Raw genomic sequence first — 144,179 nt, 5'->3', positions numbered from 1 at the left:
GTTCTTTATCTCCTTCTATTTTGTTCTTTCTCCGTTTATATAGAACTACCTTTTTACCTAATTTGATTTTTCCACATTTTTGTTTCATCATATTTTAATTCTAGTTCTCCCTAATTTATTTTCACTCTTATTATCTCTATATAAATTTTCATGACTATGAATCTCATAAATATGTTCCACATTTCATCTTTTCCCATATTTATATATATATATTTTAAAACAAACAATCCGCTAAATATTATATGTTCTTTAGCTAAATTAATACTCTAACGAAACCAATTAGCTTCTTTTTTTTATTTTATATATACATATATATATTTTAAGTCAAACTTAGCACCACAAAATCAAGCCAATATATCTATAATAAAAATGAAAAAATTTACCTTGTTATGAATAGCCACACCCTCCAACACCGAAACAGTGTCGTTTTGTAATCAAAAGGGGTCTTGGGGTGAGTCAAAACGGTGCCATTTTAAATCTTTGGACCCTCCCTCTTTCTTCACGCACCATTCTTCTCCCTTTCTCCTTCTCTATTTTTCACTGTCGCTGGCACTGCGTCACTTGCAGATCTGGTGCCGCGCCAGCCGTCGCTCCTCCCTCTCTGGTGCCGCGCCAGCCGCCGCTCCACTCTCTCTTCCTCCGTTCGGTGCTCCTTCCCCTCGCGCCAGATCTTCGCTGCTGCTGCTCCCTTTCTCTCTGGTGCCGCGCCAGCCGCTGCTCCTCTCTCTCTGGTGCCGCGCCAGCCGCCGCTCCTCTCTCTCTTCCTCCGTTCGATGCTCCTTCTTCTTGCGCCGGCAGCAGAACACCTCTCCCTCTCTTCTCTATTTTTCTGCCCAGCTCTCCTTCCTCTTCTATTTTTCTGCTCCTTGGTTGCTCTCCATCGTTTTTGAAAGCCCCCTTTTGCTGCAGGTTCTCCCCCTCCCATTTATACCCGATTTCTGGGTTTTGGAGGGGGCGCTCCACTACTGCCTTGTCCCTGGGCACCCAGGGGCAAGTTCCACTAACCTGCCAGAAGCGAATTTTTCGCGTCTGGCAGGTGAGAGAGGTGCCTGGCAGGGTGCGTCCGCACCCTGCCAGTCGTACCTCTCTCCCTTTCTTTCCATCATTTTTTTGTTCATTGTATTTTTAATCTAGTGTCTACAGCTGCCCCTCTTTGAGCTTTTCGAAAATTCGAAATAGTGCAAAGACGTAGACACTGTATTTGACTAAATTCTTTAATTCTCTTATCAAATTTTATTATATATATATTTATTATTATCATTATTATATTTATATTCATATATATATATATTTTTTTTATAAATTCCTTAAAACTGAGGTCACAAGACTTTTAAGATGAACTCCTCAAAACTGAGGCAATGAAAATTTTTAAAAGTGAGCTCCTCAAAGCTGAGGCAACGAAACTTTAAAAATGAACTCCCCAAAAATGAGGCAACGAAACTTTTAAAATGAACCTCTCCAAACTGAGGCACTGAAACCTTAATATGAACTCCTCAAAACTGAGGCAACGAAACTTTTATATGAACTCCTCAAAACTGAGGCACTGAAACCTTAATATGAACTCCTCAAAACTGAGGCAACGAAACTTTTATATGAACTCCTCAAAACTGAGGCACTGAAACCTTAATATGAACTCCTCAAAACTGAGGCAACGAAACTTTTTCATTTTTCCGAAATGGTGAAAAATAACCAATTCCTCATCTGAAATTCCTATGATTTTAGAGATAAATTTCCCTATTTTTCAATTGTTTTAAAATTTTGAACATGTCAATTCATCTTCATTAGTTTCCCTTTTTTAGTGTTTTTAGAGCCTTTTCTTTGATCAATGGGGGATGAATTGATCACATTTCTGATCTCTCGTCTTCCTCAATTCATTGCTCATAACTGTTTTCTTTTTCTATCATATGCATGTTCCAATCACTCTTCACATTTTAACTGTGTTCCATTCTATTGCTAATTCCATTCCTTTCTTTCCCTTCCTAGACTCCATTTCATTCCCTGTCAATTATGATCCTTTTTTCCACATATTGCAAACATTTCTTACTTTATCATGCTCTTTATTAAGTATCATTCTAATTTTATGGCAAATGCAATGCAATGTACTCATATCTCCTCTTTTGGCAGAATGGAAATGAGGGCATTGTTGGGAGTGAAAGGCTATTTTTCATTAGAAAAAAGTGAAGTTTCTACAATCAAGTATAATGACAAGGAACAAGGGAAAATTGATTAATACAAATGGGATATAGTCCTTTCTTAATGACTGTTTCGATAGATATTAACAGTAGTCTCAAAATTTTATCCCGAAATAGGCACATTTGTCAGCTCCCTTGCCTTTTGTATGAACATCTCGGATCATGAGCTTCACCCTTTCTGTGTTAAGCTTTTGTAGTATTTGGACCTTTCCGTGTCTAGACCGCCCTTTCAGGTTTTCGCCCTAAACACATCTCCCAAATTCAAGCTGCCTTTTCAGGTTTTCAACTTGAAAATTTTCTTTCTCTTTTTTTTTTTTTTTTATTATTATTATTTTTTTTATGCAAAATATTTCTTGACAGCATCGGCATTTACCGGGTTGGAAAACTCCCTTCCGTCCATCTCCGCCAAAATTAGTGCTCCTCCTGAAAAAGCTTTCTTCACGACGAATGGTCCTTCCCAATTTGGTGTCCATTTCCCGCGAAGATCATGCTGGTTCGGGAGAATTCTTTTCAATACTAATTCTCCTTCTCGGAACTGTCGAGAGTGTGCCTTCTTGTCATATGCCCTCATCATTCTCTTTTGATATAACTGCCCATGGCAAAGTGCTGTCAACCTTTTTTCTTCTATGAGATTCAATTGCTCATAACGAGCATTAACCCATTCGGCTTCTTCCAACTGTACTTCTTTGAGGACCCGAAGGGAAGGAATTTCCACTTCAATTGGCAAAACTGCTTCCATCCCATACACCAAAGAGAACGGTGTAGCTCCCGTGGAAGTTCGGACTGTTGTGCGATAAGCATGCAAAGCAAAAGGTAACTTCTCATGCCAATCTTTGTATATATCTGTCATCTTTTCAATTATCCTTTTGATGTTCTTGTTGGCTGCTTCCACTGCTCCATTCATCTTTGGGCGATAAGGTGTTGAATTGTGATGCTTGATCTTGAACTTGGCACAAACCTCTTTCATCATCGAACCATTGAGGTTACTAGCGTTATCCGTGATGATCCTTTCTGGGAGACCATAGCGGCATATTATTTCTTTTTGGACGAATTTACATACCGCTTTCTGGGTCACATTGGCATAAGATGATGCTTCTACCCACTTAGTGAAGTAGTCAATTGCCACCAGAATAAATCGATGCCCATTTGATGCCTTCGGAGTTATCAACCCAATCACATCCATGCCCCACATTGAGAATGGCCATGGTGATGTCAATACATGCAGTGAATTAGCAGGGGTGTGGATTCTGTCCGCATATATCTGACACTTGTGACACTTTCGAGCGAAGTCTATACAATCCCTTTCCAACGTGAGCCAGTAATACCCCGCCCTCATGACCTGTCTTGCCAACTTATGTCCACTTGCATGTGCTCCACAAACTCCTTCGTGAACTTCTTCGACTATTCTCCGAGCTTCGGCTGAATCCACGCATCTCAAAAGTGTTTGATCCCTACTTCTCTTGTATAGGATGTTCCCATCCAAGAAGAAATTCATTGCCAACCTTCTAATGGTTTTCTTATCATTTTCTGAGCTTTGATCCGGGTACTGCTGAAATTTGAGATAGTGCACAATATCATGATACCACGGTTTCCCGTCTATTTCTTCTTCTACACTAGAGCAGTGCGCGGGACACTCTCGAAGATTAATCATGATGGGTTGGATCTTGACATTGGTACCAACTTTGAACATTGCCGCCAGTGTGGCTAATGCATCAGCCATTTGGTTCTCCTCTCGGGGCAAATGATTGAAGCAAATTTCATCAAAATTTTCAATCAGCTTTGATACATACTTGTGATACCGAACTAACTTTGAGTCACGTGTCTCCCATTCTCCTCGCAATTGATAAATAACCAAAGCAGAGTCCCCATACACTTCCAAAATGTGAATTTTCCTCTCGATTGCTGCTTGAATGCCCATGACACAAGCTTCATATTCAGCTACATTATTGGTGCAATAGAAGTTGAGTTTAGCTATAACGGGATAATAATCTCCTTCTGGTGATACTAACACGACCCCTATGCCATGCCCCAAGGCATTCGAAGCTCCGTCGAAAAACATCTTCCACTTCTCTTTCTCTGATTCCTCCCCACTTGTTTGACATATTGACATCAAGTCCTCATCTGGAAACTCAAACTCCATTGGTTCATAATCCTCTTCCACCCTTTCTGCAAGAAAATCTGCGATTGCACTTCCTTTGATAGCTTTCTGGGACACATATACAATATCATATTCAGACAATAACACTTGCCATCTTGCCACTCTACCTGATAAGGAAGGTTTCTCGAAGATGTATTTAATCGGGTCCAATTTTGCAATGAGCCAAGTGGTATGATATAGCATGTACTGCCTGAGTCGATGCGCCGTCCATGCTAAAGCACAACACATCTTTTCCAACGAGGAATACTTGGACTCATATTCAGTGAACTTCTTGCTCAAGTAGTAAACTGCCCTTTCTTTCTTACCAGTTTCATCATGTTGCCCTAACACACATCCCATGGATCCTTCATTTACCGTTAAGTATAAGAGGAGGGGTCTCCCGACCACAGGTGGTGCCAATACTGGCGGACTCAACAAATATTCTTTAACTTTGTTAAAAGCAACTTGGCACTCCTCATTCCACGCCCCCGGATTGTGTTTGCGAAGGAGTTTGAAGATCGGGTCACATTTGAGTGTGAGTTGTGATATGAACCGGGCTATATAATTTAATCTCCCCAAAAATCCTCTAACTTCTTTTTGCGTCTTGGGAGGGGGCAAATCACGGATTGCTTGAACCTTATCTGGGTCAACTTCTATTCCTCTTTCACTGACGATGAAACCCAGTAGCTTTCCTGAAGTGACTCCAAAAGTGCACTTTGCCGGATTTAATCTGAGCTGGAACTTCCGTAACCTCTTAAATAATCTTTCAAGATTAGCCGCATGGTCCTCTGTTTTGCGAGCTTTTACAATCATATCATCCACATACACCTCAACCTCTTTGTGCATCATATCATGGAAGAGAGTCACCATAGCTCGTTGATAAGTTGCCCCGGCATTCTTCAAACCAAATGGCATTACCTTATAACAAAAGGTCCCCCACATAGTTATGAAGGTAGTTTTCTCTCTATCCTCTGGTGCCATCTTAATTTGGTTATACCCTGAAAAGCCATCCATAAAGGAAAACATGGAGTGGCGGGCAGTATTGTCAACAAGGGTGTCAATGTGGGGAAGAGGAAAATTATCTTTTGGGCTAGCTCTATTCAAGTCTCGATAATCCACACACATTCTCACCTTCCCGTCTTTCTTAGGAACTGGGACAATATTTGCAACCCATTCAGGGTACTTAGCTACTTCCAAGAATCCTGCATCGAACTGCTTTTTCACTTCTTCTTTAATTTTCAACAACATTTCAGGTTTCATTCTTCTCAACTTTTGCTTAATCGGTTTGCATTCAGGTTTCAAAGGCAGTTTATGGGCTACAATGTCTGTGTTGAGTCCTGGCATATCTTGATAAGACCATGCAAACACATCTACATATTCATGAAGTAGCTTTATTAGTTTTTCTTTTTCCATTGACACCAACGTCACACCAATTCTAACTTCTTTCTTATTTTCTTCATCTCCCAAATTAATTGTTTCAAGTATCTCTTGATGTGGGACAATTTGTCTCCCCTCCTGTTCTACTAGCCTTAACAAGTCCGGAGTTAAATCATAATCCTCCACGTTTTCTGTACTGTCAAGTTCACTGACACTTGTACCTTTTTCAAAATCAACTTCAAAACCACTGTCATTATCATCTTTGCATTCATTATTTGGAATCCTGGAAGGTAAAGGGAATTGAAATATGTAGAGCTATTGTATAGGTAAATAGTTAAAATAAAAGGATGAAACGACACTAATGGAAATGATTAATTATGAGAGGAGATATGAGAAATGCACTACGCATGTCAATTTATTAAAATGATAAATGATAAAAAGCCCGATACATAAAATTCCAATGCTTTTGGGCATAAGCATGGATGTTTAGTTTGCATTACTTTGAAATTGAATCACAAGTGACTGGTAAACTCATGGTGGTCCAGTTGCTCAGCTTTAGATTCGGTGGCCCAAGGTATGTAGTAGGAATCTCATCCGCATTTCTTGGCTGTTCTTCACCTTCCTCCGTTGCACATATTGACAAATCAGAAAAAGTCCCTCCTAGAGCTGACACTGATTCTTGGTTCTCAACGGTGAGTGATTCAGGAAAGATGCAACCTCCAGATCGGAATGTCTTGTAAAGATGAGGATATGTCATTCCTCGGATTTCCAACTCATGCCCCTTAAAGCGAGCCAACCTTTCTTTTCTTCTTTCGGCTATCATTTCTTCTCTTTCCTTCTTAGTTGGCTTGTACCCCAGGCCAAACCTTTCTTCATTTTTGGTAGTGCGTATGGGACTTCTAATACCTTGCAGTTCTTTTCCCAATCCTGCCCCTGCTCGGTATCCTTTTCCTAATATCTGACTAACAACCATCTTGGTGGTTTTGGAAAGCCTCGGAATAGGCGGTGTGGTTCCTTCTCCCACATACGTGGTGTTAACGAACTCGAAGGATCGAAAGGAACATTCAGGCACTTCCTCCGCCGCTTCCACGTAAGGCGTATCTGCTGGCTTGCTTATGAGTAAGTCCTCTTCCCCGTTAACACAGACAATCTTCCCTTCCACTATGAACTTGACCTTCTGATGAAGAGATGAAGGTATGGCCCCAGCCATGTGTATCCAAGGTCTTCCCAACAAATAATTGTATGAAGGAGCAATATCCATAACCTGAAATTCAATGGTAAAGGTACATGGGCCAATTTCTACTGGTATCTCAATGTCCCCTACTACTTCTCTCCTTGTTCCATCGAAAGCTCTTACGATCATCTGACTCTTTCGCATGTAGGACATGTTGATGGGTAAACGGGCCAAGGTCCTCATGGGCATCACATTTAAGGACGATCCGTTGTCAAGCAGTACCTTTGCGACGGTACAACCTTTACACTTGGTAGTGATGTGCAAGGCTTTGTAATTTCCTCTACCTCCAGAAGGGATTTCTTCATCGCTAAAGGATATTATGTTACCCACCGAAATGTTCCCAACAATGTAGTCCAAATTTTCAACTGAGATATCATGATCCACATATGCTTGGTTCAGAATCTTCATCAGAGAGTTCCTATGTGGTTCTGAGCTGAGGAGCAAAGATAGTAGTGAAATACGAGCGGGCATCCGGTTCAATTGCTCAACTACATTGTACTCACTATGTTTGATGAACTTGAGGAACTCGGCAGCTTCTTTTTCTGTCACCGATCTTTTTGAGCCATCTGTCGATTCCGGAGGTTGTACCTTTTCTTCTCTAGGACTTTGCTCTTTTTCCTCTCCCTTCTCATTCTTGAGATTCTCGAATGCTTCCGGTGAATAGCAGCGTCCGCTGCGGGTAATCCCTCCAACACCAGTTATATTGGCAGCATCATCTTGAGATTCAGCTATCCATTTCTTCGCTTCCGAAACTTGTACATTGCAGTTGTAGTTCCATGGGACAGCTTTGTTGTCTTTGTAGGGGAAGGGTTTAGGGACTTCGATGACCATCTTGGCATGGTTTTTATCCTCCACAAGCTCTCCTTTTGGTTCGTAGAAAATGGTCAAAGGTTTTATCTTCATTGGGTGAGTAGACTCCTTGGATATCATGTTTACTGCTGACTCTGAAGCTTCCGTATAGAACTCGATCTTTGATTCGTCCATCATTCTTTGCACTTCCTTCCGGAAAGAACTACAACCCTGGATTGAATGTCCCACACATCCTTTGTGGTACAAGCAACATAGTCTTTGGATATCTAGTGAGTCATTCACATTAGGACATTCAGGCCACACCTTGAGCATATCGGCTTTTACCAAGGCTTCAAATACTTTCTCCATGGAGGTTTCCACTTCCCGAATGTTCCTTTTAACATACACCTCCCTTTCGATTGCATTTACCCCTGCCCCAGCATGATTTGGCAGTGGGTTGTTGTTAACATTCTGTTCTGGCTTTTTTTCAAAGTTCAGGATTCCTGCCTTGATCAACCCTTGCACCTTATGCTTAAATGCCGTGCAATTCTCAATCGAGTGACCTTCGATTCCGTAATGATAATCACAATGGGCGGACGTGTCATACCATCTTGGGAATGGAGGTTTTAATGGCTCTATGTATAAGGGAGCTACTAGATGGTTTGCAACCAACTGAGTGAAGAGTTCAGCATAAGGGATTGGGATAGGGTCAAACTGCACTTTCTCTTGCTTGTTTCGCCATCCTCTTGATTCACCGGTAGTATGGTTGTTTGAAGGTGTTGTTTGTTGTGTGGTTGAAGCTGTAACAGGTGTGGAAGCAGGTGGGTAAGGTGTCCGTTGGATGGGATTATATGGGTACGGGTTAGGGAAGGCATTTGGCATAGGCGGGTATGGGTATGGGCTTTGTGAAGTGTTGTGCACAGCTGGGTAATAGGGGTATGGTAGGTATGGCTGGTAAGGGTTGTATGTTCCTCCTTGGTGTTGTCCTGAAGTAACGGCTTGGGCTTCTCCTTCTTTCCTCTTGAAAGTTCCCCCTTTCCTGGTGTTTGCCATATCACCTCCTTCTATCTTCCCTTGCTTAATGGCAGTTTCTATCATTTCTCCCGAAATCACCATATCAGCAAAGTTCTTTGTGGCACTACCAACCAATCGTTCATAGTAAGGCGCTCGCAAGGTGTTGACAAACATTACAGTGGTTTCTTTCTCAGTCAATGGTGGCTGAACTTGAGAGGCCACATTCCTCCATCTTTGAGCGTATTCTTTGAAGCTTTCAGTGGTTTTCTTCTCCATGTTTTGTAAAGAAAGGCGATCCGGAGCCATATCTGTAACGTGCTTATACTGAGCTACAAACGCCCGAGCAAGGTCTTTCCACGTGTGGATTCGATTGCGGTCCAGTTGGACGTACCATTTTGCTGCAGCACCAGTAAGGCTATCTTGGAAGCAATGTATTAAGAGTTTGTCATCATGAGCATATGCGGCCATCCTTCTACAATACATGGTGATATGTGTGACCGGGCACTTGGTTCCATCATACTTCTCAAAGTCTGGAACTTTGAACTTTGGGGGTATAACCACATCTGGAACCAGACAAAGCTCAATTGCATCCATAGAACAATACATTCCCATTCCTTCTACCATGCGCAGTCTTTCCTCAAAAAGGTCAAATTTTTGATGAGTATCGGGATTATCTTTCGATTCAACGGATCCACATTTGAGCTTCTCTTGTTCCTTTGGATCATCCAAATCAGGCACAAAGATGGGATCTGAAGGACTTGCCCCTCCAATTGGCCTTTGTTGAGCATAAGTCGGTGGTGGTCCTATTGGCATCCCAAAAAATGGATATTGACCCATGGATGGCATGGGAATAGAAGCATTCCTTGCAGGTGGAGGTGTAAATCCTGGTGGATACACGGGGTCTGTATTGGTTTCTGTCTGTTGAATGGCTTCTGGTGTACCAGAACTCCCCGCCACTTTCTTTCCTTTATCTGTAGATATTAACTCCAAAATTTTTGATAACTGACCCATGATTTCTTCTTGCTTCTTCTCAATCTTATCCATCCTCTCTGAATGCTCGTCCCCCATGATCTTAGAATGGGCTCTTGTATTGTATCTGTGGAGAATTTGTTTTTCTGGAATTTTGTTCTATTAGTTCAAGGAATAAGTTAGAATTTTATATTGAGTGCATTATTATTTATTATTTTTATCTGAATCATGCATTATGATGCAAATGAAATGTATTTGAATAGAAAAAATATTGGCCATCCAACATTTACCATAAGAAAATCCGCATCCATAAAACTTAAATATCCAATTACATCATTGTCTAAAACCATACATAACTATCAAAAAGAAAAACCAACTTTGTCATATTGGTCCCTAACCATCTTGAGGTGACTGATCAACCGCTCACTCAATTCATCCTTGGGAAGGATCTCCCGCCTGAGTTCTTCAGTCTTGTCTGCCATTACTCGAGCTCTAAATGCCACTTCTCTCATCTGCCTCAGTATCCATTGCATTTCAGCTTCTTTCCTTTGAAGGCTTTGTGCGCATGAATTGTTTCTTTCCCTCATTTGGAAATATTCTTGCCTTACTGCTTCATACTGTGCCTTATAGCCCTCCATGGCAGTTTCCAACATGTCGCAGTCATTTTTCAACTCTTGGATGGTTTGTTCTTTCCTTTGTACCTCGTGCTGCAAAGCGTTGTTGGCACTTTGGAGTTCTTGTATTCGGGCTAACAGAGAAGAATTTGCCACGCTCACTTCCTCAAACTTGCTTTGCCACTCATCCCGCTCTTTCAAAGCCACCCGTACCTTTCTTGCAGTTTCTTTCTTCACTTCTTCTAGCTCATCCTCATGCCTACGCTTCATATTCATCATCTCCTTTTCAAGTCTTTTCCTCGTTAACTCACTTTCCAACAGGACGTCTTGAGGTTCTGGGTTTACGGGATGTTTGGATGGGTTCTTCGGGGGATGTATGACATTTTTCACCCTTTGGTCATGCCAAGTATGATATCCTGTGGTGACTTCATCAGTAACCCTTCCCTGATCTACTCGGCAAGTTTTTTTCCAGTCTTGAGCAATTTCCTCAATTCTCTTTAGCGTTTCTGGCTCTCCATATGTAAACTCTAACTGGTCGAGCTGGTGAGTCATGGGCACGAATTGCTCAGATCCGAACTGTCTCCGCACCATTATTGGGGCATAGCTGATGGCTCCCCAAGGTCCCATCAGTGGTACCCACGGCTTATCCCCACATTTATACATTACTTGCATTCGTGGCATCCACGGAGCTCTCCAAGTCACTTCAATGCTCATTAACCTCCGGAGCCTTGTGACCCACTCTTCTTTTCTTTTGTAGTCGGGCCATTCACTTTCGCAGAACTCAAGGATAGGACAACTCGCAGACAGATAAAGCTTTCGAAATTTGCTCTCTTTGCATTCGAAATGGCTTTTGATCCATATGGTTAGGAGTTGAGCACATCCGATGAATCGTCCCTCACCTTTGCGTCGACAGAAATTCAAGGATCTGAAGGTTTCAGCTAAGATGGATGGGGCCGGGTTGATGCTCCTTGTCACCTGATCAAAGAAGTCTATGACTGACACCTCCACATGACCTAGAACCTTCGGGAAGACCACTAAGCCGTAAATTGCCATCGCAAAAGCCAAGAGACCTTGTTCATCCTCCATGTGTTTTTTAATATATCCGTTCAAGAAACTCCACGGAAGGCATTCTGTGTCTCCTTTCTTCTTCAAATGCTGATCCACTTCTACCGTAGTCATTCCTAACAACTTGGCCAACTTTCGTCGGTGTCCCGTCTTCTGGGCCCTCCAATAGATCTTGTCAGGCTGCATATGGTCTATCCGGAGCAGAGAGGAGTACTCTTCTATAGTAGGGGTCATGTCCACCTTGTTAAAGACAAAACAACGATATGAGGGATCCCAAAACTGGACAATGGCTCGGAGCATCTGATCATCGACTGGTACATATAGGAGCCAAGCAATGTGTCCATACTTGTTCTGAAAATTGTCTCGGTGAGCACGTCTCCATTGTTCCCAAATTCCTACCATCTCTGTAAAGTCATTCTGCTGAAGGTCCAAGTGAACTCTCTCGGGTAAAATTGAGATATGTCCCTGGGTCAAACAGTCTCCTTTTTCTTGTTGAATCTGCCTCATCTGTAACTCTATCTCATAGTCATTTCTGTATATGTTGAGCGGGCCTGCTGATGACGATGCCATGGATATAACTGGGATCTCTTAGGTTGAATGTTGTGTAGCCAATATTCCTCCTATATGCAATTACGATGTATGCAAATGAACATGTAACATGCGCATGACAAGCAAAATAAACTTAAGTTAGTATGGTAAAAAGAAATAATGTAATGTTAAAAATAATGAGAGAATAACAAGCAATATCATGGGTATTATTGTCTACTCCACGATACTTTATTATCTCGGGGCATAATTTAAAATAGAGGGAGTGGAAGAAATTCCTTCATGTGTACCTATTTATAAGGTGTATTCTCACGGGTATGGCCCTTTCTAAAGTTAAGCTGCTCTCGGTACTCTATATGCTGAGCGGGGTTTATAAACAGAGCTAAAGTCCCCAAATCGTTCCTCACTGTCGTCCACACGGACTAGTAAGGCACCCCAGTCCTCACCCATTACAGGCTTCAAACGGACTAGGTTCGATTTGAGTGGGAGTTTTCACTAGCCCAAGCGGAGGTTATCACCTCACGAGAGCGTAGCTACTAAACTCCCTCCTAAAAAGGACATAACCCGGGTGGAGGGTTTATGCATGAATGTAAAATGTGCTGTGTGTGTGAAGGAAATCATGAGTTCAAAGTAACAATCTCACATCCCTCTACCCTAACTCCCCACAAGTATTAGAAGCAATAAAGTAATAAATGCGAAATAAACTAATGTACCAAACAAAATATGCAGTACAAATTATTAATATTAAGGAAACAGTGGATTATTTAAAGCCTTGGATAACCTATTATTTTTTAATGGCTCGACTCTCAATTTTTTCCCCAGTGGAGTCGCCACCTGTCGTAACGTGCGGGTCCGGGAACCCGACCGCTAGACGTGAATGTGAAAACTCACTAAAAAATTTAACTAGGAGTCGCCACCAATCCTTTTTTTTTATAGGTGTGATTGGCCACCTATTGACTCGATTCTAATCGATGCAAACTTAAATTAATTTTAAGCCCACCGAAAAGAACCTTAAACCGGTCTACAATTTTCTGGATCTAGGTTCGGGAGTACGGTTATGCCCGGGGAAGGATTAGCACCCCTCGGACGCCCGTTCCATGAACGGTACCATTTTTTAGATTATCCTATTGGGCTTTAATTTTTAATTTCACTAGATTTCCTTAATTATTATTTTTTTATCTCCTATTTAACCTAAAATGGAATGCACATGGGTGGTGAGATGAAATGCATGGCGTGAGATAAAAGTGCCGGACAAATAACCTTTTATCGAGGATATTTTCCGAATCCGCCCATCATGCTGGTGGGACTCGGGATATTCTCTCACCTAAGAAATTATCCGAGAAACTCGCCTTCGCAAATTCGACGAATAATTCCCGTCATCGGGGTCATCGTACGTTTTCTTTTTAAAATAATATTTTGTGCATAATGAACCTAATTCGAGCAAAAGCCTTTTATTAAAGATGGTTCTCGAGCCCTCCCATCACACTGGTGGGACCCGAGGACATCTTTTCACCTAAGGAAATTTTCGAGAAATACCCGCCTTCGCAGGATCCCCGAAAGATCCCATTATCGGGGCTTAAGCTTGAAAACCAAAAATATTGATATGCAATGATATGTATGATGCAATATGTATATGTTATGCTAATACAATTTTATTATTATTTTATTTTTTATCATTTATTATTTTTATTTTTATTTTTATTATATATTTTATTTTTCTATTTCCTATCCTTATTTCTTATTATTATTATTATTATTTTTTTTTATACTTTATATTTTTTTGTCCTAAGTTCTTTGTTTTTCATTTATAGTTAGACGAATTGTTTATAATTCTATGTTATTTTAATGAATAAAAATTATATATTTTTTTATCGTGCTATTTTATATATATTTTTATATTATTATTATTATTATATTTTTCATAAGCGATTTTTATTCAAACCTAATGCTTAAGGTCTTTATTTATTATTTTCGCATTTCTTTATGCCATTTAATATTCGATGCTTACTTTTAAATTAGTTATTATTTTTTATTATTATTAATTTATTTATTTACTTATTTAATGTCATATATATTGTATTTTCACGAATTAATTATTATATATATTTGGATTGTTATCATTTTATCATTATTTTATTACTTATTATTTATTTTTTATCAATTAATTTCATCAAGTAATAATTTTTGTTGTATAATCAAGCTCTTTATTTATTAAGGATTTCGGAATCTTAAAAACGAGACCCTCCCATCGTACTGGTGGGGCCTTGATTCGGATTCCGAGCCTAGGGAACATAAGCTCGGGATTGCGACTTCTCGCATCCCGATCGATTATCCCATCATCGGCATCAAATTGAGCAGTTATCTTATCTATATTAAATTGTTCTTTATCTCCTTCTATTTTGTTCTTTCTCCGTTTATATAGAACTACCTTTTTACCTAATTTGATTTTTCCACATTTTTGTTTCATCATATTTTAATTCTAGTTCTCCCTAATTTATTTTCACTCTTATTATCTCTATATAAATTTTCATGACTATGAATCTCATAAATATGTTCCACATTTCATCTTTTCCCATATTTATATATATATATTTTAAAACAAACAATCCGCTAAATATTATATGTTCTTTAGCTAAATTAATACTCTAACGAAACCAATTAGCTTCTTTTTTTTATTTTATATATACATATATATATTTTAAGTCAAACTTAGCACCACAAAATCAAGCCAATATATCTATAATAAAAATGAAAAAATTTACCTTGTTATGAATAGCCACACCCTCCAACACCGAAACAGTGTCGTTTTGTAATCAAAAGGGGTCTTGGGGTGAGTCAAAACGGTGCCATTTTAAATCTTTGGACCCTCCCTCTTTCTTCACGCACCATTCTTCTCCCTTTCTCCTTCTCTATTTTTCACTGTCGCTGGCACTGCGTCACTTGCAGATCTGGTGCCGCGCCAGCCGTCGCTCCTCCCTCTCTGGTGCCGCGCCAGCCGCCGCTCCACTCTCTCTTCCTCCGTTCGGTGCTCCTTCCCCTCGCGCCAGATCTTCGCTGCTGCTGCTCCCTTTCTCTCTGGTGCCGCGCCAGCCGCTGCTCCTCTCTCTCTGGTGCCGCGCCAGCCGCCGCTCCTCTCTCTCTTCCTCCGTTCGATGCTCCTTCTTCTTGCGCCGGCAGCAGAACACCTCTCCCTCTCTTCTCTATTTTTCTGCCCAGCTCTCCTTCCTCTTCTATTTTTCTGCTCCTTGGTTGCTCTCCATCGTTTTTGAAAGCCCCCTTTTGCTGCAGGTTCTCCCCCTCCCATTTATACCCGATTTCTGGGTTTTGGAGGGGGCGCTCCACTACTGCCTTGTCCCTGGGCACCCAGGGGCAAGTTCCACTAACCTGCCAGAAGCGAATTTTTCGCGTCTGGCAGGTGAGAGAGGTGCCTGGCAGGGTGCGTCCGCACCCTGCCAGTCGTACCTCTCTCCCTTTCTTTCCATCATTTTTTTGTTCATTGTATTTTTAATCTAGTGTCTACAGGTGCTGCAGTCACTGACTATAAATAAGACTCTATGTCAACTCCACTATTTCACTGTTTACCACAAGAGTTGCTTCATTTAATCACTTTTCATTCAGCTGAGTTAATACAAGAATTATAAATCCTCATAGTAATCCTTTATAGTACTCATTTTCTATGCCACTGTCGTAATCCTTCATTCACAAATTCGTTACTTAACATTGATGTCCCTTCTCATTAATCTCTCATCCTCTTTATTTCTTAAGATTTGACTTTGATCAATACATTATTGATCTTAATACTCCACAAGGTAATTTATTTCAATGTAGCCGTTGGAATCTACTTAATTAAAACAAATCTTTTACTTTTGGAGTTACTACCTTAGTCATTCTCAACGGCTTGGCCCCTTTTTGAGTTTATACCACAATTAGCAAAGTAAATTTTCTATCACAGATGCATGATCGGGATACTGATCCCAACATATCCATATTATCTATGTGATATGCCACCGTCATCCCTTAGGGCATATTTCATTACCAATATTCACATATCTTTACCATGATAATTTCTCAAATAAATTAAAACTTATAGGGGAAAACATATTTTACAATTTATATCTCCCTCTATAAGCATCTTCAAAAATCCACTTGTCTTATGTCCCACCTTAGGACAGTTTTCCCATATGGTTCAATAGATCACAACTTCATCACATGCCTAATGATTCATTATTGATAGTATCCCACTATTCTCATAGTCGTAACCGATTATATTCCTCATCTTAAAATTTTACGATATCACATTCTAATTCCCTCCACACTCAAATTTATAATCCTTGACTTAACCCTGTTAACTGGTGATCAATTCATAGTACTACAAGGTTTAATCGTTATTAAATCTAATAATTACTGGAACCATTAATGGCTTCCTATTTCAACCTTCAATACTTATTTAAAATAATCGATCTTGCCACTAAGATAATTATTCATCCTCAATACTTATATTACTAATCTACCTTTGTCATACTAAAAGATTTTTATACTCCTTCTGTCCTTTAAACAACTACTCTAACATCCGTTTATATTATACAAGACAAAAGTCAACTCTTAAGACTTTTATACAGGGGATTATTATCTTTCTTATACTGCATCTGCCTAGGATTACAGTGTTACAAGCTTCAACAAGGCACTAAACATCTTTAGGATCATTATCATCTTGATCCTTTTTCGAGTCCGTTTCAAGTTCTCCATTTTTCTTCTCTTGCCATTTACTTACATTGCTCCCACAGCCTAAGGGAGAATGTCTAACGACAATCACTTAATCTCTTACACACCTTGAAAACAAATAGGTCTTTATATGCAGACTCATGCATTCTATTCGACTTAATTCAACTTAATCCGGGGCCACGCAGTGTCAATGTGGATTTCTTAAAACAACTTTAAAATAAAAAATTTTAAAATTCATATCTTTAAAATCAAAATCTTTGATCTTTAAACCATGCTCTGATACCAACTGAATTGTCACGACCCGAAACTCTCATCGAGCCCGTGACAACCGCCGCGAAGCCTCGACAGACATTCTTCCCCCGAATGCCCTTCGAGATCTCGCAAGGCTTTCTACCAGTTTTTCCATTTCTCTCTCTTTTTTTCTTTTCTTTTTTTTTTTACTTTGAATAATAAAATAAACTAAAAATATTAATTAATATAATCTATTTTAATGTAAAACAATATATATATGTATATTTTTGAAACATCAAAAAATTATTTTTTGCACATAAAAACAAAATAAATTTATACATACTGTAATATAGAAAACTGGAGTATGCAATTTAAATTACAATGACACGTGGGCCCCCAAATAACTAAGAAGGTTTAAGTCTATAACCTTGCTTTCTAGGATGCAACTCCGAAATTTACTTCTCGATGCAATTGACAGTCTACTGCCTATTCTGAGCCTGAAAAATATGTAGGAAGAAGGGGTGAGATTATAAAATCCTAGTGAGTAGATAGACATTATCAAAATAATCTAAAGCCGAGTAATAGGAGACAATTAAAATAATTCATCCCAACCCATATAAATAATTGAATTTCATCCAATTACTCAACATGGCTTATGCACTTTTCAAAAACTTGGCCCTTGCCAAAAATCCATTCTCGGGGATACCCCGCGAAGGCATCTTACCGAGACAGCCAAGGCTGTTTATTGTCACACACACACAAACACATTTCACCTCTGACAACACAGTCGTTCCTTGGCGTTGGCTGATTCCCAATTTCACATGGTGGCCAGCATGAAGTGTAGTCAAATCTTACCTCGGGAGTTATTCTACGCGCCTCTCCAATCAAGGTAAGCTCAATAATTGGGAACCGTGCCCCTCTAATTAGGCTGGCCCACAGAACCCCCGTCACTGCAGTGCCCACTTTATAATCCACCAACCAATAAAATCACAATAGTATGACATGGCTCACTTAACACATTCAAGGCAAATCAAAGCAGTTCACATATTCTTTAAATCATAAAAATAACCAGTCATACCCACATTTATCATAAGCCATTTAATGTAAAATCAAGGATAAACAACACAATCATAGTATAGGTCTCCAATTACTCTATTTTTGAAATCATTATTAAATTTTAAAAAATTTTAAAAAATTATTTTATAAAATCTCATTTTCCCATAAAACACAATAATTTTCCAATTAAATCATTTTTTCATAAAATCACACAATTAAATAAATCTACTCTAGATAATTAAGATGATAGTAAGTTTACTCACTGTACTAGGAGTAGATATACTCCTATTTTCGATCCTCGGGTGTAGTCTTTTACCCGTATCAGATAGCTCACCACCTATCCACAATACATGACACAAAAAATTCAATAATTTGTGTCAAATCAATATATATTATTTCAGGCTCTTATCCATGCGTATGCACTGGATAGGGTGTGAAATGTTTGGACAATCACTTAATCACAGTGTCCGACCTAACTCGCCTATACACGGTGTAAATTTCTAAAATCTCCAATTCAACTCCAATTCCATCCATTTCAATTTCAATTATCCAATTATATCCACAATACCTCAATGACTGTGAATGTGGTCCAATTTATCAGTTCGGACCACAAATTACGCTTTTACCCCTAGTGGGTAAAAATTTTAATTTTTTTGCACCAAAAATTCCCATTTAATTTCCAACCTCATAATTCATCATTTTTCCATCTAATTCTCTTAAAATAAAGTCAACCTCATCCTCACACACCATTGGCTAGATTCGGCCTAGAGAAATTCATGGAGAAAATGAATAATTTTCTTGTTGTTTTACTCATAAACATGCTAAACTAACACTAAACACTAACATAGTTCAAAATCAAATTAATCTAATAACTTTCTCTCTCTAAACCCATATGATCAGATTTGAATCCATCATCAAAACACATAATTTAACCATGGAAAATAAGGAGAAATGCATGGAAATGATAAATCTTAAGCTAAGCTTGAAAAATCATACCTTTAAACACTTGATTCCTTGAAAAATCACACTTTTTCTTTGAATTTTCTCACTCTAGGATTTGTTCTTATTTCTCTCTCTCTCCTGCTGGTTTTGGCTGACCCTCCAAATAAAGAATTCTGGAATTTTCAAGCCTTTTAATAGGCTTAATAAAATATTATTATTTTATTTACCTTTTGAATATTTTATTATTTTATTTTTTTCTAACCATCTTTTTGACTTTTTTTTCTACCACTCAATCCTCTTCACTTATCCATGTCTTCCATGAAATTTCTAGACTTTTCCAAAGTTTTGGTGGAGCAAATTTTTAAAAATTACACTTTTGCCCCCGTAAAGTGAAAAATTATGTTTTTACCCCAAAAACTGAAAAATTGCCCATAGACATATTTTTCATCCCTTATACTCATACCATTCTCCAATTTATCAAATGTGATCTAAATTCGCTCAAAATCTCAAATTTTATCTACGGGTGGAAAAATTACGATTTGACTCCGAATTGATCCTCGAACTCCAAATTACCATTTTGAGTCATCCTTGAGCTGTGAAACTCTTAATTTCACCTTAAAATTCCTATTTGAACTAGTTTGAGGCTTAATCGACTCAATGGTACCATTAGGGGTAATATCGTCTTTTAACGATTTCTCGAACTTCTTAAATATGCAAACATTCTATCGAGCATGTGAATGATATTATAATTATTTTACAAAGTAGGGTTTGACACATTATCCCTACACATGAGGAGGAGTATTAAAATAATGATAAAATAAATCCCACATCACTTAAATTGAAGATATCCTAAACACATAAATATAATAAAGGTCGCATCACCTATTATCAGTTGGTCCAGGCACGTTATAGACTTAGTAATTTGAGACACAACTTGCTAATATGATATGAATATAGTATGGTATTAAGCAAGTGTCGGTTTTGTATAATTGTGTTTGTTTCATAATTACATCAACCCTTTTATGCCATGAAAATATTCATATTCTATATGACACATTTATACATGTTTAATCAATATTATATTAATAGATTAACTCACATTACTCAACATATCTAATCCATGTAAACTTATTTATTGAATTATTAATATTTAAAATGCATAAAAATAACTTATTATTCATATTTAAATACATTAATCATGTCTAAATAGGTTAATTGTTTCTAGACACATAAATATAATTATAAGAGTCATTCAACTTATTGCAAATTAGTTTTAGGTTGAATAGCTGTCTTATAAATTTAAAAATTATATGGTATTTTTAAATTAGTTCTCTTGAAGTCTTTCTTTACTTATAAAAAAAAATAATTCTCTCAAATAATCCTTCAAAATTGATTAAAATTAAAGTCATTTAAAGTCGAGAGGGTCAAAATCTCGTGTGATTTTAAACTTCCAAGAACTTGTATGGGAACTTTAAATACATTGCTAATAACTTTTATATACTCCATTTTATCTCATATTTGTTGTCTCTATTTTATTTTCATAGAATTAAAGACAATAAAAAACTTATATTTTGTTATAGAGTGATTTTCTTAAATGGGCCTCAACCATAAGGCGTTTTTGAGAATGGTCCTCCTTATAATTTTAACTGTTTTTAGCTAAGAGAAAAAAAAATTAGACAAAATTGTCCTTAATGAAACTGACCCATTCGCTAGGCTCCGCGCCTTAACCCGAAACCTATTAATGGGTCAAGTATGTCCTTTATGTGGACCACAACTCTTCAGTTTTCATCGAGAGACTGTACATATCCTCAGAAGCAAGTCTGCAAAAGCATTCCTCGACAATTCAACTTTCGAGCATTTTGGCAGTGGTAGGAGCCTTTTGGAGTGGTTATTATTCGCACAAAGGTAGTTCATATATTGAGCAGTGTGAGGAAGTTGACATTACGTTGAGAAATGTATAATATTTTTTTATGAATTTTTTTATTTTATTTTGAGGCATTAGGAGGTTTTTGACAGAATGGTTATTGTTCATGTTTAGGGTTAAGGTTTTTGAGCATAAACCTATACATATTGCATGTTCATATTGATATTTTTGTTGTTTGAAATTTTTGAATATAAACATGAAGGTGGTATTGTTGGTGTTGTTGGGGTGGAAAGGTGACCGGCCATGCGTGATTGGTTGATATGTATGTGTTAGGAATTCGGTTGATAGTTTAGATATTGCTTGAGTGAGGGCGTGCTTAGGTGGTTGGCACCTTTTGCATGAGTGGATTTTGGCATGGGGTCATGTTGGGGTTGCGTGATTGAAAAAGGGTTTAACTTAGCGTGACTGATTGATAGGTCATTGCGTGACTGGTTTCTATGTTATTGCGTGAATATTGTTCAGGCATGGCGTCAGTTAGTGTGTGCGTGATTCGATTAGTTGTTCTTAGAATTGTGTGACTTGTTTATAAATCATTGCGTGATTTAATGTTAGTTATTGCATGACTAATTGATTAGGCATTGTGTGACTATTGTTGTAGGAAATTGCACGAGTGTCATAACTGCATGAAATTTATCTGCATGGGTTCATTCTGTATTATTTTAGGTCAACTGTAATGCTTTAATGTGTATATGTTGATTTACTTAATAATCCATGCTCCACACTTGGATTAATTATTCTATTTCAGGGATGTCTAAAAACAGATAAAAAATTGTTAGGGTTATTTTTTTAGTTAGCTTATGAGGAAGGCTATTTCTCAGAAATTCCTCTAGTTTTTTTGTGATGGTATTGACATGACTAAAATGGGAATGTTATCTGTTTTATGTTGTAGATGGCCAGCACAGGAATAGCAGGAAAACGTGGAGTCCTTGATTTGTGTGTCGAGGCACCGTGGGGGTTCAATATGGGCATTAACATCCATTGTAAGTGGTCGCATCTGCACGTGATACGTGAGATGTTGTGTCAAGTGAACGAGCTAGAAAGATTTAAGAGAACATGCTTTGGGCACATGATGGACGTCGAAGCAGACAAGAGTTTATTCTGTGCTAGTCTCATGCACAATCTAATGTTGTGCAGAATCAACGAACCTGATGCCACAGAGGCAAAGTTATGGTTCGCAATAGGGAAAACGAAGGCCTACTTTTCAAAGAGGGAGTTCTATCTAGTGACAGGACTGAAGTTTGGTCCCCTACCGACCTTCATTGTCAATCCCTACGAGGTCCTCCCTAGAGGAATTCACCTACGATATTTGAGACCTGGGAAGGAGGTGAAAATTCAACAAGTTTTAGACATGTTCAATGGAGGGCAGTTTCAGCAAGACGGAGACGCGAGCAAGATGGCCCTCGTCTTCATCGCGACCAACGTTTTATTCTATCAAGCCTACAAATGATCTGTCATTCCATGGTTGTTTTCACTAGTCGAGAACATCGACGAGTGGAATGCATTCCCATGGGGCACATACGTTTGGAGTCTGACTGTGGATTACTTACTGAGGGGTTTCGAACCTCCTACTGCAAGTGAAGCAAATAAGAAACACTACCACTTATACGGATTCATATGGGCTTTTCAAGTAGTCTGCCATAACCTAATGTTTATCATTATCATTATTGTTTTCTCATAAGAATTTATAAGCTGACTAAAAATGTTACACAATTGATGTTCAGTTTTGGACGTTGGAAGCAATACCTGTAATCAGAAGCTTGTTCGAAAGGCAACGGTAGTCCGGACAGGTTTGGCCAAGAATGCTTAAATGGCATTGTGACGAGAGGCCTACAAGGTTCCACACCAATATTGCAAGTTTGGAAAAAGAGGGCAAGGTGAGTAAATAAACCATATTTTTTTGGGACCTGATTAAATTTTATTTTTATTGTCATAGAGTAGCGAGGGTTATACCTAATGACAATGTATGTTTTGGTGCAGTTATAGGTAGTGAGGACATTGGAGCCAACAACAAAAGAGATGTTAACCGCATACTGGGCAGGCATTGAGGTCAATATCTCTGAAGGGCAGCAATACATTCCATTATAGAAATTGAAGGGTCGCCCAGAATTCGGTCCCCAACAAAGGAGGAAAATAACGAACCTCAAAGGGAAAAGTCCAGTACAATGAGCCGTTAAGCGGAGATGCACCGTAGTCGAGGAGGTCCATTCTGATTTCAGTGCTGTTGAGGCACCTTATTCTCCTCTTGCAGCTGTTCATGGTGCTTATCCTGCTGCTCCTCCTCCTATTTCTGCTGCTACCCCTCTTCCTACTTCAGGTGCTGCCCCCCATGCTGAGCCGCGCAACCGGGCGCTGCATCTGCAGATGACTACGAGCATTAAGCGAGAGCTACAAAAGATGCGGACACAGTGGAAGAAAGACCTCCAGTCATTGCAGACAAATATGCAGATGCAGATGAAGTCAATGCAGTTGGAGATCCAGCAGTCAATGTAGTTGGAGATCCAACGAGCGATGCAGATGCAGTCAATGCAATTGGAGATCCAGCAGTCAATGCAGTTAGAGATCCAACAGTCAATGCAGTTGAAGATCCAGCGGGTGATGCAGATGCAGACGTAGTCACTGCATGAGCATATCTAGCACTCACTGCAAGGGCTGGAGGATCAGATTATCGGTAGACTAATCGACCGTTTTGAGGTATGAGGTTTTATGTTATTAATCGCGTGAGTTATAACATGTACGATGTATACACTCTTCTAATGTGTTTGATTTTTTGATCGTTTAGGGTAGAATCTCACCTCTCAGTTGCCCGATTGAACATCATCCTACACCTATCCCATCTCCGGTAGAGGCAGCCTAGCATTCTCAGCCCACACATTCTCCTGAGGCTCCACCTCCTCCGTCTAAGGTTGAAGAGGGATCTCATCCTGCGAGTAGTGGAACTGTAACTTTCGCGCTCCTGCTCCTATCCCAACTCCAGTAGAGACCCCCCCGCATGGTGAGATTAGACCTTTTGCTGAGGTTCCACCTCCACCTGAGCCTGAAGATGCACGTGTGATCTTGGCCTGTAAATACCTTCGAAGCCCGTATGTTAACCCGCTATTAGTCCAACGCAAAGCGAAGGACGATTTAAAGGACAGATATGAGTCCTTTCTGAAAAACGACCAAGCCAGGTAAAATGAAAACAGTAGACCATATTAGGGATAACGATTCTAAGGTATTTATTACATACATAGACCTTTTGACATGGGTATTATTATGTGAAAATTGTGAGGAATGACCTTCATAGTAAGGTAACTTCACTATAATTTTAATTTAACTCTATTTTAAATATGCAGGGTTGACATTCTGGGCATCGAAGGGCAGAAGGGTCTTGACTTTTTTCGGTAATTGGAGTTACCGACAAAGTTGATGGACACCCAACAGATTGATGCATGCATCAGTGTATTGTGTAAGCGGACGCCTGAGCACCATCCACAACACTACAAGTAGAGAATATGCATCGTTGACTCCACATTCTATGTAAGTATATTATATTTTACTGAGTTGTAATTATTCAAATGTATGAGATTTAGGGTTACTTAATTGCATCTAACTATTGTGCATAACGTAATTGATAGCTTATTTTGCTCCATCTAAGCCAAGAAATGCGGCCTTCCCCCATCGAGAAGACATTCAAGCCAAGTGAGGTGGCTTTGCCAGACGATGTGCTTGCCTATGTAAGGGGTGGAAGACCTCCGTGGGGTTTGCCATGGCATGAGGTTGACTCAATTCTCATACCGTGCTTATTCGACGACCACTAGGTGGTAGTGCACATTAACTTGGTGAAATGGACTACGATGTTAGTGGACTCATCGTACGGTCGGAAAGCAACACTAAAGTTTGGCTTAGGTGATACACAGATGAGTCCGCTAACATCATTGTTTCCCATTATATGCCACTGGTCGAGGTACTTTGATAGCTCGTGCCGTCAAAAGTGAGCTTTGACGTGGATGAAATATAGGTTAAATGAGAAGACCCCGATACAGTAAGATTCGCATAGTTACGGGGATTGGGTTATAGCCTCGTTGCATTGGTTGATCAGCTCGGAGGATCAGACGCTGAAGGCAAATGCCATAAAGGGCATTCGAACAAAGTTTACCCTTAAGATTTTTGCCAATAGCTCAAGTTGTTAAATTTTTTAATTTGTTTATTCTTTTTCAATTTGTAAATAACATTAACATTATTCTGTATCTTTTCCATATTACTCTTTGTTGTATCATTTACATATTATTCTTTGTATTCATTCATGTGATAAGCATACGGGTCCAATAAGAACGACATTCTTTGCATTGCGTGACATAGAGTTGTAAGTAGTTGCTATTGAATTGCGTGAATAGTGTGGATGGAATTGGTCAGTAGTTGCTATTGATTCGCGGGAGTATTTGTTATGGAGTCACGCGAGTACTAAATTTTGAATCACGTCGGTAGTTAATATGGAATCGCATGACACGACTTCTTCGTGAAATCGCGTCACTAGTTTATATTGACTCGTGTGAGTAATAAATGTGGAGTGGCGTTACTAGTTAATATGGAATAGCGTGACGCGACTTCTCCGTGGAATCGCATCACTAGTTTATATTGACTCACGTGAGTAGTAAATATGGAGTGGCGTTACTAGTTAATATGGAAGCGCGTGACATGACTTCTCCGTGGAATCGCGTCACTAGTTTATATTGACTCGCGTGAGTAATAAATGTGGAGTGGCGTGGAGTTAGTAGTTATTATGGAATGGCGTGAGTATTTATTCTAAAATCGCTTGAGTAGAAAAATTGAGTCGCTTGACTGCTATTATGGAATTGCGTTACTAGTTGATATCGATTCGCTTAAGTAGTATATATGAAGTGACGTAATGAATTCATATTGGATCGCGTGACTAGATGATATGGGATAGTGTGACTAGTTACTATTGCATCGCGTGACTCACCTATTCTATGTCATGTTCTTCGAATAAGGGTAAGCCAATTACCATGGACAATATCAAACCATAACTCAACCTTAAGCACCATCATAACAAAATATCGAGTTAAAGAAAATAAAATACCACAAGTGAATTATGAAATACAAACTATAGTATCCATAATCCAATTAACCCAAACTCTCAAATATGAATGTTCATCTGGAATGGTTGACTTAGCTAGAAAATTTGACAACTGACTTCCTTTTTCTTTGAGGTTAATGTCGGAGAAACTCATCTGAGGACAATCAATTCTGCTGCGTTTCAGCTGCCCGAACAGTTGTATCTGTTCTTTGCATTAGAAGATTCTCAACATTTTGTATCCTCAATTCCAATGCCTGCATTGCAGCAATTTGATTACTGAGCTTCTCATCAATCCTTAAAAGCATATTATACATCACATCATTGGAAACAGGAACTCTAGACGGTTGTCTGGATGGAGTATCATGGGCAGGATGAACTGGGCTGCCTTCGACAGAGTTTGATGGCTCATCAAGACTCAAGTCATATCCCCTTTTCACAAGCCATCGAAACAAGAGATTACGAGGCCTACGACTGGTCCAATCAGCTAGATACCTATTGCTCCATATCCCTTTCTTCTTAACTAGAGCCGATATGATGTTCCCGTATGAAAGGGTCGTCTCTTCCCGCATGGCAACTTTTCTCATTCTCATGATCATATATTCTGCAATATTCACGTCAAACTCGCTTCCAATTGTTTCCATCATCCACAGATCCTTAGCACTAACATGTCTTAAATGACTGATCCTTCCTTGTAATGTGGACACCAGAAAATTATGTACCAGCCTATCTAGTGCAGAATTCAAATGATGAGCAGAACATGACTCTGTGGTGTATGGTTCTCTTCTGCCTGTCACCTGGGCCCACATGTGGGACGAGTCATATGATGGTAGAGGTCTTTATTGTTCGTGTCTATACTCCGTTTTCAAGAGCTTCCCAATATCAAAAGGAGTCACTGTAAACTCTATTCCTATCAAAAACACGTTCAAAACAAATGGGTCAAAATCTTTAGGATTTTCAAATTCATTTTCACTCCGGCGAATGCTGGAGTAAAATTCCCTAACAAGTGTCGGGCTATATTCAAAAAATGGAAAGGTACTTAGACCCTTAAGTTTACCCATGTCGAAAAACGAAGATAGGTCACCCTCAAGGTATATGTTTTCCTGTAAGCTTTCCCAATCTACCTCTTTCCTGCATGATATTATGGCATTCTCTATTATCCAATACCTACCACCATGTGATATGTCCCTAAACCGTAAGGGAGAGCACATATCATTACCTGGTTGAATTGAAAAACCAATTGATGCGACAGGCAGTTGAAGATCTAGTTTCCATTTTTTCTTTGATCATTGGGTAGAGTATTCATCATCACGCATACTTTGGTCACCATTGTCATGGACATTGGGTCTGCTTGAAGATGCGGCCATTACTTAAGATAGTGCAAGACGGTTTAGCTTTAGTGGTTCAACTTCCCTTCACCCTTAATGAAATACCCCATACTTTGATATGGTGATAAATAAAGTTGAGCGAATGCAAATTGAGGTCAATTAAAATGTTTAAAAGTGATAAGAGACGAAATGAGTAGTTTATGATAAAATATTTCGCAAGTGCGAAAATAACAATAAAATAATAATAATTTTATCGGAGGAGAATTGGTGAGATAAAAGGCAATTCGGAAGTCAAGTGAGGCATAATAAGGTATTTCAGGTACCAAGGAGACAAGATAAAATTTTTAAAATATTAATATTTAGCCGGATGTCGAAATCGGTCATGAAGAAAAATCATATGGTTGATCCAAGTGGGGGAGAAGATGACAAGCTCGACTTTATAAAAATATCTGTCATGACATACATGTGATGGATAACATGTTTGCATGCTAAGAGAGTCCCGAAAAAAAAAATTTACAAAAGTCGGTATTGTACCTAGAGGTACAACAAAGTTGATTTAAACCTTGAACTAGATCAAATAGAGAATTTACGATGAAATTAAGAATTTTAATGTCCCAGAATGGTTTAATATGGTAATTCGGAGTTCGAGGATCAATTTGGAGTCAAATCGGAATTTTCGCTATCCAAGGGTAAAATGGTCATTTGCCACCTGAGGACAAAATGGGAATTTTTAGAAAAGATTCCCCATTTGACTTATTGGAGTAAGATTTGAGGTTTATAAGTGAAAATTTTTAATTTCGGTATAATTTGGAGTAAAAGGGTAAAATGGTAATTTTGCCACCCGAAATCAAAAATGTAATTTTTGAAAGGATTTTGATCAAATTTAATTATTTGGAGTGTGAAATGAGTATGAGGAGTGAAAATTATGCATTATGGCAAATTTTCAATTTTTGGGGTAAAAATGTAATTTTTGAAAAGTTCAGGGGTAAAAGTGTAATTTTGAAAAATTTGCTCCACCAAAACTTTGAAAAAATCTGGAAATTTCACTTAAGACTTGGATAAGTCAAAAGGAATGCATGGTGAAAAAAAAAATTAGGACAAGTGGATGGTTAGAAAAAAAAAATGAATTAATAAAATATTCAAAATATGAATAAAATAATATTATTCATTAAACTAATAAAAAAAAGGCATAAAAAAATCAGCCCATAACCCATTCTTCTTCTTCAACATTCGGCCAAGCAAGAAACAAGAGAGAGAAAGGAGAAAATAAAACCCTAGCCAAGAAATTTAAAGGGAAAATAGGTGGAAATTCAAAAATCAAGTGAAAAAAGGTAACATTTCTTAAATTTGTCTTCTGCTTTACCTTTCCCATGCATTTCCCATCATTTTCCATGGTTGAATCATGTGATTTGAGGATGATTTCAATTCTGGTCATATGGGTTTAGAGAGAGAAAGTTGTTAGATAAATTTGATTTTGAGCTATGTTAGTGTTTAGTGTTAGTTTAACATGTTTATGAGTAAAACAACAAGAAAAATATTTATCTTCTCCATGAATTTCCCTAGGCCGAATCTAGCCAATGGTATGTGAGAATGAGGTTAACTTTATTTTAAGAGAATTGGGTGGAAAAATGATGAATTATGAGGTTGGAAATTAAATGGGAATTTTCGGTGCAATAAATTGAAATTTTTACCCACTAGGGGTAAAAGCGTAATTTATAGTCCGAACTGATAAATTGGACCAAATTCACAGTCATTGAGGTATTGTGGATATAATTGGATAATTGAAATTGAAATGGATGGAATTGGAGTCAAATTGGGGATTTTAAGAATTTACACCGTGTATAGGCGAGTTAGGTCGGACACCGCAATTAAGCGATTGTCTAGACATTTCAAATCCTATCTAGTGCATACGCATGGATAAGAGCCTAAAATAATTTATGATAAATTGACACAATTTACTGAATTTTGTGTCATGGATTATGGATAGGTGGTGAGTCAATTGTTTCGGGTAAGAGACTGCACCCGAGGGCGGAAGATAGGAGTATTTCTACTCCTAATACTGTGAGTAAACTTATTATCGTCTTAATTATCTATAGTAGTTTTATACAATTGTTTGATTTTATAGAAAATGGGTTTAAATAGTAAATTGCTATGTTTTAAGAGAAATTGTGATTTTATAAATTTTCTGGAAAATCGAATATTGGTTTTGGAAATAGAGTAATTGGAGACTGCCTGCTTGTATTGTAAATTTATGGTTTTAAATTGAATGGCTTATGACAATATATGAGCATGAATGGCTAAACTGATTTTGGTGTCAGAATTATTTATATTGAGTATTCAACCTTGAGAGGCGAGATTGCAATAAATTGTCATGCCATGCTAGAATGAATTTTATTGAATTGGTGGAGTATATATTAATTATTTACTGCAGAGGGAGTTTCGTGGACCAGCTTATTAGAGGGACACGGTAAACTCCATTATATTATTACCTCGAACGGAGAGGCGCGTAGGGTATCTCCTAGGGTAAAGCTTAAGGTTCACTTCACGTTAAACCACCACGTGAAGGGGAACTCAGCCAACGCCAATGAACGGCTGTATTTTTCTCAAACTAAAAATATATTTTAAGTATATACAAAATTTTAACAACCTTGGCGGACTCGGTTGGATGCCCTGCGCAAGGTATCACTAAGTATGAGTTTTGGCACGAGCCAAAGTTTTAAGAAATTCATAAGCCAAGTTGATTACTCGATTTATATGGATTGATTTTATTTGGTTGAAATGAACTGAAAGGTAATGAAATTACGGTATGATGACTTATTTTAATTGTCTCCATTTACTCGGCTTTAGATACTTTAGATGGTATATGTTTACTCACTGGGATTATAAAATCTCACCCATTCTTCCTATACATTTTTCAGGCTCAAGATAGTTTGTAGATAGTCGAGTAGGATGAGAACTAAGCTCGAAACTGCATTATAAAAAGTAAGAGTTCACAGTCTTACATCCTCTTGGTCAATTGGGGCCCATGTGTCATTGCAGATCAAAACTTATATTTTGGTTATCTGTATTTCTATTCATACAATTTTTACTTTACTTTCATGTGCGAAAAATTATTTACGAATATTTCTATAAAAATTTATTTTATGAGAAAATAAAATATTTTATTTATTATTTTTGAATAGTACTAGTTGTCAACAATTTACTTTCAAATGAACGTTTTAGATACTTAATTGTTTTTAAATCATTAAATATATATTTTCTGCTTACCTACTACATTTTTAGCAAGTTTTGAGATTTTTGACAAAAAATTACAAAAATACCCCTACGAGGCAGAAAATAATATTTTATTGTTCTTATTTGAAAATGACTTATGATTTTTTTGAAATGCGAGATTTAATAACTGTTGCTCACCGGGGAGATGCGGAAGTTGATGCTAAGCCTTGCGGGGTTTGAATCGGCATTCGGAGTGAAGAATGTCTGTCGAGGCCTCGCGGCGGTTGTCACGAGCCCGATGGGGAGTTCCGGGTCGTGATACTTAAACTAAGTTTGGAACGATTGAAAGATGAAACGGCAGCTATCGATAGATATTGGGAAGACTGGAATATGAAAGAAACAGTTAGAAGCTATTTTATGCCCTTTATGTTTTTTGATTCCAACGGTCGACATTAAGGGTGCGTTTGATATAAGGGATGTAAAGTCACATTCCCTGCAATGTGCCCAATTAAATTACATTGCAGTGTTTGTTTTGTAACAAACCACTACAATGTTATATTGCAATGTAATCACATTGCAGCCAATGGATGTAATGTGGAATCAGAAGCGATGAAAAATGCAGATACGATCCAATGCATTGAGACATCAAATGCATGGACTACTTGGAGAAATAACTTGGCACAAGAAATGTGGAATGATTGGATAGCTTCTATAAATGAAAATTAACTTTTTATTTGGCTCAACAAATTGTATGCTTTATTTGTAATAACTCAAATTTATGTTGATTGAGAGATATTTGTATTTGTTCTTAATTAGATAAGTTATGTTTCTTCTTTAATTTTTAATTAACTATTGTATACTATATATTTGTTATTATGTCGTTTCTATATTATGTTTTATACTTGTAGATGGAAGTTGCATCATCTTAATAACAACTATTACTATTATTATACATCATTTTCTAGGCAAAAATATGAAGTAGGATGCCTAATCAATCACGCAAATATTATTAAATGAAATATTTTGTGTTTTATTCAATGGTTTACAATGAAATACAAATTATTAAGGAGTACAATGAATTTAATGATCCAACAAATGGGCTAAGTACTGTAATTGGAATTTGATGATCCAACTATGCAATGGCATTTTCATAAATAATGGGAACTGTAGTCAACTATAGAAAAAATATCTAATTTTTTCCAGCACTTTCTCCTCACTTCCAGCAGCTTTTTCTTCTTCTTCCCATCCTTTCTTCTTCCTCAATAAACGTTTTCCATATTGCATGGAAGTCATCCCTTGAAACATCTATAACTTTTTCAAAGTAACTTTAATTCTCATGCTTTGGTACACTTTTTCAAACCTCCATAACTAGCATAAAGTCTTTCTCTTCCATATGGACATCTTGTGTATCTTACTTTTCATTCAAACTCTGTCAAACTCAAGTTGAAATAATATTATTCAATGCAAATATCAATGGCAACTTCGAAACAATCCCTAACAACGGACGTCTGAAGGGCCACTATCTTCAAGTACGACACCGATAACGTTATCAGAGTTTGTAGTCCGCATTGGACAGTGATTTTGTCTGTGCCCAGGTTATCTGTAAATTGCACATGCCTTGGGTCAACGTCGTCGAGTCGTCGGCTGAGCAGATGATGTTTCCTCGTTTGTCAGTAGAGATGCAAACGGAGTTTGGCAATTTTGTCTATTATGACCATAGCTCTTGCATTGTGAACATCTACGTCGTCCGCTGCCTTCCCCAACTGATAGAATCCTTTTCCTCCTAGGTCTTCCCGCTTGACCTCGCCAACTTGGTGGCAAAACGACAATTTGTTGAACATCATTGGGGATGTCCCACTCACTAGGATGCCTAACAGGGCGAATGGGAACCGCATATCCCTCTGCCCAAGACCGAGTCTTGTAATAGTCTGAGCAAAATTCAATGGCTGCACATTTACACTTATTGCCAAGGCAATGAAATCACAAATGGCAAACAATGTAAAAATTCAATTCATCATGCACAATATAACAAAACATGATTGCTCATACCTTATTGCTACCATGGCATGAGTGTAGGGGAGTAGATTGGATTGGAACTCATTGCATGAACTTTCCTTGGTGGAGAGGTTCACGACTCTATCCTTACTCCCGCATATAACTTGAAACTCCACCCGATCTATTGCTTGTATGAAAAAGTGACATGCTTCATTAAACCCTTCTGTTCAACAGATCGGTAGCCCAAGTGTGAGACCTTGACCTTTATAGACTCGTAAAGGGAAATATACGCGATATCTCTAATCAGGGATAATTTCATCATTTTCTTAGTAAGCCCATAAAAGTAAGATTTTTAAACAATATTATGGCCTAAGTAGGCCTAAGGCATAAATGGATGATGAAATTAGGGGTAAAATGAAAAGAAAACAAAAATTTTGTTGATTTTCACAATGTGGGCAAAATAGTCATTTTTCACCTCGGGTTAAAATTTTAAGTTTTCATGAACCCGAATATGTCTAAACCATTATGGACCTTGTCCCGGTGTCAAAGGAGTAAAAAGATTTCATAAAGGGTTGGAAGAGAGTAAGTTAATTGGTGAATGGGCATTTTGGTAATTTAAGTGGAATGGATAAGATTGGCTATAACTACTTTCTTCCAACAGCTTCTTCTCCCATTTTCCAGCAGCTTCTTTTTCTTCTTCCTTCTTCTTTTTCACGTTGCTTCCAACCTCCATGGAAGCTTGATATGGAGCTCGCATGATTTTCTCTCTCTAGCTCTAGTTTTCATACCTTTGTGCCTTTATGACTAGAACCCTTGTATTCTTCCACTCTCTCTCCTTAAAACCCTTGAAAAAATCTTATTTCCATACTTTCTCTCACTAGTTGGGCATTTTAGAGAGAGAAAAAGAGAATTACCCCATTTGTGTGGAAGCTATTGGAAGAGAATTCAACTACAAAGGAACCCTAGGGTGAGTAATGAACCAAGCTTGATTTTTAGCTGTGAATAATGGCTAGTAATTTAGATTAAGAGCTGTTTTATTGTTGAGTATGTTCATTCATTTTATAGTGATTAAGATAGTGAACATAGATAGCCATTTAAAGTGATAATTGAAAGCTAGTTAGGAGATAGCTTTTAGGGTTTATAGTATGTGAATTAACATAATGGTGATGTTAATGTGATGGTAGGTTCCAAGGAAGCCCCATTATCCCATTTGGACAATTAAAGGAATTAGAGTCAACTAAAGGCTCTACAATCAACTGGTGAGTGAACTGCCTATCAAAATTATTTTGGGAATGTGACTATTTTGAACAAACTGTTTGAATGATTTTATACAACTTTTCTTAAAATGAGTGCCTTGGGAACAAGCTCTTGAGAAATGGTTTATGTTGTGACATGTGACTATTATTGATTCATGCACTACCACATTGTGTTGATATATATATATGAATATATTATTGTGTAATGACATTGACTCGGCTATGTGCGAGCAGGGAGTGCGCATAAGTCGAGGATGACTCGATTATGTGCGAGTAAGAAGTGCGCATAACTCGGTGATGACCTAGCCATGTGCGAGCAGGGAGTGCGCATGAGCTGGTGATGATGATGATGATGGGATTGTGTGCATGATGATGATGGGTATACGTATACATATATACATATGTAAATATGTGTGATATAGGAAATTAATGAGTAATGGTATATGGTTGTAATGCATGTGAAACTTGACATGTTAAATTGTGAAAAATTGTTATGTGTTTCATGTTGGTTTGGACATTTCAGTAGGGTGGTTTTTCTTTGGGAAGAAGGGTAAATTTTTCATTGATGCCCTGTTTCTCACTGCAGCGAGAATCATTTTCGCTACAGCGAGAAACTCTCGGGTTTGGAGGGGTAGACTAGTTGAAAACTCACTGCAGCGAGAATGCATTTTCGCTGCAACAAGAATGACACTGTAGCTTCTCGTTGCAGGGAAATTCATTCTCGCTGCAGCGAGAAACTTTCTGTTTTCGAGTTACAATTTCGCTGCACCAAGATTGAATCTCGCTGCAGCGAAAAACTTTTTGTTTTGTCTCCTATCTTGTCCAATTGCTGCCTTATTTTTCACTTATTTGCTACCATATCTGAGCATGGACTTCCAACATTAAGGACTAAATGAGTTAAGTTTAAAATGAGGAGGTTTAGTGAGAAACCCTCGGCCAGTTGAGAAACCCTCGTTCGGCTAATAACTTAATCCCAACGTCACTACAGCGGAAAGGCATTCTCGTTGCAGCTATGCTGCAACGAAGATTCATTGTCGTATTTGACTTGCTTGTGTATCATTGAAGCTTTCATTCTTCAAATGGTTCGTTATGTATGGGTTCATGATTTTTAAATGATTAATCATTTAAGGGCTTGATGAGAGGTTTTTAATAAGAATAAAAAAAATTGCATTGTTTTGAAAAAGAATGCATCATGATTTCGTTAAACATTCCTTATTGTATGCTTGTTCCCTTTCTTATTCACTCACTGAGTTTATACTCACCAGTTTCAACTTCATGTTTTCATATCACAAGGCAGTCGGTAACTAGGATGAGGTATCCTTGTAGACTTGTATCCATCTTTTGGTAGGTGCCTCGGCATTCAATAGCTGTACATTCGTCGAGTTTCTACGCTAGACATTGAGTCTCTTTTTGTTGTGTATAGACAAACTTAATGTAAATTATTAAGATATATATTGTAGACAATGTATATACACTTGTTTGGTATGCCAATATGAGGTGGCAATGTTTAATATTATTTTGATTCAAGTATGAAATGTGACTTAACAGTTTATGATGGAATGATGAACATGTCAGATTAATAGGCTTGCTTTAGCTTAGTGGACTACTTCCATTAGGCCCATGCACCGATCATGGCCCAAAATTTGGGTCGTGACACCAAGGGCTGAGGGGCGTGGTCAAATTCAATGCCTCATTGTGTCGATCATGGAACCAACGTTGAAACATGCCTCTGATGTACTCGATCAAGACTGTTATTGGCATTTTTCTTGCATGCCTCAGGCAGGAGTTAATACACTTCGCAGTGTTGGATGTCATTAGCTTGTATCGCCTTACTGGTGACTGTGCACGTGCCCATCTCTCAGGGCTTACTCTCATAAGGCTATCATAAACAGGTTTGTAAAGCTATTTCAGCTGATTCATATGTCTATCAAAATCGGTGACCCTATAGCAGTTGGCGACCATAGTGAAAATCGCTGCAACATATTCGCGCTTGAACCTGTTTCTAACGTTTTTCCCTAAGTGGTAATTGCATAGACCGTGATAAGTGTCCTTGTACACTTTCTCAACTGCATTCTTAATACTAAGATGCTGATCAGAAATGAACATTGCATTTTTAGGACAACCAATCGCACGACGCAATTGGTTAAGAAACCACGACCAAGACTCTTCGTCTTCGACATGGCCAATGCCAAATGCAAGTGGATATATCTACTTATTGGCATCTTTACATACAGCCACAAACAGAATACCCTTGAATCTGCCTTTCATATGTGTGGCATCGATAGCGACTACAGGCCGCATTACAGCACCGAACGCCCGAATACATGACCCGAACACCTAAAAATAATATTTGAATCGTTGTTCCCCATCAGTAGTGACACACGTCACAATACCGAGATTTTCACGTTCCAACATATGAAAATACGAGGGGAAGAGTTGGAATGACTCTTCCAACGAACCGAACACAAGACTCTCCCCGTACTTTTTCGCTTGCCAGGCCTTACCATATAGGCATTGCAATCCCCACTTGTGATTCATCTCTTCCATTATTTCCTTTGGTCTCAATGGGTTACACAATTTCCTTGCACCTTGCTGGAGATAAGCTCACCAATTACCCTCGCGCTTGTAGTTCAGTACCCACATTGCAAACCATCGACAGTACTCGTGTGTACCTTATGCAACGTCTGAACTTACCAATATTCTCCCTCAGGCAACTTTGTTGCACGTAAAGCAAACTTGCTTGCCTTATCTTTACGACCAACCTCAAAACGAGCGTGACATGACTTTTTAACTCTAAACTCAAAATACTCTTTTAGTGCTAACATGCTCAAAGCTCGTTTCAATTCAACCTTCGATAGAAACACTTTTTCGTAATATAAGTGGTCGTCCATTGATTTGGATTCCTCACTCCCAACTGTTTGAAAGGATATCATATCTAGCCCGAGAATAATCCATTGACGAGATACCCCTGTATTTACCCTCTCTTAATCACTGTCATCAGGCAAACGAATGCCATTCTCAAGTGCGATGGCGTTCTCGTAAATAGGGTCTGCACCCTCAACATCTTCTAATTCAACGGTTCTGCAATGGTCGTCCAACTTAACCTCTTCTAACACAACTGTTGTGGTATGACCTCTACCACCATCTACATGATTGCAATCAGGAATGTCGGTCTGCTTAACCCTATCGTCCTCTGAACGGTTTTCATGTCCGCCAACGTAATCATCTTTACAGTCATAACGTAACTCATGGTTTCGATCCGCCGTGTCGTCCTCTTCAACATCATCTTCAATCTAATCAGATGCATCATCATCACTCACAACCATCACAGTGTCGTTTGCTAATGACAATGGACCCAATGCATTTTCGAGTGACAGTTATGTTTGTTGCAAAGTACCGAGTATTTCGTTCGATGCACATTCCGATCGAAATTATGCAGACATCATTTGCAAACACCTCATGTGTGCACTGGGCTGCTGAAACTCATAAGGATACATCAAACGTGATTGCCATGGTTGTTTGTTAGGAAATGCATGGTGTGGCATGTCAAAATAATTAACATTCTGTTCTTGTTGATTACTATGTTGGATACCATGCTCATGTGGAATATCGTTTGCATTTCCTGCCTTAACTGTCACAAACACAACAACTGCCCTCTCATCTCGCAGAATAATCGCTACATCTTCATAATCCCTGATAACTGCGTGCGAAACCCTGCTGCATGACTGAGCGATGCATGTAGCTCAATTTCATTATTATGTGAGTTGACCCAACAACCTCTTCAACCAGCTTCACTAGTCTCGAAAATGACAAATCACTCCCAACACCCCTCACTCGTGTCTCACCACCCTTGTAAGTGTCATCCACCCAATGACCACCGTATGTAATCATAAGCTTCACATTTGGCAGGCCGCTGAAATTTAATAGAAAATAAGTGTCACGATCAGTCAATTTATCAAAAATAGTCCCTCAATGCATCGAAACCACTTATGCAATGCCTAAGTCACCTTTGGCTGACCGCAGAAATTTAATAGAAATTAAGTGTCGCAATGTTTAATACATATTAATGCAATGCCTAATAACTAGTGAACAAAAGCCCCTAAACAAAAGGCGAATTGCATAAGTCACGCACCACCGCTCTTGCAATATATAACAACAGGTCACGTAATATATAAAAATCAGTAACGCAACCCTAAAATACTACTAAACAAAAGCCTTTAAACAACATATGAATTGCACAAGTCACGTGCAACCACTCTCGCAATATATAACAATAGGTAACGCAATATATAAAAATCGGTCACGCAACTTTAAAAAACTACTGAACAAAAGCCTCTAAACAATACATGAATTGCACAAGTCACGCGCCACCACTAACACTATAATAGGTAACGTAATATATAAAAACCAGTCACGCAAGCCTAAAAAACTATTGAACAAAAGCCTCAAAACAACACATAAATTGCACAAGTCACGCGCCACCACTCTCGCTACAACAGGTAACATAATATATAAAAACTAGTCACACACTACCTAAAAAACTACTGAACAAAAGTCTCAAAGTAACACATGAATTACACAAGTCAGTCATGCACTGCCAGGCTCACAACACCTAAGAATAAGTCACCCAATGAATAATAAGCCTCTAAACAATAGGTGAATTGCACAAGTCACGCAGACCAATCTCGCAATACTTAATAATAAGTCAATCGATGCCTAATATCCACTCACGTTATGCCAACTTAAACAGTCACGTACTGACCCAACGTCACGCAATACATAACAACACGTCACCATAGGTACTGTATTCCATATACATACAAACTACTCACGCAATGTCTTAACAAAAGATATGCATTGCACAATTCATGCACCGCGTATAACCCACTCTCCCAATACCTAATAATAGGTCACCCAATGCCTAACATCCACTCACGAAGTTATACAGCATAACTTAACTTAAACGAACAAAATAACTCAACAAAATATGTGCTCAATGAACATAAAAATTACTATAAATTTTATTCAAATTTTATTAAAAAGACCCCCTCGAAAATACAAGGAGATGATACCAAAAAAATGAACCGTAGTTCATTTCTTCATAAGTTCATCTACTTTGAACTCTATCTTAGCAAGAATCTTTTCGTTGCTCAGGATGGCAGCCTCCAAGTCAAAAGTCCTTTGCATCAGGTTGTCAATGAGGACTTGCATCTCTTGCTGGAATATGTGCAACTGGTCCCTCACACTCAAGAATATGTGCAATTGGTCCCTCACACTCAAAGGCACCTCCTCCTCTTCGGAGGCTACCTCTTTCCCCTTCTCGACTATTGGATCTCTGGACATCATTTTTCAATTATCTAAAATTGATTAAGATAATTGAATTTGAATCAAATGGTTAATGGTTCCCTTTATTTATAGGCATGAAAGTTGACTCTTCGTTTTCTACAGCCATATCAGTGCAATGAAAGGGGGCTGAATTGGTTATTAAGTACATGTTCGGCCTGCCCTTTCATCTTATCTACCTTTTAAAAGCAAAAGTCAGGCCAAACATCATTTTCCAAGAAATTCTTAATAAAAAGCAACTTAAAGGTTTTCTCTCTTTTTCACTAATCAAAAAGGATTTTAATGTTACCTCTTTTCTCTTTTTCAAGAAATTCACTATCGTTTCCTTTTTTCTCTTCTTTTTTTTTTTTTTTTTAATTTAGGCATCATGGTAGACCAAGCAAAATCTAATACTATTGCTACTATACAAGTCTAAAATTATATATAAACTTCAAGAATTACATTAGAGCTTATTAGGTTATTGAAGATAATCAGTAGAGAATCACCTTCAGCATTAGGTAGCTAAAGTCACGCAATGCCTACAAATAGGTCACGCAATGCTCAACAAATATTCAGTCACGTAACATCCGTTACGCAATGCTAACAAATATTCAGTCACGTAATGCCTATGAAGAACTCACGCAATGCTTAACAAATATTCAGTCAGGTAATATGCAGTCACGTATTACCTGTCACGCAACGCTCAACATATATTCAGTCACGTAATGCCTATAAAGAACTCACGCAATGCTCAACAAATATTCAAGCACCTAGTGCCAAATAAACAGGTAACGATTCCTAATATCCAGTCACACACCCTAATATCCAGTGACTCAATGCCTAACAAATATTCACGTATCGTCTATAAACTGATTGATTTCGCTACCCCTACCCAGATTTAAGTTTCCAAACTCATATAATTTACCCATCAACTTTTTCATTCTATGAATAATCTTAAATAAACGCAAGAACCCATAAAAAATACCTTGATGTCATCTCTGCACTTTGGGATCGTGAGAAAGTTGGCTGCCGATATAGACCTCGATGGCGTTGGAGAGCTGGACGGAGGGATAGCTAAATCTAAATCGAGATTTAATTTTGAAATTTTAAGCTGAATGGCGGGAAAGCAAAAAAAAAGAAACTGAGACGCGCCTTCATTTGGATTAATTGGAGTAAAGGGTATTCTAGTCAAGTCGTGCCAAAAATTGGCTAAAAACAGTTAAAATTATAAAGACGGTCATTTTTGAAGTCACCTTACTACAAATGTCATTTCCCACAATTTTTTCTTTGTTATATTGTATAGTAAAACTTTAATTTTCTTATGAAATTGATACCATGTAATTTTTAATCTAAAAAATAATTTTGAAAGATAAAATGCTAGTGTATTAGGTGTTTAAAAAAGAAAAAGAAATAATTTTGGAACATAAGGAAAAAAATGTACGAACAAAATAAGATATTTTCTCTTTGTTATATTGTATATTAAAACTTTAATTTTTTTATGAAATTGATACCATGTAATTTTTAATATAAAAAATAATTTTGAAAGATAAAATGCTAGTGTATTAGGTGTTTAAAAAAGAAAAAGAAATAATTTTGGAACATAAGGGAAAAAATGAACGAACAAAATAAGATGGTCTATTTATGTGTGTGTGAAATTTTAAATTTATAATCTTTATCCAAGTCCAATTTATTCTTATCACTTGTATATATTTGGTGTTCGAAGGTAGAATTATGATTTTCAGCTTAAGGGGTAAACTTAAGTCTTATTTAATATTAAGATTAAAATGTTTTTTTTTCTGTGAAATAATGAAACCATATTTAGATCAATAAGAACAAATTAATATATATATTTGAAGCTGGAATTGGAGGCATTCTTAGGAACTATAATGGTGACATTATGAACTTGTTCTCTAAGACTCTGGGGGTTACAGACCCATAAATTCCAACGTCGCTGAGTTGCTAGCTGCCAAAGGAGCTGTCCTCATCTTTACTGCTTTAGCTTGGGTAACATCGCATAAGCTTCTCTTTGAAAGTGATTCATCTAACATTGGTTAAGTGCATACGTAATCTAAATGAAGTCTAATGAAGAATAAGAAAGGAGATAATTCAGATTCACCAGATTCTTGCAAATGTGAGAGATTGGGAAATTGAGCATGTGATTCGGTTTGCTAACGAGGAGGCTAACTCACTAGCAAAGGGGAGAGTCCAAAGATTGTGAAGGTATGCACCAGTTGGGCCTGAAAAGGTTGGTGATGAAAACTGTGAAGGGTAATGACATATACGGGCTGTCATTTTGGGGTTACACCTGTTCGTAAATTCAAAGGGAGGATTGGTACTGATTTTTGTTTCTTCTTGTTTAATTTTAAGTGGACTTGGAATATGTGGGCTTGCTGGGTGTTGGCAAGGAGTTCTTGTTCTTCAAATTTTTTGTGTGCTGCAGGTGTTTATGCGGGTTGGTTAATTTCTTCACGATGCAGTAAATAGTCAATCTCATAAATTAGGGTATGAGTATATTTGAATTAACATGTGATTATTATTTATTACATGAACAAATTGGGGTATTTTAAAGAGAAGAAAATTGGAGTGGGCTGTTGGTGGCTTGACTCACTTGATTTGGCCCAAATTCCCTTTTTATTGAGTCACCGAGCTTGATTTAAGTTTAATATTCGAATCCAATTAAAAAGGAAAAAGGTGTTTTATCTATTTATGAAATATGATGTTTTTTATTTTGTTTATTTATATTATATATTTTAAAATTGAAGAAAGAAAGATTTGAATTTTATTTTTTAAATAAAAAAATCATGTACTAATTAATGAGTCAAATGTTCAAAATGTTTGTATTATATTTTTTACTCAAAATAAATAATATTCGTTAATTTGTTAAGTAAATATATCATGTTAGAGATTTTATGAAAAGTCATAATTATATTTTTTCAAAATATATGTTAAAATGATGAATAATTTAAAGCATTGCAACAAAGAGATGGGAGAATAATTAAAGTGGTACATATATAATAATTTTTAATTAAAAATTGTTCTTGAGAGAGAAAAACCAAAACTATGGAAGAAAGTTGAAAAGAAAGCGTAATGTGTCGAGCATATAGTGTTACGTTTTTAATTTTAAAAAAATAATTAAATAAAAAAAGATCTATTTTTATATATTCAAGTTTTATATCATCTTTGATTGATAAAAAATTCATAATATTTTATCAAATTTAATTGTACAACATTTTTATTACAATAACTCTTTACTTAGAGAAAAGAGAATTTTTATAATAATTCAAGTTTATCCCAACTATTATGTTCTTCACTTTAATTCTAATCTCCTTGATTTCACTTGTTACTAATTTATATTTTTTATGAAAATATTTACATAACAAAAAGCTAATCTATAATATATTTAAAAAGAAGCTTCAATGGGCCTTCTAGAATTAATCACGTGCAGAGCAGAGAAAGTGAAGGAAAAAAGATGTTGAAGCAAAGGAAGAGAAAAAGAGGTGCAAAGAGGTTAACTACGTGAAGGGCAGATGGAGAGAAAAGGAAAAGATGTTGAAGCAAAGAGAGTCCTACTTTTGTATGTGTAAAAGTCGATTAAATCCCTTAGTAACATGGGGATCGTGAGACATAATAGGCATTGCACACTAGCAAGGGCCAAACATCGCACGATCCCTTGAGTTATCGATACAATCGTGTATCGCGCGACTCTGATGGTGGGGCCGGCCATCTTTGGAGTTCGGGCTTTCTCATGGACTCTCTATTTCTGTCGCGAGTCTCACCTCCAAGCCAATTACCTTGTTTACAAGTATATATGGAAATGGGCTATCTGCCATAGATGCTTCTTTGTTGCTAAAACAATCCATGGAGGAGGACTTACAGGATGCATTTATTTATCGGGTACTGCAGGAGGCCAGCCTCTCCCAGAAGCGCCCCGGTGAAACCTGCTCTCATGGTGTTGAAGATGTAAGCGTTTCTTATCAGAATAAAAAGGATGCTATTTGTATATATTTTCTTTCTTTTACGTTTAACCCACAGATTAATTGGTCGTTGACTTTGTAGGAAGAGATTGTTTTGCTCTGTTAGATTACGGATCCGCTCTTTTGGGGGTTTCTTCTCTTTTCTACTTCTTTTTTATGTTATAGATGGATCTGTGGACTTAATAATCTTCATGTTTTCCAATATATTCCGGGGTTTGTGGCTGTGGGTGATTTTTTATTTTGCAGAATGGAATACAGAAATTGAAGCTATTATTCTATTTGATTGTGTAGATGATCATTTTTGAGTAAAAATATTTTGCATTTTCAGGATTGGAGTACGCCTTTTCAGCCGCAACAAATGGAATTATTTCATTTTCCGAACACCCTCTGGCCTCCAAGCAATAATCAACCTGGAAATATCCCAATCCAGCCTAGTGTAAGCACCGCCCAAGCATCTCAAGCTCCAAACAATTCCAACGCTTCTCTTTTGAACAGAACCAATTCAAAATTATCTGAACCAGATAGAGATCGGAAAAGGAAAACTGATAAGAAATATCGGGAAAATTGTAAGGTGAGGATACCATCCCTTCTCTTCTCATTTCTCTTCACTCTTTGCTGAATTTTGGACTAGTGGGAAATGCCTTAGGAATAAAAGGGGAAAAAGAGTCAAGTTGGTCTTTTATTATTGAATAGTGCTAATTTTAATTATGGGGAAAAAAATTCTAAGATTCAATGTCTCGGTTCTTTATTTGTATTTATTAGATAATATTGAGTTTCATTTACTTTTCATTCTGGTGTTTGTTTGTTGCCCAAAATAGAATATGAAACCTGGCAACCTGCCGAAATTTGAACTTATTAATAATTTGATTATAAAAAAAAATATAATCTTTCGTGACTTATCTGTCATTGTACTCCAACTTTTGTTGTTGTTCCTTCCAGAGTAGGTTGAGAGATTAAGCATTAGTGTTTAGAGATGCAAGTGAGAGATTGAAAAGGAAGTTTTAATTGTAGAATTTCAATATACATAACAATTATGTTTCTCTTTCTCTTTTTGAGGATTTGGGAGCAAGGATGGGTTGTATGAGTCATGAATGATATGTCTTCTTGCTTGCTTTCCTTTCTACTCAGAAAGTCAAAGTGGAAATGGAATCGAATTTGGAGGTGCTTAGAGGAGAAAATAATACTTTAAAGAAGGAGAATGAACGTTTAAAAAAGGATAATGCAGTGATGGATCAAACCTTGAAAGATCAAGCAAAAGAGATTGACCAGTTGAAGAATAATCTTTCTCAGCTGAAGCGTGAGTATGGGAAGCAAAATGTCCTTGTGCAAACACTTTCAGGGCTTTTAGTAAGTCTCTCTTTCTCTTGACTCTTCCTTTATATGTAATTTTTTTTTTGGGGTAAAATGCTAAATAAGCCTCTAAACTATCCAAAATTCTTTTATCAGCTTTTATCTTCTTATTGTACCAAAATAAACTATTCTATGATTTTTATTCAAATAAGTCTTTATGATGATAAAAAAATGTCATGTGACACATGTAACCTTTGCATTGTTAGGCTCATAGTCAGCTTGCATCCTTTGCACTCATTGCTGACGATGTGGTGCTTTTTAATGTGGCAAAATTAGCTGACTAGAATGATCATGTCTCAAGCTGGATATTTTTTCACTCAGCTTATTCAGCCACTTTAGAAAAGCCACATCAATGTCCACATGTGCAAAAGATGCTTACAGGGTATACGGCCGTTAAGGTCAGGGGATGCATATGATATATTTCTCTTAACATAAGGACTTATCTTGGTATACATCATAAGATATGGTCTTATTTGGATACAAATAAACGAATAGGAGCTTATTTAAGAAAATTGAAAAAGTTTAGTGGCTTATATAGTACTTTAGCCATTTTCTTTTCATTTTACTTGAAGAATATAATGGCTATACTCCTGATTGCTTATAATAGTGAACAAATATATTACCTTTTGAAGTACTCATCCTAAGGTACTAGTGGTTATTAGCATGGTTTAACCTTTTTTATCAGACCAGAAGAATGGTTTAACTTTAAACTAGAGGAATACCCATGCTACACAGCGGGTTTGCAAAATTTTATATACACTTGAGGTTGAAAATTTAAATCAATAAGAAAAATTAAGAATGTTGTTATTAATAGAATTTTTTTGATTAATTTTTGACATTTGTACAATTTGTCAATAAATGCAGAAAAACTATCATAATATGTACAAAAATTATTCTGCGTTCATCAATGAGCATGATGTTGTTAAAAAAAAAGACAACAATCCTAACGATTAAATGTTCAACATATCTACAAATAACATTTGTTACACAATGTAAAAAAAATGTTGATATACATCAATGAGCAAGATGTTTGAAAAACAAAACAAAGTTACTGTCCATGCATTAGCAAGGCATGGGAGTTCAAGAGGTACATGGTTCCCCTAAGTGCCCTATTCAATATGAGGTTTAGATATTTTCAAAATTATTGTGAAAATCTTAGCAGCCTATTTCTTGAGAAAAGGTATCATGTGGCATCCAACAATCTATTACCCCTTGGTTTTCATTATCATAAATTGCTAAGATCTAAACTTAATATATTTTCAGTAAAATTTTTGAACTCCAATCATCTTTCAAACAATAAGCCACCAAATGTGTAAAAAAGCTACTACTAAACTAGGAACTTGCATTAAGACCATCACTTTTTTTCCCATACATTTAATCTAATTCCACTGAAATAGAGAAGGGTGAGTACAGGGGATTCTAAAAAAAAGTATCACACAACATTGAGTTAGCACAAGAAATGTTGCCAGCCTAGTCGAATAATAGAAGATCCTATAAGAGGTTCAGGAATATTTGCCCATACCAAAAAAATAGCTGCTTAAAAAAATTTACAATTTAGAAACATAAATAAATATAAGCAGCTGTAGGATTGTTGGATCACAAGATAGAAAAACTGAAAAAAAATAATAAATTACTTATGGCGCCTAGAGCATCGGTGAGCAAAAGATTGTGTTGGAGGAGCGTGATCTAGCACTCCCTGACCAGATCCAGTGACAGGAACACTAGATCTGATGCTTTCGTGGCCAGATCTGGTTGAAGAGTGCTTGATCTAGCATTCCTACAGTGTTGAGGAGCGCCAATGAGCGTGAGATCACATTGGAGGGGCATGATAAGGTGCTCGTGCAATTGGCGTAAAGAAGTACCGTTGGTCGGCCTTAGAGAAAGTAAAAAAGTAGAAAAGAGTGGAGAAAGAATAAGGGTATTTTAGATATTTCATGTTTGCCAGTTAACGCCATATACACATTTGGAATAGATGTCCATTAAAATTCTACTACGCAAGTATATGTATCGAATAGATGGTATATAAGCAAGCAAAATATCGATCTCACAGAGAATTGATTTAAAATTTTATTTCGTACTAAAATTAGTACAATTTAGTTTTATTCAAATAAGTAAAATCTGAATTCTAATTACATTAAAAATTACTCAACCAAAACTAATTTAATTAAAAATTAAAACAACAAGATAATTGGTAAAAAGCAAATCAAACAAGTCTAAGATTACGATATCCCTCGCATTTCATCTAAATCTTATCTCTTTTTCTCAACTTGTTTCAATGGGTTGAATTGCTAACCTAGAGTATTCAATTATTTATAAGTGTCTTTCGACTATCTTATAAAAATATCTATTTTAACCAAAACGCTATATCTTTATGTGAATTGAAATTAAAATAAATTCATTAAGTTCTTACTCTAATTTTGGCTACATATGACATAGAGGTATATTTCTATCTTATACACAAATAAATTAATATGATCATATGCTATTTCAATTTTAGTCTACACTAAACTCTCTTTCTTAAGTTTGTTTAAGTTCCTAAATCAATTTAATTGGTGGCCAAGCAATTAAAAGTATTAAGAACAAATTTGAATAAACAATTCAATTCCATTGAAAATAAATAAGAAAGAGATTAAAAATTTAGATTACGTGTGAGTTCAATTGCAATCCTAGAAAAATAACTTAGTTCATAATATGTAATAAAACTTTCATCCAAAAAAAATTAACTATTAATTGAAGTCAAAGAAAATAAGAAAAATACAAAAGTAGATAGAAAACTAATAGTTGAAGATTTTTGATCTTGATTCTCCCTCTAATTTTCTTGTTTTCTTGCTTTGTTTTTTGCTTTTTTTTTTTTAGATAAAATACTCATTGCCTTTTCTCATAAATCTCTGAAAAAGGTCCTTTAAATGGCCTTTAAAAGCCTTTGCTTTCAAAATCCCGTAAGCTTGTTATTTTTGAAAAATACGGTGAGCCTCAGGACTCTTATTTCCTAGAATCGCAACTCTCAAACGTTCTATTTCAATTCTGCTCTTATAGTGCAGTAATTTCACTTCGACAAAGACTTTGACCACCTTCCGATTATAATTGGGCAAAGTAGTAAATATCAAAGTTGTAGCTTTACCTTTTAGCTTTTTAATGGTTCAAAAATCATGTCATTTAGACTTCTATAATGGAAGAGAAGCTCAAAAAACGGAAATGTATGCAAACAGAGCACATGCACATTTCTTCACCAATTGAAATTATTTTTGATCCTATTCTTAAAAAAACATAAAAATAAATATAAATAACATAAAACTGACATTATTAACTTAAAATAACAAAGAATATCTAAATTTGATCCTAAATTTAGTTTAACTTAAACTAATTAAGTATTTAATATCTCATTAAATATATTTATTTGATGCACGCATCAATAGACTGCTAATTTCGAATACTAATGGACTCGCGTGGAATTATGATCAAAACTTAAAAGATTAAGGTATCTTGCTTTTATTGATTTTTAAATTTTAGGTATCAAATCGAGAATTTGTTAATAGCTTTGATACAAAATGTATAATTTTTTTTTTTTTATAAACTCATGTAGGTGTTATGTATAAAAACTTATTATTAGTAACTTCAATTGTTCATAATAATTTATTATTGATTTCATATGGGCTTTGTTAATAAACTTTAGTTAAAATGATTTTGAGCTTTTATTACCGTAAGCTCATTCCAAAAAGAGAACATTCGATGCTCTCATACATGTTTGAGCTTAAATATGCTGGTATATATTTTTGAATCTGTAGTTTTCATTGTAGGCCGATCCACTGCGTCTTGAAAATGAGAAGCTAAGAGATGAAAACGCTTCACTGAGGAAGAATGCCAATCTTAATAATAACTTATCACTGCTTGAGGATGAGAATGCAAGACTGAGAATTGAAAATAAAGTCCTTAAGGTGCAGAATGATGCTTTATGTGGGAAGATAATAAGTGACAATGGTAAGAAGTGTGAACAAGAACAGGAAGCTAAAATATCATTAGAAGATATGCCCCTGCTGTAGCAAGTACGTGTTCTTTCTCAATTGACAATATGTGTTATGTTTTATTTGCTAGCACAGCGTGTAGTGCTTGGTCCATTCTTTCTGCTTTGATCTGGTGTGTAAGATGCTATGTCGGCATTGTAGGGGTGGCTCCATTATGTTATCAGTGGAGGTGGTCCTCAATGAATTATTCACTTTGCTGCTGCTGCCTTGTTGCCACCGAAATGTGCTTGATCTTAATTACTCCTTCGATTCTCATCTTTGTATCCATCTGATTGGTGCATGTATTATTATCTTATACACTACAGGTGTAATTTACAAACTTTGGTGAAAATGAAATTGCTGTATCATCTTTTGTTTACGTTGTCGTAACTGCATAAAGATTAAGTCAGCTTACCATAAAATGGACTTCACTTGGTATGTAGATATTGGATGGCTTTTATCAATGGATGAGAATCTTTTTATCAAAAAAATTACAACTGGTCTTCTTATTAATTGCTTCTTCATTTTTCCTTCTTCCTTGTAATCTTTAGTTTGTAGCTCAATTATTTTGTCTATGTTCTTTGCTCCAGTATCCTGCAGGCCAGTTAAGCACGCAAGTAAGACTACAAATAACTTCATTCATAAAGTGAGCTTTGGGTCTTAGGGAACTTTGTTCAAATGTCCATGTCCATCTCAGGTACATGAGTCCATGAGTCGGGTTAAGTTGGGTTGGGTTGATATCTTTAAAGTTTATCTATGATTATAAATTAGAGTTTGGTCTACTTATTTTAATTGAATTTATAATTAATTTTAATATTATTAAATATATTTTAAAATTAAAATTAAATAAAAAAATATTTATCAATATAATAAAGTTTTACATTTGAACATTTAATTTATTGATTAGTACATAATTTTTCTATTTAAAGAGTATGAGTTAGAATCTTATTTTTTTCAAAAAAAAAATAATATTTTGAACTCAACTCAAGTTTAAAAAAACATGTTCAAGTAAATTATTTTATAATATTGATAATTGTAGTATTTTTAATTTTAAAAAGTAAAAAAAAATATTATAAGTTATATAGATGTATTTTTTACTTACAAGTGACTTGTAGTGTTTTGCTATATTTTTAAAAAAATTATGAAATTGATAAAATAATAATAAGATTTTAAATTTTAAAACCTAAAAGAAAAGTACTAAAAAGTAAGAGTTTAGTTGTTAAAAAAAGGTAAATATAATTTTGAAATGAAATAAAAATATATATATGCAATTTGACAAAAAAAGTATTATTTATTGATTGTTATAAAATAAATATTAAGAGAACAACTATAAGAGAAAGTATTTAAAGAGAGTAAAAAAGTATTTAGAGAGAATAAAAGGATTTTATTCAATTGTGTCTTTATAAATAAAGTGAGGGATCTATTTAGGGTCTATTTATAGGTTAACAACCTTTTGAATTATAATTTTAATCTAAGTCTATTTAAGAATTCAAATCATATTACATTTCTTGCATCTTACCTATTAGGTTGTTTGACTTAGTCTGCACTTCTTGAATCATAACATAATGAACATTCACACATTTATTCATAACACTCTCCCTTATTAAGAACATTCCTCGTTAAAATCTTGTTAAGAAAAAACCTCATAGGAAAAAATTTGAGTGAAAGAAAAAGAGTACATAATTCTCTTCAAGAATACGCTTTTGAAATACTACCTCATTAAAAACCTTATCAAGAAAAACCTAGTGAAAAAAACCTTGATGAAAGAAAATAGCACAGTGCATATTTTACTTTTCTGATGGTTGCATTATAGAGATCTTTAAAATAATACATTTCAATCTTTTATACCAACTTTTCATATGTTGTGTAAGGAATGATTTCAGTGAATAAAAATGATAGATTGTTATTTGACTTAATTTGTTGAACACTAGAATCATCCTTTTCTTGGAGAACACGATTGAAGAAGAATTTTGACGAAACATGTTTTGTCTTATCGCTTTTAATGTATCCTTCCTTTAACTATGCTATGCAAGTAATATTATCCTTATAAACATTATTAGAATTTCCTTTTTGGTTGACAAGCCACACATTTTTTAAATATATTGAGTTACAGATCTTAACCAGACACATTCACAACTTGCCTCATGAATTGCTAAAATCTCTGTATGGTTAAAAAAAATAGCAATTATAGTTTGTTTTACAGAACGCCATCAAATAGTCATACCTCCATATTTGAACAAGTAATCTGTCTAAAATCAAGTTTTATATGGATCAGATAAATATCTTATATATGTATAACCAATTAAATTTGATTTTAATGCATTTGAATAATATAAGCCTATATCCATTGTTCCTCAGAGATGTCGAAGTATATGTTTAATTCTATTTCAATGTCTTTGACTAAGAGAAGAGTTATATCTTACTAATAAATTTACAACAAATAATATATCAAGTTATGTATTGCTTGTACGATACATTAATGCTCAAATTGCAATTAAATACGGTATTTTAGGATCAAAAAGTCCTTCATTATCCTCATGAGATCATAAGGGTCCTTTTTTCATAACTAGTGACTTTACAACCTTTGGTGAACTCAATGAATATATTTTGTCCATATATAATTGTTTTAGCACTTTTATTATATAATTTGATTGATGGATAAAATTTCATTTGTCCAGTATTCAATCTAAAGACTCAAATAAAATTTTATTTTCCAAGGTCTTTCATCTTAAATTCTTTCTTTAAGAAGTCCACAGCTTTTGATAACTCTCGAGGAGTTCCAATAATGTTCAATTCATCAATATAAACAACAATTATGATAATTCATATCTAAATTTTTTTATAAAATACATTGGCATATAGGATTATTTATATAGCTTTCTTTCAATAAATATTCATTAAGACGATTATACCATATGTGTTCGAATTACTTTAATCCATAAAAAAATTATTTAATTTAATCAAATAAATTTTTCAAGAATTCAAATTTTATGTTTCAAGCAACTTAAATCTTTTAACGATTTTTATATAAATATCATTATCAAGTGAGCCGTATAAATGCGCTATAACTACATCCATAGGACGCATTTCAAGCTTTTCATGTATTATCAAACTAATTAAATATTGAAATGTAATTATATCCACCGTAGGAGAATATGTTTCTTTATAATCAATACTAGGTTTTTGGGTAAAACTTTGCACTACAAGTCGTGCTTTATATCTCATAATCTCATATTTCTCATTTCGTTTTCGCACAAATACCCATTTATATATCAATGATTTTACACTTTTTGGTGTACGGACTACAAATAAAAAAACTTCACGTTTTGCAAATCAATTCAATTCCTCATTAATTACGTCTTTTCTCATTGATCAATCATTTCTTTGTCTACATTCTTCAATAAATATAAGTTCAAGATCTCTATTTTTCTTTTACAATATGCAGCATTATATTATATACAAAAATATTGTCGATGTTTATTTCATTCTGGTTCCATATTTTCCCGTCATGATATAATTGATTGATATATCTTTATTTTCAATGATTTCAGGTACTTGAATTTCTTCTGAAATTTTTATCAATTATATCTTTTAGAGTTTTGACTTCTTCTTTCTGACCATCTTAAATATTTACTCTTTTTTTTTTTCGAAGATTTTATCTTTAGAATCGATTGGTCTTCTACACTTTTAGCGTGTTTTGTCCTATAAGGACATCAATTCTAATAGGAACATTTGCAACTGTAATTTGAGATTTTATTATTCTCTTTAGGTCAATAAATATGTCTGACAATTAATTTGTTATTTTTAACAAATAAATTTTTTTTTGAACTTCAAGTTCACATTGATTTATGCAATGATCAAAATTATATAATGATAATATATTCTAAGAAAAAAATAATTTCAACTGCTTTTTCTCTCTCCTAATGTTAGAAAAATTATTTCATCAAAATGATAATCGACAAACTTTGTCATGAATAAATCTCCTATTGATAATTCTAAATATTTAATTACAAAGGGAGATTCGTATCCAACATATATTCCTAATCTCCTTTGAGGGCTCATTTTTGTGCATTGTGGCGCAATTGAAACATATACCACACACCCAAAAATTCTTAGATGAGAAATGTCACGACCCGGTACTCCCCTCGAGCCCGTGACAACCGCCGCGGTGTCCCGGTAGACACTTATTGCCTGGAATGTCAACCCGAAACCCCGCAAGGCTTTACTATCAGTTTCTCTGTTCCCTTGTGAGCAACCATTGTCAAATATCGTGTTCTAAAATATTTTAAGCTGTTTCCAACTTTAAACAAATAAAATATTAATTTTTTCGTCTCACAATGGCATTTTGGTCATTTTTCTCAAAAATTTTAAAACTGGCTAAAACGTAATATACAAGTACAAAACACACAATTCATATTCAAAATGAGTTTAAAAGTCTAAAATCTTCATTTAAAACGAAATTATGGTTATTTGAATATAATAAGAAAATAAAAAAAATATTAAGTAAAATATTCTATTTTCTTATAAAACAATATTTATAGAGTTATACGTGATTATAACGTAAAAGTTAAATAAATTTATACATACTTAAATACAGTAAGCCAAAATATTTAATTTAATTTACAATAACAAGAGTGCCCCCGAATAAACAAAAGTAAAGAGGACTGTGAACCTACGGTTTGGAAAATGCAGATCCCACTGTAGTCCTCGATGAGATCAACTATCTACAGTCTATACTGAACCTGAAATGGGTGGAAAGGAGGGTGGTGAGATTATAAAATCCCAATGAGTAAACAAACATCATCATAAACATCTAGAGTTGAGTACATGGAGACAATAAAGTAAATCATTATAAACTGGGTTATAGCATTATAACACATTTTGTTCAAAACACGTAAAGAGGCTTATGAATCTTATAAAAATCTAGGCTTGTGCCATAAATCCATTCTCGGGGACACCTTGGCCGAGGCATCCTACCGAGACCGCCAAGGCTATTAAAATTCACATTTCACATAAATCATGTTTTTGTTTTGAAAACATAGCCGTTCCTTGGCGTTGGCTGAGTTCCCCCTCACGTGGTGGTTTAGCGTGAAGTGAACCCTAAACTTTACCCCAGGAGATACCCTACGCGCCTCTCCGTTCGAGGTAAGAATATAATGGGGTTTACCGTGCCCCTCTAAAAGGCTGGTCCACAGAAACCCCCTACTGCAGTGATTAATTAATATATAATCCACCATATAATAAAACTCAATAACATGATATGGCAATTTTGTAATTCGTAGTTTTTCAAGGTAACCAAACAATTCGCATTTCAATACAATTGCCAACTAGCCAATCATGCTCGATTTATCATAAGCCAGTTAATTTAAACAATCAAATTGCCACAATTAACAGTCTCCGTGTACTCTATTTTTCAAAATCACTATTAATTTCAAAACAATTTATAATTTAATTTCATTGAAACTCATTTATTCATAAAACATGAAAATTTATCTTTTTAAATTCCTTTTTCCGTAGAATTCATGAAAGCATTTAGAAACCACCCCAGATAATTAAAATGACAGTAAGTTTACTCACAATGTCTAGAATGTAGACTTTCGAAGCACTCTGTCTACTGGTCCTCGGATGCAATTTGCTTGCCTTTATCGGAGGACTCACCACCTTGACACAATACAAAATCGAGAGTTTCACCAAGTTGGTACTAAATCAAAATTAAACTAATTTAGATTACCAATGCATGATATGGAATGCAAAAATGCACTGGTAACTATTTAAACCCAGTATTGGCCTAATTCGTCTTATCACCCGATTAAATTCCTAACGGGTCCGTTTAAACTCCAATTTAATTCTTTTCAGTTTCTATACCTCAATTGCACCCAAATTAACTTAATGTCCCTCAGTGTGGTGCAAATTATCAGTCCCAACAATAAATTACGAAAATACCCCTAGTGGGTAAAAATTCGTATTTTTGCTCCGAAAATTCCCATTATTTTTCTAGGCTCATAATTCATCATTCCTTAACCAATTCTCCTAGAATAAAATCAAACTCATCCTCACTCACTACATGGTAAATTCAGCCATTAATGGTTGGGGGAGAAAATAAATTCTTTTCTTGTTGTTTTGTTTCTAAATATGCTAAACTAACTAAAAACACTAACATAAATTAAAATCAAATAAATCCAACAACTTTCTCTCTCCTAACCCATTTTTCCAGAATTTAATTCATCATGAAAACATGTAATTTAATCATGGAAAATAAAGAGAAATGCTTGGGAATAAGAAAACTCAAGCTTAATAGAAAAAAATCACCTTTTTCACTTAATTTCCTTGAAAATTCACACTTTTTCTTTGATTTTCTCTCTCTAGGGTTTTGTTTTTATTTTCTCTCTCTTCTTGCTGGTTTGGCCGGCCATGGGGTGGAAGATGGGCTGATTTTGTGCCTTTTAAAAAGGAAAATAATAAATTAATAAAGGCATGACACATGACATCATGTCATTGGCCCGTTTTTAAAATTTTAAAAATTTAAACATTTTATCTCCACCACATGTTTAGTCAAGGGTCAAAGATGAAGACAAGGAAGACCATGTGCTGGAAAAAATATCCTGGTGGTGGAAAATTACAATTTTGCCCCTGAGGTGGCAAAATTACCATTTTACCCCTATACTCCAAATTATACCGAAATTAAAATTTTTCACTTCTAAACCTCAAATCATACTTCAATAAGTCAAATTATACTCTAATAAGTCAAATGGGGTCAAAAAAATCTTTTCTAAAATTCCCATTTTGTCCCCAGGTGGCAAATGACCATTTTGCCCCTAGTTAGTGAAAATTTCGATTTGACTCCAAATTGATCCTCAAACTCCAAATTACCATTTTAAGTCATCCATGAACTGTGAAACTCTTAATCTCACCTTAAAATTCCTATTTGATCTAGTTCGAGGATTAAATAAACTTTGTTGTACCTCTAGGTACAATACCGACTTTTGTAAATTTTTCGGGACTCTCCTAGCATGCAATCATGCTATCATCACATGTATGTCATGAATAGTATTTTATAAGGTCAAGCTTTACAAGAAATATTTGATTTTTAACCATAAACCAATTGTATAAAAGAGAATTTAAGATAACTTGTTTGGCCTGATACATACAAATGCTGTTGCATTCAAAATGGCATGCCTCTAAATAGAAATTAAGAGTTTAAATTTCATAAGTAATAGCATTGCAATTAGTTGGAAGTGTTTAATAAATGATTCTACTAGACCGTTTTGTGTATGAATATAAGTAACAAGTTCTTCAACAATTATTCCAACTAATTTGCAATATTAAAGGCTTGAGATGTAAATTCACTAGCATTGTCAAGATGAATTGTCTTGATTACATAATCAGAAAAATGTGCTTCCAAACAAATGATTTAGGCGATTAATCTTGCAAAGATGAAATTGTAAGTTGATAATAATAACATATTGACTATTTAATTGAAACATTGATTAAAACCGTAAAATATTTAAATGGTTCACATGGTGGATGTATGAATCCACATATAACCCTAAATATGTTTCAAAAACGCAAAGAATTCAATCCCAACTTTAGCTGGTAATACCCTTAGAATTTATTTACCTTAAGGGCAAGCAGCACATGAGTGTTTTATTAAAATGAAAATTTTTTTAGTTTTTCAATGAATGATCATATTAATTTTCAATAAGTTTTTGCATCATTATTGATCCGGGATGGTCCAACCGATCATGCCAAATGTTAACATCATTAGTAAACTTTTGGTTTTCCATGAGTTTCAATTATTCTAATATTTTTATAGTTTACTCCAGAGAATAAAACAAGCAATTGTTTTTCAACACACACTTTCTACTTAAGATAATAAATGTAATATAAAGGTATTAAGTGTCTCTTTCATTCGTTGTCTCAATATGATATCTATTTAGACAAATATATTTAAAACATAATAGACTTCTTTGAGATTTAATAATATATTTTTTATTATAAACTTTATTCCTCAAAGTAGTAAAATGTTATCTCTTCCGGAGCCTATAATTAATTTTGTATTACCAAATATTGTATTGATATTGATTTTTTTCCGTTGTCAAATGAAAAAAATATTTATTGTCTTTAAATATAGTATGCGTTATAGCAATGTTTGCTAGACATACATTTACATCGTAGATCTTGGATCCAACAATATGAATATCTATATTTTTCTTCAATAAAAAAGGGTATATACAATAAGAAACTTGCAAGTTAATACAAAAGAACATTAAATATAAAATTCAAACACATAATAAAAACATATCATTTAAATATAATGACTCACTTGGTTTGGCCAAAATTCCTTTTTTATTAACGCAGAGCTTTATTTAAGTTTAATATTCAAATCCAATTAAAGAAGAAAATGATGTTTTTATTTATTTATAAAATATGATGTTTTTTATTTTGTTTATTTATATTATATATTTTAAAATTAAAGAAAGAGATATTCAAATCTTATTTTTTAAATAGAGAGATCATATACTAACTAATGAGTTAAATGTTCAGAATGCTAATATTATATTTTTTTACTTAAAATAAATGATATTCGTTAATTTGTTAAGTAAATAAATCATGTTAGAAATTTTATGAAAAGTTATAATAATATTGTTTTCAAAATATATGTAAAATGATGAATAATTTAAAGCACCACAACAAAGAGATGGGAGAATAATTAAAGTGATACATATATAATATTTTTTAATTAAAAATTTTTCTTGAGAGAAAAAAACCAAAACTATGGAAGAAAGTTGAAAAGAAAGCGTAATGTGTCTAACATATAGTGTTACAGGCTTAAGTTTTCGATTCAAAAAAATGATTAAGTAGAAGATTTACTTTTATATATTCAAGATCCATATCATCTTTTATTGATAAAAAATTCATGATATTTTATCAAATTTAATTGTAAAATATTTTCATTACAATAACTCTTTACTTATAAAAAAGAGAATTTTTACAATAATTCAATCTACCTCAGACTCTTATATCCTTCACTTTAGTTTTAGCCTACTTAATATCACTTGTTACTGATTTATATTTATGATCTATGGAGATATTTATATAACAAAAGCTAGTATTTATAAACAAAAAATCACGTTAATCTCTTAATAACATGGGGATCGAGAGACATAATAAGGATTACACACTAATAAATATAAAATATCACGTAAATATTCAAACATTTAACTCATAAATTAATGTGTTATCTCTCTATCTAAAAAATTAATTGAAACTTCCTTTCCCAATTATTAAAAAAACAAAAAACAAAACATCGCTCGATCCCTTGCGTTATCGATACGTTTGGGCTCTCTCATTGACTCTCTATTTCTGTGGCCCGTCTCACCTCCAAGCCAATTACCTTGTTTACAAATATATATGGAAATGGGTTAGCTGCCATAGATGCTGCTAAATCAATCCATGGAGGAGTTATTTTCTGCATCTGCTACCAAGTTGAGGAACGAGTCAGTCTTCTCCCAGAAGCGCCCCGGTGAAACCTGCTCTCATGGTGATGAATTCGTAAGCGTTTCTTATCAGAATAAAAAGGATGCTATTTGTATATATTTTTCTCTTTTAAGTTTAACCCACAGATTAAATGGTCGTTGACCTTGTAAGAACAGATTGTTTTGCTCTGTTAGATTAAGGATCCGCTCTTTTGGGGGGGTTTTTTTCTCTTTTCTACTCCTTTTTTATGTTATAGATGGATCTGTAGACTTACTAATCTTCATCTTTTTCCAATATATTCCAGGCTTTTGTGGCTGTGGGTGATTTTTATTTTCAGAATGGAATACAGAAATTGAAGCTATTATTCTATTTGATTCTGTAGATGATCATTTTTGAGTTAAAATATTTTGCATTTTCAGGATTGGAGTTCCATTTTTCAGCAGCAACAAATGGAATTATTGCCTTTTCCGAACACCTTCTGGCCTCCAAGCAATAATCAACCTGAAAATATCCTAACCCAAGCATCTCAAGCTCCAAACAATTCCAACGCTTCTCTTTTGAAAAGAAGCAATTCAAAATTATCTGAACCAGATAGAGATCGGAAAAGGAAAACTGATAAGAAATATCGGGAAAAAGAATTGAAAATAAAGTCCTTAAGGTGCAGAATGATGGTTTGTTATTATTATTATTCATTTCATATGGGCTTTGTTAATAAACTTTAGTTCAAATGATTTTGAGCTTTTATTACCGTAAGCTCATTCCAAAAAGACAACATTCGATGCTCTCATACATGTTTGAGCTTATGCTGGTATTTATTTTTAAATCTGTAGTTTTCATTGTAGGCCGATCCACTGCGTCTTGAAAATGAGAAGCTAAAAGATGAAAACGCTTCACTGAGGAAGAATGCCAATCTTAATAACTTATCACTGCTTGAGGCTGAGAATGCAAGACTGAGAATTGAAAATAAAGTCCTCAAGGTGCAGAATGATGCTTTATGATAAGAAGTGTGAACAAGAACAGGAAGCTAGAATATCATCAGAAGATATGCCTCTGCTGTAGTAAGTACGTGTTCTTTCTCAATGGACAATGTGTGCTATGTTTTATTTGCAAGCGCAGCTTGTAGTGCTTGGTCCATTCTTTCTGCTTTGATCTGAGCGCACTACATGGCTACTTTTTGACATATCTTCAAATAGTAGTTTAGCTTCTTCTTGTTCACCTTTTGATCTCTTTTCTTTTCGGGACTTCTTAGTTAAATCTTCGACCACTATTTTTCTTTGATCTCTTTCTCCTCTCATTTTCACTCTTTGATCTTCAACCCTATCTTCCTTTTCGCTCTCACATTTCTCCCTTGCCTATGATGGGAAGGGGGAAAGAGAAAAAGAATTTGGTTTTCTACTATTCTGTTCATTGGGTGTGTAGCTGGTGGGTAAGATGCTGATCTCGGCATTGTAGCGGTGGCTCCATTATGTTATCAGTGGAGGTGGTCGTCAATGAATTATTCACTTTGCTGCTGCTGCTGCTGCCTTTTTGCTACTGAAATGTGCTTGATCTTAATTACTCCTTCGATTCTCATCTTTGTATTTATCTGATTGGTGCAGGTATTATTATCTTATACACTACAGGTGAAATTTACAAACTTTGGTGAACATGAAATTGCTGTATTATCTTTTGTTTACGTTGTAGTAACTGCATAAAGATTAAGTCAACTTACCATAAGATGGACGTCACTTGGTATGTAGATATTGGATGGCTTTTATCAATGGATGAGAATCTTTTTATCAAAAAAACTACACCTTGTCTTCTTAATTGCTTCTTCATTTTTCCTTCTTCCTTGTAATCTTTTGTTTGTAGCTCAATTATTTTGTTTATGTTCTTTGCTCCAGTATTATGCAGGCCGGTTAAGCACGCAAGTAAGACCGCAAATAACTTCATTCATAAAGTGAGCTTTGGGTCTCTTATGGAACTTTGTTCCAATGTCCATGTCCATCTCAGGTACATGAGTCCATGAGTCGGGTTAAGTTGGGTTCGGTTGATATCTTTAAAGTTTACCTTTGAATTAGAGTTTGGTCTACTTATTTTAATAGAATTTATTATTAATTTTAATATTCTTAAATATATTTTAAAATTAAAATTAAATAAAAATAATATTTATCAATATAATACAGTTTTACATTTGAGCATTTAATTTATTAATTAGTAAATAGAGTATGAGTTCGAATCTTATTTTTTTTTTTTTTAAAAATAGTATTTTGAACTCAACTCAAGTTTAAAAAATCATGTTCAAGTAAATTATTTTATAATATTGATAATTATAGTATTTTTAATATTAAAAAGTAAAAAAAAATGTTAAAAGTTATATAGATGTATTTTTTACTTACAAGTGACTTGCAGTGTTTTGCTATATTTTTAAAAAAATTATGACATTGGTAAAATAATAATAAGATTTTTAATTTTAAAACATAAAAGAAAAGTACTAAAAAGTAAGAGTTTAGTTGTTAAAAAAAGGTCAATATAATTTTGAAATGAAATAAAAAATATATATGCAATTTGAAAAAAAAGAGTATTATTTATTGATTGTTATTAAATAAATATTAAGAGAACAACTATAAGAGAAATATAAAAAAAGTATTTAGAGAGAAAAAAAAGTATTTAAAGGGAGTAAAAAGATCTTATTCAAATGTGTCTTTACAAATGAAATGAATGACTTAATTATAAGTTAACAATTTTTTGAATTATAATCTTAATTTAATTTTATATAAGAATTCAAATCATATTGCATATCTTGTATCTTGCCTATTGAGTTATTTGACTTAGTCCGCACTTATTGGGTCATAATATAATGGGCATTCACACATTTATTTATAACATTCTCCATTGAATGTCCATTGTATTAAAAATATGCCTTGTTAAAACTTTAATAGAAAAAAACCTCATGAGAAAAAATTCGAATGAAGGAAAAAGAGTACATAATTCTTTTCAAGAATACACTTTCGAAATACTGCATCATTAAAAACCTTATCAAGAAAAATTCAGTGAAAAAAACCTTGATGAAGGAAAAGAGTACTGTTACGACCCAAATTTCAGGCCATGACCGGCGTAAGGGCCCAATGGACGTAGTCCACTAAGTCCAAGCAAGCCTATCTATTATCCTGCTCATTATCTCATCTAATATTGCTAAGTCACATTTCATAACTTTGAATCAAAATAGTGATAGCTATTACCATCTTATAGTGGCATACTCATTGAAATATACATACATTGTCTAAACATATGGCTTAATAATTTTCATTGGGTTTATCTATACACAAAAAAAAAAAAAGTACTCGACTTCCAGCGGAGAGATTCGGACGAATATACAGCTACTGAATGCCGAGACACCTACCAATGAAGGAAAATAGTACAGTTCATATTTTACTCCCTTAATGGTTGCATTATAGAAATCTTTAAAACGATGCATTCCAATTTTTTGTACCAACTTTTCAAATATTGTAATAAGAATGACTTCAGTGAATAAATCTGCTAGATTGTTACTTGATTGAATTTGTTGAACACTAATATCACATTTTTCTTGGAAAACATGAGTGAAGTAGAATTTTGGTGAAATATGTTTTGTCTTATCGCCTTTAATGTATCCTTCCTTTAACTGTGCTATACAAGTAGTATTATCCTCATATAACGTTATTGGAATTTCCTTCTTAGTTGATAAGTCACATATTTCTTGAATTGAGTTACAGATTTTAACCAGATACATTTACGACTTGCCTCATGAATTGCTAAAATCTCTGCATAGTTAAAAGAAGTAACAATTATAGTTTGTTTTACATAATGCCATGAAATAGCCGTACCTCCATATGTGAACAAGTAACTTGTATAGGATCAAGTTTTTTGTGGATCAAATAAATATCTTGCATCTGTATAACCAATTAAATTTGATTTTAATGCATTTGAATAATATAAGTCTATATCCATTATTCTTTGGGGATGTTTAAGTATATAGTTAATTCCATTCCAATGTCTTAACTTAGAAAAGAGCTATATCTTGCTAATAAATTAGAACAAATGATACATCAAGTTATGTATTACCAGCAATATACATTAATGCTCCAATTGCAATAAGATACGGTACTTCAAGACTAAGAAATTCTTTATTATCCTCATGAGATCGGAAATTGTCTCTTTTTTACATCTAGTGACCTTACAACCCTTGGTGAACTCAATGGATATGTTTTGTCCATATAGAATTGTTTTAGACCTTTTGTTATATATTTTGATTGATGGATAAAATTTCATTTGTCAAGTAGTCAATCTAAAATCTCAAATAAAACTTTGTTTTCCAAGGTTTTTCATCTTAAATTCACTCTTTAAGTAATTCACGGCTGTTGATAACTCTCCAGGAGTTCCAATAATGTTCAATTCATCAATATAAATAATAATTATGATAAATTCATATCTAAATCCTTTTATAAAATACATTGGCATATAGGATTATTTCTATAGTCTTCTTTCAACAAATATTCACTAAGATGATAATATCAAATGCGTCCGAATTGCTTTAATCCTTAAAAAGATTTATTAAATTTAATCGAATAATTTTTTTGAGAATTCAAATTTTGTGCTTCGAGCAACTTAAATCCTTCGGGGATTTTCATATAGATATCATTATTAAGTGAGTCATATAAATAGGCTATAACTACATCCATCAAACGTATTTCAAGCTTTTCATGTATTACCAGACTAATTAAATATCAAAATGTAATTACATCCATCATAGAAGAATATGTTTCTTCATAATCAATACCAGGTTTTTGGGTAATACTTTGTGCGACAAGTTGTGCTTTACATCTCATAATCTCGTATTTCTTATTTCATTTTCGCACAAACACCCATTTATATCTCACTAGTTTTACACAATTTGGTGTACGAACTACAGGTCCAAAAACTTTATGTTTTGCAAGTAAATTCAATTCCTCCTTAATTATGTCTTTCCTCATAAGCCAATCATTTCTTTGTCTACATTCTTCAATAAATATAAGTTCAAGGTCTCTATTTTTCTTCTATAATATGGAGCATTATATTATATACAGAAATATTGTCGACGTTTATTTCATTCTAGTTTCATATTTTCCTGTCATGATATAATTGATTGAGATAACTTTATTTTCAATTATTTATGGTACTTGAATTTCTTTTGAAATTTATATCAGTTATGTCTTCTAGAGTTTCTACTTCCTCTTTCTGACCATTTTGAATAGTTACTCCTTTTCTTTTCAAGGATTTTATCCTTGGAACTGATTGGTCTCCCATGTTTTTGGCTTGTCTTGTCTTATAGGGACATCAACTATAATAGAAACATTTGCAATTGTAATTTGAGATTTTATTATTCTCTTTAGGTCAGTCAATATGTCTGGTAACTAATTTGCTATTTTTAACAAATGAATTTTCTTTTGAACTTCAAGTTCATATTATTTGTGCTATGATCAAAATTAGACAATGATAATATATTCCAAGAAAAAAAATTTTCAGCTGCTTATTTTCTCTCCCTAATGTTGAAAAAACTGTTTCATGAAAATGATAATCGACAAACTTGGCTATGAATAAATCTCCTATTGATAATTCTAAATATTTAATTACAAAGGGAGATTCGTATCCAACATATATTCCTAACCTCTTTTAAGGGCTCATCTTTTTGCATTGTGGAGCAATTGAAACATATACCACACACCCAAAAATTCCTAGATGAGAAATATTTGATTCCTGATCATAAACCAATTGTATAATGGAGAATTTATAATAACTCGTTTGGCTTGATGCATACAAATGCTGCTGCATTCAAAATAGCATGCCTCCAAACAAAAATTAAGAGTTTAATTTTATAAGTAATGACCTTGCAATCAGTTGGAAGTATTTAATAAACGATTCTACTCGACCGTTTTGTGTAACAAAATAAGCAACAAGTTCTGCAACAGTTATTTCAACTAATATGCAGTATTAAAGCTTGAGATGTAAATTTACTAATATTGTCAAGACGAATTGTCTTGATTACATAAGCAGAAAAATATGTTTCCAAACAAATGATTTGGGTAATTAATCTTGTAAATATGAAATTGCAAGTTGATAATAATTACACATTGACCATTTAATTGATGTATCGATTAAAATCGTAAAATATCTAAATAGTTCACATAGTGGATGTATGAATCCACATATAACCTTAAATATGTTTCAAAAACGTAAAGAATTTAGTCCCAACTTTAACTAGTAATAGCCTTATAATTTATTTACCTTGAAAGCAAGCAACACATAAGTATTTCATTAAATTGAAAAATCTTTTGGTTTTTCAATGAATGATCATATTAATTTTCAATAATTTTTTGCATCATTATTGATCCGAAATGGTCTAACCGTGTCACAGCCCAAATCTCGGGCCATGACCGACACATGGGCCTAATGGGCATAGCCCATTAAGCCCAAGCAAGCCTTTTTATGCAATCCCGATCATCATTCCCAACCATCATTTCTAAAACTACATATTGTAATTCTCTACTAAAATATTTTAGTAACATTTTATATTGACCCAATACTTACAATTTTATTATGTCAAAATAATGTCACTCGTCTGCCAACTCCTAGTGGCATTAGTAATCAAATATACATATTTGACTTATAACATGGATACAAGCGGATTTCATTACATATGCATGTTCACAGGTAACAGACCCTTGACCGTCAACGGAGTGACCGTGGGTGAAGGTATAGCTACTGAGATGCCATAGTACCTACCAAGAAAGCAAGCATACGTGGATAACTCAATCTAGGTCCCAACTGCCTCTAAATCTAAAAACATGAAGTTTAAAAACGTGAGTATAAAACTTAGTGAGTAAACATAAGAAGGGAACAAGCATTCAATAGGAAGAATTTGAAAATCATGATGCACTTGTTTCAAAAACAATGCAATTGATTTAATTTCTTACTAAAAACCTCTTATTTCAAACTTTGATTGATAACCTCATAGTGTTGTAAAAACCCATGATCAATCCATGAAGTTAAATGGGTGAAAAATAGGTCAAAATCAAGCAAGGTAGCAAGCATGGCAGCAAGTTTCTCGTTGTAGTGAGAAACAGTCTCAATTTGCATATGTTTAAGTTTTTCTAGCATATATCCCATTACAGAAGTCCAATTGATCTGATTTTGAGACCATTAGAAAGCTAAGAGGAAGGGCTACAACTTTGATGCTTACCACTTTTCCCAGTTCTGAACGGAAGGTGGTCAAAATCTTCGTCAAAGTGAAAATACTGTACCAAAATTTTGGGACCACCCGAGAGTTTCTCACTGTAGTAGGAATCCATTTTCACTGCAGCAAGAATTCTTTTTAGCTGTAGTGAGAAACAGGACTGGTTTGTGCCCCCACCACTTGAAAGTTTCTTGCATTCTCGTTGCAGCGAGATTCAGGGCAGATGACAAATTAAGGGATTTTCACATGCCACAAAATCCATTCCTACCATATTGCACATCAAAGTGAACACATTGACAATAATCAAATTTCTCATTATTCATTTCAATCACATATTATAATCATAAACTTTCTATTACATATACATATATGAATATACATAAACACGTACAGCACCCCACTTCATTCATCGTCATAGCCAGGTCATCATCATCGGCTTATGCGCACTCCCTACTTGCATATAGCCGGGTCATCATCGGCTTATGTGTACTCCCTACTCGCACATAGTCGGGTCATCATCAGCTCATGTGCACTCCCACATCACACATAGCTGGGTCATCATTATCACACAACATTATTCATCAATGCACAACACATATTCATATATACACATACCAACATAATATAGGAGCACATGGATTTATCTTTTTACATATTTCACATTTTCACAACATCAAAACATTTCATCAAGGGCTTGTTCCCATGTGTAATTAATGAAACCAAGTAAAATCATTTAAATGCTTCATCCCAACACATATGTATTTCTTAAAAACACTTTGATGCAAGTTCACTCACCGGTCTTGTTGATTCTTTTGCTTGACTCTAGCCTCAACTAATGCTCCAAATGGACATGTGAGGCCTTGTTGGAACCTACACACACACAATATCACCAGCAACCCAAATTGGCATTAATATAATTCCAAAAACTCTCTCCTAAATCAAGTTCTGCTAGTTATTCCTAACTAGTTTCTAATTGCCTTTTGATTAGCTATCTATTCTCTCTACTCTAGTATCACTAGAAATAAATAAACAAACCTCAACAATAAAACAACTCACAACTCCAATTACTAGCCATTATCAACAACCTAAAATCAATCCTAATTCATTACTCACCTTGGTAAATTTGTAGTTGAATTCTTTCTCAAGAATACTCAAGCTATCATGAAAAATCCCTCTTTTTCTCTCTCTAAACTTTCAACTAGTGAGAGAAAGTATTGAGGAAAGACTTTTGAGGGTTCTTGAGGTGTAGAAGTGAAGGAGCATGAAAAATCCTATGGAAAAGTGCTCATAAGCATGAGAATTGAAATTAACTTGAAAAAGATATGGAAGTTTCAAGGTTCCTTCCCATGGAAGATGAAGAAAAACGTGAAATGGAGAGAAGAGTTGGGGAAGAAGAAGAAGTTGCTGGAAGTTGCTGAAGCTTTAGATATTTATATCTAAAGTTTATCCAATTCTCATGTAATTTACCAAAATACCCTCCATAAGGTGACTTTGTCTTCTTCTTTCCTTTGGTTCAACTTTTTACTCTTTAAACACTGAGACAAAGTCCATAATGGTGTAGAAGTACTCGAGTTCACAAAAACTTAAAAATTTCTACTCGAAGTGTAAAATGACCATTTTGCCCATACTGCAGAAGTCATCACTATTTCTATTTCTTTCGTTATTTTATCCTTATTTTCATCATTCATTTATTCCTTAGGCCTACTTAGGCTTTAATAACATCAGAAAACCCATTCGTAGGAGCTCACCAAGAGAAATAACGAAATTACCCCTAGTCAGTGTTATTGCGTCTACTTTAAGTTATGTGTCTATGGAGGTCGAAGTTTCACAGGCTCACTTCTGAATTATCCTTTTAACTCAGTAATCAACCTTAAATGGGCATCCGATAAGCTTTATTAGGTACCATCTCAAAGTACGGGGTACTACAAATCAGTCCTGCCAAATGTTAAAATCATTAGTAAACTTCTGGTTTACTATGAGTTTTAATTATTCTAATATTTGTGTAGTTTACTCTAGAGACTAAAACAAGCAGTTTTTTTTTAACACACTTCCTACTTGAGATAATAGATGTAATATAAAGGTATTAAGTGTCTCTTTTATTTATTGTCTTAATATGATATCTATTTAGACGAATATATTTAAACTTAATGAACTTCTTTTAGACTTAATAATACATCCTCTATTATAAACTTTATTCCTTTAAATAGCAAAATATTAGCTTTTCCGGAGCCTACAATTAATTTTGTATTACCAAATATTGTATTGATATTGATTTTTTTCCGTTGTTAAATGAAAAAAAATTTATTGTCTTTAAATATAGTGTGCATTATAGCAATATTTGTTAGACATATATTTACATCGTAGATCTTAGATCCAACAATATAAATATCCATAATTTTTTTTAATAAAAAAAGGGTATATACAATAAGAAATTCGTAAATCAATATAAACGAACATTAATTATAAAATTAAAACACATAATAAAAACATATCATTTAAATATAATGAGAATATATAAAAGTATCTTTATAATAGAGTTATACTAGAATATACTAACAAATTATTAAAAAATTTTCATTCTTGATATTTCCATTACCAATCAAATGATCAATTCATTTGTCAAGATAAGAAAATCAACAATGGATATTTCCATTACCAATCATATAATTAATTCCTCTTTTAAGACGGACAAACATCTTGATGTGCTATATCAATTTGGCCATGGTTAAAATCATCACAAAATATTTTAATTTTCAGTGATACTTGATAAAATTCAAAATGTACAAGAGGTGCGTGGCCAATGGTTTTTCAAGCCACATTAACGACAATATGTTTTCTATATTCCTTTTATTTTTTTTGTTTTTTCATTATTTATCCACTTTTGGTGGGTTAAAAGTATTCATACACTTTTTATGGGTTACAAATATTCATCCATTTCTTATTAGGTTATCCACTTATGATGGGTTAATGGGTTACGGTATCCATTCACTTCTGGTGGCAAAATTATCCATTCACTTCTGGTGTCAAAATTATCTAGTCACTTTTGGAGGTAAAATTATTTTTAGAATTTTTTTTTATAATTGGGGGAGGGGAGATTCGAACTCTACTCTTTAGGCAGGGGGATTATGCACCAACCAATGAGTCAAATGCTCAGGTGAAAAATTATTCTTAAAATTAAAATAGTAATAATGTAAATTATTATGACAATCTGTTCGATGTCTATGATTATAATTATTAAATGATGTTGTATTTATTATAAGGAATGGATGGATTCATGATCATGACTATAATTAGTAAATAATATCGCATTCACTTCAAGGAATGAACGGATTTATAATTTTTTATTAGTAGTTCGTTTATCATATTTACTTCAAGAAATGGATATTCATGATTTTTTATTCATAGCCATATAATAGCAAATTCACTCTTCAATCAAGGGATAAAATATAATATATATTGATTTGCTAAAATTAGAAATCAAAAGCCAACTATTGAAATCTTTTTAAAGTTTGAAGATGATGAAAATAAAATAATTTCAAAACTTGAGAAATTAGAGAGGATTGTGTTGGTAACGTGTTATGAAATAAATCTTAAGAGAACAACTATAAGAGAAATATAAGAAAAAGTATTTAGAGGAAGTAAAAAGATCTTATTCAAATGTGTCTTTACAAATAAAGTGAAGGGTCTATTTATAAGGCAACAACCCCTTAGATTATAATTCTAATGCAATTCTATCTAAGAGTTCAAATCATATTACATTTCTTATATTTTATCTATTGAGTTGTTTGACTTGATCTGCAATTTTTAGATTATAATATAATAAATATTCACACATTTGTTCATAACATTGATATAATAATAATAATAATAATACTTATTGGATGAGTTTTAAAATCTAAAACAATGCCCGGCTCAAGTTAGATTGGGCTTTTGGGCTTGCGAGGAGGGATCCGGTCATTGGACATCTCTAAGCCCAATTATTATTTTTATTTTATTTCTATTTTAACCTATATGATTCTATTTATTTAGTTAAAAAAATTGATATGGTTCAACAATCAACAGTTGATCTCCAAAGGCTGGGAAGGTCTTATGCTTTGTGCCACTGCCCTCTCTGTTTCTCAATTTTCATTTTGCAATGCTTAGGACCCTCAAGACAATCAGCAGCCCTAATCATCCTTTTTCAATTCCCTTGAAACCATTCTCAACCCAACCTTTAACAAAGGCCAACCTCAGAAACTTGGTTCTCAACCACTACTCTCATGGAACCTTCTCCAATCTCCTTCACAACGTCATCGCTTTACCATCTGTTCTTCTCACCGCCTGCCAAAACCTCTCCAACTCCCCCCCTTCAACAACAAAAACATCGCTTCTTACCTCTGTTTCCAACCACTTCTCCATTGACCAAATGGGTCATGAAATCTTCCAAAACAAATTCGATATTTCCTCCTCCTGTGTCAAAGTGGCCCCACCAAGTCCGTCAGGTGAGCCTTTGTTTTTACCAAATTTGAAACTAAAAGTTTTGATTGAAGCTATTAGGATGGTGCTCGAAATTGTTTATGATGAAAAGTTTGTGACGTTTTCTTATGGCGGACGTGTTGGAATGGGCAGACATACTGCCGTTAGGTACTTAAAGAACAATGTAACAAACCCAAGTTGGTGGTTTAATGTTTCTTTTTGTCCTAACAAGTTCGATGAGTTTAATGTTGATAAGTTGTGTTTGTTTATTGGTAAGAAAGTTAAGGATGCTATGTTGATTAATGTGATAAAGAAATTGTTTGAATGTCAAGTTGTTAGAATTGAATTGGGAGGGTGTTATTTAGGGAGAGGGTTTCCTCAAGAATGCGGGTTGTGTTCGATTTTGATTAATGTTTATTTTGATGGGTTTGATAGAGAAGTTCAAGAGATGAGGCTTCAAATGAATAGGAAGAATCCTAAATTTGACTTGAATGAGCTTGGTTTCAAAAACTCAAATGTTTTTTATAAGCCGGAGAAAATGTATGCGGTTAGGTACTTGGATGAGATATTGGTAATTACATCCGGGTCGAAGATGTTCATAAAGGAGTTGAAGGACCGGGTTTTGGATTTTTTGGAAGTGAATTTGGGTTTGAAGGTGGATAGAGTTAAAACGGCTATCCATAGTGCAGTATCAGAGAAGATTAATTTTTTGGGGATGGAACTGCAGGCTGTTCCTCCTTCTGTATTGCATCCCCCTATGTCAGAAAAGGCAATTAGAGCAAGGAAGAAGTATCTTAGACAGAAGGAAGTTAGAGCATTAGAATTGAGGAATGCTCGGGAGAGGAATAGGAAAAAATTGGGTTTGAAAATATTGAGTCATGTCTTTAAGAAGTTGAAGCAGAGTAATAATGGGTTTAACTTTGAATTTCGAATTGAGAATGAAGTCACAGAAATATTCAGGACTTGGGCAGATGAAGTAGTCCAAGAGTTTTTGCAATCCTTGGAAGGACGATGGAACTGGCATCGACTGCTCTCTAGAGGTGATTTTTTATCTTTAAGACATATCAGACATCAGTTGCCACAAGATCTTGTTGATGCTTATGACAAATTCCAAGAACAAGTTGACAAGCATTTGACACCTATCAAAGCTAGAAATGCATTGGAGGAGGAAGAAAGGAGAGTAATAGAAGAAGAAGAGCAGAAATATGCTGAGCACACGGTAGACGATCTGACCAAGCTGTGTATGAAAGTTTCTGCACCTATAGAACTGGTTAGGAAGGCTGTTAGAATGGCTGGTTTTACAAATAACATGGGTCGCCCCAGGCCAGTTAGCTTACTTTTCGCATTGGAAGATACTGACATTATTAAGTGGTATGCTGGTGTCGGGAGAAGATGGCTTGATTTCTTCTGCTGCTGTCACAACTTCAAAATGGTGAAAACAGTTGTTTCTTATCACCTGAGGTTCTCTTGTATTTTGACATTGGCACAAAAGCATGAATCCACCAAACACGAAGCAATTAAACATTACAGTAAAGATTTAAAAGTCTCTGATATGAATGGAAATGAAGAAGTTCACTTCCCAACAGAGAGGGATGTTAAGATGATGGGTGACAAAAATCTTTCAGATCCAAAACCTGTGGATGGGGCTATATCTTTGACTTTGATCAGATTGGCTTCTGAGGAGCCATCACATTCTTGTGTTGCTCATTTTTGTGACAGGACCGATACAATCATGTACAGAGTTAGGTTACTGCAAAATCATCTAAATTTGAATCCCTCAGATGAAGCACAGTGGGTGAAGGGTATGGGTGCTATTCATGAAAGCTTGAATCGGAAATGCCTGTCACTTTGTGCTGATCACATAAATGATTTATACATGGGTAAAATCACCCTTCAGGACATAGACTGCACTTCATTTGTTGAAGTGGACTGAGTCATTTCTCTTTTGGTTTTGGATGTGTCAGTGCTAATTGTGAATTATGCTAATGATCTGCAGCCAAAGGGCAGAAATTGATTTTAAAAAAATAAATAGATAAAATGCTGGAGTGAAGCCAAGTAAGTTATTTGCATGTCATTCTCAATTTGGTTGATAGATACTCAGAGGTTTAAGCTAAGTCTTCTCCGTCACTATGCTATGTGATGAATTCTTGAAGTTATGACAGAGACTTATTTATACCATGAAAGTTAAAGTCATTTTTGGTGATTGATTCTCGGTGTACAAATTGTTTGTGGGAAACAGCTTGGTGGCCAAAACACGCAAACACATAAATATGTATGTACAAGGGGTTCACCCCCAAGATTAAAAAGACTAAACTCTGAACTTGTAACCTCATCAGCTGGAAGACTCATATTGGCAAACCCCAACTTGGTCAAAAACTTCTTCCTAATCATCGGTTCTTTATGTATCACTGTGAGGATAATGTTCAGCTAAGCTCTTCATGAAGCTCGCTATCCAAGTGTTGTAATTCCCTCTGATGCTCACAGGTCAATAAAGCTCTAGTATTCCAAAAACATACTCTCTTGTATTTCCATCTGCTTCTGCATCATGAAACCTTCCGCATACACTGCACCATATACATTCGAAGTCTTGAGCGCACTAACCCGTGATCCTACGCAAACCGTTATCATAACTAGCCTATTGGTCCCCTAAGTTTTCTCAAAGCTTTTCGAAGTAACCAAAAATTCCTTCACGTTTTCATGTCCTCCAACGTTTACCCACATCTCCTCTTCTCTCCAACCTTCCTTTTCTTGTTCGATGCCATCACCTGAAAACGTTCTCTGCTCTCAATCTCACCCGCCCACTCTCCCCTTCTTCTTCACTTCTACATTCATGCAAAAACCTCAGAACATTAAAACAACTCCATGCTTCTTTAATACTCTCATTTGGGAACTTTCTCCCCACTTCCTGGGCCTCAAGGCTAATATCTTTTTATGCCCATTTCAATGATCTTGAAACCGCTGTTTTGGTTGTTAAGTCTTTGAAACAAGCTGATACAATAACATGGAATCTGATAATAAAATCCCATTTTGATTTTGGATACATCGAAAAGGCTTTATTCTTGTATAGAAAGATGAGAAAAGAGGGGGTAAAACATGATCGTTTTACGTTTCCAATAATTAATAGAGCGGTTCGGTCGATTAATGCTGATGCAGAATTTGCAAAACTTATTCATTGCGTTGCTGTGAAAATGGGTTTTGGATTTGATTTGTATTTTGGGAATACAATGGTTGAGATCTATGGACAATGTGGGTGTTTTAGTAATGCTTATAAGATGTTCGATGAAATGTTTGAGAGGGATTTGGTTACTTGGACGTCTATGATTTCTGGGTGTTTTTATGAAGGAAACGTTGCTGAGGCTTTTACATTGTTCAAGAAAATGAGGCTGGAAATGGAACCCAATGCAGTGACTGTGATTGTCTTGTTGCAGGGTTGTTCTAGATGGGGAAGTTTTATTGGTGGGAAGCAAACGCATGGCTATGTGATCAAAAGTGGCGTATTGGCTGATGGATCTGTACTAAATTCTGTTTTGAAGATGTACACAACAATGGGTTCTGTTGAAGAAGTTGAGACGTTTTTTAGGGAAATTTTTCAGAGGGATATAGTTTCCTGGAATACTTTGATTTCCTACTATTCACTAAGGGGAGATGTTGGAGAAGTAGCAGACAGGTTCTGTAAAATGCAGGTTGAGGTAAAGGTCAGCATGGAGACACTAACCCTTGTCATATCAGCGTTTGCAAAGTCTGGGAATCTATCACAAGGTGAAATATTACACTGTTGTGCCCTAAAATTGGGTTTACATGATGATGTTTTGCAGACATCTTTGTTGGACTTTTATGCGAAGTGTGGGTTGTTAAAAAACTCGATTCAACTTTTTAAAGGAATCTCAAGTAGAAATAGCATTGCATGGAGTGCCATGCTGTCAGGTTACATTCAAAATGGATTTTTCAAGGAGGCCATTGTGTTATTCAAGGAAATGCAAGCTGCAGGTCTTCACCCCACGCCTGAGATTCTGGGAAACATAGTTCACGCGTGTGCCCATGTAGGTGCATTAGAAGTGGGTAAAGAAATTCATGGCTATTCTATAAAGAGCATGTTTCATAGTCCTAAGAAAGAGGGGACATACTTAGAATTAGAAACCTCTATCTTAAACATGTACATTAGAAATGGAAGCATCTATTCTGCCAGAGCGTGTTTTAATAGAATGTTGGTGAAAGATATAGTGGCTTGGACATCAATGATTGAGGGCTATGGGATTCATGGACTTGGTTCTGATGCCCTGAAACTTTTTGACCAAATGGTGGAGGAAGGAGCAACACCAAATTGTGTAACTTTCTTGAGTTTGCTATCTGCTTGTAGCCACTCTGGCCTTGTGAGTGAAGGCTGCTACGTCTTTTATTCCATGAAATGGAGGTTCAGCATTGAACCTGATTTGGATCATTACACTTGCATGGTTGATCTTTTGGGGCGAGCTGGAAAACTCAAAGAGGCCTTGGCAACAATCATGAAAATGTTGGCTTTCCCTGACAGCCGGATTTGGGGTGCTCTTCTCGCTGGTTCTAGAGTTCATGAACACAAAAAAGTTGGGGAATATGCTGCGCAGCGGCTTTTGGAACTGGAATCTGACAATGTTGGGTATCACACACTGCTCAGCAACGTACAGGCTAGTACTGGACAGTGGGCTGAAGTTGAAGAAGTTAGGAGAGCTATGTTTGAGAAGAATTTGAAGAAGCAACCAGGGTGGAGTTACATAGCGGAAAACAAACACATACATTGTTTTGTGTGTGGAGATAAGTCACACAATCAAGTTGAAGAAATTTATGAAGTATTAGGATGCTTAATTAGGCAAGCACAGGAATTTGACAGTGTCTAGTGTACAAATTTGATGAGTTGATCAGTTACGTTGTTAGAATAATCTATAACATACTTGGGGTTTCTTGATTTTGCCCCGTGTGAGCTTAAAGAGTGGTCATGAGGCTTCAAGAAGGAGGTTTTAATGCTCTAACAGGTTTTCAATAGAAATCCCAAATTGCCCATGTGTGTGAGTAAAACTTAAAAATAAAGAAGGCTCCTAAACAATTCTACCAGAGTGCAATAGTGGAAACAGAAAGAAAGAAAAAAAAAAAGGGTTGGTAACAGATCTGAAGAAAAAATAGAAGAAGATGAATTTACAACAAATCCTCACAAAACGGCTAGACTTTGTTATTTCTTTGGGTCTTTTCTAACAAAAAAAAAAAAAATGAGAGCAAAAATAAATGGGGTTGGTCTTAGTTGTTCTCTCTTTCTAAACAGAAGGAAAAACTGTTGTGACAACAAAAGTTCAGTCTTGGAGAAAGAGAGAGATAGAGAGATATCCACAGGCGGTCGGTGCACATTAAACTTCTCTGGTAATTTTGCTTCCTCTATTTCAGGGCAGAGGGAGGAAGGGAAAAGAGGTTGAAGCAAAGAGCGAGAAAAAGAGGGGATGCAAGGAGGTCCATGTGCAATGCATGGGTCATACTCTAGTAGTTTGTAATGGCTAGGCCATTGGTGCCTACGGTCATTTCTCGAAAGGTAGCCTGAAAGGCATAATAGGTCTGCTGCTAGCATGGTCCCCTTTGGTTAAGGTGATTTTTAAGCCTGAAAGGATGAGCGAATGAACACAAGGATAGGGAGAGGAACATGAAAAAATGGGAAGGATTATATAGCTTATTCAAAACTATGTCGTTTTAAAGAAGGATGAAAGAACAAAAAAAGAGCAAATAACACATTAGCTGCAGCGTGGCATGTGATTAAATTGTATGGATAGAAAATGTCAATTGATATTAGATTTAAAGTTAAATTATGTAATTAGTTTTTGTACTCTACAAAAAAAAAAAAAAGATTTTGTCCATGTACAATATTTTGTGCAAATTGGGTCTTTGTACTTTGTCATTTTGTTAATTTTAATCTATAACTCTAACACCATTAAATTTTATCGTTAAGTATGTTGATGTGGTATTTTGACTAAGCTTATTGACATTAATTGAAGTAACGTGGCATTGAATATGTGATGTGGTGTTGACTATGTGCTGATATGGCAGTCGTTGGCATTTATGTTGATGTGGCATTTATTGACTTGAAAAAAATGTTGACATGACAAAATGCTAAGTGTAACAAAAAAAATATTAACAAAAACATCTAAACCCTAAATTGAATGAGATTAGCATAAAGATTAAGAGAGAAAAAATAACACCCAAAATGAGAGAATCAAGAGAGGGAGAGTTGTATTTGGTTTTGAATATGGAATTGAAGGATAGAGAAAATATGACGGAAACAAAGTTTACTTATTTAATGGCCACTGACATTGGAAATCATAATAGAAGAGGGAGAATCAAGAGAGGGAGAGTTGTATTTGGTTTTGAATATGGAATTGAAGGATAGAGAAAATATGACGGAAACAAAGTTTACTTATTTTATGGCCACTGACATTGGAAATCATAATAGAAGAGGGAGAATCAAGAGAGGGAGACTTGTATTTGGTTTTGAATATAAAATTAAAGATAGGGAAAGCACCACGGAAACAAAGTTAACTTATTTAATGGCCACTGACACTAGAAATCACAATTGAAAACATTTATAATGCTGTTAAACGTTGATCTTTCTATTGTTTAAAAGGAAAATCTATGTTTTTCTCCCATCTTCTTATTCCATTGTTAGCTTAATAAATAAATGTGTAAATAATAGTAATGTTGTAAGTTTTGGCTACAGTTCTCATTAGAATTCAAGCACCAAAATGAGTATGCCACATCATGATTCAAGGTTGAGGATTATTTAAATATAGGGATCTATTACAGATAAAAATAAAGGTGATTGGACAGCTTTTTCATGGTGTTTGTTGGCAATTTGAGCAAAAAGGTGTCTTAAGAGGCAATCAAGGGATCCTTCGAAGAATTTGGATAGGTGAAGGATATTTTCATCCCTCAGAGACATATTCAAGAGAAAAATAGAGGTTCAAACTTTGCTTTTGTTAGGTATATGGATATAAATGAGATGTAGAAGACCTTGAAATGGGGGAATCATCAATGTATGGATGGTAAAAGGTTACTAGTTAAGAAAGCTGAATCGGTGAAAAAGATGGGCATTAAGTAGAAAAGAGGAGGTAGTCCACCTATAAGATCACCACGGAGAGATTTTCAGTCATATTAAGAGATGATTATGGGTGGAGCTATCATCAACAAGAAATAGGCAAAAAAGAAAGACGATGTGAACTTAAAGGGGGGCATGAAGGTGTTGAAGTTTGTGGGAGGTGCAAAGGAGAAAATAACACAAAAGTAAGAAGATGTGAAAGATGTGAGAGAGGATTAACAAAAAGGGAATAGAATAGTGACAACCATCACGAGTATTCTCGATGAGGAAATGAAATGGGTCTCATGTAGCATTGTAGGGATCTTAAAGCATTGTGTAGATGGTTCGATGACACGAAAAGGATTAGCCATGGAAGGATTCTATGTTTAGGTAAGGGCAGTGGAAGAGCTTACATTCTTGATAACCTTTGGGGAGCAAGACGAGATGATTATTGTAACGGATAACCCCAATGAGCTCTTTCAAAAGTGGTTTGTAACAGTTAAACCTTATTTGGATTCTAGCATTGACAGAGAAGCATAGGTGTGGGTGAGAGTACGTGAGATGCTAGTCCATGTTTGGCATGTTCAAACATTCAAGATGATTATTGGGTACTTGGGAACATTTATGGGAGTTGATAGGAGTACGTATAAGAGGGAGCGGTTCGATATTGGAAGTTAAAAGTAGATTAATGATTCCCAATAGAGCAATATTAGAAGCCAAAGGTAAGTCTTTTCTCATATCTGTCAAGGTGGTAGGGGAGAAATTGAACAAGTCTCTAGAATGCTATTTAACAAATAAGGAGGCGATCCAAGAGGTATTGAAACTGTCAAGGAAGTATCACGGTGGTGGAAAGGGAGGAGAAAGTGGTGGTAGTAAGAGAAGAAAGGTGGAAAAACAACAGATAAAATAATTTAAAAAAGAGGGCTTCAAGATAAGGGAAAGTAAAATCAAAATGTTAGAGGAATCAGAAGAATTCAAAATAAAGAAAAGGCAGGTTGCTAACATAGGTATGATGGAGGTAAAGAAAAGTTTGCAATTTGGAAACGAGGTACGTAGGTCAATGGTGACAAGAAAGGGCATTGACAGGGGACAAAAAGGCGAAGAAGTTTTAATAAAAAAAGATCTATAGGGGATGGTGTAAGGAAGTAAGGAAAATATGGCAGCTATTTGAAAAGTAAGGAATGTAAGTGGGATGTTGACATAAAGGACTTTAAACAAGGATACAAAAAGGCAATGATTTGGGCTTAAAGAGCAAAATAAAAGTTATGAGAAATGAGATATAAAAGAAAGGCTTAATAATGTTAGGAAAGTGAAAGGCTTAGATGACAAGGAACTTAGACCTAAAAAGGGAAAGGTGAGCATAGACCAAACAAATGGGTTGTAGGGCTTCAAAGCCTAGGTCTAGGTTCATTTCAACTAGGAAAAATAGAGGGCTAAGCGATAATACCTCATTAAACCTGAAAATGTTGTTTTTCTCAACAGAGTATATCTTTAAGAGATCAAGTCAAAACTTAAGTCAGGGAAAGGAATTGGGAATTAAGGTAAGGAAATTTGAGTGAGAAGCCAGATCTTAATAAAGGGTGATTTGTGAGAGAAAAAAGTAGTAAGAGGAGAAAAGATATCAAAAGAGAAGGAAATGGTAAAAGGAAAGATGAATAGGTTGAAAACACAAGCAGTGAAAAGTTGTTCACTAAAAGAGCCTTTGAAAAAGGAGAAAGCATGGTTGAGAGGGAGGGTTTACAATGGTTGTTGAAAATTGTGAGAGAGAGTGACGAGGAAGAAAGGAGTTTGGAAAAGAAGGGAATATGGAAACTTAAGCAGAAGTGTGAAAGGGATACAATTGGTCGATAGATACTTGCTAAAAGGTAAAAGGCAACAAGGCAGCTCGAGAAAAGGAATTGGAAAGCTAAGATAGAAAATAGGGAAGAAGAAGAGTAGGTTTAGATTATCAAAAGGTAAATATTCAAAACGAAGAAGGAAAAGGATCAAGGAACAAATCAAGGAGGGGATGAGGTTAGAGTGCGATGGTGAAGACCAAATTGAGGGAAGCAGTGTCTCAGATACTGATATTAGGATGAGGAATGTAGTATCAATGAAAGATGCAGAGGAAATTTAGGAATTAAGCAAGAAGTTTGGATTAAGTTTTCAAGAGGAGAAAAAGGATGTGATCTTGAAAATTGTTGATAACTCTATAATATAGAGTTATTTGGGCTTAATTTTGATAGTAATTTAGCTTAGTTCTTGTAGTAATACATAGAAATTAGTAGGTTTTATTTAATTATTTTAAATTAGTTAATTTAGGTGAGTCAATCTAATCATGGTTAATTTTATGCTTAATTTGGTGTTAATATGGTTAAGATAGGTTGTTATTGATTTATTTGTGCTTTTGTAGGTATTTGATGAAAGAAGAATTTTAGTAAAAGAATGAGAGCAATTTCAAGATGCAGACTTCTACTGCACATGTTTCGATATTTCAACCATAACTCTCTCTACAGAGCTCCAAATAAATATATTCTTGGACCATTGGAAAGATAAGAGAAAAATCTACAACTTTCATGTTTACAGTTTGCCACTTTGGCTTGTAAGATGGTTAAAAATCTTATTGAAATTGACACACTGTAGCAGTCATAGAGCAATTACGATTTCTGTTAATTAATTGGGCAAAGATGCGACTCACATAGTCTGATAAGGAAATCCCAGCTGAAATTGACTTCTGTCTTCACCTAACTTGGCTTAATTTCAAAACTTATAAAAACAACATTTCAGAGGAATAAAGAGAGGAAGGAAACACTAGCTTGAAAGTTGAGAGTCAAGCCGCAAAGTCATTGAAGCTGAGAAGATTTTGAAAGATTCAAGAAGACTTGGATGATCAAGATTACAATTCTTGAGTTCATCTTTTTGATTATTCTTTTATTTTCTTAGTTTGTTTTTATTGTTTAAATTTTATTCAATGATGATGTGTGACTTGATGGGGAACTAATTTATTAATTTAAGATTATGATTGAACTCAATATATAGTCTGATTTATTATCTCTCTTTTACTTATGTTTGATAGATTTAAGTTGTTTATTTTATTCTATTCTTAATGCTTCTAATTGCCTGATCACCAATTAGATTGAATTGGAAACCTAGGTTAAACCTTGACAAATGAGATTTAGGTAGACCTAGAATAGAATAGCGTATGATCGAATATACTTAGTTGATTAGGTGATTTGATTTGCATATAAGGTAGACATACACCTATAAGCCATACGTAGCCAAAATTAGAGGACAAACTTAATGAATCTTTCTTCAATTTAATTTGCATAGACATATAGTAAATTAATTGGGAGAGGTATTTTTATGAGAAACTGGACAGAGACTTGTAAATAATTTAAGACTCTAAGTTAACAATGTAATCCATTAAACTAAGTTAAGAGAGAGAAACAATAATCAGATGAAGTATTGTGGGATATTATAATCTTAGGTCTAGTAGTTGATTGAAGTTTTAATTTAGTAGTTTTAATTTTTCTTTTTAATAATTTTAAAATTTGGTTGTTTGAATAAAATTAAGGTGTGTTAATTTTAGTAGTTAATAGTAGGAATTAAAACAATTCTCCATGGGAACGATACTCTATTCATTACTATATTACTTGTTAACGATACATGCACTTGTATGAGAAATCAACAACAATTGTAGCATTAAAAGTAGCAGATAGGGGTGAGAGCCAAGCTCAATAAACGAAAGGAAAACTGTGATCTTAAAGGTTTAGGTGGGTTTGATGTTGTAGTGGAGTGTCTTTTGCATTTGGGGTGGGGGTGCTGCTACATTGTGAAGCAACAATGCTTCGTGGTTATCGCTTGTGGTTTATTGGGACTGCTGACCAATGGTTTTCCCCTTGGCTAAGCAGATTTCATAATTGAGAAGTGATGAAATTGAAATGCAATAGGCTTTATTGAGGAATTTTACTTTTATTGTTGTTGTCCGTTACAAAGTTTGGTGTTGCATTTGTGTATGGTTGACTTTTGAGTATAGGAAAGGTCAAAACTTCAGGACTATGTTTAAGATTAGTCTTCTAGGTAGTGCTTGTTGTGTCTTGATGGTTGTGTCCATTTTTAGGTATTGGAAATGACTCTTGTTGCTTATGGTTTTTTTGCAATGAAAACTTTTAGAAGTGTTCTATTGTTTTGCCTATTCCAACTACTTAATGCCATCAAAAGTCTTTTGCCAAAAGGATAAAGATTTGTCATGGCATAATTGGTTAAGGATGAACAAATTTAAGCTTTTCAAAAAAAAAAATTTAAAATATTCTTAGCATATGCATCACCAAGTATGCGCCTCTTTCTGTTTTAAATAAGCACTAGTATTCAATGTCCATGGTTAAAGAAAAATAAAACGATTTTGCAACTCTAAATCGACAATCTAATCATATTTGAAAATTGATAATTGCATATAAATGGCATGCACTCCCATACTCTTTAATTGGTGTTGCAAATTGAAAGCAATCAAGATAACTAGGTAAGCTTCTTAGCCTGATCAATTAAATTTAAATGAAAGGGGCATAGACTTAGGCTTCGTAAGTCAACAATCCTTTTTGTTCAAAAGGTGAGTTTGACTTTGACAAGTTAAAAGATGAAGATGATTTTTATTATGATGTCTTGGTGGTGAGATATCAGGAGATCTAGAATGAGAGAAACCGTGACACCTTGACCTAGAGGACTTGAGCCTTGATTTGCCTTTGTATGGGGAGAGTTGATCATCTATTTGAGGACCAAGACAAGATTTTAACCATTCGCTTATGGTAGGTCATTTATCTCTAAGACTAAGACTTCGAATAGGACTCTGGCATTGATTATGAACTGTGATACGAGAAACACTTCTACTGTGTACGTGGTTTAGTTCAATTCGAAATAAAATAAAAATTTTTAAAGAATAAAAAAGATGTTTCAACATAGAATAATGGTTGTAAGGTTTCTTTTAAAAAAATTTTTATTTAGTAATTGCCACATCAACAATTATCGTGCTAGTATTTGCCATGTCAACATTTTCATGACATTAGCATTGTCATGTTACATCAACACATAGTCAATGCCATATTAGCAAGAAATGCCATATTAGCTTGGTCAAAAATACTAAGTTAACATACTTAATGGTGTAATTAAACAGTATTAGAGTTAGGAATTGAAATTAACAAAATAACAAAGTACGGGATCCAATTTACACAAATTATTATGCAGTGACTAAATCCATAATTTTTGTAATGTATAGGAATTAATTGTATAATTTAACCTAGATTTAATGGCAGTTGATTTTTGTTAGGATTAAGGATTTATTGGAATACGTTTAAGAGCCAAACATAATTCAAATTTAAAGATTCATTTGGATACAATAAAAAGAGAAGAACTTACTTGAAATAATAGTTATAGTTGAGGTTATTTTATTATTTAAAAATTTTTCTTTTATTTCTTCCCAACCCTAGTAAGCCCAAATGACACACCATGCACCCAACCAAGGGCCATTGTTGAGGTACTGAATGTTTTTTTTTTCCTCGCTATATTTGTTCCTATCCACCATCCACCATCAATCCTTTGGCTTCTCTAAAGGAAAGCTTGAAAAGGAAACTTGAAAAAACCCTATTCCAACAAACCAGGCTTTGTAATCAAAAAATTCAATTCTTTGTGGTGAGGTCGCTTGTGCAAGATATGCAAGTTCACTAGTATTTTTCCACTGTTTTTTTCTCATCTCCATACAAATTACTATTGTTAAGTAAATATGCAAATATATAGTACAGGATTTTGTTGTACAAATTTTAGAGGCTGATTTAAAGATTGTCATGATAAAAACTTGAATGAAATCCCAAAAAATTGCAGGTCACATCACATATAGCATTAATCGATAGTTTAGTTTGGAAGAATTTTGAGAATCACTAGAATTGAAGCTTGAAAGAATCAAGTAGAGCATGTTAGATGCTTGGTTTTATCCAATAAATGCAATTATTAAAATGTGACATTGAGTGTCATGACCCGGTACTCTCTTCGAGTCCGTGACAACCATCGCGATGTCTCGATAGACATACCTTACTCAGAATGTCAACCGAAACCTCATAAGACTCTAGCATCAGTTTTTCGTCTCTCCTGTGAGCAACAGTTACTAAATGTCATGTTTTAAATGAATATAGACTATTTTCAAATCAAAGACAATCAAAAAGTAATTTCTACCGCACATGGATATTTTGGTCATTTTACCCGAAAATTTTGAAACCTGCTAAAAATACAATATATGAATGAAAAATATACATTTCATATAAAAAATATAAATCTAGATGTCTAAATCATCTTTTTAAAGTGAATTTATAACTAATAGAACTAAATAAAAATATTGGATAAAATATTTCATTTTCATATAAAACAATATTTATAAAATTCTACATAAACAATTACTGTAGCGTAATAACAAAATAAATTCATATACATAATAGCACACAACGCCAGGGTATACAAAAATATTTTACAATGACATGTGAGCCCCAAAATAACAAAAATAAACAGGATTGTAGACCTACGATTCCTAAGGGTGCAAATCCAAAAGCAAACCCTCGACGAAATCGACTGTCTACAGACTGCTCTGAACCTGAAATGGGTGAAAAGAATGAGGTGAGTTTTTATAAACCCAGTGAGTAAGCAAGGTTTATTTATAACATCTAAAGCCGAGTAAATGGAGACAATTAAAACATCTCTTCATAATATGATTCATAACATTAAAACTAATTTCAACCATATTAAACAATTACATTTCATCAAAAATAATCAACAAGGCTTATGGCTCTCTTAAAACTTGGCTCGTGCCAAAACTCGTACTTGATGTCACCTTGAGCCGAGCATCCAACCGAGTCCGTCAAGGCTGTTAAAATAACATATACACATAAAACATGTTTTTACGTTTAAAAACGTAGCTGTTCCTTGGCGTTGGCTAAGTTTCACCCTCACGTAGTGGTTCGGCATGAAGTGAACTCTAAACTACCTTAGGAGATACCCTCCACGCCTTTCATACTAAGGTAAAATATAACGGGGTTTACTGTGCCCTTTTAATAGGCTGGTCCACGAAAACTCGCCCACTGCAGTAAGCTAATCAATTATCCCACCAAATCAATAAAATTTCGACAGTATGACATGGCTAATATGATATTACCGAGCCTGTCAAGGTAAAACAAAACAATTCATATATTCCACACAAACACAAATCTAGCCATTCATGCTGTCACATTGTCATAAGCCATCAATTCAAACCATATGTCAAAACATATATATAACACAAGTATATAGTCTCCACTTACTCAATTTCCAAAACCAGGATTCAATTTCAAACCAAATTATGAATCTGATTTCATTTAACCAACACTTCAGTTATAAAATATAATAATTTACAATTTAAATTTATTATTCTTTAAAATCATCTATTTACTCACAATAACGGGAGTACTCCGACTCTTGGTCCTCGGGTACGATATCCTTACCCTTACCAGAGGGCTCACCACCTATACATAATGCACAACAAGTAATTCAATACACTTGTGCCAAACTGTTATAAGACTATTTAAGGCTCTTTATGAATGCATGAAATTGAATGAGAAGTGTTCGAATAATCACTTAAAGATGGTATTCTACGTAGGTTCAATTATTTTTAGACTTAAATGGTATTCGACCTAACTCACACTATACACTGTTTAATTAGCCAAAACATCCAATTCAACTCCAAATATATTCATTGCACTTTCGGTACTCCAATAAGTCTGTATACCTCATTAGAAATCAATTCTAAGTCCATTTACTAAAATTTTCTCATTATCGTTCAAGTCGTTTACTAAAGGAACTATACTTTTCGATAACCATTTTCGATATTTGACATCACAAATCATCAAATACGAGCTAGATAACATGAAATATGACAAAATTCATCTTCAAAATATTCCCTATAGAATTCGGCCAATTAGGGTTTGATGAAGAACATGTTATTTTCTTGCTTGTTTTTCATACCGAATATCACAAAACACTAAAAACACCTAGATAGCCTAAAATCTATCAAAAACCATCATCAAAACCTCCCCCCTTGATTCGACCAGCATGCTTCCATCATGAAAACTTGAGTTTCAACCATAGAAAATGAAAAAGAAAGCACGGGTACGATAGATCCTAAGCTAAATTGCGAAATCTTACCTCTGATCGCTTCGTTTTTCGAAAATCCAATGAATTTCTCTTGAATTTTTCCTCTTTAGAAATTTTCTATTCGTTCCCCCTTTGTCCTTTGGCTTCCACGACAATGAGAGAGTGAATGGGAGAGTTTATGTTGGTTTATAAAAGAAATTATAAAATAAAAAAAACTTGACACGTGTCGCCACTTGATTGGTCCATGGTTAAAACTTAACAATTAAGCATTCTCTTACCACCACATATAATCCCATAATTATCCAAAGTATAAAATGATAATAGATAAAATTCATGGGCTTGACAAGTGTCATGGTGGTGTAAAATTTTAAAAATTCCAATTATGTCCTCATGGACACGTGAAAAGACTGTTTTGCCCTTATGCTCGGAATTGAAAATTTTCACTTCTCAAATTCAAATTATGTTCCAACTAGTCAAAATTGGTCAAAAATTGCTTCCAACATTCCAATTTTACCCTCGGGTGGCAAGATGACCATTTTGCCCCTACATTATAAAAATTCTCAATTGGACTCCAAATCAATCATCGAACTCCAAATCACCATATTAAGATATTCTAAGGTTCAATAAGTCTCAAATATATCCTAAAATCTCTATTTGGACTAGTTCGAGGCTTTAATCGACTTAATTGTACCACTAGGTACGATACTGACTTTTAACGATTTTTTGAGCTATCCAAGTATGCAGACATGCTATCAAGTACATGAATGACATGGTAAGTATATTATAGAGCTGGGCTTGACATTGAGTCCCAACTCCTATATTTATAAATCAATGAGTAGGTACATGAACAATTGAGTCAATTCAAGTAAGTAATGTTAAGATTAGAATTTCGATCTTCAATTGATCATAATTACTGAACCAATAAAGCAAGTAATGTTGTTGAAGAATATAGTCACCTAAAAAGCACTAGATTTATTTAAGTTTAGTTAGTTAATGTATTGATGGCATTTCTATAAATAACCTTAGAAGTAGTTAGTATCAATTTTTTGGATAGGTATAAATATCCTTTTGTAACAAATGAATAGTATCGAATTCTGTTAATAAAGAGTTTAACAACAAATTCCAGAATTTGTTTCCTATTATTTTTCAAGTTTTTAGTTTCATACTTTCTACAGGATATTAAAGCAATTGATCATTTTCTTGTTGCGATCTTTTATATATATATTTAGCATTTTTCTCTTTCGATTGACAAATTTAACTTTGATTTTACCAATTGATTCTTGCCTTCATCATTTTTTTTTGGAAAAATGTTGAGTTCTACTATTTTGAAAACCCTAAGATCCGTCTCAACTCTTAAAGATCCCTATCAGTCTTATTTCCTTCATCATTCCAATCACCATGAATTTGTGGTTATCACCCCTAAACTCATTTCCACAAACTACACAGTCTGGAGTCGAACATTTCTTTTGGCTATGGGGTTTGTCGATGGGACAATTATTTTTTTAAAGATAATTTCATTAAAGTAAAAAGGTGAATACCCTTCCTTTATAAAAGGAAATTTTGTGGTCTTTGTGCTTTAAAAGACCCAACATATTGATTACAAAACCTCTCAAGAAACCCTCATATCGATAAGTACACTTTCTTGGCCTATGCAAATTCTTATATAGCATATAATCACTCTCATATCTGTATCTAACCCCAACACACCCTTTACACAAAAATGTCTTTGTACAAGCAACTCCAATATCCTACCCTTTCTTTTAACATCTAGATAGTATTCACCAACATAACCATCAATTTCACAAAATAGACTAGGAAAGATGGTACACATATCAGAAGTTAAGATAACCTTATATTTGGAACCTTACTAGACATGAAAGAACATTAAAGTAGAAGACCAATGCATAAATAAAGTAAAAGTCATTGAGACAATTGTCGAATCAAAAGCTATTGATGAAGTGTTTGTACCATGGAGCTACTATAACCATAGTTGTAAAATTAATATACGTATCGTCTATCGAATCTCATTTTTAAGTATCGAGTATCAAGTATCATATTATAAAATACGATGCAAAATTTTAAAATTAATTATAAATAATATGTATACATGTAAAATAAAGAAAAAAAGTTATATTTATTAATAAGATAAAATATTATATAGCATAAATTGAAAATATGATTATAAACTTTTAACATACACCTTAATAGTATACACTCTTAAATAAGACAAACATTTTCCTTGTTAATTTACTAACTAAAAAAAGTCAATGAACATTTGACATTTCAAATCTTGCATTGTATTTATACCAATATATATACAAAAGAATGGTGTATAGGGATTTTTTCTTTTAACAAGTATAACTCTATACTTGAAATTGCACCACCAACCTAATCTTTATTTTTCTAGTTCCAAGAAATCAAAAGTTAGAAATATTAATAATCAAAAGCTCCATGGCACTCATGACTCATCAGTGTTACTGATTATCATATCCAAGCTCTAGATCATCATTCTCATCCCCATGCTCCAAGTCATTATCATCATGACTGTCTTCATCTTATCTTAGCACAACCATCTCTTTTACCTCTTCATCTTGCAAGTTTTCTTCCCCATCACCTATTGCTTGAATATCTTCATTTTGCAAAACAATTTTATTTTTTCTCTATGTGTCAAATTCAAGTTCCTTGGACCTAAATTTAAAATTGAATAAAGATATAAAGTTATCCACTTTTAATTTGAAATGTAATACAAAAAAATATTAAAGTTGTACATATATTAATTTGGAATACATACCATGAATTAAAAATATTACTAGTCTCAAACCCTTCATCCTTAAAGAATTCATGGATATTCATCTATGAATTTTTTTTAGGTAAACAAGGATCTTCCATTTTCAATTATCCATTCATCATTTGATTCTATGTCAGAAAGACAAATTGGATCATATGCTTTTTACCTTTTTCTATGCTCTTGGATTGTCTTAGTTCAAGTTAGATATAATGCTTGACAAAGACAAGAGCATTTAGCCTTTGTTGCTCGAAATGATTCCTTTTCTTGGAATACATATGGTCAATGGTGATACAATTTTTTTCACATTCCATGGGACTGCAAGTGAGACTTAAAACTCTTATAGCAAGTCTATGAAGCTCTTTGCACTCCTTTCCATAACCTTCCCATCATAAAGTTATGATTAAAGAAAATGGACAGCTTTTAAATTCATTATTCATGCATTAATTAAGGTAAAAACTTTTTAAAAAAAGATTAGAAAAAGATTAAAAACAATATGAGGTTGCGTTTTGTCTCTTGCCAAGGCCATACTCATGCCAAACATCCCTTTGGCTATCTTGAACCTTTCTAATTGTTGATCAATTTTGATTATTGTTTCAATAACTAGATAAATTTTTTCAATTGTCTTATAAAGACTAACTTTAACTTCAATTTTTGAAAAAAAGCCTTCTCCATATTGAAACCTACAAAGAATTAATGGGATTAATCAATATAAAGAACCATATAAAATCGTCACTGAAGAGTTGAAAAGAATCAACATTGCTTACTTAGGACTAAGAAACTAACCAATTGCATGGAGTGGTCTATGAAGTTGCAAATCCCATCTTGAGTCAATGATTTTCCAAATGTGATCATATCTCGTCCTTTGATGATTAAAATTTTAAGCAATTTGTTCTTTAGCTCTATCCATTGCTTCATATTTATAACCAACGGCGGGTTTGGCATCCACAAGTCTTAAGACTATAACAAAATGACTTACATATTTCAAGCAATATTTAATTGACTTCCAATATTTATCATCATTCAAAAGAACGACCTCTACTTTCTTAGCTTCCTTTATAGAAGAAAATGACCATTGGCCCATTCTTGTGAAGTCGACATGGCTTGAAGTAGAAACTTGTTATCTTCAAAACTTTTCAAAGTAAGAAAAAATGTAGCAAACCTAGTAAGTCCAACTTTCTTTAGTTCTTTCTTCTTAGAATACTTACTAAACATGTTAAGAAACCAAATATGTCTATAAATGAAAACACATACTTGCTTGTTCTTTTGTATTATTTCCTTGAAAATGGGTAAATTACCAATATCATGCAAGATCAAGTCACTGTAATACACAAAGGGACCAAGATATATTTTTTCTCTTTTCCATTAATAATTGACCAGTAGAAACATAAGCTAATGCATTATAAGTCACCACTTGAACAACATTATCTTCTCCAATTTCCTCCATAAGTGAGTCAAGTAACTCAAAAAACTTGTACGCATCTTTTATAATACTTGAAGTATTTATAAATTTAAGAAATATTGTTCCACTAGGACTATTAATAAGAAAGTTTGTAAGAGATCTTTGCTTCGTGTTTGTCCACCTATCTGACATCAAAGTGTATCCAATCCTTACCCATTATTTTCTATATTTGTCTAAAATTGACTTAAGATTGTCAACTTTTTTTTTTTAAGAAAGTGACTCTGGCCTTATGGTAACTTGAGTGTTTTAAGCCTCTACCATATTGACCTACCATTTTCATCATTAAAACGAACAATGAACTCTTCACCAAATTAAAAGGTAATGCATGCCATATAAAAATTTGCATATGCTATGAACTATTAGTTCTCTATCTTTTACCATTGCAATTAATGTTTGTTGTTTAGGTCTCTTCCCATATGGCTATTTCTTTCTTCTAGAAATATATGCAATCATGCTACTTTTTTTCCCCTTTATGCTATGGTATGATATTCTTGTTCTTTTACTTCTTCAGTTGGAATACATTCTTTCTCATTAACCTAATTCTATTACTTGTACAATTTTGATAAACCTCTCCCTCACATGACCAAGACACTGCATGCAAGGAGCTACATTATCATGATCACCAGCAAAATGGTGCCTCATTCTATTTATGCCACCCCATCTTTCAAGCCCATAATAATTACACCTCAAATGCAATCTAGTTTCATCAATACCAGAGCAATGCTATCTTTTTGGATCATCACTTTTTACTTCACTTGACCCTTTTTTTTCTTATGAGGCATTTCCTTAAAATAATTAAAAATTTTAGTTAATAAAAAATTAAGTGTTTTAAATTATTTCTCTATTCTAACTTTAACCAATTTTGCATGTTGATGAATTCTAACAACAATTATACAATGCAAAATAAAAATTTGGAACTAAATTAATATTTAATAATATAAAACTAAAAACCAATAACAACCACTACAATTATTCATAATGGGAAAATTGTGGGAAAATTGTTTGATAACTTGCATTTCTAACTTGTACTTTAGCTGTGGCTTATTGTTTGATTTCAGTATTGCTTGCAGCTAATTGATGCATGTCTTTTTTGTAGGAATGTCAATGGGTAGGGTACCCGAACCCTAACCCTATAAAAAATCAACTACCTTAACCCTATTAACTACCTGAATTATTTTAAAATTACTACTTTAACCCTAACCCTAACCCTATTACATTTTTATTACCCTATAATTACCCTGACTCGTTTAAAAACCCGATTAGATTAAAAAATTATTAAAATCTTCTTCATAGGTATCCAATTACCTAAACCCGTATACATATATAATAATATTTCTCTACGTATTTCATAAAATTAACTACTAATTAAATTAATAATATCATGACTTAGTACTCCCATCGAGCCCGTGACAATCGCCACAGTGTCCTGGTAGACACTCATTACCCGAAATGTCAACCCGAAACCCCGCAAGGATTTACTATCAGTTTCTCATTTCCCTTGTGAGCAACCATTGTCAAATATCATGTTCTAAAAGATTTTAAGCTATTTTCAACTTAAAACAAATAAAATATTAATTTTCGTCTCACGAGGGTATTTTGGTCATTTTTCTCAAAAATTTCGAAACTGGCTAAAATGTAATATACAAGTACAAAACACATAATTCATAATCAAAATGAGTTTAAAAGTCTAAAATCTTCATTTAAAATGAAATTATGGTTATTTGAATTTAATAAGAAAATAAAAGAAATATTAAGTAAAATATTCTATTTTCTTATGAAATAATATTTTTAGAGTTATACATAAATAATTTTTTTGTAGCGTAAAAGCTCAATAAATTTATACATACTGTAATACAGTAAGCCAAAATATTTAATTTAATTTACAATAATAAGAGGGCCCCCGAATAAACAAAAGTAAAGAGGACTGTGAACCTATTGTTTGGAAAATGCGGATCCAACGGTAGTCCTCGATGAGATCAGCTATCTACAGTCTATACTAAACCTGAAATGGATGAAAAGGAGGGTGGTGAGATTATAAAATCCCAATGAGTAAACAGACATCATCATAAACATCTAGAGTTGAGTACATGGAGACAATAAAATAAATCATCGTAAACTGGGTCACAGCATTAGAACACATTTCATTCAAAATACGTAAAGAGGCTTATGAATTTCAAAAAAACTAGGCTTGTGCCGTAAATCCATTCTCGGGGACACCTTGGCCGAGGCATCCTATCGAGATCGCCAAGGTTGTTAAAAATTCACATTTCACGTAAAACACATTTTTCGTTGGACATCACAACCGTTCCTTGGCATTGGCTGAGTTCTCCCTCACGTGGTGGTTTAACGTGAAGTGAACCCTAAACTTTACCCCAAGAGATACCCTACGTGCCTCTCCGTTCGAGGTAAGAATATAATGGGGTTTACCGTGCCCCTCTAAAATGTTGGTCCACAGAAATCCCCTACTGTAGTGATTAATTAATATATAATCCACCATATAATAAAACTCAATAACATTATATGGTAATTTTGTAATTCGCAGTCTTTAAAGGCAACCAAACAATTTGTATTTCAATACAATTGCCAACTAGCCAATCATGCCCGATTTATCATAAGCCAATCAATTTAAACAATTAAATTGCCATAATTCACAGTCTCCGTATACTCTATTTTTCAAAATCACTATTAATTTTAAAACAATTTATAAATTAATTTCATTGAAACACATTTATTCATAAAACATGAAAATTTACCTTTTTAAATCCCTTTTTCCATAGAATTCATTAAATCATCTAAAAACCACCCTAGATAATTAAAATGACAGTAAGTTTACTCACAATGTCTAGAGTGCAGATTCTCGAAATACTCAGACTACTGGTCTTCGGATTCAATTCTCTTACCTTTATCGGAGGACTCGCCACCTTGACACAGTACAAAATCGAGAAACTCACTACATTGGTACTAAGTTGAAATTAAACTAATTTAGACTACTAATGCATGATATGGAATGCAAAAATGCACTGGTAACTATCTAAACTCGGTATTGGCCTAATTCGTCTTATCACCCGATTAAATTACTAACGCGTCCAATTTAATCCCAAATTACTCCAAATTGTTCCAATTCTTTTCCAATATCTTAATTCACCAAACTCAAATCAAATAACCTAAAATTTGGCAAAACTATCTTCACTTTTCTTCTTAAAGTTTTCGATCAATAATGATGCATTAACACCGTGATTTTTCCTACTACTTTTCCATACCATAATTCATCATTTTCTAACCAATTCTCCTAGAATAAAAATCAAATTCATCCTCACTCAATATATGTTAAATTTGGCCATTGATGGTTGTTGGAGAAAATAAATTCTTTTTTTGTTGTTTTGTATCTAAATATGCTAAACTAACTAAAAACACTAACATAACTTAAAATCAAATCAATCCAACAACTTTCTCTCTCCATACCCATTTTGATCAGCCATTAATTCATCATGAAAACATGTAATTTAAGCATGGAAAATAAGGAGAAATGCTTAAGGAAAATAGATTTCAAGCTTAATGTCACGACCCAAATTTCGGGCCATGACCGGCGCATGGGCCTAATGGACGTAGTCCACTAAGCCCAAGCAAGCCTAATAGTCCGACGTGTTCATCATTCCATTATAAATTGCTAAGTCATTTTTTTTTAAACTTAAAATCAAAATAGTAATAGACGTTGCCAACTCGTATTGGCATTTTTCATTTTATTATATACATACATTGTCTACAACATGTATTCCAATAATGTACATTAAGTTCGCCTATACATCTCAATAAGAAGACTTGCCTTCCAGCGGAGGGACTCGGATAAATGTACAGTTACTGAATGCCGAGACACCTACCAAAAGATGGACACAAGTCTACAAGGATACCTTGTCCTAGTTACTGGTTGCCTCGTGATATGAAAACATGAATTTGAAATGGTGAGTATAAACCTAGTGAGTGAACAAGGAAGGGAACAAGCATACCATAAGGAATCTTTAATGAAATCATGATGCATTCTTTTTCAAATCAATGCAATTTGTTTCTATTCTTATTAAAACCCCTCATCAAGCCCTTAAATGATTAATCATTTAAAAATCATGAACCTATACATATCGAATCATTTGAAAAATGAAAACTTAAATATTTCACAAGCAAGTCAAATACGATAGCGAATCTTCGCTATAGCGAAAAGGCATTCTCGCTGAAGCTACGCTGCAGCGAGAATTCCTTTCGTTGTAGCGACGTTGGGATTTAGTTATTAACTGAACGAAGGTTTCTCAACTGGCCAAGGATTTCTCACTAAAACTCCTCATTTTAAACTTAACTCATTTAATCCTTAATGTTGGAAGTCCGTGCCCTGATATGGTAGCAAAGAAGTGAAAGATAGGTCAGCAATTGGACAAGATAGGAGACCAAAACAGAAGGTTTTTCACTGCAGCTATATTCAATCTCGTTGCAGCGAAATTTCTACCCAAAAATAGAATGTTTCTCGCTGCAGCGAGATTCAATTGCAACCCAGAAAACAGAAAGTTTCTCACTGTAGCGAGAATGCATTTCGCTGCAACGAGAAGCTACAGTGTCATTCTCGCTGCAGCAAAAATGCATCCTCGCTGCAGCGAGTTTTCGACCAGTGTACCCCTCCAAATTCGAGAGTTTCTCACTGCAGCGAGAATCATTCTCGCTGCAGTGAAATACAGGGCATCAATGCAAAATTTACCTTTCTCCCAAAGGAAAAACCACCCTGCCAAAAGGTCCAAACCAACATGAAAATACATAACAATTTCTCAAGGTTTAACATGTCAAGTTTCACATGCATTATAACCATAACCCATTATCCATCAATTTCCTATAACACACATATAAAGCTTGATCTTGTCATTAGTTAGATCGATCAATTCCACACTAGCTAACTTTCTTTCACCCACTTCATCCCAACAAAGTGGAGTACGACATTTCCTTCCATATAAAGCTTCGTACGGTGCCATAGCAATGCTAGACTGAAAGCTGTTGTTGTAAGCGAATTCCACTAACGGCAAGTGTCTATCCCAACTCCCAAGAAAATCCATGACACAAGCCCTCAACATATCCTCCATAGTCTGGATAGTCCTCTCTGATTGACCATCTGTCTATGGGTGAAAAGCAATGCTAAATTTCAATTTGGTTCCGAGAGCTTCTTGAAATTTCAGCCAGAATCGAGAAGTGAATCGAGGATCTCGATCTGACACTATAGAAACGGGAACTCCATGTAGCCTCACAATCTCATCTATATAGAGCTGAGCCAGCTTCTCAATAGAGTATGTACTATGGACAGCTACAAAGTGAGTGGACTTAGTCAACCGATCTACGATCACCCAGATCGCATCATTTTCCTTCTGTGTCCACGGCAGTCTCAAAACAAAATCATAGTTACATACTCCCATTTCCACTCAGGAATAGGTAAAGATTGAAGTGTACTTGCTAGCCTCTGATGCTCCGTTTTAACTTGTTGACATACGAGACATTTTGCTACGAATTCTGCTATGTCTCGCTTCATACCTGGCCACCAATAATTCTCCCTTATAGTCTTATACATTTTGGTGCTTCCAAGGTGTAATGTATAGGCAGATGAATGGGCTTCTTCCATGATCGCCTGTCGCAGCTGATTTCCCTCAAGAACACAAACTCGATCTCTAAACATCAAGATATTATCCTCTCTGAATCTAAACTCACTGACTCCCCCATCGGTCAATTTTTTAATTTCTTTTCTTAACTCCTTATCAGACCTCTAAATGTCCTTGATCTGATTTAGTAATGAAGGTCGCACAATGAAGCTTGCCAATAAGGATCCATCCTCACCATTTCTCAACTAGACCCCAAGAGATTTCATCTCTAATAATGCTAAAAAATAACAACTTTGAAGTGTGGCTAAAGACGATGAAGACCTACGACTTAAGGCATCAGCTACAACGTTCGCCTTTCCTGGATGATAGTCTATCACCAAGTCATAATCTTTTATCAACTCCAACCATCGCCTTTGCCTCAAATTAAGCTCCTTTTGAGTGAGCAAATATTTTAAACTCTTGTGATCTGTAAATATCCGACAATGCTCACCATACAAGTAATGCCTTCAGATTTTTAAAGCAAACTCCACAGCTGCTAACTCTAAATCATGGGTAGGGTAATTTGCTTCATGCCTCTTTAGCTGTCTAGAAGCATAAGCCACAACTTTTTCATCCTGCATCAATACGCACCTCAACCCCAACTTAGATGCATCACTGTACACCACAAATTCTTTTCCATTAACAGGAAGTGTTAAAACAGGAGCGGAGGTTAACCGGTTCTTTAGCTCCTAAAATCGATTCTCACAAACATCATCCCACTCAAACTTAACTCCCTTACGAGTTAGACGGGTCAAAAGAGCTGCTATTAAAGAAAACCCCTGAACAAGCCTCCGATAATAACCGGCTAATCCGAGGAAACTACGAATCTCCGTCACTGTTTTAGGTTGCTCCCATTGTAAAATTGCCTCTATCTTCTTAGGATCAACATGTCACGACCCGGAACTCCCATCGAGCCCGTGACAACTGCCGCGAAGCCTCGATAGACATTCTTCCCCCGAATGCCCTTCGAGACCTCGCAAGGCTTTTGTATCAGTTTTTCCACTCCTCTCTCTTTTTTCCCTTTTTTTTCAATAATAAAATAAAATAAAAATATTAATTAAAATAATCTATTTTAATGCAAAACAATATATATATATATATATATTTTTGAAACATCAAAAATTAATTATCTGCACATAAAAACAAAATAAATTTATTCATACTGTAATATAGAAAACTGGAGTATGCAATTTAAATTACAATGACACGTGGGCCCCCAAATAACTGAGAAGATTTAAGTCTATAACCTTGCTTTCTAGGATACAACTCCAAAATTTACTTCTCGATGTAATTGACAGTCTACTGCCTATTATGAGCCTGAAAAATGTATAGGAAGAAGGGGTGAGATTATAAAATCCCAGTGAGTAGACAGACATCATCAAAATAATCTAAAGCCGAGTAATAGGAGACAATTAAAATAATTCATCCCAGCCTATATAAATAATTGGATTTCATCCAATTACTCAACATGGCTTATGCACTTTTCAAAAACTTGGCCCTTGCCAAAAATCCATTCTCGGGGATACCTCGCGAAGGCATCTTACCGAGACCGCCAAGGCTGTTTATTGTCACACACACAAACACATTTCACCTCTAACAACACAATCGTTCCTTGGCGTTGGCTGAGTCCCAATTTCACTTGGTGGCCAGCGTGAAGTGTACTCAAATCCTACCTCGGGAGTTATCCTACGCGCCTCTCCAATCGAGGTAAGCTCAATAATTGGGAACCGTGCCCCTCTAATTAGGCTGGCCCACGGAACCCCCGTCACTGCAGTGCCCACTTTATAATCCACCAACCAATAAAATCACAATAGTATGACATGGCTCACTTAACACATTCAAGGCAAATCAAAGCAGTTCACATATTCATAAAATCATAAAAATAACTAGTCATACCCACATTTATCATAAGCCATTTAATGTAAAATCATGGATAAACAACACAATCATAGTATAGGTCTCCAATTACTCTATTTTTGAAATCATTATTAAATTTTTAAAAATTTTATAAAATTATTTTATAAAATCTCATTTTCTCATAAAACACAATAATTTTCCAATTAAACCATTTTTTCATAAAATCACACAATTAAATAAATCTACTCTAGATAATTAAGACGATAGTAAGTTTACTCATTGTTCTAGGAGTCGATATACTCTTATTTTCAGTCCGCGGGTACAATCGTTTACCCGTATCTAATGGCTCACCACCTAGCCATAATCCATGGCACATATTTCAATTAAATTGTGTCTAACAGTCATAAGCTATTTCAGACTTGATATATATGCATGATATGAAATGAAAAATGCACAGGTAGCCATCTAGACCCGGTATTGACCTAAATCGATTTTTCATCCAATAAATTGGCCAATGCGTCTAATTTCACTCCAACTTTCTCCATTTCTTTTCCAATCCCTCAATTCACCAAGCACAACTAATTAACACACAATTAGGCAAATTTATCTTCACTTTTCTTCTTGGAACTTTCGGCCATTGAAGGTTCATGGGAAAAATGGATTCTTTTCTTGTTATTTTATTTCTAAACATGTTTAACTAACTCTAAACAACAACATAACTCAAAATCAAACAATTCCAACATCTTTCTCTCTCCATACCCATTTTGACCAGCCATAATTTCATCATGAAAACATGTAATTTAACCATGAAAATTAAGGAAAAATGCATGGGTAAGGTAAATCACTAGCAAAATCAAAGAAAATTTACCTTTGCTTGATCAAATCCTTGAATTCCAACACTTTCTCTTTGATTTTTCCCACCTAGGGTTTGTTCTTCCTTGGTTTCTCTTCTCTTTTAGTTTGGCTGATCACTATGGGAGAAATGGACTGATTTTTTACCTTTTTATAAAGAAATAATAAAATAATAAAAACATGACACATGGCATTTCCTTATTGGCTCAAATTTTAAATATTTGACTTTTAATTCTTTAATTCTCCACCACACATTTCTCATGTTTATCCATTTCCATGATGAATAAAATCCCTTGGTCTTGACAAGTGTCGAGGGTGAAAATTTACCGATTTACCCCCTGGGTGGCAAAATTACCATTTCACCCTTATACTCCAAATTATACCGGAATTAAAATTTTTCACTTCTAAACTTCAAATCATACTCCAATACTTAAATCATACTCCAATAAGTCAAATGGACCAAAAAAATCTTTTCTAAAAATTCTCATTTTGTCCTCAAGTGGCAATTGACCATTTTGAGTCATCCCTGAACTGTGAAACTCTTAATTTCACCTTAAAATTCCTATTTGAACTAGTTCGTGGCTTAATCGACTCAATAGTACCATTAGGGGCAATATCATCTTTTAACGATTTCTCGAACTTCCTAAATATACAAACATTCTATCGAGCATGTGAATGACATTATAATTATTTTACAAAACAGGGTTTGACAACACTACCCCCCTTAAAATAAAATTATGTCCTCAAAATTTCACTTATCAACTCAAAAAAAAGGTAGGGTATTATCTTTTTATTCGATGCTCAACTTCTCCTGTTATCTCCTTTATAGGGAATCTTGATTTGCTCCTCGTATTTATTTCCAACTCAACTTGAATACTTCACTTATATCTATTATTACCCTTTAGAATTTGATCAGCAATAATCCTCTCGATCATGAGTCTTTATGTCATTTAGGATTATACTAAGTGGTTTTCCAAGATAAAGAGTCTACGCAGCCTTTTGTCTATAATCGGTGCTGCAGTCACTGACTATAAACAAGACTCTGCGTCAACTCCACTATTCCGCTGTTTACCACAAGAGTTGCTTCATTTAATTACTTTTCATTCAACTGAGTTAATACAAGAATTATAAATCCTCATAGTAATCCTTTATAGTACTCATTTTCTATGCCACCGTCGTAATCCTTTATTCACAAATTCATTACTTAACATTGATGTCCCTTCTCATTAATTTCTCATCCTCTTTATCTCTTAAGATTTGACTTTGATCAATACATTATTGATCTTAATACTCCACAAGGTAATTTATTTCAATGTAGCCGTTGGAATCTACTTAATTAAAACAAATCTTTTACTTTTGGAGTTACTACCTTAGTCATTCTCAACGGCTTGGCTCCTTTTTGAGTCCATACCACAATTAGCAAAGTGAATTTTCTATCACAGATGCATGATCGGGATACTGACCCCAACATATCTATATTATCTATGTGATATGCCACCGTCATCCCTTAGGGCATTTTTCATTACCAATATTCACATATCTTTACCATGATAATTTCTCAAATAAATTAAAACTTGTGGGGGAAAACATACTTTACAATTTATATCTCCCTCTATAAGCATCTCCAAAAATCCTCATGTTCTATGTCCCACCTTAGGACAGTCTTCCCATATGGTTCAATAGATCACAACTTCATCACATGCCTAATGATTCATTATTGATAGTATCCTACTATTCTCATAGTAGTAATCGATTATATTCCTCATCTTAAAATTTTACGATATCACCTTCTAATTCCCTCCATACTCAAATTTATAATCCTTAACTTAACCCCGTTAACAGGTGATCAATTCATAGTACTGCAAGGTTTAATCGTTATTAAATCTAATAATTGCTGGAACCATTAATGGCTTTCTATTTCAACCTTCAGTACTTATTTAAAATAATCGATCTTGCCACTAAGATAATTATTCATCCTCAATACTTATATTACTAATCTACCTTTGTCATACTAAAAGATTTTTATACTCCTTCTGTCCTCTAAACAACTACTTTAATCATCCGTTTATATTATACAAGATAAAAGTCAACTCTTAAGACTTTTATACAGAGGATTATTATCCTTCTTATACTGCATCTGCCTAGGATTACAGTATTACAAGCTTCAACAAGGCACTAAACATCTTTAAGATCATTGTCATCTTGATCCTTTTTCGAGTCCGTTTCAAGTTCTCCCTTTTTCTTCTCTTGCCATTTACTTACATTGCTCCCACAGCTTGGGAAAGAATGTCTAACGACAATCACTTAATCTCTTATACACCCTGAAAACAAATAAGTCTCTATATGCATACTCATGCATTCTATTCGACTTAATTTAACTTAATCCGGGGTCACGCAGTGTCAGTGTGGATTTCTAAAAACAACTTTAAAACCAAAAATTTTAAAATCCATATCTTTAAAACCAAAATCTTTGATCTTTAAACCATGCTCTGATACCAATCGAACTGTTACGACCCGGAACTCCCATCGAGCCCATGACAACCGTCGCGAAGCCTCGATAGACATTCTTCCCCCGAATGCCCTTCGAGACCTCGCAAGGCTTTTGTATAAGTTTTTCCACTCCTCTCTCTTTTTTCCCTTTTTTTTTGAATAATAAAATAAAATAAAAATATTAATTAAAATAATCTATTTTAATGCAAAACAATATATATATATATATATTTTTTTTGAAACATCAAAAATTAATTATCTGCACATAAAAACAAAATAAATTTATACATACTGTAATATAGAAAACTAGAGTATGCAATTTAAATTATAATGACACGTGGGCCCCCAAATAACTGATAAGATTTAAGTCTATAACCTTACTTTCTAGGATGCAACTCCGAAATTTACTTCTCGATGCAATTGACAGTCTACTGCGTTTTATGAGCCTGAAAAATGTATAGGAAGAAGGGGTGAGATTATAAAATCCTAGTGAGTAGATAGACATCATCAAAATAATCTAAAGCCGAGTAATAGGAGACAATTAAAATAATTCATCCCAACCTATATAAATAATTGGATTTCATCCAATTACTCAACATGGCTTATGCACTTTTCAAAAACTTGGCCCTTGCCAAAAATCCATTCTCGGGGATACCTCGCGAAGGCATCTTACCAAGACCGCCAAGGCTGTTTATTGTCACACACACAAACACATTTCACTTCTAACAACACAGCTGTTCCTTGGCATTGGCTGAGTCCCAATTTCACTTGGTGGCCAGCGTGAAGTGTACTCAAATCCTACCTCGGGAGTTATCCTACGCGCCTCTCCAATCGAGGTAAGCTCAATAATTGGGAATCGTGCCCCTTTAATTAGGTTGGCCCACGGAACCCCCGTCACTGCAGTGCCCACTTTATAATCCACCAACCAATAAAATCACAATAGTATGACATGGCTCACTTAACACATTCAAGGCAAATCAAAGCAGTTCACATATTCTTAAAATCATAAAAATAACCAGTCATACCCACATTTATCATAAGCCATTTAATGTAAAATCATGGATAAACAACACAATCATAGTATAGGTCTCCAATTACTCTATTTTTGAAATCATTATTAAATTTTTAAAAATTTTATAAAATTATTTTATAAAATCCCATTTTCTCATAAAACACAATAATTTTCCAATTAAACCATTTTTCCATAAAATCACACAATTAAATAAATCTACTCTAGATAATTAAGACGATAGTAAGTTTACTCACTGTTCTAGGAGTCGATATACTCCTATTTTCAGTCCGCGGGTACAGTCTTTTACTCGTATCTAATGGCTCACCACCTAGCCATAATCCATGGCACATATTTCAATTAAATTGTGTCTAACAGTCATAAGCTATTTCAAGCTTGATATATTTGCATGATATGAAATGAAAAATGCACAGGTAGCCATCTATACCCGGTATTGACCTAAGTCGATTTTTCATCCAATAAATTGGCCAATGCGTCCAATTTCACTCCAACTTTCTCCATTTCTTTTCCAGTCCCTCAATTCACCAAGCACAACTAATTAACACACAATTAGGCAAATTTATCTTCACTTTTCTTCTTGGAACTTTCGACCATTGAAGGTTCATGGGGAAAATGGATTCTTTTCTTGTTGTTTTGTTTCTAAACATGTTTAACTAACTCTAAACACCAACATAACTCAAAATCAAACAATTCCAACATCTTTCTCTCTCCATACCCATTTTGACCAGCCATAATTTCATCATGAAAACATGTAATTTAACCATGAAAATTAAGGAAAAATGCATGGGTAAGGTAAATCACTAGCAAAATCAAAGAAATTTTACCTTTGCTTGATCAAATCCTTGAATTCCAACACTTTCACTTTGATTTTTCCCACCTAGGGTTTGTTCTTCCTTGGTTTCTCTTCTCTTCTAGTTTGGCTGATCACTATGGGAGAAATGGGCTGATTTTTTACCTTTTTATAAGGAAATAATAAAATAATAAAAACATGACACATGGCATTTCCTTATTGGCTCAAATTTTAAATATTTGACTTTTAATTCTTTAATTCTCCACCACACATTTCTCATGTTTATCCATTTCCATGATGAATAAAATCCCTTGGTCTTGACAAGTGTCGGGAGTGAAAATTTACCGATTTACCCTCGAGGTGGCAAAATTACCATTTCACCCTTATACTCCAAATTATATCGGAATTAAAATTTTTCACTTCTAAACTTCAAATCATACTCCAATACTTAAATCATACTCCAATAAGTCAAATGGACGAAAAAAATCTTTTTTAAAAATTTTCATTTTGTCCCTAAGTGGCAAATGACCATTTTGAGTCATCCCTGAACTGTGAAACTCTTAATTTCACCTTAAAATTCCTATTTGAACTAGTTCGAGACTTAATCGACTCAATAGTACCATTAAGGGTAATATCATCTTTTAACGATTTCTCGAACTTCCTAAATATACAAACATTCTATCGAGCATGTGAATAACATTATAATTATTTTACAAAGCAGGGTTTGACACAACATATATTCTAGCTCCCGATACTACGTGTCCTAAGAATACCACTTCCTGTAACTAAAACCCACACTTCGAAAACTTTGCATACAACTGTCTTTCCCATAAAGTCTGTAATACTATACGCAAGTGGTTAGCATGCTCATCATTATCTCTCGAGTAAACCAGGATATCATCAATGAACACAATAACAAACTTGTCCAAGTAAGGGTGGAACACCCTATTCATGAGATCCATAAAAGCTACTGGTGCGTTAGTTAACCCGAAAGGCATGGCCAAGAACTCATAATGACCGTACCGAGTCCTGAACACTGTCTTGGGTACATCCTGTTCTTTAATCTTCAAATGATGATACCCAGACCTCATATCAACCTTAGAAAACACTGTAGCTCCCTGTAATTGATCGAAAAGATCATCAATCTTCGATAACGGATACTTATTCTTAATGGTCATTCTGTTAAGCTATCGGTAATCTATACATAACCGAAGTGTACCGTCTTTCTTTTTCACAAATAAAATCGGTGCTCCCCACGGAGATATATTAGGGCGTATAAAACCCTTGTCCACTAACTCTTGCAATTGTACTTTCAACTCTTTCAACTCTGCCGGAGCCATTCTATATGGAGGAATAGAGATAGGGGCAGTACTCGAAAATAAATCAATGGTGAATTCTAACTCACGATCGGGAGAAAGTCCCGGTAATTCATCAAGAAATACATCGGGGAACTCACTTACTACGGGGACATTTTCTAACTTAAGTTCCTCCCTCGATATATCAATCATGTGAGCCAAGTATGTCAGATATCCCTTTCGTACCAATTTCAAAGCTTTGAGGGTCGAGATTACACAACACGGTAATACTCGACGCTCCCCCGTAAATACAACTTCTGCTCCCTTTAAACTCTGGAGAATCACTTCTTTGTTAAAGCAATCCACTTTTGCTCGATGAGTGGACAACCAATCCATACCCAAGATCAAATCAATGTCCTGAATCTCCAAAGGGATTAAATCACCCATAAATTCTTCTTCCCCAACTTTAATACCATAGTCTCTATAATACGTATTTCTTACTAATCGCTCGCTTAGAGGAGTATGCACTACAATCTTTTCCTCTAATGGTGACAGGTTGCTATCTGAAAAGGATGCAAATGATATGCTCACGTATGATTTATTGGAGCCTGAATCTATCAAAACATGTGCATTTCTATCAAACACAATCATAGTACCTGTCACTGTGCTAGGTCGAACTCGGGCTTCATCCTCAGTCACTGCAAAAATCCTGGTCAAAATCTAAGGTTGCGATCTAGAGGATGGCTGCTTTGGGGTATTACTCCCCATGCCTGACCATATCACTAGACCCTATCTAGACTGTGATCCCGAAGTGTCTCTCCGCGGTATACTAAGACGAGTCGAAGGAGTAGAAGTAGCTACTGTACCTTGTCCCAACTGAGGACAATCTCTCTTGATATGCCCTTGTTGGCCGTATTGAAAACACGTTACAAGCTTTCTACATGACCCAACATGAAATCCTTTACAATTACGGCATCTGTCCAATCCTCTTGAAGTCCCCCCTATCTACTCATCACTGGCCGATTGAATCTAGAAGATCTCGACTGTGACTGCTGAGATGGAGGTCTAGTGGGTGCCACAGACGCTGAAGTAGTACTTCCTGTAGTAGATGTCGAATCTCTGCCTCTCTTTGAAGACTGACCTGGGAACGTAGGCGAATTTATTCTCTTTGCAAACTCAGCTCAGATCCGTCTATTCTCAGTGGCGAGCTTCTCAGCCCGTAAAGCCATCTGCACAACTTCCTTATATGACTCCTTGCCAGTCACTATCATACGCTCTCGCATCTCATTATGGAGTCCCTCCTCAAAGTAGTTTACCTAATCTTGCTCCAATCTCACCAACTCAGGTACATACAACATCAGCTCGTTAAAATGAGTTTCATACTCCTCAATGGTCATGTTCCCTTGTTTCAAACTCAAAAATTCTCTCTTTTTCTCTTTCTGATGAAAATAGGTGTAGTACTGACCATCAAACTCTCGGAGAAAATCCGTCCAAGTCAACGGTATAGGAGAGTGAGACTTTACTGAATTCCACCAAGTACAGGCTCTTTTCTCAAATAACCGTGTAGCCACATTTAATTTCATCTCATCATCTACTCCCATATCTATCAGTGTCTCCGATACCTGAATAACCCAATCCTTAGCTGCGGTGGTATCCAACTCACCAGTAAACGAGACGCAACCTAACTGTCTAGCTTCCTTCATTTTTTTAGAAATGGAGACATCTGGTGTATGGGGTGGAATAGGAGGTGGTGGTATTGGGGCTGTTACAGGGAAAACCGCGGGTGAAACTGGACCAGCCTGAGCCTGACCCGTAAGAGTAGTAAGAAAAGCCGCTAATGCCTGAGCTGCCTCGGGTGTCATGGCAAGTATGCCAAGAGTAGCAACAGGTGGTGGAGGAGGTACAGGAATATCCGTGGACTCAGTAGTGGGAACTGCTATAAAAGAATACGCAGCCGACTCCTCTTCTATGGAATCTGGTTGACTCTATCTAGGGTGACCTTTTCCCCTATCGGTAGATCTAGTGATAGGTGGTAGCTCATGTCGAGGATGCATAATGATCTACAAGAAGAACTGAATTGGTTTAAACTACTTAAGACTCTATATGCAACTACATGCAACTAACTAATCTTAATTGGGCCACACTGACATTGTAAATTATTTTAAAATAACTTTAATCCAAGAACTTTAAAAATCAAAAACTTTTTTCAAAACCATAAGCTTTTAAACTGAAAGCTCTGATACCAATAGAATTGTCACGACCCGGAACCTCCCTCAGACCCATGACAACCGTCGCGACGTCTCGATTAACACTCATTACCCGAAATGCTAATCAGAACCTCGCAAGGCTTACATATCAGTTTCTTGCCTTTTTTGTGAGAAATTGTTTTTAAACATTCCATTTTAAATAATTTTCAGTAGTTTCTGGCTCAAGTAAATCAACAGACAAAACTATTTTAAAAGGATTTATAGACAAATATTACTATTCAAAATATTGATTAAAATATAAGATTTTTATATAAAATAATATTTATAGAAATGCGTGTAAGAAATCTTTTATAACTTGGAAGTAAAATAAATTCATACATACAATAATTTACAAAGTTATAATGTACAATAATAATTACAATGACAAGTGGCCCATGAATACACCAAGTACTGGTGATAGTAAACTACTGTCTGTGAGGTAGAGATGTCAACTAGAATCCTCGACAAAATAAGGTATCTACAAGCTACCACAAGCCTGAAATATTTGGAAAGGAGGTGGGTGAGATTTTGCATTCCCAATGAGTAAACAGACATTATCATAAATATCTAAAGGCGAGTAACATGGAGGCAAGTTTAAATAACAAATTACAAACCATTTCATAAGGTTTTCAGTTTATTTCTTAAACCATAAAATATTTGTAATTTACCAAAACAGTTGTTAAAGCTTATAACTTTTATTAAAAACAAGGCTCAAGCCAAAACTAATCTTCGGGGATACCTTGGCCGAGGCATCTAACCGAGTCCGCCAAGGTTGTTAAGATATTTACATGTGGAACACATTTTTACTTTTAAAACAAGCCATTCCTTGGCGTTGGTCGAGTTACACATTCACGTAGGGGTTCGACGTGAAGTGAACTCTAATACTACCTAGGGAGTTACCCTCATCGCCTCTACTACCGGAGTAACTATATAACCGGGTTTACCGTGCCCCTCTAATAGGCAGTCCACGAAAACCCGTCACTGCAGTGACTAAACCCACTAATTTTAATAAAATTTCGACAGTATAACGTGGCTTTTATTTATTTACCCAGCCTGCATAGTAAAAGACAACTTATATAAATTCCCAATGCAATTATCAAATATAGCCACATATATACTCATATATCATAAGCCATTCATAGGAAAATACATATTTCAAAATAATTGGCAGCCTCCAATTACTCAATTTCATAATCAACACAATATATTTTTATTTGTCACATTTATTTCTAAAACATCAAAAATATCATTTTAATCTCATTTTCATTTCATAAAATCCATGAAAATCATTTAAAAATAAACTCTAGATAATTTACAATAATAATAGGTTTACTCACCGTTTGTACAAATTAACTGATTTTTTTTAGGTGCCCCGATCATTGTTCGTCGGGTACGACTTCCTTGCCTTTACTGGAAGGCTCTCCTCCTAAACACATTGCAAAATTTATCCAATTCACCACATTGATGTTAAATCTCTATATAATTTACTTAAATCCTATACTAATGCATGGTATGAAATGCAATAGCCTAAAACGTCTTAAACACGGTATTAACCTATTTTTAGCACTTTACCCGTTAAACTGCTAACGCACTCCATTTTAGCTCTAAATTATCCCATTTTCTCCACAACATTTCTAACCATTACATATCAGCCAATAACCTTCTAAAATCATCAAACTCAGCTCACTTTCCTCCTTGGAAAATTTGGTCAAAATGGGACATTTACTCGGTTAATTTTTTACTTTGTTTTTCTATCACATTTAACCATTTTTCATCATTTTCTTTTCATTTCTCTTAGAATAAAAATCAGTTCATCATCATTGTACATCAATGCATATTCAGCCAAGGGTGGGTATTGTGAAAATTTCATGCTTTCTTGCCCAATTTAATTTCTATACACATTTAACTAACTAAAACTACCAATTTAACTAAAAATCAAAACCTAAAAATTCCAAAATCTCTCCCCTAGAATTTCGGCCGGCCCTTGGTTTCATTTTTTGATCTCTCTCCTCAAGCATTCTTAATGGAAATAAAGGCATAGAAAAGGTAGAAATCAAGCTAAAATCGAAAAATCTTACCATTAGAAGCGTAAACCAGACGAAAAACGAAATTTCCCCTTTGAATTTTCTAGTTTTCCTTTGTTTTTCTCTTTTCTTCCTTTCCTCTCTATTTTCTCTCTTGTTCTTTCCTTATGGCCGGCCATCACTTAATATGGGGTTTAAATGGGCTGACTTTTCATTAAAATAATATTAAATCATTAAAAAGTGCCATGTGTCACTTTCCCATTGGCCCGTTTTTAAAATTTCATCCATTAAACTTCTATTTTTCACCACTTGAAATACCATAGTTATTCATACCAAAAATAAATAAATCCTATAATTTTGACCAGTTTTGGGAGGTGAAAATTACGGTTTTTACCTCGAGATAACAAAATTACCGTTTTACCCCTATGTTTTGAAAATTGCCGGAATTGAAATTTTTCACTTCATATAATTAAATTATACTCCAAATAGTTAATCTTGGTCAAAAATTTCACTCCATGATTAAATTATTATCTTAGGTGGCAAAATGACGATTTTGAGCCTGAACATCAAAATTTTCAATTTTTCCCCAAATGAACCCTCGAACTTCGAACAATCATTTTTAGTTATTCCTGGATTGTAAAATATTAAATTTCATCCTACGATTCCTATTTGAATTAGTTCGAGATTAAATCAACTCAAGTGTATCGTTAGGTACAATATCGGGTTTCGTCTATTCTTAGGACTTTCCTAGCGTAACAACATGCTACTCAGTGCATGTATATCATGACATGTGTTTATAGAGTCAGGTTTTATATAATGGGCTGATTTTTGCTGATTTTTAAGTTAAATAATAAAATATCCTAAGCTTGACACATGGCATTTTCTTATTGGTCTATTTTTAAAACTTTAAAAATTTAAACTTTTTATCTCCACCACATGATTAGTCAAAGGTCAAAAATGAGGATAAAGGAAGACCATGTGCTGGACAAATGTCCTGGTGGTGGAAAATTATAATTTTGCCCCTAGGATGGAAAAATTACCATTTTACCCTTATACTCCAAATTATATCGGAATTAAAATTTTTCACTTCTAAACCTCAAATCATACTCCAATACTTAAATCATACTCCAATAAATCAAATGGGGCCAAAAACTCTTTTTAAAAAATTCTCATTTTGTTCCCAGGTGACAAATGACCATTTTACCCCAAGATAGTGAAAATTTCGATTTGACTCCAAATTGATCCTCAAACTCCGAATTACCGTTTTGAGTCATCCATGGACTGTGAAGCTCTTAATCTCACCTTAAAATTCCTATTTGATCTAGTTCGAGGATTAAATCAACTTTATTGTACCTCTAGGTACAATACCGACTTTTGTAAATTTTTCGGGACTCTCTTAGCATGCAATCATGCTATCATCACATGTATGTCATGACAAGTATTTTATAAGGTCAGGCTTTACAAATAAAAACAAAAATAATAAAATTTAATTTAAATAATCAAAAACAAATATCTTAAACATAAACTTAAATAACTAAAAATAAATATCCATACAACAATATAAACTTAAATAACTATACATAAATATCCAAATAACAATATAAACTTAAATAACTAAACACACAGATCCAAACAAATAACATAAACTTAAATAACAAAAATTATAATTTTTATAAGTTATAATTTTTATAATGTTAACACAAAATAAAAAATAAATATATTATATTTAAAGCATATATACTAAAAGTATTATAGTGTATATATAAAATAGTAATTATATTCTTTATAAATGAACCCAATGTATATAAAGTCTAGATATTAAAAGACATTACAATTTAATTAATAATCATAATTTCATTAATTTAGTAAATTAATTATATGAATTTGTCCTTAGTTACATGAAATTTAAAAAAAAATGATTAAATTTCAAAACTATTCTAATCTCACAACTTCTTTTTAGATAATTAAGTTTATATATTATAAATTTATATAAATAAAGGTATATGTCACGACCCAGTACTCCCCTCAAGCCCGTGACAATCGTCGCGGTGTCCCGGTAGACACTCATTACTTGGAATGTCCACTAGAAACCCCGTAAGGCTTTACTATCAGTTTCTCATTTTCCTCATGAGCAACCATTGTCAAATATCGTGTTCTAAAAGATTTTAAGCTATTTTCAACTTAAAACAAATAAAATATTAATTTTTTGTCTCATAGGGGTATTTTGGTCATTTTTTTCAAAAATTTCGAAACTGGCTAAAATGTAATATACAAGTACAAAACACATAATTCATAATCAAAATGAGTTTAAAAGTCAAAAATCTTCATTTAAAACGAAATTATGGTCATTTGAATATGATAAGAAAATAAAGGAAATATTAAGTAAAATATTCTATTTTCTTATGAAATAATATTTTTAGAGTTATACGTAAATAATTTTTTTGAAGCTTAAAAGCTAAATAAATTTATACATACTGTAATACAGTAAGTCAAAATATTTAATTTAATTTACAATAATAAGAGGGCCCCCGAATAAACAAAAGTAAAGAGGACTGTGAACCTACTGTTTGGAAAATGCAGATCCAACGGTAGTCCTCGATGAGATCAGCTATCTACAGTCTATACTGAACCTGAAATGGATGGAAAGGAGGGTGGTGAGATTATAAAATCCCAATGAGTAAACAGACATCATCATAAACATCTAGAGTTGAGTACATGGAGACAATAAAGTAAATCATCATAAACTGGGTCACAACATTAGAACACATTTCGTTCAAAATACGTAAAAGAGGCTTATGAATCTCATAAAACTAGGCTTGTGCCATAAATCCATTCTCGAGGACACCTTGGCCGAGGCATCCTACCGAGACCACCAAGGCTGTTAAAAATTCACATTTTCACGTAAAACACATTTTTCGTTGGACATCACAGTCGTTCCTTGGCGTTGGCTGAGTTCACCCTCACGTGGTGGTTTAGCGTGAAGTGAACCCTAAACTTTACCCCAGGAGATACCCTACGCGCCTCTCCGATCGAGGTAAGAATATAATGGGGTCTACTGTCACGACCCAGAACACCCATCGGGCCCATGACAACCGCCGCGACGTCCCGATAGGCACTCATTATCCGGAATGCCGATCGGAACCTCGCAAGGCTTAGCATCGACTTCCGCATCTCTCCGGTGAGTGACGGTTATTAAATCTTGCATTTCAAAAAATCATAAGCCGTTTCTAAATCAAAACAATATAATATTTTTTTTAGGCTCATAGGGGCATTTTCGTCATTTTTCTTTGAAAATACCAAAACCCGCCAAAAACATGGTGTGTGGGTGAAAAACACATGTTTCATAATTAAAACTAAATTTAGATGTCTAAAATAATTATTTGAAATAAAATTATAATTGTTTGAATAAAATAATAATATTCAATAAAATATTTTATTTTCTAAATAAGAAAAATAATATTTATAGAGAAATTCGTAATTTAATTTCTGTAGTGTAAAAGCTAGATATATTCATACGTACTTTAAAGCAGATAACTGAAGTATAAAATTACTTTTACAGTGACACGTGGGGCCCTAACTAACCAATAAGGTGCGAGTTTGTGAACCTACAATTTTGTCGATGCAAGGCTAACTGAAGTCCTTGATGCAATCCGCTATTTACCGGCTATCCCGAGCCTGAAATGTGAGGAATTGAGGGTGGTGAGATTATAAAATCCTAGTGAGTAAACAAACACCATCTAAACTATCTAAAGGCGAGTAAATGGAGACGAATTAAAATATTCTTTTCCAATATATGTTTCATAACATGAATATTCAGTTTACTCAATTAATCAACATGGCTTATATATCTCACAAAACTTGGCTCCTGCCAAAATCATTCTCACGGATACCTTCGTCAAGGTATCCCACTAAGACCGCCAAGGCTGTTAAAAATTTATATTTCACATAAAACACATTTTTCGTTGATCATCACAACCGTTCCTTGGCGTTGGCTGAGCTCACTCTCACGTGGTGGTTAAGTGAAGTGCACTCAAAAAGCCCACATCAGGAGATACCCTACGCGCCTCTACGACCAAGGTGAGAATATAAAAGAGTTTACCGTTCCCCTCTAATAGGCTAATCCACGGAACCCCCCACCACTGCAGTAACTAATCTTTAGTCCACCAATTGATCAAATCTCAATGGCATAGCATGGCAATTACATTACTAACCAATTTATCAAGGCAAAAAAGACAGTTCATATTTTTCAACACAAGTATAAATTCACCCAATCATGCCAATTTATCACAAGCCATTTAATTTAAAACCATAAATTTACAACACAAGTAGGCAGTCTCCAATTACTCTATTTTCAAAACCAGTATTCGATTTTTCAGAAAATTTATAAATCATTTTATAAGATCACAATTTCTCCTAAAATATAGCAATTTACCATTTAAACCCATTTTCCATAAAATCACACAATTGTATAAAATTACTCTAGATAATTAAGACGATAATAAGTTCACTCACTGTTCTAAGAGTCGATATACTCCTAACCCCAATCTTCAAGCACAATCTCTGTACTTTTACCAGTGTAATTTGCTCACCACCTATCCACAATGTACAATACATAATTCACCACATTAATGCTTGACTATTATAAAATCAATTCAGGCTCGATGTATATGGATGATATGGTATGCAACCTATCCGACTACCGCTTAAATGCGGTGCTGACCTAATTCGGCCTATTACCTGATTAAATCGATATACGTATCCGTTTAAACTCCAAATTAATTTTTTTCAGTTTCTATACCTCAATTGCACCCAAATTGACTTAATGTCCCTCAATGTGGTGCAAATTATCAATCCCGGTAGCAAATAACGAAAATACCCCTAGTGGGTAAAAATTCATATTTTTACTCCCAAAATTCCCATTATTTTTCTAAGCTCATAATTCATCATTATTCATCATAATTTCTCAAATAAACATCAAGAGCAGCAGCCAATATTCCCCTAGAAAATTCGGCATAATGGGTTTCAATGGGAGAAAATTATTTCTCTAGCTTATTTTTGCTATATTTCAATATAACCTAACTAAAATCACTTAATTCAATTAAAATCAACCAAAACTCAAGCTCAAAACTCATCCATGGAGGTTTGGCCAGCATGGGTGTCCATACCCACTTTCTAACTTTTTCATTCAATGAAAATGCATGGGTAGTGAAAATCACAAGGAAAATCAATGAAATTTACCTTTTTAATGCTTGATTTCTTGATTTCTCTTGATTTTTCCCAAATTTTTCAGCTAGGGTTCTTATTTCTTTTCCCCCTTTTTCTCTCCTGGTTTGGATAGCTTGAAGAAGATGAGAATTCTGGAAATTTTGACCTTTTTAAAGGCTAAAATAATATAATATTATTTTATTTATTTATTTTTATTAATTCCTTAAATTCTAGCCATCCATTTGTTTCCAAATTTTTACCATACACTTTTCCCACATATCCATAGCTTAGATAAAATTCTCTAACTTATCCAAAGTCTTGGTGGAGTAATTTTTAAAATTTACACTTTTGCCCCCGTAAAAGTCAAAAATTACATTTTGCCCCAAAAACTGAAAAATTGCCCATAGACATATTTTTCATCCCTTATACTCATACCATTTTCCAATTTGTCAAATGTGATCTAAATTCTCTCAAGATCTCAAATTTTGTCCGCGGGTGGAAAAATTATGATTTTTGCCCCTACACTCTAGAAATCACCGAAATTAAACTTTTTCACTGCCAAACCCTCAAATTATACTCCAATACTCAAATCATACTCCAATAAGTTAAATGGGGCCAAAAAAAATCTTTTTTAAAAATTTCCATTTTGTCCCCAGGTGGCAAATGACCATTTTGCCCCCATATGGAAAAAATTTCGGTTTGACTCCGAATTGATCTTCGAACTCCGAATTACCATTTTGAGTCATCCCTGAACTGTGAAACTCTTAATTTCACCTTAAAATTCCTATTTGAACTAGTTCGAGGCTTAATCGACTCAGTGGTACCATTAGGGGCAATATCGTCTTTTAACGATTTCTCGAACTTCCTAAATATGCAAACATTCGATTGAGCATGTAAATCACGTCGTAATTATTTTATAGAATAGGGTTTGATATCTACCGTGCCCCTCTAAAAGGCTGATCCACGGAAACCCCCTACTACAGTGATTAATTAATATATAATCCACCATACAATAAAACTCAATAACATGATATGACAATTTTTTAAATTCGCAGTTTTTCAAGACAACCAAACAATTCGTATTTCAATACAATTGTAAACTAGCCAATCATGCCCGATTTATCATAAGCCAATCAATTTAAACAATCGAATTGCAACAATTAACAGTCTCCGTGTACTCTATTTTTCAAAATCATTATTAATTTCAAAACAATTTATGAATTAATTTCATTGAAACACATTTATTCATAAAACATGAAAATTTACCTTTTTAAATCCCTTTTTCCATATAGTTCAAGAAATCATCTAAAAACCACCCTAGATAATTAAAATGACAATAAGTTTACTCACAATGTCTAGAGTGCAGATTCTCGAAATACTCAGACTATTGGTCCTCGGATGCAATTCCCTTGCCTTTATCGGAGGACTCGTCACCTTGACACAGTACAAAATTGAGAAACTCACTACATTGGTACTAAATTGAAATTAAATTAATTTAGACTACTAATGCATGATATGGAATGCAAAAATGCACTGATAACTATCTAAACCCGATATTGGCCTAATTCGTCCTATCACCCGATTAAATTACTAACGTGTCCAATTTAATCCCAAATTATTCCATTTCTTTTCTAATACCTCAATTCACCAAACATTATTCAAATAACACCAATTTCAGCATTAAAACCTTCCCATTTCTTCATGAAAAAATTTGGCCATTACAATGCCCTAACATTGTGATTTTTCCTACTTAATTTTCTCACCATTATTCATCATTTTCTAAGCCATTTCTCTTGAAATAACAACAATCCATCATTCACACACATCAAGGAAGATTCGGCCAATGAAGATTCATGGGGAAAATGGATTCTTTTCTTGTTGTTTTGTTTCTAACTATGTTAAACTAACTAAAAACACTAACATATCTTAAAATCAAATCAAACCAACTTCATTCTCTCTCCATACCCATTTGGTCAGCGATGAATTCACTATGAAAATATGAAATTTAATCATGGAAAATAAGGAGAAATGTATGGGAAAGGTAGATCACAAGTCAAAATCAAGAAATTTTACATTTGATTGCTTGATTCCTTGAAATCTCACACTTTTTCTTCAATTTTCCCACCTAGATTTTGTGTTTTTCCTTTCCTCTCTTTGCTCTTACTATGGCAGGCCACATGAAGAGAAAATAGGCTGATTTTTGCTGATTTTAAAGCTAAAAAAATAAATGGATATTAACTTGACACGTGTCACCATTTCATTGGCCCATTTTTTATTTCTTAACTATTAAGCTTTCTCTCTCCACCATATAAATCCCTTCAATTATCCATGATAAAATTGGGTAAAATCCATGCTGGACAAGTGTCGGGTGTGTAAAATTATAATTTTGCCCATAGAATGGTAAAATTATCATTTTACCCCTATGCTCCGAAAAAATACCGAAATTATAATATTTTTCACTTCTCAACCTCAAATCATACTCTAATACTCAAATCATACTCCAATAAGTCAAATGGAGCCAAAAAAGCTTTTCTCAAAAATTTTATTTTGTCCCTATGTGGCAAATGACTATTTTGCCCTTGGATAGTGAAAATTTCGGTTTGACTCCAAATTGATCCTCAAACTCTGAATTACCATTTTGAGTCATCCATAGACTATGAAGCTCTTAATCTCACCTTAAAATTCCTATTTGATCTAGTTCGAAGCTTAGTTCAACTTAGTTATACTATTAAGTACACTACCGACTTTTAACGATTTTTCGGGGCTTTCCTAGCATGCAAACCTGCTATCCATCACATGCATGTCATGACAAGTATTTTATAAGATCAGGCTTTACAGTATATATATTATTTAGTAATTAATTTATATAATAGTAATTATATTCTTTATAAATAAACATAATATATAACATAAAGTGTACGTGTTAAAAGACATTACAAGTTATATACTATAAAGTGTACATATATATATACATATATATATTACAATTAATAATTTTATAAGTTATAATTTTTATAATAGTAACATAAAATAAAAAATAAATTTATTATATTTAAAGTATATATATACTAAAAGTATTAGTATATATATAATATAGTAATTATATTTCTTATAAATGAACTCAATATATATAATGTATATATATTTAAAAACATTCCAAGTTAATTAATAATCATAGTTTAATGAATTAATTTGATTAACTATATGAGTTTGTCTTTAATTACATGAAATTAAAAAAATAGTTAGATTCCAAAACTATTCTAAACTCAAAGACTCTCTTTAAGTATATATATAATAAGTTATAATTGTTTTAATTTTAACACAAAATAAAAAGTAAATACATTTATATTAAAAATGTATATAATAGTAATTATATTCCTTTGTAATATGATATGATATTCATATTATTTAAACATAATTAATAATCTAATAATTTTTTTATTTATATATATATTAATATCATCACATTAATAATTTGGGTAACTATAGTTTTAACATATTTGTCAACATTTAACAAAAAAAATTGTTTGTCAAGATGGTACAGGTTTTGGGTGCTTTTCTTTCTTACTTGGGTTCGAATCACATTAGCAGCAAAGTGGACCAATTTTATTCAATTATTTAAATGGGTATTATAATCGGGCTCGAGGCGGGTACCCGCGGAACCCGAATATAAAATAATCGGGTTTGCGTAATGGGTACCCAAAGAATGATACCTAAACCCGATTCGGGTAGTTAAATCATTACCTGAACCCGTTTGTTGAGTACCCTAACTCGGTATAACAGGGTTGAGTACCCGCGGGTACCCTATAATAAGGTACCCGTTGACATCTCTACTTTTTTGCTTGTCAATTATTTCAACACTGAATGGTTCATTTTCGTATCTACAATATATAGTATAGTTATGGACTGTTTTGTTTCTAATGTAATATAGAGTAGTTTAAACAGAATGCTTAACTTTGTTTAAATGTTACTATTTCTGGTATGTCTAGATCAACATATGTTTTGGTGGCTGAGCAAGATGCAAGGTAAAGAGTTGTTATATGAAAAAGTTTGTGAAAAATACCCAAGAAAAGAGGATGAATTGGATTTTGAAGCTAAAGCTTTCACCTTTCCTTTAAAACTAGTTAAAGTTAAAAACTTTAAGCACAAATCAAGAAAGTAGAACAAGTAAAGATAATCACAATAGATAAAAGGAGAAAGGAAGAGAGAAAAACATTTGGCCACGATTTTTATAAAGGTTCGACCTTGACAATGCCTACGTCATTTCCCTTGGTATCACAAAAAGTTTGAATCCACTAGAAATGTTGTCTTTCTCAACTAGGTTTAGACATGACTCTTACAATCACTACCTTTTCAAGGTTAAAGCATAACTTATCACAAATTACTGCCTTTTCACAAGTTAAAGCACAACCCTTCTACCTTTTGCAATGTAGGTATAACCAAGCTTACTTTTTAAGGCTCAAGTATAACTTATCTACCTTTTCAAGGAGGCATAACCTTTATAATAGTGGAGCATAGGATAAAGTGCCTTTAACTAGGTTGATTGAAGGCTTTGAGTACAAGAGAATGAAGTGCAAATCAAAGAATTTAAGCTCTTAGCTGATGCTTTGTTTTTGGAGAAGATTTGTATAGTGAGAGATATGATCTTGAGAAATGAAGCTTGTTTGTCCTCTTGGAATGAAGCTCTTTTTCTTATTCTTTTCTTCATTCTCTCTCTTACTTTGTATGGAACTTTTGGAGTTATATATAGCCTCTCACAAAATCTAACAGTTAGAGAGAAAGAGGAATTCAAAAATTCAACTGTTGAGGCCACTTTAGTCAAGTCTGACAGTCATCAGGAATAAAATATTGCCCAACGAGATGTCGATTCTTCATGCTTTAGCTTTAGGCCTGATGCTCTTTATTGTCCAAGAATCAAACATTCGTCCATCAAGAAGTCTATTCTTCTTGTCTTCCTTCAAGGTTGAGACATTCAGTTTCGTAGGAATCGATCATTCATTTTCTAAAAAGGTGATTCTTCATGGCTTTTGAGCGCTATTTTGAAATTTCAAACTTTGATTTTCCTACTCAAATTTCCCCCTTTAACTTCTCCAACAAATTTCCATCTTTCTTTTGGCTTTTTCAACAAGTTTCCAACCTTTTTCACTTTATTTAAAGGATTCGATCATTAGAGACTTGAGAAGTCAATTCATGTTCTCTATTGCTTCTCCCTTATACTTTTACCTTCATAGTAATTGACTTTTCACTTCTTGAGTACTCAATTCTTCTAGTCTAGTAGCTTTTTGTTTTGTAAGAATCGAAGTTCCATTCCTTGACAAGTTAATTCCTTCTTGTTGTAAATAAGAAATATAGCTTTCAGAAGTTAATTCTTCTTTGCTAGAACTTGTTTTTAAAGCATTCAAATAATTTTATCTTTCACAAACAACTTTAAAAACCCTTTAGGGAAAGTTCTTTCATTTCAAGGATTTTTCTTTTAAGCTCACAAACATATTTAAATCATTGAATTTTCTCATTTCAAAACTAAAGTCGATTTCAAAGCTAACAATTTCCCCTTTTTTGATATGACAAAATTAATGGCTAAATTTGTAAAAAAAAAGCTTCCCTTGAATTTGTACTCCTCTTAAACCATGTAGAAAAAAAAAATTTTGAAAACACATTTTAAAAGCACATTCCAGCATTTAGAAAAGAAAACGCAGCAAATTTATCCCATACTTCCCCCCTTTTTTTATAATATCAAAAAGAATGTAAGAATAGAAGGTACAATTTAAAAGCTCAAAAAAAGGCATAAGATCATTAGTAGCACAGGTTAAGCTGACCAATAATAAATAAGAGAATAAGCACAACAATAAAGCATTCAAAATGGAAAATTCTATATTTATCATCAGCTGATTTACAAAAGATCATAGCATGCATAACACAAGATAAACAATGATGCAGATGATGTAATGCAAATGTTAGGTCTAAGTCTTAAGAGAAAGTGGCTTAGAGTTTTGTGAAGAGGGTGATTGAGAAGGTGAGATCTTAAGTTTTGCATTAATCTCTACTAGATTTTTGAAAATTTGCCCCAATTCCTTTTTGAGCTCAAAAATTATATCATCCATTTTGTTGAGAATTTAATTGTGATGGTGGTACTTGTTCTCATTCTTGTTGAAATAGTTGACCATTTTCTCTTCAATTTTCTCATTTTTCTTAACAACCTTTGTTAAGAGAACTTGTTCTTGCTTCTGCCACCGATTTCTTAGATTCTGAAGTGTAATCTCATCAATATGATCTGTGCTTGACAATGCTAAAAGTCTTTGAACTACTTGTTGGGTCTAAGAACTAGTTGATGTTGAAAATTTATCCTTTGACATCGACATTCCCCCTTTTTGAGTCTTGGTTTTTGGTTAAGCATTTTTCTTTTTCTATTGATGATTTATATCATCATATACAATCTAGATTCTTCTAAAGGATAATTTATCTAGAAACTTGAAAATGTTTTACATTACAGCTTTGTCAAGTGAGATATCAACATCTAGTACTTCAAGCATCTTAAAAATGGCCATACCATACACCAAGTCATCACTTGCTCCTCTTTCTAGGGCTTCCTTGTCTCTATACATGAAATGAGCAAGAACAATTGAAGATCTCTTGATATGATGAATGAACCACATTTCTTCAACTGTAGTTATAATCCATTTAAGTCCAATAGGCCTTAAAGTATTTGAAATTATTAGATTCAAAACCCTGTCTCTCAAACTTCATCTTGTAGGGCTGTTTAGAATTCTCATATGTCGAATTGGTTGTGTCATCAACTCATCACATAATTCTTCCTTTGAAATAGTATTTTTTTTCTATCATATGATCGAGGGCGTTTTTGCTTGTGGGTGTTAAATTTAGCAATTTATGCAGTAATGTTGGAGTAATTATCAACTTTCATCGAGCAACATATGCGAGAAATGATTTGTTATGGTCCATTGTCTCTTTATCATCATCTCCTTTATAGACCATGGTTGTATTTGAATAGAAAACCCTTACTAAATCCTCATAGACCAGTTTTCTCAAGTGTAAATAGTCACGCCACCCTAATTTTCGCAAATTTTCAATATACCTCAACCTGGACCTCTCTTCAAACCATTTCAGATCAATAATTTTTCCATGAACTACCTTTCTCTTAGCAAATAAGTTATCATACCTCTACTTATCTGTTTTTAGCATCTTCCCGAACTCTTCTTCCTTTGTTTTTCTATGATTTTGTCTTTCCTTTTTTAGTGTTGCCTACAAGAGTTAGATTTCTATACTTCTTGGTATCCAACTTTTCTTGGATCCACTTGGTCAATATTAGGATTTCTTATTTCCTTTGGAATCCATTTTAATTATGCAATTTTGCCATTAAAAGGTTTAGTCCCTTTTAGAACCTAAACATTTTTTATTATCTTTTGTCTATCTGCAATCTTTCTTAATGGAAAAAAATAGAAAGAATGACTAGTTTTATGGTAGTAGACACATACATCTTTGACTTTGTATTTCTTTTTTTCTTTTACAAAGAAATTTTTGAGATGATGTTCCTTTTGTGTCCCATTGTATCCTTAACCTTCTTTATGAAGGAATGCTTTTTGACATTTTAACATTTCACTCAAACATTTTGAGCTCATATTCCATTTAGAGTATGTTGTTTCCAAATGTTCATTCTTCTTTTTCAAATCCTTGACATTATCTTTTAGATTTTTAAGCTTTTCTTCAAGATCATTTTTTACTTCAGTAAGGTTTTCATTTTCAATCTTGAGTCTAAGATAATCTTTCTATACTTCAGGGTCATATGATCAAACTCAAAAGCTAACTCATCATATGCATCTTGAAGTTCATCAAAAGAGTAAGAGCTATCATCTATATCACGTGAATAAAAAGTAATGTTTGAGGAGTATACTTTTGGATCATGAATTCCCATGAAGCATAGATTGGCAATCTTCTCATTTTCCTTTTCGTCTTGTTGCTCATCCTCATCACCCTAGGTAGCAACCATTGCTTTCTTCTTACAATCTTTGGAGTGTCTTCTTTGGATATTTTAGCAATTATATTTAGTGTGACCAAATTTTTCACACTTATAGCAAATAATATGATAAACCTAATATTCTTGTTTTGGCATATCTCTCTTTCCTTTTCTTCCAAATGAATCCTTTCTAGATGGTTTACTATTTCTGGCTCATTGCTTATTTCTTAAAAATTTGTTGAACTTTCTAGTTAACATAGTTACCCCCATCATTTTCATATTCTTTTCATAATCATCACTTTTTTTTGTTTTTCTCTTGGACTCTAAGTGTTGTATTTTTTCTTTTGGCCTTTCTTTGAAGTGCTTCATGGACCACATTCTCATGTTTGAGTTGCATTTCACAAGTTAGCAATGATCCTAGCAACTCATCTTGTCTAAGCTTGTTTTAAGTCTTTAGCCTTTTCTATGGCTATGACTTTAGGTTTCCATGACTTCGGAAGGCAATATAAAATTTTCTTCACAAGCTATGCATTTGGGAATTCTTTTCCCAAGGCCTTTAATCCCTCTATGATTTTAGTGAAAATTTCATACATTCTTTTATGGGTTTTTCCTCCTTTATCTTAAATAGCTCATAGTCTAGAGTCAAAAAACTAATTTTTGATTCTTTTACCTGATTTGTTCTATCATAGCAATTTTTTAGGATGTCCCAAATATCCTTAGCTAAAGTGGATGTGGTTACCCTATTGAATTCACTTTCACTGAGTGCACAAAACAAAGTTTTTATAGTTTTATGGTTCAGTTGAACCAATTTTCTATCCTTATCATCCCATTCAGCCTTTTTCTTAACATGCCTAACACTATCTACAAGTTTAGTGGGAACATGAAGTCCCTCCAAAATGATATCCCAAATATCCAAATCTATAGATTGAATAAAGTTTTCAAACCTCATCCTCCACAATGGGTAATTTTCAATGGTGAAGAGTGAAAGTCTCATCATTGATTGGCCTTTTCCCATGAAGTTTGTTTGAGCTATTTTTGTTTCTTCAAGCTTCTTCTTTAGGATCTCTCAAACGTGGTTAAATCTATAAAACTTGAGAACCTACTTTGATACCAATTGTTAAGTGAAGAAGCTTGTGAAAAATACCCAAGATGAAAGGTGAATCGGATTTTCAAGCCAAAGCTTTCACCTTTCCCTCAAAACTAGTTAAAGGTTTAAACTTTAAGCACAAATCAAGAAGATAAAAAGAAGCAAAGATAATCACAAAAGATAAAGAGAGAAGGGATGAGAGAAAAATACTTAGTCACGATTTTTATAGAGGTTCAACCTTGACAATACCTACATCTTTTCCCTTGGTATCATAAGGAGTTTGAATCCACTAGAAATGTTGCCTTTCTCAACTAGGTTCAGGTATAACCTTTACAAGCATTGCCTTTTCAAGGTTAAAGTATAATCTATCACAAATCACCGCCTTTTCACAAGTTAAAGCATAACCTCTCTACTTTTTGTAATGGAAGTATAACCAACCTTACTTTTTAAGGCTCAAGTATAACATATCTACCTTTTACAATAGTGGATCACAAGACGAAGTGCCTCTAACTAGGCTAAGCGAAGGCTTTAAATACAAGAAAATGAAGTGTAGATCAAAAACTTTAAGCTCTTGGCTGATGCTCTGTTTTTGGAAAGGATTTATAGAGTGAGAGATATGATCTTGAGAAATGAAGCATGTCTTTCCTCTTGAAATTAAGCTCTTTTTCTTCTTATTTTCTTAATTCTCTCTCTTACTTTGTATGAAACTCTTAAAGGTATATATAGCCTCTCACAAAATTTGGCCGTTAAAGAGAAAAAGGAATTCAAAAATTTAACCATTGAGGCCACTTTAGTCAAGTCTGTCAGTCATCAGGATTCAAACATGGCCTAACGAGAAGTCGATTCTTCATACTTTAGCTTTAGGCTTGATGTTCTCTATTGTCCAAGAATCGATTATTCGTCCATTAAGAAGTCGATTCTTCTTGTCCTACTTTAAGGTTGAGACATTCTGTTTCACAGGAATCAATCATTCACTTTCTGAAAAATCGATTTTTTATGGCTTTTGAGCATTATTTTGAAATTTCAAACTTTGGTTTTCCTACTCAAATTTCCCCTTTTAACTTATCTAACAAGTTTCCATCTCTCCTTTGGCTTCTTTAACATGTTTCCAACTTTTCTTCACTTTGCCTAAAGGAATCAATCATTAGAGACTTGAGACGTCGATTCTTGCCATCCAGTGCTTCTCCCTTATACTTCTACCTTCACGGGAATCGACCTTTCACTTCTTAAGTGCTCAATTCTTTTGGTTTAGTAGCTTTTTATTTTTGTGAGAATTGATGGTCCATTCCTTAACAAGTTGATTCCTTCCTGTAGTAAATAAGAAATATAGCTTTCTATCTTTCAAGGAATTAATACTTCACTTTCAAAAGTTGATTCTTCTTAAGTGGAACTTGTTTTTAAAGCATTCAAATAAATTTATCTTTCACAAATAGCTTTAAAAACTCTTTAGGGAAAGTTTTTTCATTCCAAGGAATTTTCTTTTAGGCTCACAAATATATTTAAATCATTGAATTTTATCATTTCAAAACTAAAGCCAATTTCAAAGCTAATAAGAATGCCTAAAAGAAACAAAAAAGATTCAAAGTTTGTTTAACATATAGTAGATTAAGCAATAATATATGATGTTCATACTTATGTATTTTTTTTACTATTGTGGCAGTGAATATAACAATGGGCTTGATTACATCATCCAGAAAATGGTCTTGATTTATCCCTTTAGCTTTGTCTCCATAGAACACAACTTTTAAATTTTTTCCACTACGAATGAGAAGAGAAAGCATGAGATTTGATTTTAGTAACAATTAGTTATGAGGGAAAACGTATAAATATTTAATTTTACCTCAAGTCTTCTACATAAAGGTCCTACTTTTTGACTTCGTTTGTTTTGTTTTGTAAATGAACTCTTTCAACAATGGTCATGGACTTTAGCACTTCAATAAAATCTACTGCAATGTGATAACTCTATTATATAGAGTTATTTTGACACATTTTAGGGGCTTAATGTAAAACCCGACTCTATAAATACATGTTATGACATACATGCACTGAGTAACATGTTATTACGTTAGGAAAGTCCCTAAGACTAGACGAAACCCGGTATTGTACCTAACGGTACATTTAAGTTGATTTAACCTCAAACTAGTTCAAATAGTAATCGTAAGATGAAATTTAATATTTTACAGTCCAAGAATGACTAAAAATGATTGTTCGGAGTTCTAGGGTTCATTTGGGGTAAAATTGAAAATTTTGATGTTTAGGGGCAAAATCGTCATTTTGCCACCTAAGATAATAATTTGATCATGGAGTGAAATATTTGACCAAGATTAACTATTTGGAGAATAATTTAATGTTAGAAAGTGAAAAATTTCAATTCTGGCAATTTTCGGAACATAGGGGCAAAACGGTAATTTTATCGTCTCGAGGTAAAAACCGTAATTTTCACCACCCAAAACTTGTCAAAATCATAGGATTTATTTATTTTTTGTATGAATAACTATGGTATTTTAAGTGGTGAAAAATTGAAGTTTAAAAGATAAAATTTTAAAAAAGGGTCAACGGGAAAGTGACACATGGCATTTTTTTTATGAGTTAATATTTTTTTAATGAAAAGTCAGCCCATTTAAACCCCATATTAAGTGTTGGCCGGCCATAAGAAAAGAACAAGAGAGAAAATAGAGAGGAAAGGAAGAAAAGAGAAAAACAAAGGAAAACTAAAAAATTTAAAGGGGAAATCGCGTTTTTTGTCCGTTTACTCGTCTAACGGTAAGATTTTTTGATTTTAGCTTGATTTCTACCTTTCCTATGCCTTTATTTCCATTTAGTATGCTTGAGGAGAGAGATTAAAAAGTGAAACCAAGGGCTGGCCGAAATTCAAGGGGAGAGATTATGGAATTTTTAGGTTTTGATTTTTAGTTAAATGGGTAGTTTTAGTTAGTTCAATGTGTATAGAAATTAAATTAGGCAAGAAAGCATGAAATTTTCACAATACCCACCCTTGGCTGAATATGCATTGATGTACAATGATGATGAACTGATTTTTATTCTAAGAGAAATGACGAGAAAATGATGAAAAATGGTTAAATGTGATAGAAAAACAAAGTGAAAAATTAACCGAGTAAATGTCCCATTTTTGGCCGAATTTTTCAATGAGGAAAGTGAACTGATTTTGGTGATTTTAGAAGGTTATTGGCGGATATTTAATGGTTAGAAATGTTGGAGAGAAAATGGGACAATTTAGAGCTAAAATGGAGCCCGTTAGCAATTTAACGGGTAAAATGTCAAAAATAGGTTAATACCGCGTTTAAGCCGTTTTAGGCTATTGCATTTCATACCATGCATTAGTATAGGATTTAAATCAATTATATAGTGATTTATCATCAATGTGGTGAATTGTGTAAATTTTGTAATGTGTTTAGGAGGAGAGCCTTCCGGTAAAGGCAAGGAAGTAATACCTGACGAACAGTGATCGGGGCACCTAAAAATCAGTTAATTTGTACAAACAGTGAGTAAACTTATTATTATTGTAAATTATCTATAGTTTATTTTTAAATGCTCTTTATGTACTTTATGAAATGAAAACGAGATTAAAACGGGATTTTTGGTGCTTTAGAAATAAATGTGACAAATAAAAATATATTGTGTTGATTATGAAATTGAGTAATTAGAGGCTGCCAATTATTTTGAAATATATATTTTCCTATGAATGGCTTATGAAATATGAGTATAGGTGGCTATATTTGATAAATTGCATTAGGAATTTATGTAAGCTGTTTTTACTATGCAGGCTGGGTAAATAAATAAAAGTCACGTTATACTGTCGAAATTTTGTTAAAATTGGTGGGTTTAGTCACTGCAGTGGCGAATTTTCGTGGACTGCCTATTAGAGGGGCACGGTAAACCCTGTTATATAGTTACTCCGATAGTAGAGGCGATGAGGGTAACTCCCGAGGTATTATTAGAGCTCACTTCACGTCGAACCCCTATGTGAATGTGTAACTCAGCCAACGCCAAGGAACGGCTTGTTTTAAAAATAAAAATGTGTTTCACATGTAAATATCTTAACAACCTTGGCGGACTCGGTTAGATGTCTCGGCCCAGGTATCCCCGAGGATTAGTTTTGGCTTGAGCACTGTTTTTAATAAAAGTCAGAAGCCTTAACAATTATTTTGGTAAATTACAAATATTTTATGGTTTAAGAAATAAATTGAAAACCTTATAAAATGGTTTGTAATTTGTTGTTTAAACTTGCCTCCATTTTACTCGCCTTTAGATATTTATGATAATGTCTATTTACTCATTGGGATTGCAAAATCTCATCCACCTCCTTTCCAAATATTTCAGGCCCATGGTAGCTTGTAGATACCTTATTTTGTTGAGGATTCCAATTAACATCTCTATCTCACAGACAGTAGATTACTATCACCAACACTTGGTGTATTTATGGGCCACTTGTCATTGTAATTATTATTGTACATTATAACTTTGTAAATTATTGTATGTATGAATTTATTTTACTTCCAAGTTATAAAAGATTTTTTACACGTATTTCTATAAATATTGTTTTATATAAAAATCCTATATTTTAATCAATATTTTGAATAGTAATATTTGTCTATAAATCCTTTTAAAATATTTTTGTCTTTTGATTTACTTGAGCCGGAAACTACTGAAAATTGTTTAAAATGGAATGTTTAAAAACGATTTCTCACAAAAAATGCAAGAAACTGATATGTAAGCCTTGTGGGGTTTTGATTAGCATTTCGAGTAATGAGTGTCAATCGGGACGTTGCGGCGGTTGTCATGGGTCCGAGAGAGGTTCCGGGTCGTGACACTTAAGTAGTTAGATCTTTGAGATTTTAGGTTCGAATCATAGCATTTAAGGTGTTTTTTTAGTTTAAATTTGATTACATATTGAGTAGTTAATTTAAGTTATTTTAGTTAAATTTTAGGGTTTTTTTATTTTAAATTACTTTAAGAGTAGTTATTGTTAATTTCTCTTATCGCTTTTGTAAGTTTGATGAAAAATGCTCATTTGATGAAAACACGTGCAAGTATGGTGATGGCTTTATTCATATATATTTTGATATTTTAACCATATCTCTCTCTACAAAACACCAAATGATGTTATTCTTGGACCACTAGAACTCTAAGAGGAAGGGCTACAACTTTTATGTTTACCACTTTGCCCAGTTCTGATCGAATTATGGTAAAAATATTTGTCTACGTTGGAGCACTGCAGCAATATGCATGGACTGAACATGATTCGGTATTTGGAGCATATCTCTCAATCCTGCAGTCCAATTGACGTGATTTTTAAACTATTGGAAAGTTAAGAGATAGGAATAAAACTTTTATGTTTATCACTTTGCCCATTTCAGAGCAAATCAGGGTGAAAATCACATTCGAATTTGATAAACTGCCATTATGCTAGGAAAACAAGGCTACAGCGCTGGTGAATGGTTGCACACAACACATTTTCTCAAGAGCTTAGTGCTGCAGTGCTAGAAGAAGAGTGCCGCAGAGCTATTGTAGCAAGAATCCAGCACTGTAACGCCAAGAAATCAAGGTCGTGGTGTTGGGTGATTTTTCAAAAATAAAAATTTGATGAGATTTTGGAAATTAGGTTACTTGGAGCCTATGTAAAGGACCATTTTCAAAGGTTTAAGGAGGAAGGCAACAAGCAGCTATTCTGGAGATTTGAAGCCAAGAACAAAGCAAGAAAACAAGAGAATTGGAGAGAGAATCAAGATCACAAAGCTTGAACTATTAGGTTTCTCTTTTTACTTTTATGTTTTTCTTATTTTCTTTGACTTGGATTAATGGCTAATTTTCGTTGGATGAAGTTTTTATTAGATATTATGAGCTAAAATTTATTTTTCTAGGATTGTAATTGAACTCACATGTAATCTAAATTTTTAATCTATTTCTTGCTTATCTTTAATGGGATTTAAATTATTTATTCCAATTTGTTCTTAATGCTTTTAATTGCTTGATCACCAATTAAATTGATTTAAGAACCTAAACAAACTTGGGAAAGACAGTTTAGTGTAGACTAAAATTAGGATAGCATATGATCATATTAATTGGTTTGCATATAAGATAGAGATATACTTATAAGTCTTATGTAGTCAGATTAGAGCATGAACTTAATGAGTCTATTTGAATTTCAATTCACATAGGGATATATTATTTTGATTAAAATATATATTTTTATAAGATGAGTTGAGAGATCCTTCTAAATAATTGTGGACTCTAGATTAGCAATTTAAACCATTAAAATAAGTTAAGGAAGAGAGTTAAGATTTAGATAAAGTGTGAGAGATATTGTAATCCTAGGCTTGTTTGATTTGATTTTTACTCAATTTATTTATACTTTGATTTTTCTTTTTAGTTTAAATTTTGGTTAATTAATTAATTTTGATTACTTGGATAAGATTAAATTATTATAATTTTAGTACTTAGTAAAATTTTAGATCAATTCTCTATGGGATCGATACTCCGTTTGCTTATATACTATCTATTCGATACGTATACTTACGTAGTGAAATTTTAACTGACACAATAAAAACTGGATAATCAGAGATAGAATTGTACGCATAGAAAAGGAATTAAATGAGCATCATAAGAAATGTAAGTAAGTTAATTAAAGAAATATTCAATTTCGACTCTATCAATAATTTTATTTTCAATAAGATATAGCAGGTTATTATACCTATCAATTGAGCATTTTTGCGAAACTCGATTGTTCAATTGATCAAATGTTGCAAAAGTGAAGTACCATCCACTGTATGGTGTCAACTCTTCCTGAATTTTTTCGATCTAAATGTTCCTTATAAACATTATCATGGTCTGTGAAGGAATGGGATCAAAAGAAGTTTTTTTATTATTGATTTGAAACTTTCTAATTCGATATAGGCAACCTTGAGTTAATATGCAAATTACAATGCATATGAATTTCTGATAATAAAATGCATTGCATCTTTCTGTTAAATAAAAAAAAAAGGTTAAAAAAGTGATGAATAAATGTGCAAAGGCTGAAAAAATTTTAAGTTATAATAGTATATGTAACATTAATGGAATCAATAAAAATCAAAACAAATAACTTGAAATTTTGTTCAAATTCAACATAAGACATTACAATTAACATTGGCATCAATAATTTTTCACCTTAATCAATGCAATTTCAAACCCCAAAGTTGTAAGCATCAATCATAACCAAAATCTTGATCAAATGTTATCAAACAAAACCCACATCAAAGAATCCATAAGAAACAATTAATTTTAAGAACATATGTTCCTGCACACCAACCATCTATAAAAGTTAAGGCCTATATGATATTTAGTTCATGAAACTGCACTAATATAGTTGAAAAATAAGTTACTTATATACCATTCAGTAAAATTAAGTGTTAGAAACATCTTTGGACTAAATCTTTTAAGAAGGGAAAATATTATTTTCAACATATAGATATTTCATGAAATTAAAAATTTTCTTCTATATCATATTATAAATATGACAGTATTTACCAAATGTTTACAGATAACCATCGAGATTGAACAACTTCTCAGAAAGGGAAGATACACTTCAAAATATCATAAGAAATCATCCTTGTGAGTCTTTCATGAATTAAAATTACAAATTTATACAAGAAAAAAGGACCTTTCAAACCAGAAAAATGGAAAGCTACTAACATCAGTTAAAGGGAGCACCATCTTAGATCAGCCAACTATTTCAACAAATTTTTGAAGCAAACAATTAACAAAAACAAAGGATAAATATGAAAAATTTAGAGTTTAACTATGGATCCATAGATATCGATGTTCATGCATATAATTTTAAAGTGAAGATAGTCAATCATACTCTACATGCTTAATGAACAGGCTTATATGGCTAACAGTATGGACAAATATATTCAAAAAATACACGAAAAATTATCTAGAGAGGTTTGTTCAAGCGTTGGTTAAATGCAAGAACACAATGTCAAACCTGGAGGTAATTTGTTGGGTTTTGGTATTCGAGTCTAGATTAAAAAATAGTGTAGTATCGAGATTGGCTAGATTTATTGGTGCAATGTTATTTCAATCAGATTTTACATTAATTAGGTACTGAAAATCTACAGGCAAGTTAGCTAGAAAAACTATTATGCATGCTTTTGTTGTGTGGGATTTGTAAGTAACAAAAAAAAAAAAATTGAAACTATTGGTACATTGGTAAATTGTAGGATTTTATACAACATATAATAAATTTGTACCTGAACATCAATAGCCAAGAAATCAAGACTGAGAAGTGTGTCAGGGTGAGAAGGGTCAATTGATTCCCGTACACGCACTATTCGCACTTTTACTAAATTAGGTTGTTGAAAAGGGCATAAATCTCTTAGAAATTGATCTTTCATTGTTATTATGTGTCTACATTGATTCAGATAAAAACAAAAGATCAGTCACCATAAGTTTAACTTAGTGAAGGTTTCTACAATAAAGTCTTGAGTGATAAGTGTAGAGTTATAACCTACCTTAAAATGCTTATACAATTAGCCTCTAAACTAAATACTCTAAAATAGTTTAAGAAAGAGAATGAAACAGTAAAGAAGTGTGCAGGGAAAAAACAAGTAAAATCATGAAAAATTGCTAGCAATTGGATCACATCCAATCCACTGCACATAGAACACAACATATAATAGATCTTAAGTGACATTAGGATCTTGCATTCATATTTTGTGTAACAATGCCTATGATGGTTTAATGTACATGAATATAAGGACAAGACTTCTTAAATACTATAATCATAGGAATAAAAAAGTTAACATGTAATCAGCCTTTAAAAACACCCTAAACCCTAAACAAATAAACCTGAAAGGTTCCTTGGGTCTTCCTACCGTCCGCATGTCACCCAAGAAGAAGAAAACGTGCCACCCAAACAAGTTGAAAATGCAGACAAACTTGGGAGCTTTCTTGGGGCTTTTTTTTAATTATAGGCATAGATGGTAATTCTAAATCTTATACACTAATTGCACATAATATACAAACTTTTACTAATATCTTATAATTTACACACACAATTGACAAGTCTAACGTAAATCCGATCTTGACTCTAATAATTGAGTTAAGTTGAAGTGGCATAAGATGTTTTTGTCACTGTTTTTAACATAAAATATTTTCTTTTGTTTTGGTTCAATTTTACGTAGTGACCTTAAATGTTTACTTTTAAATAAGATGAAAATTAAGAAATTTTTTTTTTGTAATAATATTGATGTTTAAAAATTTTTTAACGTCAAAAAAAAATATAGGTTGTAAAAAAAAACAGAAAACTTAATTTTCAGATATGAAAAAAAAAATTTAATATTTTTTATAAAGTAAAAAACAATATATTGGTTGTCGGCTGAGCTAGATCTCAAGCCCAGAAATCTAAGCCCAATCGCACCCCAAATCGGGCCGATCTGCGGCTCTGACGGACAGCCGGAACCTTGGGCATCTTCAGGTCGAAGTAAAGTAAGGTTTAGAGACGCTGGAAATGAGAAAATGTCGGTGATAATAATAAATTGACAGTAGCAATAAGCGACAAACAAAGATCTTAGATGTTTGGAGAAATAAAAAAAAGAAAAAAGAAAAACGAAGATAATAGATGTGTGCTCCAGGGGAATCGCTCATGCTACACTCTTGTTCTTATTCCTTTGCTTGATTAGTTAAAGAAGATTTGTCTTTCAAACCCCAAGGAGCAGAGATCTTAGCAATGCCCAGAAAATCCCTTTGATTTTCCAGACATTGATAGAGGAGTTAAAACAAGAAGCTAAAGAAAGAGAAATGGGAGGTTACGCGCTGGGTTTGGCTTTTGATTCAAAATCAGGGCAGATGATAATGGTGGCATTGCTTTTGATGGTTGGCTCTTTTTACGTTGGCAACCTTTTTGGCAACAATGCTCCCATTTACATCTCTCACGACTCTGACACTTCTTCTTCTTCTTCATCTGCATCTTCCCCTGGTAACTTCCCATCTTTACGACTAGCTCCTCATTCACTTGAAAGTGGCTGATACGCACCTTGGATTCAATGCCTAATACAAAGCAATTACCTTTATTATTATTTCTTTTAAGCTCTTTGATGTGTTTTCTTCAGTGTTAGCTTAAACTGAAAGGAAAATATGGGCCTTGTGGGTGGCCTATTTTCCCTAAAGTTTAAAAGCTAATAGACAAGGACACAACTTTTCTATATTTTAATTTATAGGGGGTCTAATTTGTTGGGTGAAGTCATAGAAGATGATAATTTCTTTGCAAGGACTGTTAAATTTGAAGTCAGTTCTTTAATCCTAAGCCAGATTGAAGTTTCTAGCGCTCAGTTCTGCTCTGCGCACATTGCATTGGCTTTGCTTGTTGATTCTTTCATTGTGCATAATGAGACGATGATGACCTTTGGTCACTAAAAACTATTGGATTGCTTATAGCCCTGTGTTTGTCTAAAAACCTACATATAGTAAACTATCGGATTGCTTATAGCCCTGTGTTTTTTCTAAAAACCTACATGTAGTATATATCAAACTGTTATTAATGATGCGTACAGTAATTAGCAAGGTTGTCTAGCAAAAGTGTCAACTGGGAACTTAGAGGTATATAGTGCAGTATGTAAAATAGCTTCTTCCCCTTTAAAAGGAAAAATGAAGAATTAAAAATAAAATGAAAAAAAAAAACGGAACTCAAAATTAACTGTCTACTATATCTTTGATGTAGAGGATTGGAATTTTATGCTTGGTTCACATCATATAGGATTTGACAGCACAGGAACTTTTGAATTTCAGCATCTTTATGGAGATGCTGCTGTAATTTCTGGTATCAAGTATATGATACATCCAATTTTTTAATGGCTTCAAACTTCTGTAAGACCTTAAATGCATGCAATGGACACCCCATCCTAGGCCTCCTACATTAAAATAGAAGCATATGAAAGGTTTGTGTATTATTTGGAAATATATGAATGCAGCAATGACTGACCTCATATTAGCCTCAGGGCAAGGCCTACCCTGAATATGTTAATAGCTTATAAAGCTTTTAGCTATGTTACTGAGATTTTAAAACTGTTTTCTTGGGAATGATATGGGTTTGTCTTCCTGCTCTTGCAGCTATATCTATATTTATTAACAAAGTTGCTCTTACATATCGAGAAACACCACTCGTAATCCCAGCAAATGGGATTAATATATGTCCGCTGAAGTTCAATGAGTATATCCCGTGTCATGACATCTCTTATGTGAAGCAATTGCTTCCAAGCTTGAATGTTTCCAGGAGAGAAGAGCTAGAGAGACACTGCCCTCCACTCGAAAAGCGTTTATTTTGTTTAGTGCCACCACCACAAGATTATAAAATTCCAATAAAGTGGCCCATAAGCAGGGATTATGTTTGGCGAAGCAATGTGAATCATACGCATCTTGCTGAAGTCAAAGGAGGACAAAACTGGGTGCATGAGAAAAATCAACTGTGGTGGTTTCCTGGTGGAGGTACTCATTTCAAGCATGGTGCAGCTGAGTACATTCAAAGGTATATACATTGACATGATTTCATGAATGCTCTACATATTTTTTGCAATTGCCATGGCATAAGTATTGCATGATACTTCCATCATCCAAGTACTGAAATAGGTTTAATCTTTACAAAATTTAGTGTAACTATTGTCAAAATTATTTTAACCTTTAATATAGAGTAGCAACTGTTGAGTGTTAAGCTTTGGGGCAATTTTGGTCAGGCTTTCCATCTTAGCAGTTTTGTCAATTGAAAGTGCAAGAGCCTCCAAAGAAATACTTGTTTCAAAAATGGGAAGCCATAGGAGCACCTAAGAAAACATATTCGAAAAATTGTTCCAGTGAAATGGGAAGCTGATATAGATGTGACATTCGAGGAAATTTTAGATGAATAGTTCCTCCCAGTTCTCATATTGTGCCACTTCATGTTCAGTGTTTGGGGATATAGTAACATGTTCAGTGTTCGGGGATATAGTAACATGTTCAGTGTTTGGGGATATAGTAACTAGTATTTGTCCTATTCTTTGTTTTTCTTTTTCTGGGTACGTATGAAGGAGACCAAGGGGGAAGCAGAAATTTGAACCTTGGATGTTATCTCTCCTTTGTAACTATCGTTATGCCAAGCGTTGGTTGTTTGTCCTATTCTTTGTTGGCTATATTAGAAAATCATATATATTCTTTGGTTATATGTCCATCAAACATCTCTTCTATATGATGTCCAGCAGCTTTGTCAAAGCACAGAACACTTTAAATGTGCCCTATATGGAGGAAATCTTCAATACTATGGTTATTTTCCCTGCTTGTTTCCTTTGGATTTCTCTGCCAAAAAGGCTATGAATGACTCCTTGCTATCTGACAACTCTGCTGTTCATACCGAGAAAAATCAGAAGGATATTCTGGATTTAAAACACTCTTGGGAACTGGAGAAGATTTCTAGCCCTGTTGGAAAGTTGGGTAGGGCATATATCTGGTATTGCTAGTCTACTTGTAGGACAGACTTCCTTGCATCTCTTTGTGCGCAGTCAGAATTATAGGATAATTATTTCTGATTTACATATGCATGAATGTGCTTGCCTTTCAAATTTAGTCACTACTGATACCTACTTTTCAAATTGTTTGTTACTTCGGATTATATATTTTGACAGCATTAGTTCTGTCTGGAGAAAAGGGATTTTTGTAGCTAGGCCCAACGAGATTGGGGTTAAGACATAATTGATTTGAATAGTATTAGCTATGTCTGGGCACCAGATGATCATCTTTATACTGGGCCTGAAGGATTTGAAACTGTCCCCTAGGCCTGGGTGAAATATGAGGGTTTTGATGAATGGGGTTTATTTAGGAATTATATAATTGAGTTTATCCATATCTATAGGCCGTACTTTAGGTATTGGACAGAATTTAACATTTTCTTTTATAACATGTTTGTACTTTAACTTTTTTTTTATTTAATTTCTAGTGGCATTATAATTTTTTTTTTTAATTTTATTCTTGCATTTTCTTGGACATACAGGCTAGGAAATATGGCTACTGATGAAACAGGTGACCTGCATTCAGCAGGGGTAACTCAAGTTCTGGATGTTGGATGTGGAGTGGCTAGCTTCTCAGCTTATCTTCTTCCTTTAAATATACAAACAATGTCTTTTGCTCCTAAAGATGGTCATGAAAATCAAATTCAGTTTGCGTTAGAGAGAGGAATTGGTGCAATGATCTCTGCCATAGCCACAAAACAGTTGCCATATCCCAGTAGCTCTTTTGAAATGGTTCACTGTTCTAGATGTCGTGTTGACTGGCATGAAAACGGTACTTTTCTGCTGTAAACTCTATATTCAAATTAACTTCTTGCTGCTGTTCATGACTAAAATTCGCAAATATTAGATTAATGTAACTTTTTGAACAAACCTTGCTGTTTGAAATTTCATTGTGGATAACAATGATGATATAGAAATAAGGTTACTAGTATCCTTATCGGTTGCCACTCATAATGCAGCAGCTAGGATTCATGTTTTGGGACCAATACCATCTGCTACCTCATAAGATTGCTTAGAAAGGTTATATATTGTGCATTTAGCAAATTCATTCTCATGTTTGTTGCATAAATCTCTACCTATGGATCCAAATATTTCCAAAAACACTTAATATCTGTAGTTTTCTCTCTTTTGTGTAAGATATTTGTGACCTTTTCTTCCCCCAAATTGAAGGAATATACCAAAGAATGAAGAACATACTTACCAGAACTAATTTTAGTTTAAAATGACTTATGTACTTCACTGCATCACAACTGAGTTTCACTACTAAAAAATGGTGGTCAGAAGAGGGTGCTACCTGATGTGGCGTGACTTTTATTTTATTTTTTATGTTGTGGAAACTTTTATTCATGGCTTGCCTATACTTTGAGAACTTGTAGGCAATTTGTGATTTGCAGGTATTGTAGTTTTCACACATCAGTATTAGGTTTGGTAGATTACTAGTTTGATTAGCTTGGAAATGGCTCAAACATCTGCTGCTGTAAGAGTGCCATGTTGGGAAAAAAAACTTTCATGTCACTTAAATTGCAAATTATAATACTTTGTTGTCTTGCAGTCCTTAAATACGTTAATGCATCCATGAGCTATAAGATAATTATGATGGAGGGGGCTTCTCCCATCCCCTAGCCTCCTCTCCCTCTAGCCTCTTCCTGCTTCAGTGTTTATTTCTCATGCTTTTCTGTTTGAGATGATAATATGATGTTAAAAATATATACTTGACTCCATGAAGGCCTTGTTTGACACCAATAGATTTCAGTGTTGCCTTGTTAGCTTTCTGGTACATTTTTGTACTCTGATTGGAGTTTCCTAGTTTCAATTCTTATCATATTGTTTCCTTCAGGTGGTATTTTACTCAAGGAAGTGAATCGCCTGTTGCGACCTAACGGATATTTTGTCTATTCGGCTCCACCTGCTTATAGGAAGGATAAAGATTATCCAGTAATTTGGAATAAGTTGGTGGATCTGACTACTGCAATGTGCTGGAAACTTATTGCTCGAAAGGTTCAGACAGCCATCTGGATCAAGGAGGAAAATCCACAATGCCTTCATCATAATGCAAAGTTGAAGCTCATTGATTTTTGTGATGCTGTAGACGAGACTAAATCATCATGGAAGATGCCTTTAATGAATTGTATACAACTAAGAAGTGCACAAACAGATCCTAGGAAGCTCCCTCCTAGGCCAGACCGTCTGTCCATGTATTTGGAGAGTCTCAGCAGAATCGGTTAGTTTAGCTTGCATTTGTCTAAGTTTTTGTTTTGAGATCACTTGGGTATTTTACCCAAATAAAAGTTCGTTCACGCACAAATTATATGCTCGATCTTCCAAATAATCATGATACTAATCCTTTTATGATTTTGAACAAAATTGGAACTGAATGGAAACATAGGATGTGTGGAAAAGCCTTCTATCACATCAGTTGACATTTTCAATATTAACAGAGAAGAAACTTCTCCCTTATGATTTGATTAGCAGAATCTATGAACTGAATGGTTTTTGAATCTGACACTTGTACACCTTGTCATATGTTTAAAGCTATCATAATTTATTGCTCCTTGCCAGTTCATTATTATGTTACGTCTGAAAGCACTTGCTTGCATAATATCTTTTGCAGCACCCACAGTATGAGTCATCTAGTTCAAGTTTGGGAGTACATCTTCTGTTAGAAAAAGTTATGCTAGTTAATTTTAGCAGTTAATCAAACATGGGATTATGGGTTTCTTTAACATTCTAGTTAATATGTTTCGACCTCTTGATGTGCCATGGACTTATAACCAATTAGGTCTTTAGATATATCATCTTTCTTCTTTCATGGTCTTGAACCAGTGTAACAGGCACCCAGCAATGTTCTCTTTCCTATCAGCTAATCTTATTCTTAGGGCTCTGCTTCTGAGCATTACAACAATGACACTACTCTTTTATCCTGAGTTTATTGTCTTGTTCATGTAGAAGAGACACCATCTGATAATGTAAGCCTTGAATTTATATATATATATATATATTTGAAAGTATATATGCCTTGAATATATATAGAATTCTTCCTATTGGTGGCAATAATTTTGGGCTTGTGCTAATCTTATTACCATTATGCTGAATGGAATGAATACAGTTAAGCTTCTTCTGCTCATATTTTTTTGATCAGATAATTGTCATCCTCAACTGAATATGACTTTTTCAAGTTTCTTTCCTGAATCAAAGACAGTTTGTTTTGAAGATACCTTTAGTGCTATGTTGCATGGATATTAATATGAAGGTCGAGTGAATAACACATTAATCAGTTTTAAAGACGATTTAATTATTATGAACTGTCAAAGAACAGAAAATGTAAATTTCTGATAAAGGATTAGTGAACAAGAAGAATTTGGGGAGTTGAGATTTGTTATTCTAAATTTCATTTTTCTTGTTGCTTGTGCATCTAAATCCTGGATCATCTATGTCTTGCCAGCTGCTTATGTGTCATTTTAGTAGTTTATGTGCTGTTTGACTTGGAAAACTTGCACTAGGTTACATCACAAGGTATTTTACCTTATTTGGGGCATATGAGTAATACCATTTAAGACCCTTGAGATATAATTCGAGTCGACATGATAATTGCTTTGCACATTGACAACAGGAATCAGTAAAGAAGAATTTACGATTGATACCAACTTTTGGCAAGATCAGGTTCGTAATTACTGGAAGCTGATGAATATTAGCAAGATGGAATTACGGAATGTCATGGACATGAATGCTTTTTGCGGTGGATTTGCTGTAGCTTTGAATGAATTTCCCGTTTGGGTAATGAATATAGTTCCTTCAAGCATGCATAATACCTTATCTGCAATTTATGAAAGGGGTCTGATCGGTGCTTTTCATGATTGGTAAGACATCTTCTCTTTTTCACTATATTGCTAATTTTCATGGGCAATAGGACCAGAGATATGAAAGTTCTTGTTGGCAGTTTTATATCTTTATTAGCTACTGTTAAATATATATGATTATTGTTCAGGTGTGAGCCATTTTCAACGTATCCACGGACATATGATTTGCTGCATGCCAACCATTTCTTCTCTCACTATAAAAATAGTGGAGAAGGTTGCCAGCTGGAGGATATCATGCTTGAGATGGACCGCGTTTTAAGACCTCAGGTGATTGTTTCCATAAAGTTTTTCTTTTGCTAGTACATGCTGAAATTGAACTTGAATGTCATGGTTATTTGAGATGGTGGCATAGAACTTCTGCTGTTGGCTGAGAAGCAATGGCTGGGCGGGCCTCTTCAGACTATTATGATTTAAATCCTTCATTTACTATTTCATAAGTATCATTATTAGGAACCCACATGGAATATTATCATACTTAATTACATGTTTTCTGACACCTTACTTGTTCATACATTTTGCTACATTACTGCCAAGTTTCTTGGGAAGATTATAGAAATCATCATGCAATTTTGATCTATTTCTAGTGATGCTACCATGTTCATTGCAGAACCCTGAACGGTAGTTTAGAAACTTTGAATGAGAATGTTGCGATGCAGGACTAGGAATAATCAAACTATAATGGAGGGACTTATTACAGTAAATTTTCCTTTATGTGCTTATTTGTAACAAACTTTTTTTAGAGTTTTTAGGCTATTTAAATTAGTTTTCATTATTTTTTATTTATTGGTTAGGGATTAGTGTATTGGCATGCTAGTAGCTTTAGATTATTGAGATATTATGAATTTGGATTTGATATTGAAGTACTGCTACTTTACCACTTGGTTCTCTCTTCCATCTTTACCTTATTTCTTCTATTTCTTTTCTTTCTCTCTCATATTCTGTCTATTCTCTATTTCTATCTCGTTGCCTTACCTTGTTCTACCTCAGCTAGAAATCCAAGGTAGTCATGTTTAATGGGGCCTAAACTGTGAAGATTTATGTTTGTGTGTTTTTTTCCCTTTTTGTTTCTTTTTTCCAATTTGGGTGTCACACATACCAGCTATTGTATGTGGTGTAGTTGGACTGGAGACTGACATCTACCGTCATCTTTGCTTGCTTGGTTACTTGGTTTATAAGCCAAGTTGCTGATGATTTAAACTTCCATTGTACATATTTTATTCTCAGGGATTTGTTATAATTAGAGATGAGGATTCTATTGCATCAAGAATTCAAGATCTTGCTCCGAAATTTCTGTGGGAGGTTGAATCACACATTCTAGAAAACAAGGAGAAGCAAAGAGAAAGTGTTCTAATCTGCAGAAAGAAATTCTGGGCTATTGTTGAAGAAGTTACTGCATAAAATTGCTATATTAATGCAGGTGTACTTCCAACCCCTCCAAAGGTCTCGTGACTCTTGTACCATGAGTTCTCCAGTTTTTGTTCTTTTCCTTCTGACCCCTGTACTTTGTAAATACTAACCTTATTAGTGGTTACAAAAAGTGCTCATTTTTTTTATGCTGCAAATTTAGTTATTACTATGTATTTTTTAATGGTAAAATCATTTATAGTATTAACAAATCAATCACCTTTCTTCCCACTAATTATTTTGACATTTAATGAATAAATGATTAAAATTCTAACAAATGCCCCTTCCCGAGGTGATGAACTAATTCAGTAGTGTTAAGATAAGTTGCAGTGGCAGAAGATGTCAATACATGAGATCATATAAGATTTCTCTTCTTAACATGATATTCATGTATTGACTTCTTCTGTCACTGTAGCTTATCTCAACCCCCTTTAAACTCAAAGATCTCAAACTCAAGGTGGTATGAAACAGACCAACTTGAGTTTGGAATCTAAGTCAAACTAAGTCTTATATAATGTCTCTGCGACTACTGCAGTTTATCTTAACAAGCAGAATTTCTCTATTTTGATCACAATGATTTTCATTTAAAACTGTTATGCTTAAGGCCTCAAATTTGCCAACTGCCAACCTAGTCGATTCACCAACTAATACTTAGAATCTATGGTTACATAAAAGCCACAGTAAATGGGCCAAACTTTTCTATAATGCAACTGGGCTTCTACAAATGGGTGCTAGAAATTCTGAAGTTAACATGGAAACTCATTCCAATTTACACAATGAAAGTTAGGATCACTTTCAAGATTAAATATAAATATTAGACAAACTTTACTAACCACTAATGAAATAACATACATAAGACTACTACAACAATATTTTCTTTTGTTTTGGCTTTCAATCAACACGAATTTTTTTCTTATAGTTGTCTTGAATGGTATGCAAAACTGGATATTTGACCAAACAAATTAATGATATCTGTTACTCCTTCAAACTACATCATTAATAAGTGAATTTTTCATCAATATAATTGTATTGTGTTTATTTTGTTATTTAAGTTACCTTTTTGTCTTTTATAAAAATATTATAAATCATGTGCATTGCATGTGCCCAAAAAATTAGTAATTGAATAAAAACTAGGAAATGCTAAAAATGTAATATTTCTATTATAATTGTTCAAAATAAAGTAGAGTTATACACTTTATTCTCACAGAGAAATACTTTATAAATATTTTTATTCTTAAAAAAAAAGATTATGATTTCTAGATATGCAAATGCATTTTTACATTTTTCTTTCCAAAAGCAATAACAAAACAATATATCTTAATCTTGGAATCTCAATTTGTTAAAGATTTGATTTGATTGAGAGAATATACTAATTCTTAGTTGTATCTCTCTTACAACCTTTACAAAAAATTTTATATTCTTGCATCCAACATTTACAGCATCAATTAAATTTGATAGTAATTAGTAAATGAAAATATTCATTGCATGGAAAAAAGTGTATACAAATATATATAGGCAATAGAATAACAAGAGTCACAAAAAGGAAACAAGCAGGCCACATCACTTGTTAGGTTAAACTGTTTGAAGTTTGAGTTTTAGGAGAGAGAGATGAGTTGGTCTTTGGAGTGCTTGAGCTAGCGAGCCATGCAATTAAATAGAGGACAATCAAGTAATTCAATGGCAGCAACAACAAGCAAGGAGAGAAAAGCCTTGAACGTGTGAAAAGAAAAACTGATATGACAAGACAACACCCCACGCTTGTCTGCCTTGTCCCCACACTACTCTTATTACATACTCGCACCATTATTTCAGCTGCTGCTTCGATGAACCCTCCCCCCCCTTGCCTTCTTCAATATCTGCCATTTGCTTCTTCTTCGTCTTCTCTTCTTCTTTTATTTTATTTTTTGTCTATTTGCATGGACACCGGTCACACTCCCTCATTTATTAGACTTTTGGGCCACACTTTATGAAATTACAAAGCATTTTTTGGAAGCATGAGTCATGTCTTCACCTGAATACACCAAATTAAAACCAAACTACCTACTTCACTTGCTATCTGCTTTTTATCAGACTTTGATTTTATTAATTTGGTACAACTTGGGTGATGTATGTAGCAGCTTAAATATATAAAACGACATTACCTTTTATTTTGTTGGGGAGGTCATTTTTCTCACTCTTTTCCACCCTTAATTTGACTAAAACATTATGGGAGGAAAGGCAAAAAAGGCAAGGGTAATACACCAGTAACATATGGGATAGAGAGAGAGAGAGAGATAGAGATAGAGAGGGAGCGAGAGAGGATGAACATGAGATTTCGTTGTCTTTTTTTTTTTTTTAATTCATTTGAAGGAAATAATCTCGTAGGTGGGATCCACGCGGATTTTATCTGTGATTTTGTTTGATACGATTGAATAATTATTCTGTAAGATGTAAGATAAGAATATTTTTTTTTTATTTTAAATTTTAAATAAGAAGAATTTGAATTTAGAATCTCTATCTTTTAAGTAGAAGCATGGTTAGAAATTATATCTATAAAAGAGAACAAGTGTGGCTAGGGATGACTTCAATGTTATGATTGGTTTTGTTCTTTTATTTCTTTCTTTCTATAAATGAAAAATGTGGTTATGGACATTACTTGGAACAATTTCGGGGGTATTTATTATGATGATATTACTTTGTCCAAGTGGATATGGGTGGCAAAATTTACTTTTGCTCTTTTCAGTCCACTTGCTCTTCTTCCTAATTAATACATGATTCTCTCGACAAAGCATTTTGGCATATCATCAAAGATTGTCATACATATACGGCTGAAATTAATTTTTTTTCAATTGCTTCAAGGAATTCAATTCAGGAAGGAAAGGTTTTGATAAAATAATATAGCATAGCTTGTAAATAATTCAAAATTAGGGCTATGGGTGAAGAAAATTATATGGATGATGAGGGTAATTAAGATGAGTAATAATATAAGCCCAAAAAAAATCTTCTCATGTTATAATAACATAAAGGAATTCTACATTACCATTGTTATTAATTAAAACTGAAACAAAAATCTTCAACATGATGGACATTATTCCCTTAATCATAAACATGGGTAAAGTATTAATTAATTCCAAGTATAGGAAAGTAATAAGGTACAATAATTAGCGGTAATAAATTATATAAGTTGCAATTGTCCTTTTTTTGAACGTGCTAAGAGCCTAGCTAGAAAAGGAAAGCTATACTTTAGCTGCAAAAACACACACACACACATCTTTACATGCCTCTCTTTATCCAAATTAAAGCTTTAATTTAGTTAACGAACAGCTAAACACAGCTTCCATAATGCATGTTTGCTTTGGTCTAATCAACAAAAAGCAAACTGAAAGCTAAGGATTGCAAATTGGTGATAATGTCTTCGATCTTAGCCAAAAGGCTGAGAAAGTTACAGTTCATCGGATACTAATAATGTCATCATGAAAAGCCTTTCTAAATATATTCTTTTCTGTGGGGTCTTTCTGATTTTCTTCCAAATTCGATCGCTTTTAACAAAATTAACATGCAAACTAACTCAGTCCACTCATCAACGTACCTTCTAGGCTCTAGCTATGATAATTATGGAACATGGGGCTCAAAACAAAGCTGTATATCTTCTTGGTCCTGTTTGTTGAACTTGTAGCTAGTCCAAGAAAAAGGATAAGGGGAGCCAAACCTTGGAACTTGTCCCTCTTTAAGGAAGGGTAACAAATTTTCTGCCCACTCACTTGTCCTCTTACTAGACATATATAATCCAAATAGAGTTCCCTACGTATAACTAAGCTGATATTTCAAGTACTACTGCCCAAGGCCTATGTAGGGAGATGTCATCCGAGAAATTTACTTTCTCAGGGGGAAAAAACATGGAAGCAATAAAAAGAAAGAGATTTCATCCAAGAAAAAGCTTAGAGAGAGAAAAATTTTTAATAGCTTCAAAAATGTAGAAAAAGGTGTGATGAGATGTTTCAAAATGCTTGGCGATGAGGACAATTTCATTCCCATCTGCAATAGGTCAAAACCTTAAAAGCACTAATCTCCAACAGTGGAATTCTTCACTCTCCCCCAACACTCTCTAGCAGGGGCCAATGAAATCAATAATGTTGGGTTGGTCCTAGAAGATTTGCATATAATTAAGTAAAAAGAACATGATGTCTCAAAAGCTTCTTGCAAACTCTAATTATCTGCTCATTTTCCACTTGCTTATTTTGTTAATCTTTTGTCCTATCTTTCTTTAACACTAAAAGGTGATGTCCAACTTCCATTTTGAGGCATAAAAAGCACTTTGTGCTTTGTAAAAGCAAAGTCGGTATTGTAATCCAATACCGTACCGCCTAAAGTCCGGCAGGTCAGGCCCAATTCCTTTTTTTTTTTTTTTACAAAAAAGGAAACAAAAACAAAGATGATATGCCAAGATTTTTCTAACATGATAGCTCATAAGTTTGCATGTAATAAAGTTCAGGAGCCACCCAAGCTTCCTTTACCTACTTGTGCAATATGAAAGCCCTAGCTGTTTTTATGAGCGCTCATATGGTACATTTATTGTTCAATTTTAAGTAAGTGAATATATTCTTTACTTAAAAGAATTAAGTTCAAATCTCTATTAATTTTTAAATTAAAAAATATATATTTTCAAGTTAAATTATTGCAAAAGAAATAGTGGGGTTAGCATTCCAATTTCTTATGTCATTATATCAAAATGGAAGCGTTATCTTTTGTTTCTTTCAAACAGAAAAAGGCATGCATAATCATGCTTATCAACAAAATATATTATCAGTTTAATGGACCCAAAAAATAAAGGATCTTCATGGTGATAAAGTGCCCAATAATTAATCTCACACCCGCTATAAGTTCAACGAATTAGTCGGCAATGCCTTAATTTCATCTAAATATTATTGCTAGCTAGAAAAAGT

At 34.1% G+C, this 144,179-nt stretch overlaps 4 protein-coding genes and 1 pseudogene across 6 annotated transcripts; all 5 read left to right on the top strand.

Moving 5' to 3' along the window:
* Positions 1 to 42,720: 42,720 nt before the first annotated feature.
* Positions 42,721 to 48,701, top strand: LOC18594949 (uncharacterized). 2 transcript variants are annotated; one of them, XM_088806572.1, is made up of 5 exons: positions 42,721 to 42,957; positions 43,300 to 43,542; positions 44,100 to 44,318; positions 48,119 to 48,364; positions 48,485 to 48,701. In XM_088806572.1, the coding sequence occupies exons 1-4, from the start codon at positions 42,856 to 42,858 to the stop codon at positions 48,359 to 48,361; spliced, it is 807 nt and encodes a 268-aa protein (XP_088662698.1). In that variant the 5' UTR covers positions 42,721 to 42,855; the 3' UTR covers positions 48,362 to 48,364; positions 48,485 to 48,701. The 2 variants fall into 2 exon arrangements, with proteins under 2 accessions (XP_088662698.1, XP_017977579.2); XM_018122090.2 differs by having other exon boundaries at positions 48,119 to 48,701.
* An 8,935-nt stretch (positions 48,702 to 57,636) lies between these two features.
* LOC18594951 (uncharacterized) lies at positions 57,637 to 59,902 on the top strand (annotated as a pseudogene). Its single transcript, XR_016026146.1, has 3 exons — positions 57,637 to 57,874; positions 58,219 to 58,470; positions 58,642 to 59,902. The product of XR_016026146.1 is annotated as an uncharacterized LOC18594951 (transcript).
* Positions 59,903 to 69,092: 9,190 nt separating this feature from the next.
* Positions 69,093 to 72,248, top strand: LOC18594950 (RNA-directed DNA polymerase (reverse transcriptase)). The gene has a single exon (XM_018122266.2). The coding sequence runs from the start codon at positions 69,166 to 69,168 to the stop codon at positions 71,416 to 71,418; it is 2,253 nt and encodes a 750-aa protein (XP_017977755.2). The 5' UTR covers positions 69,093 to 69,165; the 3' UTR covers positions 71,419 to 72,248.
* A 168-nt stretch (positions 72,249 to 72,416) lies between these two features.
* LOC18594952 (pentatricopeptide repeat-containing protein At4g35130, chloroplastic) lies at positions 72,417 to 74,505 on the top strand. Its single transcript, XM_018120965.2, has one exon. It carries the CDS (start codon positions 72,557 to 72,559, stop codon positions 74,354 to 74,356), a length of 1,800 nt encoding a protein of 599 aa, XP_017976454.2. The 5' UTR covers positions 72,417 to 72,556; the 3' UTR covers positions 74,357 to 74,505.
* Positions 74,506 to 131,014: 56,509 nt separating this feature from the next.
* LOC18598815 (S-adenosyl-L-methionine-dependent methyltransferases superfamily protein) lies at positions 131,015 to 139,415 on the top strand. The gene is made up of 7 exons (XM_018121984.2): positions 131,015 to 131,442; positions 132,573 to 132,987; positions 134,479 to 134,768; positions 135,834 to 136,217; positions 137,607 to 137,853; positions 137,982 to 138,120; positions 139,078 to 139,415. Exons 1-7 carry the CDS (start codon positions 131,265 to 131,267, stop codon positions 139,249 to 139,251), a joined length of 1,827 nt encoding a protein of 608 aa, XP_017977473.2. The 5' UTR covers positions 131,015 to 131,264; the 3' UTR covers positions 139,252 to 139,415.
* Positions 139,416 to 144,179: the final 4,764 nt, after the last annotated feature.

The sequence above is a fragment of the Theobroma cacao genome, chromosome 5 (assembly GCF_053813885.1).
Source record: "Theobroma cacao isolate CCN51 chromosome 5, ASM5381388v1, whole genome shotgun sequence".
Taxonomy (NCBI): domain Eukaryota; kingdom Viridiplantae; phylum Streptophyta; class Magnoliopsida; order Malvales; family Malvaceae; genus Theobroma; species Theobroma cacao.
The sequence above is the reverse complement of the archived record's forward strand: the minus strand, read 5'-3'. Positions and strand labels throughout refer to the sequence as shown.

Excerpts from the sequence above, each read along its gene's own strand:
- LOC18594952 (XM_018120965.2), top strand. The coding sequence starts at position 72,557 with ATGAGAAAAGAGGGGGTAAAACATGATCGTTTTACGTTTCCAATAATT.
- LOC18594950 (XM_018122266.2), top strand. The coding sequence starts at position 69,166 with ATGCTTAGGACCCTCAAGACAATCAGCAGCCCTAATCATCCTTTTTCA.
- LOC18594949 (XM_088806572.1), top strand. The coding sequence starts at position 42,856 with ATGGAGGAGGACTTACAGGATGCATTTATTTATCGGGTACTGCAGGAG. Across the intron at positions 42,958-43,299 it reads GCTCTCATGGTGTTGAAGAT|GATTGGAGTACGCCTTTTCA; the intron begins GTAAGCGTTTCT and ends TTGCATTTTCAG. Across the intron at positions 44,319-48,118 it reads AAACACTTTCAGGGCTTTTA|GCCGATCCACTGCGTCTTGA; the intron begins GTAAGTCTCTCT and ends TTTTCATTGTAG.
- LOC18598815 (XM_018121984.2), top strand. The coding sequence starts at position 131,265 with ATGGGAGGTTACGCGCTGGGTTTGGCTTTTGATTCAAAATCAGGGCAG. Across the intron at positions 131,443-132,572 it reads TTCATCTGCATCTTCCCCTG|CTATATCTATATTTATTAAC; the intron begins GTAACTTCCCAT and ends CTGCTCTTGCAG. Across the intron at positions 136,218-137,606 it reads GGAGAGTCTCAGCAGAATCG|GAATCAGTAAAGAAGAATTT; the intron begins GTTAGTTTAGCT and ends CATTGACAACAG.